Raw genomic sequence first — 104,182 nt, 5'->3', positions numbered from 1 at the left:
GGGTTGAGGGGATGGGGTAGCAGGGTGATCTGTATTAAGGAGGGCACATGTTGTGATGAGTACTGGGTGTTATATACAACTAATGAATCATTGAACACCACATCAAAAACTAATGATGTACTATACGGTGGCTAACTAAACATAACCAAACACACACACATTCACAGGCAAGGTTTAAAAGTAAAACAAGTGGAGAAATCAAGAAATTTTTCATTTTATTCATGCAGAATTTGTTTTTCCTGAGGCATCCAGAAAAAAAGGGTTTGCATTCACCTACCCTAACACACATCTCCTCATTATCTTGTTAGCTCCAATGGTGAAAAGGGGCCCAGGGCTCAGGGCCAAATGCATGTCTTTATCTTCAAACTACTTTTTAAATATCATACCTCAAGATAGCACAAAAAATGAATGTTTAATGCCATTTTAAAAAGGAGTTGAATGTCATTTGTAGACTTAGGAATTATTCAAAATACAACACATACTGCATATATTTTGGTCACAGTGAGGAAATAAAAAGAGAAACCTCATCATGGGTAATTTTCAAATTTCAATTAATTAACCAAAAATTAAACTATATAAAAATCAAGTAATTCAAATTAAAGTATTTTGATTATAATAAAATATATTTTTTCCATTAAATGGGCTTTGCATCATGTTTTTTTATACCCTCATATTTTAATTTTTTATTTTTTCTAAACATATATTTTTATCCCCAGGGATACAGGTCTGTGAATCGCCAGGTTTACACACTTCACAACAGTCACCAAAGCACATACCCTCCCCAATGTCCATAACTCCACCCGACTTCTCCCAACCCCTCCCCCCAGCAACCCTCAGTTTGTTTTGTGAGATTAAGAGTCACTTATGGTTTGTCTCCCTCCCAATCCCATCTTGTTTCATTGATTCTTCTCCTACCCACTTAAGCCCCCATGTTGGATCACCACTTCCTCTTATCAGGGAGATCATATGATAGTTGTCTTTCTCTGCTTGACTTATTTCGCTAAGCATGATACGCTCTAGTTCTATCCATGTTGTCGCAAATGGCAAGATTTCATTTCTTTTGATGGCTGCATAGTATTCCATTGTGTATATATACCACTTCTTCTCTATTCATTCATCTGTTGATGGACATCTAGGTTCTTTCCATAGTTTGGCTATTGTGGACATTGCTGCTATAAACATTCGGGTGCACGTGCCCCTTCAGATCACTGCGTTTGTATCTTTAGGGTAAATACCCAGTAGTGCAATTGCTGGGTCATAGGGCAGTTCTATTTTCAACATTTTGAGGAACCTCCATGCTGTTTTCCAGAGTGGTTGCACCAGCTTGCATTCCCACCAACAGTGTAGGAGGGTTCCCCTTTCTCCGCATCCTCGCCAGCATCTGTCATTTCCTGACTTGTTGATTTTAGCCATACTGACTGGTGTGAGGTGATATCTCATTGTGCCTTTGAATTGTATTTCCCTGATGCCGAGTGATATGGAGCACTTTTTCATGTGTCTGTTGGCCATCTGGATTACTTCTTTGCAGAAGTGTCTGTTCATGTCCTCTGCCCATTTCTTGATTGGATTATTTGTTCTTTGGGTGTTGAGTTTGCTAAGTTCTTTATAGATTTTGGACACTAGTCCTTTATCTGATATGTCATTTGCAAATATCTTCACCCATTCTGTCAGTTGTCTTTTGCTTTTGTTAACTGTTTCCTTTGCTGTGCAAAAGCTTTTGATCTTGATGAAATGCCAATAGTTCCTTATTGCCCTTGCTTCCCTTGCCTTTGGCGATGTTCCTAGGAAGATGTTGCTGCGGCTGAGGTTGAAGAGGTTGCTGCCTGTGTTCTCCTCAAGGATTTTGATGGATTCCTTTCTCACATGGAGATCCTTCAACCATTTTGAGTCTATTTTTGTGTGTGGTGTAAGGAAATGGTCCAATTTCATTTTTCTGCATGTGGCTGTCCAATTTTCCCTACACCATTTATTGAAGAGGCTGTCTTTTTTCCATTGGACATTTTTTCCTGCTTTTGTTGAAGATTAGTTGACCAAAGAGTTGAGGGTCTATTTCTGGGCTCTCTATTCTGTTCCATTGATCTATGTGTCTGTTATTGTGCCAGTACCATGCTGTCTTGATGATGACAGCTTTGTAATAGAGCTTGAAGTCCGGAATTGTGATGCCACCAATGTTGGCTTTCTTTTTCAATATCCCTTTGGCTATTCGAGGTCTTTTCTGGTTCCATATAAATTTTAGAATTATTTGTTCCATTTCTTTGAAAAAGATGGATGGTACATTGATTGGAATTGCATTAAATGTGTAGATTGCTTTAGGTAGCATAGACATTTTCACAATATTTATTCTTCCAATCCAGGAGCATGGAACATTTTTCCATTTCTTTGTGTCTTCCTCAATTTCTTTCATGAGTACTTTATAGTTTTCTGAGTAGAGATTCTTAGCCTCTTTGGTTAGGTTTATTCCCAGGTATCTTATGATTTGGGGTGCTATTGTAAATGGGATGGACTCCTTAATTTCTCTTTCTTCTGTCTTGTTGTTGGTGTAGAGAAATGCAACTGATTTCTGTGCATTGATTTTATATCCTGACACTTTACTGAATTCCTGTACAAGTTCTAGCAGTTTTGGAGTGGAGTCTTTTGGGTTTTCTACATATAGTATCATATCATCTGCGAAGAGTGATAATTTGACTTCTTCTTTGCCGATTTGGATGCCTTTAATTTCCTTTTGTTGTCTGATTGCGGAGGTTAGGACTTCTAGTACTATGTTGAATAGCAGTGGTGATAATGCTGCCGTGTTCCTGACCTTAGCGGAAAAGCTTTCAGTTTTTCCTCCATTGAGAATGATATTTGCAGTGGGTTTTTCATAGATGGCTTTGATGATATTGAGGTATGTGCCCTCTATCCCTACACTTTGAAGAGTTTTGATCAGGAAGGGATGCTGTACTTTGTCAAATGCTTTTTCAGCATCTATTGAGAGTATCATATGGTTCTTGTTCTTTCTTTTATTGATGTGTTGTATCACATTGACTGATTTGCGGATGTTGAACCAACCTTGCAGCCCTGGAATAAATCCCACTTGGTCGTGGTGAATAATCTTTTTAATGTACTGTTGAATCCTATTGGCTAGTATTTTGTTGAGTATTTTCGCATCTGTGTTCATCAAGGATATTGGTCTATAGCTCTCTTTTTTGATGGGATCCTTGTCTGGTTTTGGGATCAAGGTGATGCTGGCCTCATAAAATGAGTTTGGAAGTTTTCCTTCCATTTCTATTTTTTGGAACAGTTTCAGGAGAATAGGAATTAGTTCTTCTTTAAATGTTTGGTAGAATTCCCCCCAGGAAGCTGTCTGGCCCTGGGCTTTTGTTTGTTTGGAGACTTTTAATGACTGTTTCAATCTCCTTACTGCTTATGGGTCTGTTCAGGCTTTCTATTTCTTCCTGGTTCAGTTGTGGTAGTTTATATGTTTCTAGGAATGCATCCATTTCTTCCAGATTGTCAAATTTGTTGGCGTAGAGTTGCTCATAGTATGTTCTTATAATAGTTTGTATTTCTTTGGTGTTAGTTGTGATCTCTCCTCTTTCATTCATGATTTTATTTATTTGGGTCCTTTCTCTTTTCTTTTTGATAAGACTGGCCAGGTGCTTATCAATCTTATTAATTCTTTCAAAGAACCAGCTCCTAGTTTCGTTGATTTGTTCTATTGTTTTTTTGGTTTCTATTTCATTGATTTCTGCTCTGATATTTATGATTTCTCTTCTCCTGCTGGGCTTAGGGTTTCTTTCTTGTTATTTCTCCAGCTCCTTTAGGTGAAAGGTTAGGTTGTGTACCTGATACCTTTCTTGTTTCTTGAGAAAGGCTTGTACCACTATATATTTTCCTCTCAGGACTGCCTTTGTTGTGTCCCACAGATTTTTATTTTAAAGATTTATTTATTTATTTATTTGAACAGAGAGAAATCACAAGTAGACAGAGAGGCAGCCAGAGAGAGAGAGAGAGGGAAGCAGGCTCCCTGCTGAGCAGAGATTCCGATGCGGGACTCGATCCCAGGACCCTGAGATCATGACCTGAGCCAAAGGCAGCAGCTTAATCCACTGAGCCACCCAGGCGCCCCATGTCCCACAGATTTTGAACCGTTGTATTTTCATTATCATTTGTTTCCATGATTTTTTTCAATTCTTCTTTAATTTCCCGGTTGACCCATTCATTCTTTAGAAGGATGCTGTTTAGTCTCCATGTATTTGGGTTCTTTCCAAACTTCATCTTATGGTTGAGTTCTAGCTTCAGAGCATTGTGGTCTGAAAATATGCAGGGAATGATCCCAATCTTTTGATACCGGTTGAGTCCTGATTTAGGACCGAGGATGTGATCTATTCTGGAGAATGTTCCATGTGCACTAGAGAAGAATGTGTATTCTGTTGCTTTGGGATGAAATGTTCTGAATATATCTGTGATGTCCATCTGATCCAGCGTGTCGTTTAAGGCCTTTATTTCCTTGTTGGTCTTTTCCTTGGATGATCTGTCCATTTCAGTGAGGGGAGTGTTAAAGTCCCCTACTATTATTGTATTATTGTTGATGTGTTTCTTTGATTTTGTTATTAATTGGTTTATATAGTTGGCTGCTCCCACGTTGGGGGCATAGATATTTAAAATTGTTAAATCTTCTTGTTGGACAGACCCTTTGAGTATGATATAGTGTCCTTCCTCATCTCTTATTATAGTCTTTGGCTTAAAATCTAATTGATCTGATATAAGGATTGCCACTCCTGCTTTCTTCTGATGTCCATTAGCATGGTAAATTCTTTTCCACCCCCTCACTTTAAATCTGGAGGTATCTTTGGGCTTAAAATGAGTTTCTTGGAGGCAACATATAGATGGGTTTTGTTTTTTTTATCCATTCTGATACCCTGTGTCTTTTGACAGGGGCATTGAGCCCATTAACATTCAGGGTAACTATTGAGAGATATGAATTTAGTGCCATTGTATTGCCTGTAAGGTGACTGTTACTGTGTATGGTCTCTGTTCCTTACTGATCTACCACTTGTAGGCTCTCTCTTTGCTTGGAGGACCCCTTTCAATATTTTCTGTAGAGCTGGTTTGGTGTTTGCAAATTCTTTCAGTTTTTGTTTGTCCTGGAAGCTTTTAATCTCTCCTTCTATTTTCAATGATAGCCTAGCTGGATATAGTATTCTTGGCTGCATGTTTTTCTCATTTAGTGCTCTGAAAATATCATGCCAGCTCTTTCTGGCCTGCCAGGTCTCTGTGGATAAGTCAGCTGCCAATCTAATATTTTTACCATTGTATCTTACAGACTTCTTTTCCCGGGCTGCTTTCAGGATTTTCTCTTTGTCACTAAGACTTGTAAATTTTACTATTAGGTGACGGGGTGTGGGCCTATTCTTATTGATTTTGAGGGGCGTTCTGTGATCCTCCTGAATTTTTATGCTCGTTCCCTTTGCCATATTGGGGAAATTCTCCCCAATGATTCTCTCCAATATACCTTCTGCTTCCCTCTCTCTTTCTTTTTCTTCTGGAATCCCAATTATTCTAATGTTGTTTCATCTTATGGTGTCACTTATCTCTCGAATTCTCCCCTCGTGGTCCAGTAGCTGTTTGTCCCTCTTTTGCTCAGCTTCTTTATTCTCTGTCATTTGGTCTTCTATATCGCTAATTCTTTCTTCTGCCTCATTTATCCTAGCAGTGAGAGCCTCGACTTTTTATTGCACCTCATTAATAGCTCTTTTTTATTTCAACTTGGTTAGATTTTAGTTCTTTTAGTTCTTTATTTCTCCAGAAAGGGCTTTTATATCTCCCAAGAGGGTTTCTCTAATATCTTCCATGCCTTTTTCGAGCCCGGCTAGAACCTTGAGAATTGTCATTCTGAACTCTAGATCTGACATATTACCAACGTCTGTATTGATTAGTTCCCTAGCCTTCGGAACTGCCTCTTGTTCTTTTTTTTGTCGGGAATTTTTCCGCCTTGTCATTTTTCCAGATAAGAGCATATGAAGGAGCAAGTAAAATACTAAAAGGGTGGCAAGAACCCCAGGAAAATACGCTTTAATCAAATCAGAAGAGATCCCAAATCGTGCAGGGAGAGAAAGGGCATAAAAAGAGGTTTAAAAAGAAAGAAAGGGAGAAAAAAAGAAAAGAAAAGAAAAAAAGAATTAAAAAAAAGGAAAACGAATAAAGAAAAATATAAAAAAGAAAAATATATATATTAGATAAACTAGTTTAAAAACGTTAAAAAAGAAAAGGGTAAAAGTTTAAAAATAATTTTAGCAGAAGAAGAGAAAAAAATGAAAAAGAAAAAAATCAAATTACCTCAAGACTAAAAAAAATCACAGGGAGAAAGCCATGAGTTCCGTGCTTTGCTTTCTCCTCCTCTGGAATTCTGCTGCTCTCCTTGGTATTGAACCTGCACTCCTTGGTAGGTAAACTTGGTCTTGGCTGGATTTCTTGTAGATCTTCTGGGGGAGGGGCCTGTTGTAGTGATGCTCAAGTGTCTTTGCCCCAGGCGGAATTGCACCGCCCTTACCAGGGGCCGGGCTGAGTAATCCGCTCAGGTTTGCTTTCAGGAGCTTTTGTTCCCTGAGCGTTTTCCATAGAGTTCCGGAGGACGGGAATACAAATGGCGGCCTCCTGGTCTCCGGCCCGGAGGAGCCCAGGTCCCGGGGCCCCACTCCTCAGTGCGCCCTCAGAGAAGAGCACCCAGTTACTCCTGTCTGCCTGACCTCCGGCCGCACTCCGAGCTCACCAAGCCTGCGTTTGGTTCAAGGTAACCCGAGCTGTGAGCTTACTGTCGGCTCTGTCTCTGTAGCCGGCTTCCCCGTTCCAATACCCGCAAGCTCTGTGACACTCAGACACCCCTGATCCTTCTGTGACCCTGCGGGACCTGAGGCCACGCTGACCCCACGTGGGCTGCACCCCCGTTTAGCCTCTGGAGCGATGTCCCTCAGCGGAACAGACTTTTAAAAGTCCTGATTTTGTGCTCCATTACTCCGCCGCGTGGCGGGAGCCGGCCCCTCCCCCCAGGGTCTATCTTCCCGTCGCTCTGGATTCACTTCTCCACCAGTACTACCTTTCAGAAAGTGGTTGTTTTTCTGTTTCCAGAATTGCTGTTCTTCTTCTCTTTGATCTGCCGATGGATTTGCAGGTGTTTGCAATCTTTAGATAAGCTATCTAGCTGATCTCCTGCTAGCTGAAGTAGTCTCAGCCTGCTACTTCTCCACCGTCTTGACTCCTCCCCCCTATAATAAAATATCTTTGATTAACACATATAAACAAAGGATATAATAAGCTGGCATTTTCAACAAAAAGAAATAACAGTCATCCAAATTGGCAAAAAAGAAGTCAAACTCTCACTCTTTGCAGATGATACGATACTTTATGTGGAAAACCCAAAAGACTTCACTCCAAAACTGCTAGAACTCATATAGGAATTCAGTAAAGTATCAGGATATAAAATCAATGCACAAAAATCAGTCGCATTTCTATACATGAACAACAAGAAAGAAGAAAGAGAAATTAAGGAGTTGATCACATTTACAATAGCACCCAAAATGATAAGATACCTAGGAATAAACCTAACCAAAGATGCAAAGAATCTGTACTCAGAAAACTATAAAGTACTCGTGAAAGAAATTGAGGAACACACAAAGAAATGAAAAAATGTTCCTTGCTCATGGATTGCAAGAACAAATATTGTGAAAATGTCCACACTACTTAGAGCAATCTACACATTTAATGCAATACTTATCAAAATACCATCAACTTTTTTCAAGGAAATGAAACAAATAATCCTAAAATTTATATGGAACCAGAAAAGACCCCGAATAGCCAGAGGAATGTTGAAAAAGAAAACCACAGTTGACAGCATCACAATTCCAGACTTCAAGCTCTATTACAAAACTGTAATCATCAAGACAGTATGGCACTGGCACAAAAACAAACCCAGAGATCAATGGAACAGAATAGAGAGCCCAGAAATGGACCCTCAACTCTATAGTCAACTGATCTTCGACAAAGCAGGAAAGAATGTCCAATGGAAAAAGACAGTCTCTTCTATGAATGGTGTTGAGAAAATTGGACAGTCACATGCAGAAGAATGAAACTGGACCATTTCCTTACACACATGCAAAAATAGACTCAAAATGGATGAAAGACCACAATGTGAGACAGGAATCCATCAAAATCCTTGAGGGGAACACAGCTGGCAGCAACCTCTTCATAGAAACATCACCACAGGCAAGGGAAGCAAGGGCAAAATGAACTATTGGGACTTCATGAAGATCAAAAGGTTTTGCACAGCAAAGGAAACAGTCAAAAAACCAAAAGACAGCCGACAGAATGGGAGAAGATATTTGCAAACAACATATCAGATAAAGGGCTAGTATCCAAAATCTATAAAGAACTCATCAAACTCAACACCCAAAGAACAAACAATCCAACCAAGAAATGGGCAGAAGACATAAACAGACATTTCTACAAAGAAGACATACAAATGGCCACCAGACACATGAGAAAGTGCTCCACATCACTCAGCATCAGGAAAATACAAATCAAAACCACAATGAGATACCACCTCACAGCAGTCAGAATGGCTAAAATTAACAAGTCAGAAAAAAACAGATGTTGGTGACGATGCAGAGAAAGGGGAACCCTCCTACACTGTCAGTGGGAATGCAAGGTAGTGAAGCTACTCTGGAAAGTAGTATGGAGCTTCCTCAAAAAGTTGAAAATAGAGCTACTCTATGACCCAGCAATGGCACTGCTGGGTATTTACCCTACAGATACAAACATAGTGATCTAAAGGGTCATGTGCACCTGAATGTTTATAGCAGCAACGTCCACAATAGCCAAACTATGGAAAGAACCTAGAGGTCCACCAACAGATGAATGGATAAAGAAGATGTGGTATATATATATATATATATATATACAATGGAATATTATGTGGCCATCAAAAAAAAAACACACAAAATCCTGCCATTTGCAATGACATGGATGGAACTAGAGGGTATTATGCTAAGCAAAATAAGTTAATCAGAGAAAGATAATTATCATATGATATATCTGATATGAGAAATTTGAAGGGCAAGGCAGGGGTTGTGACAGGTAGGGAGGGAAAAAATGAAACAAGATGAGACTGGGGAGGGAGCCAAACCATAAAAGACTCTTAATCTCAGGAAACAAACTGAGGGTTGCTGGGGGATTGTGGAGTAGAGATAGGGTGGCTGGGTGATAGACATTGGGGAAGGTATGTGCTATGGTGAGTGCTGTGAATTATGTAAGACTGATGATTCACAGATCTGTACCCCTGAAGCAAATAATATATTTTAATAAAAAAAAATAAGTTGTCATTTTTACAAATAGATGAAAACACTAGTTTTCTTCATTGTAAAGTTGAGAGGAGATAGAAGGAAATATTATTCTATTATAACTTTCTTGTAAGTTGAGTCTGAAAATATCTAAGTTTCATATCAATGTGTCAAGAGTTACAGATGCTGAGAAGAAGAAATTAAAAAGAATAATTAAGAGTGAATTTATTTTAATTTTGGGGGAAAAACATTAAAAACTCAGATGTAACAAGTTAAACCACTGGTATAAAATTGATTTATATAATTATTGTTATGGGCCAAATTATGTCCTTCACCCCAAATTTCATATGGTGAAGTCCCAATCCCTCCTCAGAATGTGACTGTATTTGGAGATAAGGTCTTTAAAAACATTATTAAGTTAAAATGAAGCCCTTAGGATGCCCCACTGCAATTAACTGGTGTCCTTATTTAAAAGAGAGAGAGAGAGATTAGGATATAAGCATTCATGAAGAATATGCACCACCTCCCTATTAGCCTTAGAACAAAATCCAGACTTCCTGGTCTAGCATTCAATGCTCCCTGCATTATGGACCCAACATCATTTCTTCCCTTGGGCTCTAATCCAGCTGTTGCCACAAGCTGCACCAGACTAGATGAGTTTTGTGTCCTCTCCTTCACTCCATCTCTCTTCTTGTACCAGGAATGCCCTCCTGTCTCTCCTCCACTAATCACCCACATTCATGAATCAAGGCCCAGGCCATGACTTACCTATAACGCTATCTTATCATTCAGTTACTACTTAATCTAAAACTTGAGTTTTAAATTGTTAAGTTGGATTGCATACTGACTTTTAGTAGCTTTTTCTCCAAATATATCTTTTTTTAAACTAAACTATTAGACCTAAATTTCCACTGATTCCTTCCACATATTGATGATTCCTTCCCTAGTAATTGTCTCCTTTTAATCATTTCCTATATTTCTAGACCTGTGCTCTCAATGGAAACTGAGAGATAATATTGTCTTCAAGGTGTCAAAATGGTCCTCGAGGTTGAGAAACCCATAGACTTTACAATGATCTGTGACCCACAATGACTCAACCCTACCCACCAAAATTTCCTTAAATGTTTAACTTCTCTTGTTAGGGAGAAACCAAATTCACTTTAAAATTTGGTTTACTCTGCCTTCGGCTCAGGTCATGATCCCTAGGATCCTGGGATCAAGCCCAGCATCGGGCTCTCTGTTCAGCAGGGAGCCTGCTTTCCTTCCTCTCTCTGCTTGCCTCTCTGCTTACTTGTGATCTGTCAAATAAATAAATAAAATCTTTAAAAATAAAATAAAATTTGGTTTAATTTTTTTTCTCTTCTGGGGAAAATGGAGAAAACGTTGAGAAACACTGCTTCTGTCTAAGAAAAAGATTTCTGGCTGTGTTAGTTCTCCAGGACTGCTGTAACAATTTTGTCACAAACTTGGGGGCTGACTAAAAAACCCCAGAAGTTTCAGAAATGTATTATTTCTCAGTTCCGGAGGCCAGAAGTCTAAAATCAAGGTAACAGCAGGACTATGCCCCCTCCCAAGGGTCTGGGATAGAATTCAATCCTTGCCTCTTCCAGCTTCTGCTGTCTATAGCATTCCAATCTCCACCTCTTTGGTTATGATGCTGCTTCCACCTCCATGCTTTATGAGGGCTTTGTCATTGGATTTTGGATTTAGGGCAATTGAAAGATGATCTCCTCATCTCAAGATCCTTAACTTAATTACAACTGCAAAGACCTCTTCCAAACAAGGAAACATTCACAGATTCCTAGGAGTTGATGTAGACATATCTTTTAGGGACCACCAATCGGTCACTACCCTCAAATATACAGATCCTAATTATAGGAAGACAAAGGGTAGGAAACAGAGCACGGCCAAGTGCTGCCTGGATGGCTGCCTGACTTGTTAGGAACTATGTATCAGCCAGTTGGTCCTCAGCAGTGTGTAATATAATATGCTGTTGTTAAAGGAGGCCATTAGACCCCAATGGCAGTAATGCCTGGGTAGCCTACATAAACAAACCTAAACCTAAGCCAGAGTTAATTCCTGTAAATGCACTTGTATTCCAGAAAACAAAATTTAAGAGCAACCCACCACAGGGCACCTGGGTGGCTCAGTTGGTCGAGCATCTGCCTTTGGCTCTGGTGATGATCCTGGGGTCCTTGGATTGAGTCCCGAGTCTGCTGCTCCCTCTCCTTCTGCCTCTGCTTCCCCCGCCCCCGCCTGCAGCCCGACACCATCTTTGCTTTCTCTCTTTCCCCGACCCCACTCTCTTCTCTCTCTCTCTTTCTCTCTCTCTCACACTCAAAATAAATAAATAAAATATTTTTAAAACAAAAAAACAAAACAAAACAAAACAAAAAAAAAAAAAAAAAAAAAAAAAAAAAACAATCCCAAGCAGCCAGCTAGGTTTTCTTAAATGAAGAACTTGCTTAAGCTGTGGCCAGTCAACTAATCCCCTTGCTTTGCTTCTGCATCTCCTCCGTAAAAGCCCTTTCCCCAACTCCTGTTCACAGAGTGCCCCAGCTACTTTTGGTTTGGCACTGCCTATTTGTTCTATTCTCAACATCGAATTGCTCAAATGAACTCTTCAAAGTTTTAATATGCCTCAGCTTGTCTTTTAAAAATTCTGGTGTCGCGGGACGCATGGGTGGCTCAGTTGGTTAAGCAGCTGCCTTCAGCTCAGGTCATGATCCCAGCATCCTGGGATCAAGTCCCACGTCGGGCTCCTTGCTCAGCAGGGAGCCTGCTTCTCCCTCTGCCTCTGCCTGCCATTCTGTCTGCCTGTGCTCTCTCTCTCCCCCTCTCTCTCTGATAAATAAATAAAATATTAAAAAAAAAAAAATTCTGGTGTCAGCCATACACAAAGATAAACTTTAAATGGATAAGAGACCTCAAAACGTGAGGCAGAAATCTATCAAAATCCTAGAGGAGAACATAGGCAGTAATCTCTTCGACATCGGCCACAGCAAATTCTTTCAAGACATGTTTTCAAAGGCAATGGAAACAAAAGTGAAATGAACTTTTGGGACTTCATCAAGATCAAAATCTTGTGTACATCAAAGCAAACAGTCAACAAAACAAAGAGGCAACCCACAGAATGGGAGAAGATATTCGCAAATGACACTATAGACAAATGGGCTGATATCCAGGATATATAAATAACTCCTCAAACACAACACCCAAAAAACAGATAATCACATCAAAAAATGGGCAGAAGACATGAGCAGTTACGTCTCGGAAGAAAACATACAAATGGCTAACAGACACATGAAAAAAATGTTTCTCATCATTACCCATCGGGGAAATTCAAATCAAAACCACACTGAGATATCACTTTACACCAGTTAGAATAGCCAAAATTAACAAGTCAGGAAATAACAAATGCTGGGGAGGATGTAGAGAAAGGGGAACCCTGTTACACTGTTGGTGGGAATGCAAGTTGGTGCAGCCACTTTGGAAAACATCATGGAGGTTCCTTAAAAAATTAAAAATAGAGCTACCCTATGACCCTGCAGTTGCACTACTGGGTATTTACCCCAAAGATACAGATGTAGAGGAAAGAAGGGCCATAGGTGCCCCAATGTTCATAGCAGCAATGGCCAAATCACCAAACTGTGAGATAAGCCAAGATGTCCTTCAACAGATGAATGGATAAATAAGATATGGTTCATATATACAATGGAATAGTATGCTTCCATCAGAAAGGATGAATACCCAACTTTTGCATCAACATGGACAGGTCTGGAGGAGATTATGCTGAGTGAAATAAGTCAAGAAGAGAAAGTCAATTATAATATGGTTTCAATTACTTGTGAACATAAGGAATAATATGGAGGACATTAGGAGAAAGAAAGGAAAAGTGAATTGGGATAATTGGAGTGGTAGGTGAACCATGAGAGACTGTGGATTCTGAGAAACAAACTGAGGGTTTTGGAAAGGAGGGAGAAAGGGGATGGGTAAACCTCGTGGTAGGTATTAAGGAGGGCACATATTGCATGGAGCACTGGGTGTGGTGCATAAACAATGAATCTTGGAACACTGAAAATAAATTAAATTTAATTTTTAAAAAATCTGGTGTCAGGAATAGGATCCAAAGAAGATCTTCGACCTTTCAGGGAGCTATTGGGCAAAAGCACCTGCTGAGCCCACTGTGTCCACTTCTTTCTTTGAGGGTACAGAAAGTTCCGCTCACATCCGATCTCTGCAGCTTTTGCACTGTGAGCTCTCCAGCTTTGTTTGAGAATTTTTTCCTCCAGACTAGGTCTAAAGTTGGAGTTGGTCTGGCTTAAACTGGTCTGGGTCCATTATGAGGACTCCAGTAGGTGAAATTCTCTTAACGGAAAAAGAGACAGAGCAAAACAGAAGGGGTTCCTCTAAGCCCAAAGAGTCTGGAACTCCTCCAACTAGAATTCTCCCTGAGTATACATAGAAAAATTATGAGCCCAGAGCCTGTGTTTATCTGAACAAGTAGATGAAACTTATTAAAGATAATCTTGAATTACATTGACCACAATGGGGATCTTTTAATCTAGATAAGATTATCCATTTATAAGATGCCATAGAGAAAAAGGCATTCCAATCCCAAATCTCCCCCCAAAAAATGGGATACATCTTTTGATTGATATGCAGAAGCTTCTAAGAGACAAAGTGAATTAGAAATGGCCTCTCAGAAATTTCCTTAAAAAACCAATGAAACATAAGGAATAACACAGGAGACATGAGGAAATGGAGAGGAGAAGGGAGTTGGAGGAAATTGGAGGGGGAGACGAACCGTGAGAGACTGTGGACTCTGAAAAACAATCTGAGGGTTTTGGAGGGGTGAGAGGGTGGAAGGTTGGGTGAGCCTGCTGGTGGGTATTATGAAGGGCATGTATTGCATGGAGCCCTGGGTGTGGTGCATAAACAATGAATTCTGGAATGCTGAAAATAAATTTTAAAAATAAATAAAATATTTTTAAATGAAAAAAATCGTACATTGTCTCCATAAATATTAGTAAAAATCTTTAGGCAACAGAACGAGTAATCTTAATTTATTCCAACTGCAAGAAACGCAATTTGGATCCAACAGTTCTTTTAAAAACTAGTGAGTTTTGTATTATAACACTTGTCTCATGGATAAAATTTTAAAATTGTCTGCTCTACATTTATTTATGTCTATATATGTGCTATAAATGTGTGACTTTTCTATCTCCAGATGGTATTGGCAAAATTAATTTGTAGAACTCTGTTTAATTGGCTTAAAAAAATTAAAGTATTTACATAAATTAAGTATTCTCTCAGAAATATAGAAAATAACCCAAATGTTTTTCAAGTTCACATGATCTGGCATAATCTGGGTATTTAAAAGCTAGTCTAAGTTTGGTTGGTTTAATTAAAACATTCATGTCTTCAGAGTTATCAACATTAAATATAATGCAGACATATACAATTTCAGTTCTACCTAGGTTTACTATTCAAATAAGCTGGTATTATGGCTTTTGCAAAATATTTCAGCAAGAAAAATAACTTGAGGTGATGGATAGCTGTTTGATACCCTGTGAAATTTTCAGGAGTAATCTCAACATCATTGTTTAGAATGAGTGCATTGAATAGATGTAAGTAAAATTTGTAAATGCACTTTTCAACAACAGTTATGTTTTATGTTACATCTACTTAAAAGTGGTATCTCTCAAGAATCTTAAATAAGAGGGCACCTGGGTATCTCAGTTGGGTAACCCTGTGGCTTTGACTCAGGTCATGCTCTCAGGGTCCTGGGATCAAGTCCCACATCAGGCTCTCTGCTCAGTGGGGAGTCCGCTTTTCCCTCTCCCTCTGCATGCCACTCTACCTATTTATGTGCTCTCTCTCACTCTCTCTCTGTCAAATAAATAAGTAAATAAATAAAGTCTTAAACATGTGCATATATATCAGATGGTCTCTCCTGAGCTGGGAAAATGAGAAACAAGACAAACAAGGAGATGAATAGTAAAAACCTTTCACAATCTGACATCATAACCTACGAATTTCACAGCAAAACAACTTAACCCTGATAGTGATTGAGGGTGACACTAATACTATTTTTGTGGTCAATCCATCATGTACAAGAAGATGGCCAAAAGGGGGAACCGTTAAAGTAATTAACCTAGGAGACCATTAGACTGAGCTTCTTCTAATGCCTTGGTAGACCATGTGACCCAGAGTCAATTCCTACAAACGCACTTATACCATAGAAAATGACATTAAACAATCACAGCCACCTAGATTTCCTCAACATAGTCAACTGCCTAAGTTGTAGCCCATCAAATCATTTCTTTGCTCTGCTTCCACATCTGTTCTCTACAAGCCTTTTCACAAGCTCCTGTCAAGCACTTTCAGTTTGGTGCTGCCTGGTACAAATTGATAGAGTAACTCAAATAAGCTCTTGAAAATATTTATGTGCCTCAGTTTATCTTTTAACATTAGGAACTGAATGTTTGTGTTTTCCTCAAAATCCATGTGTTGAAGTCGTAAACCTCAAGTGATGGTATTTGGAAATGGGGCCTTCAGGAGGTAATTAGGGTTCGATGAGGTCATATGGATGCTTTCATCATGGGATCAGTGTCTCCATAAGAAGAGACATCAGACACAAAGAAAGCCATCTGAGGACACAACAAGAAGGTAGCTGTCTCCAAGCCAGAGAAAGGGCTCTCACCAGAACCCAACCATGGCAGCATCCTGTTCTCAGACATCTAGCCTCCAAAAGGATGAGAAATATACTACTGTTGATTAAGCCACACAGTCTATGGTATTTTGTTATGGGAGCTCAAGGTGATAATACACAATACCAATGAAGCTGCTCAATCCCACCACCAAAACAAAATATGATTAAACATCATTGGCAACAGAGACTAAAATTCCTGTGAACAGACAAAACACAAGAGCAAGCATGTTTCATTCCTCTCTCTCTCATCCCATTGGAGACACATCTTCAAAATTTGCCAGGCACTCCAGTGTTGGGGGTAGGGGTCTGTGTTCTTCAGAATTGCTCACAGTCAAGTTGAGGAGCACAGATGCAGACAGATGGTTTCAGTAAGTGCAATGACAGAGATACATCTCAAACTGCTCCACGCACCTGGAAATGGAGGCTGATGCTGCAGCTCACAGAGAGGAGAGAGAAGTCCAGCGCTCCATCTTACCACTGACGCTTGTGCCCATCTTAGGCAAGACAGGCAAAGCACATTCCAGGCAAAAGAGAAAAAGAAGGATTCATAGATTCTGAACGAGTCCCTTTCCTTCCTTCCACTCTTTATCCACCTGAAAATGCTGTCATTTTTAAGATGAAGCTGTTCACTTCCTGGCATGATGCAGAACATGTCCCTCTGCATCACTGAGCCAAGCTGGTGACCAGGTCTGCTGTGCGTGGCATCTTCTCTGCACCACTCCAGCCCCAGACCTGTCATTATGCCTCAGGTTTCAGCAGATTCCATGAGTGCTTCGCTGTTCAGAGAGGCACAAAGGCATGAAAAAAAAAAAAAAAAAATCAGGAACAATGCACTGAGAGGAGAGAAGATGGTGCTCAGGTCACCTGGGATGGCCTTCTCCAAGCATCACCAGGGGGGTCTATCCGGCATTAGGGAGAAGAGGCAGGCACCCCCTCATGACACGTCCCTCACATTATCTCATTGATACATCTGTCGGTGACCTCAAATTGCCTGATTATCAGTTATAGCATATGCAAGATATCCTTTGAGCTCCTTTGTAATTTCTTGACAATTGAGCCCCATATTTGCTACTTAGAAGTGACACAAGGGAAATAAGATAAAACTACATTGACAGGAGAAAAATAATGGTAATAATTAATGTGTTCTTTAAATTAAGTCAATACCCCATATATTTAACTTTTTTCCCACTAGAATAGGATCATTTTATATGTTTGGAGAAAATATACTACTTAGAAGTCATCAGAAATAGAAAAAATATGAAATTTCAAAGGTATATCTTTAGTCTAAAACATAGTAAATGTTATGAACATCATCATTTCCGATCTTTTCTTTCCAAATGTGGGTTAAACTTACATTTGCCCATAGAGATAGAGGAGTTCCAGTCAAAGCAAATCCTATTCTAAAAGATGATTTAACATGAAACACTTACTGCCCCTCGTGAACATTATGCTACCAGCCTGCCTTCATTTGGGGGAAGACTTCAAGAAGTTTTTGCAGCTCACTAAATAAACTATTAGTTTAATGAAAGAATCAGCTTTTCCATTGTCTTTCACACAATAGCCATTTGGGGGAAGCTGACCTACTCTGGCCTAACAGTAACTCTGACTATTGATACCATGACGCCTTTACAAAGTCCTCTAACTAACTATCCCAATAGCCTCTGTGTTAGTATTACCAAAGCAGACCTAATGTCAGTCACACAGGATTTCACGTATTTGTGATACCAGTGCCTAAATTCTTATGATAACTGAGCTTCAGGATTTTCCAAGTAGGTCGATTTTATTTTATTGCTCTATTGGCCCCATAATGACAATCTCCCATAATGGGAAAATTTAAAAATAGCTTCTAAAGTGGCTCAAGTAATCCTGCCTCCCAGTGATTCCTGCCCTTTTGCAATCCTTTCTGCTTGAGAACGGGTGGGACCTACTGACTTTCTTCTAAAAAACAGAATACAGCAAAGGGAAGGGGATGTTCCTTCTGACATCAGGTTATGAAAGACTGTGACTTCCATCTTGCTTGCCTTCTGTTGGGTTGTTCTCACTTACTTGCACCAATGAAGTAAGCTGCCAGGTGGTAAACTGCCCCGTGCAGAGCCTGATGTGCCAGGAGCTGAGCGTGGACTCCAGTCAGCAACCAACAAGGAATTGGTGCCCTTAGTTCACTTGAATTCAAGGAACTAAGTCTTGTCAACAGCCGTGTGAGGGAGCCTAGAAGATGAGCCTTCCCCAGTGGAGCCTTGAGATGACTACAGCCCAGATGACACCTTGACTCAGCAGAGACCTTGAGCCCAAGGATGCAACAAAACTGAAACCAACTCCTGTTACCTTCAGACAGTAAAAGTTATCTTAAATGGCTAAGTTGTGGAACACTTGTTATGCAACAATAAATAACTCACCTGTTATGTAACAATAAATAACTATCAAGTCACAGGAGCCAAATAATAATAATAGCTCACGTGTAGCACTCCAAAGAGCCCTTCATCTGTCCTGCAGGTTGAAAGAAAACAGATCAAGCTAATTTAAGCAAAGGGTAATAATATTCTCAAAATAAGATTTTTTTTTTATTTTTAAGGAAGTTATTGGATCATGTAAATGAAGGGTCTAGGATTCAGGGACAGTGAACTGCTCAAATGATGTTAGGACTCTGTCTTTCTCTCTGTCTGCCTCTCTATTCTGGTTCTCAGTGAACTGATTTCATCCTTAAGCAGGTTCTGTGCAAATATTGGCAAAGTAATAGCAACAGACTTATTTCTACTAGTCAGTCACTCCAGGGGAAAACAAGCAGTACTGCTTTTCTGATAGTTTTAGCAAAAGTTCTAGGGCTGAGCCTAATTGAACAATTCACATGCTTGACCTTGAGCAGTTATTGTGTGTGGGCAGGATGGAATTCACTAACTTGCCAGATTGTGGCAGACCTGCAGCTGGATGCACAGTGAACCCTATGCAAATCACAGGGATTGAGGATGGGATAGATGTATTTTCCCGAAGAAAACTAGAGCTGTGCTCTTAGAACTAAATAGTGGACAAGAAAAAAAAAAAAAAAAGAAGTCCACTCCATGCCACCTCTTCTCAGCCCCCTGCTCACACATACACACACAAGCACAATCCCCTTTTTTCCATATATATACTTGCAGAAATGTTCCCACTGAACATATTCTAAATGACATTTAAAATGTATTCACTCAGGGCGCCTGGGTGGGTCAATTGTTAAACGTCTGCCTTCAGCTCAGGTCAGGACAGATGGAGCCCAGCAGTGGGCTCCCTGCTCAGTGGAGAGCCTTCTCTTCTGCCTGCTGCTCCCCCTGTTGATGCGCTCGCTCTCTCTTTTTCTCCCCCTTTGTCCAGTGCTCTCTCTCTCTCTCTCTCAAATAAGCAAAGCCTTTTTTAAAAATGTAATCACTGATTCTAAAGGAAAACAAACCAGAATCTTTTCTAGTCACTGTATCCAGCTGAGAGTCAAGGGTCAGTTGGTGATTTGTACTCCTTTCAGTCTGGTCCACGCGTGGGTCCTCAAAGCTATAAATCCATGGTTAAGTGATACTTCTACCACAAACACTTCCAACACACAGTGATGAAGGAAAAACAAGGTAACTGGATCCATGACAGAGACTGAAGTCTGCCTATCCTACCAGTAGAGCGAGTGTGATCCACAATGTGAGCTATGACAAGTTGGGCAATCTTGGAGAGCTCCCTTGTCTTGATCCTCCATGACTGTCTGAGATGGGCCCCTGTAAGGAATTCCCTCCCTGGACCTGCATACCTTCAGCCTCATTTGCATGAAGGAAGAGTGTTGGTTGGGCTCCTCCAGGTTTAGGATTTGTCTGTTCATCTCCATTAACACTTACTCAATCGGCTGTCAATCCACCAGCTTTCTGCCACTCTCATGAATAGCAACCAAGTTAAGGTCATCGAGATTAATAGTCCGTTAACCTCCCTCCTTTGACCCCACTCTGAGCTGTTTTTGCTTCCTAGTCACAAGTCCCTCAGTCCTGCCTGTTACACTGACCCTTTAGGAGATGTCCTTTTACTTGAGATAATGCAAAATAAATACATATATGCTAATAAGTACTTTACTCAACTTTGACAGATAGTAAAATTCTTTTTTCATGTTGATTCCTCTCACTGTAGTCCCCAGAAACTTGGTTTACACAGAATGCCAGGGAAGGCTGATAAATGCTACTGTGCCACTATACACACACACCCCTCAAATATGAAAAAATAATTTTTACTAGGATCTCTCAAGAACTGAGTTTGCATTGCTTTATTAACAGATCTAGATAAAGTTATCAAATTAAATATAAGAAGATGAAGAATTTTCATATAAATGATTGTTAACTAGAAAGAAGTTTCCAAACACAAGAATTTTTGCAAACATGGAGAAAGTGCTAGAGAGAACTTAGCAATTTTTGAAAGATTTCCTCCATGGTTTGATACCACAATAGAGGGTGCAAAAATGAAAGCTGGAGCAAGAGAAAAATGCTGGTGGACCTAAGTGACATCATTAAAGAAAAAGAGAAACACAAATTATCTAGTTTGCAGAGTGGCTTTATTGATCATTGGTATATCTTCTTTGGAGAAATGTCTATTTAAACACATCATTAATTTTCAGTTAAATTTTGTTTTATTTTGTTAGTTGTAAGAACTCTTTACATATTCTGGATATAATTGTTTAACTCTGTATATGTGATTTACAATTTTTTCTTCTGTTTTGGGGTTATCTTTTCACTTTCTTGATCAGGTTTTTTGAAAATCAATGTTTTTCATTTTGCTGAAGTCCAGTTTACCTGTGTTTTTCTTTTGTCCCTCATGCTTTTGTTGTTGTATGTAAGAAGGCCTTGCCTAAATCAGGGTCACAAAGATTTACCCCTACATTTTCTTCTAATGGTTTTGTAGTTTCATCTCTCACATATAAGGCTAAATTCATTTTGAGTTCGTTTTTTATGTGGTGTGAGGTAGAAATTCAACTTAATTTTCCACCTCTAGTTAGCCCTTTTTCCAGCACCATTTGTTGAAAAGACAATTCCTTCCTCTGTTGAATTATGTTGGCAACTTCTCAAAAATCAATTGATCATAAATATATGGATTTATTCACAGATTCTCGGTTCTATTCTGTTATCTATATGTCTACCCTTATGTCAGTACCACAATATTAATTACTGTGAATTTATAATAAGTTTTAATAACTTGTATTAAGTTATAATAAATTTTAAAAGTTTTAAAAACTTTTAAAATTGAGAAACATGAATCTTCCAACTTTGTTCTTCTTTTTATGAGATTTTTTTTTTTAATTGACAGCTCTCTAGTATTCTTTCCCCAAAGTGCCAGCTGCCGATTGGATTGAATTAGATTTCACAGGGGTTTTTGCAATACAGGGAATTCACCAGCAAATTACTCTTAAAGAGGGAAAATCAATCATTTGGAGCAGAGATAAGCTGAAGGCAAGGCAGCCTTGGATTGCTCCCGTCTGTGCAGGCGTGTGTGGAATTCAGCAGATAACCTGGGGAGAGGAGGAGGGGGAGGCTGGCTGAGAGAGGGCTGGAGGGGGGAGGAGGGAGGGAGGAGGAGGGAGGGGGCAACAGGAGGGGTGATGGAAGAGGAGGGAAAACAAAGGAGAAATGGAAAAGAGACCAGGGGGAGAAAGAGCGAGGAGAGAAGGGAAGAGCGGGACAAGGGAAGAGTGGAGGAAAAGATGAAGGAACACATCTGGATATTCTGGGTTCCTTCCCATGTCATAGGTGAATTTTAAAATCAACCTATCAATTTCTGCAAAAAAAAAAAAAAAAGAAGAAGCTGAAAGAAAATAAAAAAGGAAGGTGAGATGTTGATAGGGATTGTGTCTGTTTTGTATACCAATTCTGGAGGCTTGGGGTCATTTTACAAAAGGAAAGGTTTCCAGTTCATAACCCCCGTAATACACATCTACGTCTTTACCTCTGTGACCCAGCAAGGCCTACTTGAGAATTAGGTATCCCTTGAGAGAAAGGTATTATGTTCTACTTTTTTGCATTCTGTTTAATAATCTTTATTTATAAGGCACTTTACAAATGTGAAGTACCATGTTAGAAGACAACTCTTGGCTTAATCACTAGATGATTAATTACTTCATTAGAAAAATCAATTTAATCCTACATGATATCAACTAAGGTGTAATAATCCTGGTCTTCAGTTTGGGTATGAGTTTAGCACACATTTCTAGCCACAAAGCTGACTGCTGCTGAAATGACCTTTCAAAAAACCTGCTTAGATTAAGTGGACCACCTGCCTCTGTATTGCATAGCCCAGGTACTAGTCCCTGTCACATTAGTCATGTCACAACATGACTAATTCAGAATTTTACAAAACGATCTATTCCCTTTGTCATTATATCCTAAACAATATATCTCTTTTATCATTTCTTTCCATTTTGATTTAGGATTAAGTTTGAATTAAGAGCTCATTGCTGCCTGTAGGGGGCAGTCATAACATACCTAGACATTCAAAAATAGGAGGCTCTACCTGGAATAGAACACTAGCAGATAAACTGCTGATCCACAAAACAGATAATCCTTTTGCTTCAGATAGTGTAACTTTCCAGGGAGGTCCCCAACTGACTGACAGATGGCCCAGCATCAGCCGAACGAAGAGAAATAGAGTGGACCGGGGCCAGTGTTGTTAAAATCAGGCTGCAGGATTCATTTGGAACTTTATTGTAAAAACATGCCCAGCCCTTCCCAAGACAACCAAGGGTGCCTCCAGAAACATTTCTCCAGGCCATCTGCATGGAAGCAATTCCTGCCCCTGCCTAGGGCTGAGGGATATAAAGCAAACATTCACCAAACCGTGGAAAATGAAGGCAGCACCAAGGTCAAGGTAAGATGATTTCCACAATCCATGACCCTTACTTGACAAAGAAAAGGTTTATGCAAAAAGAATATAAAACCATAAGGAAGCTTTCATAGTATTGTTCCTCTGTCTTATTGAGGATTTATCAAAATATTTTCAAGCCAACCCCAAGAGAAAAACTAGAACCTTGGTAATAATTATCAGTTCTGTCCAGTTTTCTCCAACCTAAACGGTTTCTCTTGTCCAGACAAATGCTTATGTATTGTTTGTTTGCTTGCTTGCTTCAGGAGGTAATGTTTTAAAAAGCAGGAGACATAGTCATGGATTTTTCTGACTATTGATGTTCTGCAGCTATTGTGGCTCAGATGTTTTTCTCTGAAATAAAAATTATATCCCTTATAGTAATGAAAGAAAAATTATAGATTGCTTTCTACAAAAATTGCTCAAGGGAAAAACTGATAAAATAATACAAGAACATAAGAACATTAAGAAGCTAAGGGATGCTTTTCCTAAATTCATAGTTTCCTGTGGTGAATTTTCTAAGCATGAATTTCTACCAATAGATAACATTATTTCCCTGAAGAGTGACAATGTCCCTGCTCAGTGTAGTATCTTTGCAGTTTAAGTCTGTAAATCCTCTTAACTATGAATAGAATCATCTCTAAAAGGTTATTCAGAGTGGAGGGGGATGGGCATGTGTTAATGCCTACCAATAATCAGACCTCAGAATTATACACTGCAATCATACTACAGCAAACCTATCTAAATACTTTAAGACCCAAAAAAAAAAAAAAAAATTGATCTGTCCTTGTGCCATGGCTCATATCCTGATAATAATCATGATTTATTGTCAGACATCTTATTTTAACCAATTGGTACAGGAAGAAGAAAAATGTAGAAAGGTACTGACCTTCAGTTTTGAGCTTTCAGACAGATGTGAACAAATAATATGCGATAATCCACAGCTCCTATTATCACCTGAGCACTAGGTCTTTAGGAAACTACAATGAAATGGATACACTGGCTGGAAGTCCTTAATTAACAGGCATCTATACCTAAATGTATGGAACCCATGCAAAAGAGATTTCTGAAAGGTGGAATTTAGAGCTACTCTGAGGAAACAGAGAGCAAAAACAACATAGGTATGCTGTATGTGTGCATATATATATATATTATGTGTACACGCATATCATTTCAAAGTTCTAACTGTATCGAGGGGTATGCTTTAGACAGAATCATGGGCAAATACACTGGGAAAGTTTTTAGAATCAGCGGTATATCTTCCCACACCATCCTGGAATTAAATGCACTACCAGCACCGGGCAATCCAACCTGTAATCTTGACCTCACTCACCTAAGTAAACAGGTTCCAGCCTGTACAACAGCAGGCTCGAGCAGTCAGGAGTGATCGATTTGGGTTGCTACTGACCTCGCCACTCAATTTTGCCTCCTCAAAAAATTCTTTTTATTTTGCATCTGATATAGATACACATATAGGTGAACATGTTCCTCTTCTACATATATAAGGATGGTAGAACTCAATTCATTTTTATTCTACAAAAAGCACAGCGTCCTTACTATTTGCAAAACCTGGGCTAGGTTTCGAGAAAGAGGAAGATATCCTCCTTCCTCTTTGCGGACTTATAATATATTGGGAAAGACAAACATATCAACATATTATCAAATTATCATATTATCGGCATGACTCATGTCAATAGTAGATTATATCTATGTGATTACATTGTTTTGATCAGGAAAGCAATAAGAAATAGAGATGATATATGACTGATACGGAGTAAAACAACTGAAAATGGCCTAATGAAAGAGTGAGAGAGATGAAATTTAAGAGAGAAGTGAAATAATGTCTAGAAATATAGAAAAGTAGACAGGGAGAGCATGAGCTAGAATGTGTCTAGATGTCCCGAAGCCAGTGATAAAAACTTTCAAAAATCCTCCACCTAAGCCTCACACATTATATAAATATTAGCTCAAAATGCATCATGGACTTATAAAATGTACAACTGTAAGTAAAATTATAAAACTTTTAGGAAAAAAATTTTAAATCTTTGTGAGCTAAAGCTAAGTAGAGTTCTTAGACACCAAAAGTATAGTCTATATAGGAAAAATTAGTAAGTTGAACCTCAAAACATCAAAAATAAACTTTTGCTTTGCCAAGAACCCTGTTAAGAGGATTAAAAAGACAAACTACAGACTTTGAGAAAATAGTTACAAACCCTTATCTGACAAAGGTCTTATATTTAGAATATATCAAGAATCACAAAACTCAAGAATAAAATAACAAAAAATCCAACTAGAATATGGGCAAAGAAAATGAACAAGTATTCCATCCAAGAGCATATACAGATGGCAAATAAATACATGAAAATATAGTCAGCATCAAAGCCATTAGGAAAACACAAAGTAAAAGCCCAATAAAGCATCACTACACACCTATCAGAATAGCTAAAATGAAAACCAGTGAGTGGTGCTTTGGTGGCTCAGTTGGTTAAGCATCTGACTCTTGATCCCAGCTCAGGTCTTGATCTCAAGGTCATGAGTTCAAACACTGCATTGGGCTCCACTTAAAAAAACAAATTTGACAAAAACCTAGTGCTGGCAAGGATATAGAGAAACTAGATCACCCATACATTCCTAGTAAGAATGCACAATGGTACAACCTGTCAGGGAAACAATTTGGCAGTGTCTTACAAAACCAAACATGCAAGGATCCTAGGGCCCAGCCACTTCACAATTGGGCATTTAGCCCAGAGAAATGAGAACCCACATTCACACAAAATCTGTACACCAACATTCACAGCATCTTCCTTCACAACAACCAAAACAGAAACAACCCAAAAGTCCTTCAAGGGACAAATGAAGGACTGTGGTGCATCCATACTATGAAATACTATGAAACAACAAAAAAGAATCAACTGTTGATATACAGAAGAAATGAAATATTGATACATGTCCCTTGGATAAATCTCAAGGGAATGATACAGAGTGAAAGTCAAATACTGTGTGATTCCATTTATATAACATTCTTGATATAAAATTATAGAAATTGAAAACAGATTTGTGTTGCCAAAGATTAGGATACAGAGAAGGTGGTGGATGTTACTACACAGGGGTAGAATGGGGAACTTTGTGGTGGTGGGATAGTCCTTTATCTTGATTTCAGTGATGGCTACACAAATGTAGATATGTGAGAAAATTCCTTAGAATTACACACACACACACACACACACACACACACGAGTGCTTGTAAAACTTGGGAAATCTAAACAAGCTCTATGAATTGTACCAATGTCAGTGTCCTGGGTCTGATACTCTACAAAAGCCATGCAGCTTCTATTAGAAAAACTGAGCACTAGGTGCCTGGGAACACTTTGTACGTTCTCTTTTGGAACTTACTATGAATCTCTAATTATCTCAAAATAAACAGTTAAAAGAAAACAAAGGCAGTTAGACTGATGATACCAGCACAGTATTGCCTACATTTATTGTTGTGGTTCTTCAATTGTTCTTTCATTTGGTCCTTAAGCAATTTCACTGGGTCAGTAGCCGCGGTGTCATTAGACCTGTTTTAGAGATGAGAAAACAGGCTTGGAAATAGTGTTGGTTACATGTGTGAAATCATCTGAGTGGGGATTTGAACCTAGTGTTTTGTTTTGTTTTGTTTTGTTTTGTTTGGTACTGGTTTTATTACTAATTCAATAGCTTCTGATAGTGATTTAGAAAGTAGGCTATAATTTCATAGGCTTGAAGCCAACGTTCTTAATAGTGTTTTCCCTGTGCATTCAGCCCGAAGTGCCCCAACATGGGCCACTAATTTACTACAAAATAAATTAACACCCCCACACCCATCTCCAGCAGAATTTTTTTTCTCCATCAGGACTTTTGCTTCCTTTCATTTAGGACAAGGAGTGCAAGTGGGAAACAGGGTATCCCCTGGGCCAATCACTCTTCCTAAGTGACAGACATGAGAGAGAAAACATTAAAGCCACACTGACAAGAGGTCAAATCCCTCTATCGATAGAGACTGATATGTATGTGTCAATGCATTCTTCTTCAGTAATAAACATGGTCAGAGCTTAGACAAGAAAGTTGTTCCCACAAAATCATTTTTTTTTAAACCTGGAGATTAAGAGTCTCATTGTCTATGGACTAAGCCAGCCAGACGCCCCTCCAAAAAGCAATTTTTTTGTATCATTCTACCATCAGTGCACCTCTAAGAGCACAGGCTTCTAACTGCTCACCTGTTCCAGACATGTGATTCCTTGAGCAGCTGATCAAAGCACTTGTTTTAAGATGTTATATGCTAAAAGGAGAAAAATCAATGTCAAGGCCCCAAAAGGTAGCTACAAAGACAATGGACTTTTGTCCATTGTCCATTTTTATCCAAAAGGATTTTTAAAAAAGAAGAAAAAAAAATCTTAGTAAAAAGGAATTGTGTTTCTGGTATCCAATACTTTAACATTAATGTATTCAGAAGAGAAAATTTGTCTTCCCACCATTTGTGAGTTAAGTTCAATAAGAAGGACAAATTTTGTTCTTGTTTTTTTTTAAGGCCCTCTGAAAAGAACTCTGTAGTAACTAGTTTAACACCTGAGATGTTGACAAACCTCTTCAGAAAAAGTTTCACTTGGAAGTTCATTGTGATTATATCTCCCACAGTTAGCAGGCAAATATTAATTGGCAATCCTCCCATACCTGCTGTAGGGTGTTCTAGATGAGGCAAAAAAGGAGTATAGTTATCTTTTATTATTAATAATATTATTGTTGTTGTTAATTTTTTTGTTTCTTAAGTTCCACCTGTGAGTGAAATCATACGGTATCTTTCTCTGACTTATTTCGTTTAACACAATACTTCTTGACTTCCAAAGTACAGTGGTTGGGGCCACAGAGAGTCCTAATTATACAAGGGCAGGACACTACCACTTCAGTGGAAAACCCACATAGTGTTTCTCTTCTTACCTTATAATTTTCCAAATCACTAAGTAACTGAAGACAATTGATTTATGGCAAGAGAGCTTTAAAGAAAAAATAGTTATGTCCCAAGGATTACTCATAACCAAGTGTCACGGCAGCCCCATGCCTGTATCACTGTCGGGAAATTCTGCCTACTGAGTCAGAATGTTTCCTGCTGCTACAGGCAGCTTTGGCTCTGGGCTGGCATTGACTGTACCACCATGGCATACTCCTGTAGAAAATAGAGGGAGAATTTTAATTAATATATACCTGTGTTATATTCAAGAAGATGTTGCATTTCTGAAGTTAGAGAGGTGTCACCAAAAAAAGTAAGTCTTAATGGAGATAAGACAATTAGTCATTGATTTAAAAAGGGAGGGAGGGGGATTTAACAGCTGATTGGATGCCACAAAAATTAAGGTCAAAATAGAAAAATATATTTAAGAAAGTCGGTTACAGGGTGCGTGGGTGGCTCAGTCACTAAGCGTCTGCCTTTGGCTCAGGTCATGATCCCAGGTCATGATCTCAGGACATGATCCTAGGATCCAGCCCCGCATAAGGCTCCCTGATCACTGGGAAGCCAGCTTCTCCCTCTCCAGCTCCCCCTGCTTGTGTTCCCTCTCTCACTGTCTTTCTCTCTCATAAATAAATAAAATCTTAAAAAAGAGAGAGAAGAAAAGAAAGTTGATCACAACACGGAGGAGAAAGATAAAACTAAAATTATGAAGACATAATAGAGAGGAAGGTCATATCTTGGAAACTCACTTTAGGGACATAAAGGAAACAGATAAAAGTGGGATCTGAGTAGGTGAAACAGCAATAATCAAGTTTTCTTTAAACATAATTTTATATTCCCAATGTAATAAAGATTTCAGACAATAATCTAATAAAACATACAGTATTATAAGCAAATTTAATGGAAATAGAACTAACCCTAGAAATACCCTCATAGTATGTTCAATTTTAAAAAATTAAGGCATTTCAGTAAATATCCAGAGGGAGAAAAAATAAGGTTACCTAAAAGGAAACAAGAAGGATCTTCACCTTATAGTCCTCTGACTAAATAACTGAAAATAATTGAATTATAGCAAGAGAGCTTTAAAGAACACATTTTTACATCCCAAGAATTATTCATAAGCCAGTGTCATTCATGCCCTAACTCAAGAGAAAGACATTTAAGATATGCAAGTGTACAGATTATGACACAGCCACACTTCCGGGAAAAGTCACATGAAAATATGTTTCAGAGCAATGAAAAATAAGGAAGCCACAGGTAGGAAGGATTGATGGTAATTATTGAAACAGTCACTCAGATGGAGATATTTGATGTAAAAAGGAACTGCAAAATGTGATTATTCTTTAAAAGTTGAGTTATATTCTAAAAAGAATGGAGAAATGAAATGAATGAGGGACGAGTCTTACAGCTCCAAATTAAACTCACAGACACGAAGAGAGGAAGAGAAAAAAGGAAAAACAACTGCCCTACTCATCCTGTCCAGTAAAAGGAAGTCAGAAGAAACTGTGGTTCTGCTTTTTTTTTTTTTTTTTTTAAGTCCCAAAGAGGCAAATGGAAATGCTTTCAGAGGAAATGACATATGACCTTCGACTTCCTTTAAAATAACAGGGGATCTGGGGAGTAAGGAGAAGTAAGAGATGAAGCAGAATGGGCAATATGTTGATATTGAGTGATGGATATGAGAGTTGATGAGTGTATTTGCTCTGGTTTTTTTTTTTTTTATTTGAAAATTAACATAATAAAAAGACTTTTTTTAAATCTCAGACTGGAGCTTAGATTTTACCCTTTGAAATTAAACAACAAATAGATACCCAAGTACATAAGTACAATTTACCCATTTATCTCTTTATTACCACAGTAGGAGCTGTTAGCACACACTTCACACGGTCACTGGATAGCACAACTGATCTTGACCTTTCAGAAAAATCTTTAAAAATGGCAAAAGATCCTAAGAAAAAAATCATAATAAGTAAAAACTAAAAATAAAATAAAAGTGGCAAAAGATCCTGTCTAGAAGCATTAAAAACATACTGTGAAATTCCTTCTTGGCCTCATTATGCAGTTCAGGCTTTTTTTCATAAATCTTATAATGCTCAGATGTTTAATTAATGATTAGGAAAAAATAGGTGTCTCAGTCTCATTTCCCCTTTTCAAAAGATCTCATAAAAATCATGTTGTTGGCTTTCAAAATCAAATCAGCAGCCAGCTGTTTTAGTCAAAAGAGCATGTGACTCTTGATCTCAGGGTTGTGAGAGCCCCACATTGGGTGTAGAGATTACAAAGAAAATAAATAAACTTAAAAAAAAAAAAATCAAGCCAGCCTTCACAAAACTGTAAAATCACTGCAGATATCTCTGGAAATTTACATTAAATTTTGCCTTCTTGGAAGGCGAAGATGTAGATGAACTTCACTGGAAGCCTCTTTTCTTTTTTTTTTAACGTCTTAAATTTTTTTTTTTCAGTGTTCCCAGATTCATTGTTTATTCACCACACCACTGGGAGCCTCTGACAGGAAACTTGTTGTCATAGGTTCTATACGAACCATCTATTTCCACTCTGTGGGCAAAAGCAATTCAGATTAGGCTTGTAATGTGGAAGTTTATTTTAGAAATGTCCACAGACTGGCTTCATAGTTACTGCATATAAAATGACTGAAAAAAGAAATTTTAAAATGAAGTACACAGGCTGACAGATAATATTTAGTTTAAAATGTGCAGTGACTATTGGAATATATTTCAAATATTCAAGAATGGAACCCAGATTGCAGACTACATAAGTAATTTAATTTGACACCAGTGATGTAACCAGATATGTTTTCCCATAAGAATATATTGTGCTCACATAATGTTGAATTCTCAGCCTTAAAAATTCTAAGGATTCATTTTCAAGTGATAGAGCATTCCACGGATTCTTATCTGCAATAATACTCAAATATCGTAAGCATAATCTCAACACATTTTGGTAACTGCCTGTTCAAACCGTCTATGACCAGAAGATAAAAGGAAACAGCAGGAAGGCAGGAGTCTGGCCGTTCAGAAACCTGAGGCTAGGAGTCCATGGAAGGTGCTAGAAAGACAGCTCAGCACCAAAAACCAGACTCGCATCACTGCCTCTCCATGTTCTCATTTCCAATTCCCAAGAGAGAGAATCTGGCCCAGTATAAGTCTGGTATCCACTCCTGGATCAATCTGTTCTGGCCCTTCTATAGGCTGAGAGACCATCTTAGAGGAGCTGACCAGCATGTTTTGAGAGACTGCAACTTTGAACCAGCATATGGCCTCCCAAAGTAACGATGACACTCGAAGGAAATAGTGCTAATTTAGGCGTTTGAAATCTGGCATTTTTGTATCTATCACTTGCAGGGTTTATAATCACATTTCAGAGATAAATCCACACATCTCCTCCATTTATCCTCAATTTAGCAAAGATCTGTGGGCAGGCCCCAAAGTAACTGAAGTCTAGAATCACCAGACAAACCCCCACCTTCACCAGACATGGGGGACTGTGAGGCTTTTGTGTGATCCTCTGTGCTCCCTCCAGTTAGTGTGGGTCATCCAGTAATCCAGAGACACAGCTAAATGAATATTTTTTTAAAGATTTTATTTATGTATTTGACAGAGAGAAAGAGAGAGTGAGAGAGAGAGAGAGAAAGGGAGAAACAGACTTCCCACTGAGCAGGGAGCCCATCATGGGGCTCAATCCCAGAACCCTGGGATCATGACCTGAGCAGAAGGTAGATGCTTAAAGAATGAGCCACCCAGGTGTCCCTCCATGAATATTTTTACCTATAAACTGTTATTAAAGGTTGCCTGAGGTTGTGAAAGAATAGTTGAGCAGAAATGACCAAATAGAATGAATAAAACGTTACTAGAAAGAAATGATCAAACATCTGATATTATCAGTTTCACACATTTCTGCATTCCATGATAAATCTGCTCTCTCTGTTTCTGCAAGTTAGACTGGACCCCATTTCTTTAAGACTTTTTTCTGACAATTTTCCCAGAATATCACATGTTCAAAGCGAATATTTTTTGAAGTTTTCAGTTGAAGTGAGAGCTGTACTACCAGCAGCATTATCCAAGGAACACATGCACTTAATTACATAGATAATTCTGTTACAGAACTCATTTGATAGATTGAAAGACAGGCATATGATTAGCAAATAAAAGCCAGCAATTATGGCTTCCTTTTTTCATGTTTGTCTTCTCTTTTAAAATAGAGGCCAACTCATCAGGGAAATACAAATCAAAACCACAATGAGATATCACCTCACACCAGTCAGAATGGCTAAAATCAACAAGTCAGGAAATGACAGATGCTGGCGAGGATGCGGAGAAAGGGGAACCCTCCTACACTGTTGGTGGGAATGCAAGCTGGTGCAGCCACTCTGGAAAACAGCATGGAGGTTCCTCAAAATGTTGAAAATAGAACTGCCCTATGACCCAGCAATTGCACTATTGGGTATTTACCCTAAAGATACAAATGTAGTGATCCAAAGGGACACATGCACCCGAATGTTTATAGCAGCAATGTCCACAATAGCCAAACTATGGAAAGAACCTAGATGTCCATCAACAGATGAATGGATCAAGAAGATGTGGTATATATACACAATGGAATACTATGCAGCCATCAAAAGAAATGAAATCTTGCCATTTGCAACAACATGGATGGAACTAGAGCGTATCATGCTTAGCGAAATAAGTCAAGCAGAGAAAGACAACTATCATATGATCTCCCTGATATGAGGAAGTGGTGATGCAACATGGAGGCTTAAGTGGGTAGAAGAATAAATGAAACAAGATGGGATTGGGAGGGAGACAAACCATAAGTGACTCTTAATCTCACAAAACAAACTGAGGGTTGCCGGGGGGAGGGGGTTGGGGAGAAGGGGGTGGGATTATGGACATTGGGGAGGGTATGTGATTTGGTGAGTGCTGTGAAGTGTGTAAACCTGGTGATTCACAGACCTGGGGATAAAAATATATGTATATAAAAAATATATGTTTATAAAAAATAAAAAATAAAAAATAAAAAAAAAATAGAGGCCAACTAACTATTTTTAACAACTTGCTGGTACCATTAAGGTCAGTAAGCTTCACCTTTGCAAAAGTGGCAATTTTAGAAAAGAAAAGCAGGCAACTTCCATCATGTGTTGGCCCCTGAGGGAGTCCAGGCTTTGGGGGACCAATGATTGTCTTCTATTTTTCACAACATTTGAGATGGGCAAGTTGAAGATCCAGATGGTATGAGGGTCGGAAAGCAAAAGAAGGTCTCTCAGGCACCGTGTCCATTAGCATGGACCAGCCTGAGAAGTCACAGAAGTTTGCAACCCTCGCTGTTTCCCCTGCCTCTCATCCTAGACCCTTCCCCCACAATTCCAGGAATCCCCAAGGCACTTCATTGTCTCATTCTGGCCCAGTCTCTCTTATTAGGAAAAAAAATAAAGTCCAAATTCTTTTGCACTTAGATGTAAAGGAATTCTTAGATTGTTCCTACTCACAAAATCTACAGGGAATGGTAATATTAGATCCACAAGAATGACCTTGCAGTAGTGTAATGTGGTATATGTGGAAGCTGAGCAGAAGACAGACCTGGTGTTTGGGGCTATTTCTGGTCCTTCGTCAGAAGCCACACTCCAGCCTGGTCCAAATCCCAGCCGCATCTGGCACCGGCTTCTGCTGTTGATTATAGAGAAGCCCAGCATTCCAGGCATCCTCTGGCACTTTCAAAGCCTCCTCCTTTTCTGTGCAGTCTTGGCCAAAGGCCAGGTTATAACTCTGCTTGCTCATCTATCAGAAATGAATTGGTTTTTAGATACATGAAACCACAAAGAAGAGAGGGAAAAAATGGATACCTTTGGGTTTTAGAAAATCAGAGCAGCAGAGGGCTCATGACATTTTCATATTTGCATGGAGTCAAGATTCAGTGTTCAGCAGCATCCTTACCTCATGGCACATAACCCTTCACCTCATGCCCAGACATTTTGAGGCACCCAGGAGAGAGATGGGCTTTTCTGTCCTAATACTTTGTAACAGTAAGGCCTAAGGGAGTGAAAGAACAGTAAATGCTGACACCTGGAGGGCATTGCAGTATTGCAGGATCTCAAGCCAGTGAAGCTTGAGGCTCAGATGTAAGGGACAGAAATCTGATTCCTTGAAGACATCCTTTATCCTAGCTGAAGTTCAGTCGTGTGCATCTTTTTGGTTATGCAGGTGCAAACCAGGCAATAGGATGACATAAAAGCAATGTCTTTGTACTGGCCAGAACTGGTTTTTTAATTCAGGTCCAAGTCAGGTTTAATTCTCTTTGTCTTGGTTTTATCGTCTATGAAATCAAGACAATAATACCTCTCGCAAGTAATTTTATTAGTTTTTTTTTAATCAGATACTTTGACTTTTAAAAAACAATCTGCACCCATGGGTCCAGGCTTCCCATTGGTCCTGCGCTGCTGTCCTGGGGAACCCATGCTTGTTTGGTACCCAGTTTCCCCCAAAACAGTTAATCTAATTATTCCCATCTACAGGTAGAGCCTCACTCATATTGGGCACATCTAAAAGCCCAGTCAATACTGGTTTGCTAACTGATTAGTAGTAGAAGAAATGTATTATTTTCCTACTTTATTCCCACCACGTGGGTAAAAGATTGTTTTAAGCTAATATTGTTATTAGAATCTTTATTCAGCCAAATGTCTCAAATGCCATGAAGGAAATTAATGATAGTTGTGGATTCTGGATGGTCTCAAAATATGAAATTTCAAGTCTGTGCCAATTTCCAGCTTCCTCAAGAAAAACACCCCTTTTAAAATGCAAAGCAAAGCAATCCAATTCAGTGGTGTCCAACTCAAAGAAATCAGTGAGAGCTAACAAGTTTCCCAGCAGCCAAGCCAGAGGAAAGAGAAAGCCTTAGTACAGGGCCCTGTGCAGCCTGGGTGAGACTCACACAAAGCCTGGTTTATTAGGAACCACTGGAAAAGCTACAAAGCTCATGCTGCCTTCCTGAGCCCTGTCACAAATTTCCACTTTGGACCGAACAATGTCTCCCCTTGTTCTTGCCATCTTGCTTGTTGATTTTTGTGCTCCACCAGTGTGAAATTGGTGGATCCGGCCTGGGACCATGGGGACAAATGGAAGACAGGCTCCTCTAGGAAGACCTGCCTGTGTTCCCTTTCACATCACACCTTCTCTGAACAGGCATTTTAATAAACCTTATACCTAGGAGGCTTGCACGTAGAATTGTGGCAACTTCTACCCTGCTCTCTTGTCTGTTGCAATTAAGATTTGAGGTATGTTGTTTAGAAGTTAAAAATCATGTTTTAAAAAAATATTTTTATTATAGCACCTGGATGGCTCAGTCAGTTGAGTGTCTGCCTTCAGCTCAGGTCATGATCCCGGGGAGCCTGCTTCTCCCTCTATCCCTCCCCCTACTCATGCTTCCCGTCTCTCAAATAAATAAATGAAATCTTTTTTTAAAAATGTTCTTATTACAATAAATGTCAAATATACATAAAAGCAGAGAAAATTGCATAGTAAATAATAGCATAATAGAACCTGATTGACACATTACCAGCTTCAACAATTACCAACTCCAGATCACATCATGTTTAAGTTCATTCATTTACAACTATTGATTGAACACACATTATGTCTCAGTACTGCTTTAGATTTTTCTGAGACACAGGTCTGTATAAGGGCAAAGTCCTGACCCTCACAAACTATTACAATTCAGTGCAGGAAATGCTGTGACAAAAGAAAGAATATGGGCAGCTAGCCCAACCTGGGAGAGCTTCCTGGAGGAAATGGCATCTAAGCTGAGACTTGAAGGCTAAGTAAGAGATGGCCTTAGGATAAAAGAGGAGAAGCAGATTAGGAATGGGTAATGATTCAGCAGAAGGAGAATTTATAAAAAGAGCCAGGAATGAACATGAACAAGGGGATTTTTAGGAACCGAGGAACCTTAATATGATTGGAGCTTGAAGTACAAAGAGTGAGAAAGAGTACAAATCGAATCATAAAAGGTCTGCATGCTGTATTAGGGCCTAAAGAGAAATGAGGAGCCAGTGATTGGAGCCAGGGGAAGTGGGGAGTGGGTAATGTGATCACACTTGCCTTTTAGAAAGATCCCTCCTTCTGCAGGGTGGGGAACAGGTTAGAGGGGACCTAAGTGCTGCACAGGCTCCAAGGTGGGAAACTGTTTAGGAGAATGCTGTAATTTAATTAAGTGAGCTGGGGAAGTCGCAGAGGGGATGTTGTTAAGTGCTTGCCTGGGGAGGTATGCTGGGCTCCAGAGCTCCCTGGGGATTCTGCTCTGCTTCTCTTCTCTAAGGTATAGGATTAGTGTGTGTGTGAGTGTGTGTGTGAGTGTGTGTGCCTCCTCCTTTGGGGAGGGAATCCCAAGAGAGGAAAATGGAAAGTGATTATGTATAGGAGAATGAGTCCCACAATGAACCCAGAAATCAGCTCTTTGGAAGCCCTAGAGACCATCTTCACTAAATCTGCCTGGGCAGGAAAGGAAAAGTTTCCCTGGGCAGGAAGGGAAAAGCCCAAGTGAGCACACACTTACCCTAAGTCACAAGGGATATGGCTGGTAGGGCTTCCGTCTCCTGACTCCGCCACCCCTTCCTCCATCTGCGGCTTTTCCACTGCTCTGATTTTATCCCCCTTCTCCCTTCTCCCCTCCACCACCAGGCACCCCAGGGGAGCAACAGAACCCCTGAAAAATGTTAGCATTCAAATGGAAGCAGTGCTGGAAACTTCTGTAGACAGACAACATAAGAAAAAGAAGACTTCTGATTATGCGAGCAGCCCCGTCCCCTGCATTTCTCACGCTTACATTGTTCAAGATTTTGTTTGCTTCCACCAGCTCTTAGGATTTCAATGGCAGGGTTTTTCATTTCTCATAGTCACTGACACCAATCCTTGAAAAGCCTTAGGATGAAATATTACAATAGGAACCCTTGGTGACCTGTTCCATATCTTCTTAAGAGAAACTGCATGTGATCTGAAAAACAAATGTTTGATTTACAATTATATCGGACTCTGCCAATCACTGTGCAAAGCTTGGCTGCACTAAGACTAGAAGCTTTCTTGAAAAAAATAAATAATTAAATAGGAACTTTATAAATTATACAGAGTTTCAACTATATTGTATTTCATTTCAGAATAACAATATTCTGCACTCCAAGGATTTAACTTACCAAAGGTGTCTGACACCTGGGAGGCAGGTTCTCCCAGAAACTTCACTCTGGTGTGTATTCTTCAGTATCTAAAATTTTAGGGACTTCTCTGTTGGTGCTTGAAATACTGTTCTTTAGCTTTAGGTAAATTGGGCTATTATAAAGCTATATAGCCCTTTTAGGATCTCAGAGAAGTAGAGAATGAGCAGCCATGTGATCGATGGACCCAAAGCCTGTAGAGTTGAAGTCGTGAATTCAATCTCCAGTGGTAGTTTGGAAGCATGGAATTCTCATTACTTGCTGGGTGTGAGAAGGAAGGGAAATTGGAATTTTAGTTTAAGAGAAAGAAAGTGGTCGAAGGTACTTTACATTTAGCTGCCATTGGAGGCATTCGGAGATATGGATCAACATTGTTGCTGTCCTTGATGACTGCCACTGTCAATCCTCATTACTGACATCAGTAAATAATGACCAAGTCTCCTGGATGTGGGTCAAGAAGCACCCGTCAGGAAGCACCAGTCTGTAGCCCAGTTCCGCTCCTTGCCAGCCTAACAGATATCATCTGAGCTCACTGGTCTGTAGCTTCCTGACCAAAGAGCAATGAGGAAGGGGGTGGTGAGTAGAGAGATGCATGTATGAGAACATTTTGTAAGTGTTTGCACATCAGGGTAAAATATGTAAAAAATATGATGCAAGGAAGTATGCAAAATATAGGAGGGATTTTGTTGGAGCACGGCTTACTATACTTCAGGAATAGCTTGCTTGGATATATATATATATATATATATATATATATATATATACACTCACACACATACATATATATATGCATATATATTTTTTTAATTGTAAGAATGCATGATTTTTAAAAATATGGTAGTTTGGACAAATGCAATTTTTATAGAGCTGGAGATCCCAGAAAAAGATCACTAAAATTTCAAAAATTAATTTTGAATTTTTCTTTTTAATTTTATATTTTACATAATAACTCCCTTCCTGATCTCTAGAGGTATAGAATATTATAGAAGAAAGAGCACAGATTTTAGTTCATTTTAGTCTTAGTTTAGTTTAGTTTTCTTTACCTTCTCAGCCTTTTTAATGATCTAACAGATAAGAAAAATGGAGGAGAAGGCCCATATGGATCTTAAAATCTTAAGACTTTGGGACATGGGCCTTTTTAAATTCTTACCATTTAAAAATGTCCTGGCTAACTTGTATTTTTGAATTGGAATATTCAAAATCAGACTTGTCCAGTCTTACATTTGTCATCTAATACAATTGCTGTGGCCACCCCTACATAGGCAGATGGGCCTTCCCACCCATACACCCCCAATTTGATTCTCTTGTCCAGACCAATGAGGCCACATAAATACCAAGAGGGCATAGAGAGATGTATTACTCCCATAACGAGGCCCTCTGAGGAGAGCAAGTCAGGTTGCTTGCTAACCGGTCCAAAAATGGCTGAAGAGAACAGAAAGAGGAGAGTGGCTTAGAATTTTATGGTGGGGCTGGAACTGAGGGTTCTCCTCTGCAAGAGTCATGACCTCCATCACTTGAACTCCCTGCACGTGCCAAAAGAGAAAGCATCGAGGCTGTCCTATCAGTTTTTCCGAATATGAGGCAGAAAGAAAAGGAGAGTAGTGGGGACTGAAAGTTGTCAGCAGTCAAGCATTTAAGAAAGAAACAAAGAAACAAAGAAAGAAAAGGAGCCAAGTCTTTATTACAGACTCTATTACAAAAATACAGAGCATTACAGTGTAGACAATATAGTTAGTCTCCATCTGGCCAGTCTCCAGCCTCTACTCCCTGATCCACCGAAGGCAACCACTCTTCAGTCTTAGCAGCTTCTTTGTATCCTCCTAGAGATAGTACACATATATACAAATATATGTACATGGGGGTGCACGCGCGCACGCACACACACACACACACACACACACACAGGATTGGTTCCTTTTGGGAACAATCAAAGGGTAGAAACTTCATAGTCCAAGGTTTGTTTAAATTCCTTCAAACTTGATCTATTATTTTCTGTATGAGTGTCTTTGACCCAGTTATTTCACTTGAGTCTCAATGTAGTCTTCTGTAAAATGGAGAGGACATGAATAACTGCCTGCAGGTTACAAAGAGAAGTAAATGACATGACATCTAACCAGAGTCTGAAACGTGACAAATGATGTCCCTTTTGTCTTATTTTCTTCTACTTCTCTAGCTGTTCCCTTTCAGTCTCATTTAAAAAATTTCTCTCCCTTTACTGACTCTGAAAAATTGGAAGTTCCCTAAGTTTTCATCTTTGGTCCTTTTCTCTTCTCACTGGACTCATTCTCCGTGGCTAATCTGGGCAGCGTCAAAGGTTCTAAGACAGCTTATGGATTGGTGACTCCACTCAGGCTCTGTCTCTTGCAGTCCACACATGAACTTACAAAAGTCTACTGACCATGCAGATTTACATGTCTAGCAGGCACTTCAAAATTAACAATTGTCTTCACTTTTGCCCAAACTCTTCTTCTCCTAGGTTCTCTATCGCAGTAAAAACGGGTACCATCATCCACCCGGTTTTGAACTAGCAATTTGGGAGGCAGAACCCTTGACCTTGCTCTTGTCCTCATTTCACACGTCTAATCAATTCCCACATTTCATTCTCACTATTCAAAGTTATCTCTTGATCTATTAATTTAGTTATCTCTACTCTATTTAACATTAACCTAAATCAAGTCATTACCATCTCCCCAAAAATTATTGGAACACCATGTTCCCTCATCCCTCTTTCCAGTCATGCTTGCCTCTAAGTAACATCATAGGACAGAGAGATTCTTTCTAAAATACAAACCTGATCCTATTAACTCCCTGATTAAGTTTTGTCAGTGGTTCCCCATTTCCATCTGGATGTGGTTCAAACTCCTTAAATTGATTCAATCTTATTCTATCTTTTCATCTTTTTCTTAGAATCTTACCCAATTCCAATAGCTTTAAATACCATTTTATGCTAATGACTCCTAAATGTACATCTCTCCTGGACTCCCACCCAGACCTCTACCCTGAGCTCAAGCCTCTTTTACAACAACCTATTTAGCAGCTCCATTTGAATGACTTATAGGCATCTACAAAATATGTTTACCAGGATTTTTTTTTGAAGATTTTATTTATTTATTTGACAGAGATCACAAGTAGGCAGAGAGGCAGACAGAGAGAGGAATGGAAGCAGGCTCACTGCTGAGCAGAGAGCCCAACTTGGGGCTTGATCCCAGGACCCTGAGATCATGACCTGAGCTGAAGACAGAGGCTTTAACCCACTGAGCCACCCAGGTACCCCGTCAAGGAAGATCATTTTCTTCCTTGATTTCCCTCCTCGTCTTCCTCATTTCAGCAAGCCACCCACCCAGCTGCTCATCTCAAAACACCTGGGTAAGATCTTTGATTCCCTTTTTCTCAGCCTGCACATCCAATCTACCTGAAGTGCAATTAATTCTCTCTAAAACATATCTCAGTCTGTCCATTTCTCTGTATTTTATCCCCATTACTGTCCAAGTCATCAACTTTTCCCACGTGGACCATTGCAAAGTCTCCTGTTTTCACTATTTCCAAGCGTGTCCCCTTCCAATTCACTTCAATACAAAGCATCAAAAGAGTCTTTTAAAAACATAAATCAGATCTTGTCACTTTCTTGCTTAAAACATTTCAGTGACTTCTGATTGCTTTTAAAATAAAATCCAAAATCCTTGCCATGACTTACTTGTCCTATTCAGTCTACATAGATTCTTACTACCCCCTCCTTCACCACACTGTAAGAACAGATCATTTTCAATTTCTTTCATGAGAACTTTATAGTTTTCTGAGTATAGATTCTGTGTCTCTTTGGTTAGGTTTATTCCTAGGTATCTTATGGTTTTGGATGCAATTGTGAATGGGATTGACTCCTTAATATCTCTTTCTTCTGTCTTGCTGTTGGTGTAGAGAAATGCAACTGATTTCTGTGCATTGATTTTATATCCTGACACTTTACTGAATTCCTGTATAAGTTCTAGCAGTTTTGGAGTGGAGTCTTTTGGGTTTTCCACATATAGTATCATATCATCTGCGAAGAGTGATAATTTGACTTCTTCTTTGCCGATTTGGATGCCTTTAATTTCCTTTTGTTGTCTGATTGCTGAGGCTAGGACCTCTAGTACGATGTTGAATAGCAGTGGTGATAATGGACATCCCTGCCGTGTTCCTGACCTTAGCGGAAAAGCTTTCAGTTGTTCTCCATTGAGAATGATATTTGCGGTGGGTTTTTCATAGATGGCTTTGATGATATTGAGGTATGTGCCCTCTATCCCTACACTTTGAAGAGTTTTGATCAGGAAGGGATGTTGTACTTTGTCAAATGCTTTTTCAGCATCTATTGAGAGTATCATATGGTTCTTGTTCTTTCTTTTATTGATGTGTTGTATCACATTGACTGATTTGCGGATGTTGAACCAACCTTGCAGCCCTGGAATAAATCCCACTTGGTCGTGGTGAATAATCTTTTTAATGTACTGTTGAATCCTATTGGCTAGTATTTTGTTGAGTATTTTCGCATCTGTGTTCATCAAGGATATTGGTCTATAGCTCTCTTTTTTGATGGGATCCTTGTCTGGTTTTGGGATCAAGGTGATGCTGGCCTCATAAAATGAGTTTGGAAGTTTTCCTTCCATTTCTATTTTTTGGAACAGTTTCAGGAGAATAGGAATTAGTTCTTCTTTAAATGTTTGGTAGAATTCCCCCGGGAAGCCGTCTGGCCCTGGGCTTTTGTTTGTTTGGAGATTTTTAATGACTGTTTCAATCTCCTTACTGGTTATGGGTCTGTTCAGGCTTTCTATTTCTTCCTGGTTCAGTTGTGGTAGTTTATATGTTTCTAGGAATGCATCCATTTCTTCCAGATTGTCAAATTTGTTGGCGTAGAGTTGCTCATAGTATGTTCTTATAATAGTTTGTATTTCTTTGGTGTTAGTTGTGATCTCTCCTCTTTCATTCATGATTTTATTTATTTGGGTCCTTTCTCTTTTCTTTTTGATAAGTCGGGCCAGGGGTTTATCAATTTTATTAATTCTTTCAAAGAACCAGCTCCTAGTTTCGTTGATTTGTTCTATTGTTTTTTTGGTTTCTATTTCATTGATTTCTGCTCTGATCTTTATGATTTCTCTTCTCCTGCTGGGCTTAGGGTTTCTTTCTTGTTCTTTCTCCAGCTCCTTTAGGTGTAGGGTTAGGTTGTGTACCTGAGACCTTTCTTGTTTCTTGAGAAAGGCTTGTACCGCTATATATTTTCCTCTCAGGACTGCCTTTGTTGTGTCCCACAGATTTTGAACCGTTGTATTTTCATTATCATTTGTTTCCATGATTTTTTTCAATTCTTCTTTAATTTCCCGGTTGACCCATTCATTCTTTAGAAGGATACTGTTTAGACACAAACAAATGGAAAAATGTTCCATGCTCCTGGATTGGAAGAATAAATATTGTGAAAATGTCTATGCTACCTAAAGCAATCTACACATTTAATGCAATTCCTATCAAAGTACCATCCATCTTTTTCAAAGAAATGGAACAAATAATGCTAAAATTTATATGGAACCAGAAAAGACCTCGAATAGCCAAAGGGATATTGAAAAAGAAAGCCAACGTTGGTGGCATCACAATTCCGGACTTCAAGCTCTATTACAAAGCTGTCATCATCAAGACAGCATGGTACTGGCACAAAAACAGACACATAGATCAATGGAACAGAATAGAGAGCCCAGAAATAGACCCTCAAATCTATGGTCAACTAATCTTCGACAAAGCAGGAAAGAATGTCCAATGGAAAAAAGACAGCCTTTTCAATAAATGGTGTTGGGAAAATTGGACAGCCACATGCAGAAAAATGAAATTGGACCATTTCCTTACACCACACACAAAAATAGACTCAAAATGGATGAAGGATCTCAATGTACGAAAGGAATCCATCAAAATCCTTGAGGAGAACACGGGCAGCAACCTCTTCGACCTCTGCCGCAGCAACATCTTCCTAGGAACTACGCAAAAGGCAAGGGAAGCAAGGGAAAAAATGAACTACTGGGATTTCATCAAGATCAAAAGCTTTTGCACAGCAAAGGAAACAGTTAACAAAATCAAAAGACAACTGACAGAATGGGAGAAGATATTTGCAAACGACATATCAGATAAAGGACTAGTGTCCAGAATCTATAAAGAACTTAGCAAACTCAACACCCAAAGAACAAATAATCCAATCAAGAAATGGGCAGAAGACATGAACAGACATTTCTGCAAAGAAGACATCCAGATGGCGAACAGACACATGAAAAAGTGCTCCATATCACTCGGCATCAGGGAAATACAAATCAAAACCACAATGAGATATCACCTCACACCAGTCAGAATGGCTAAAATCAACAAATCAGGAAATGACAGATGCTGGCGAGGATGCGGAGAAAGGGGAACCCTCCTACACTGTTGGTGGGAATGCAAGCTGGTGCAGCCACTCTGGAAAACAGCATGGAGGTTCCTCAAAATGTTGAAAATAGAACTGCCCTATGACCCAGCAATTGCACTATTGGGTATTTACCCTAAAGATACAAATGTAGTGATCCAAAGGGGCACATGCACCCGAATGTTTATAGCAGCAATGTCCACAATAGCCAAACTATGGAAAGAACCTAGATGTCCATCAACAGATGAATGGATCAAGAAGATGTGGTATATATACACAATGGAATACTATGCAGCCATCAAAAGAAATGAAATCTTGCCATTTGCAACAACATGGATGGAACTAGAGCGTATCATGCTTAGCGAAATAAGTCAAGCAGAGAAAGACAACTATCATATGATCTCCCTGATATGAGGAAGTGGTGATACAACATGGAGGCTTAAGTGGGTAGAAGAAGAATAAATGAAACAAGATGGGATTGGGAGGGAGACAAACCATAAGTGACTCTTAATCTCACGAAACAAACTGAGGGTTGCCGGGGGGAGGGGGTTTGGGAGAAGGGGGTGGGATTATGGACATTGAGGAGGGTATGTGATTTGGTGAGTGCTGTGAAGTGTGTAAACCTGGTGATTCACAGACCTGTACCCCTGGGGATAAAAATATATGTTTATAAAAAATAAAAAATTTAAAAAAAATAAAAATAAATAAAAAAAAAAAATAAAGGGGTGTTAGAAAAAAAAAAAAAAAAAAAACCAGATCATTTTCTTCCTCACTCACTTTGACTCCAGAGCCTCTAGAGCAGCCTGATACTGAAGAGACACATGATAAATATTTGCTGAAAGGATGAAGAAATGACTGGCGTGCAAGACCTTTCTTGGACCCTCCTTTAGCTATTCTCCTTCTACCTCTACGTATCACAAGCTGTGTCCCCCTACATTCTAGAATAGAATGGGAGATGGCAGTATCTATCTTGAAAGCACGTTTAGCTGAGGGAAGCAAAAATCAAAGCGAGGGAACCCCAAGAGATTCTGGCAGAATCAGGTGATTTATTCAGCTGCTTTTCCCAACGGGGTGGACATTCTCAGGCTCCTCTGAGCTCACACCTTGAAGAGTTTTTAATGTTTTCTTGAACTGTGGGAAATTATAAATAATATAAATAAATTACTATTTTAACCAGTTTTTAATGTATCATTCAGAGACATTAAATGCATTCAGAAGGCTGTAGGACCATCACCACTATTTCTATAACTCTTCCTTCAACCCATACACTCTGCATCCATCAAATAGTAATTTCCCATTCTCTCCCCCCAGCCCCTGGTAATCACTATTCTACTTTCTATCTGCATGAATTTGCCTATTTGGGGTACCTCAGATAAGTGGAATCATATAATATTTGTCCTTTTGTGTCCAGCTTCTTTCACTTAGCAAGTTTTTGAGGTTTCCATGTTGTAGCATGTACCAGAATTCCATTCCTTTTTATGAGCGGTTAATATTTGAGCTTGTTTTTGCATTCATTTGTCCCAAAAAATACTCATTGAGCACTTTAAGGACTGAGCACTATTCTAGACCCTACTGACATAGCAATGAACAAAAGAGAAAAAGTTGCTACTTTTGTCATATAAAGAAGTAAATACGTAGTATGCCAAATAGTAAAAAGTGCTGTGCAAAATCAGTATTGCAAGAGTAGCTGCACAAGTGGAAGAGATCTTCGTGGTAGGACAGGGCCATTCATGTTGTGCACTGAGGACTAATATAAGGACTTTGGTTTGTACTCTGAAATAAGAAGCCAATAGAAAGTCTGAAGTTAGAGAGTGACATAGCCTGACCTGCATTTTTAAGAAAAATCCTGTCTTCAATATTAAGGGGAAATAAAGCAAAAGGGAAGTAGAAATACCAACTAGGAAGAAAATTCAATAGTCCAGGTTAATGATGATAAGAACTGTACCAGAGAGTATTAGTCAAGGTTCTCTAAAGAACTAGAACCTACAGGACATGTACATGATCGACAGATGATGAGACAGAGAGAGAGAGAGAGAAGGAAGTGGGGAGGGGAAGGAAAGAGGGATAGGGAAAGGAGAGAGAGATTCAGCTAAGGAATTGACTCATTCAGGAGTGTTGGCTGGCAAGTCTCAAATCCAAATCCGTAGGGCAAACCAGCAGGTTGGAAATTCAGGTGAGACTTGATATTTCATCCTTGATCTAAAATCTGCAGGGTATATCAACAGGCTGAAAACCGAGGCAGGGTTTCTATGTTTTCATCCTATAGCCAGATTTCTTTGGAGGGAGAATCTATTCTATGCCTCTTTTTCATTTCTGGCCATTTGCTGGCAATCTTTGGCATTCATTGGCTTGTGGATTCTTCACCTCCATCTCTGCTTTCATTTTTACATGGCATTCTCCTGGTGCATGTGTCTGTGTCCAAATTTCTCCTTTTTAGAAGGACTCCAGTCATACGGGATTGGGGCCCATGCTATTCTAACATGACTTACCTAATTATACGGACTATCATCCTATTTTGAAAGAGGCCATATTCTGAAGTCCTGGGGGTTAGGACTTCAACATATGATTTTGGGGGAGACCCAATTCAGTCAATAACACAGAGAGATAGCTGTGAATATAAGCAGGGATACCCCAGTGTTTTTGAACTGAACAAAGTGATCGAGTTACCATTCACTGAAATGGAGGAAAGTCTGCAAGAGAAAATCAAAAGTTCAGTGTTGCATATAATTCAAACGAATATATGTATATATATTCAAATAAAGACCCAACTCCTATCTTAAGCTCCTCACTCAGTTACCACCACCAGCAGAAAGGCAGAGGGCCCAGTTATCTCTGAAAGGAGACAACCATCAGTGTTTCCCTTTTCCAGACATACATGTCACCTAAGTAGCCCTTATTGCTGGTCCCCTCCACTTCCATTCCTAGTCACACCTTCCCCACTATCAATGCTCATTATGTAACATCTACTTATATAAGTCCTAGGCATAGATCCACTTAAAAAGGTATTAAAAGAATGGATGAAATCAAAACGAATTATGAGATATTCTTTTTAACAGTTGTACTTTCACTAAGAACATCAAGATTTGAAATGAACCCTAATAGAAACATGTTATTAATAGTTTGGTTGGCCTCAAACTAATATTAATCTGTGACTCTAATATCCATGATCTGTCTATTATATCTTGCCATTTTCCAATCTGCTTTATAGTCAGCACAGGCAAAGACTTGCCAGTGGAGTTTTAAATCACTGCCAATTGGATTCTTATATCCAAGTGAAGGAATTGTTTCTCCAAATAATGGAAAATTAAAACGTATAATATACCTAGACCAAAGTAAACAGAATTTTTTAAGAGTCCAGGGTGGAAAAAAATAGATCCTTTCATAAAATTAAATCTAAATTCAAATTCCATTCTGTGATTTTAATTCTAAAAGCTCTGAGAAATTTTTGGTTAAAAGTATTTAATCCTCTGGTACACTGAAAAGAAACTTAAAAAATAAAGATTTTTTAAAAAAGTATTTAATCCTGCCCTGGATGCTTCTTCTATGAAAGACTATTGAGGGGTGAATGAAAATTTTCAAATTTGCCTTTTTAAAGGCATGAGATTTTTCTGTACATTTGGGTGTGGTGGGTTTTTTTCCCTCTCTGCATGGTTCAGTAGACAATCTGATTCATTAAGTAGTGGATATTCGATCTTTATAAAGTATTCCCTAAGTCTTCTGGATCCTTACAGAGCAGTGCTTTCAGGAATACAGATTCCAAGATGATTCTGTTTTGTGGCCAATATTACTGAAATCCTCAGTCATCTAGAATCTGGCCTAGAAGGAAGACAAGGATCTCTGGAGCACTGCGGGTAGGTGAAGGTCTTTCCTCAGATAACTTTTCTCAGATCAAATTTTGTGGTACATTGATAGTCCCAGAGCTCTGTCCTTGCCAGGAGGGCCAGAGGAAGTCAGATTTCAGCACTCTGCCCTTCTCATGCTTCAGATCCCTGCTTGTTAGGGAAGCCTGTAGCCCCTGCCCAGACTTGCTCTGACTGCAGAGTGTGTCCAGACAGCAGCCAGAATTGGAGAGTAGGCTGCTGATCCTGAAAGAAAAGACCAGTCTAGGGAAGGGTAAAAGCTGAATGTCTCCAAAGGAGCAGTGGAGCCGGGATGTTGTGCTTCTGAGGCTGAGTTTGAGACTTTTATTCTGTCTGAACATTTCCACTATTTTCCTCACAAGCGTCTCTGTCCTGAAGCAAAGGACCGAAGCGAAATGCCTAATGAAGCGTGCCCGGGAGAAGGGGCGTGCAAAAGACTTGGGAGGGAAGAAGAGAGAAGGGTCAGGTTACCGCTTCACATACTCGCAAGAAACCATTTGAAAATACGAGCTGGAGACGAAAATTCGGGGACCCAAGGAAGTTCCCTGAAGCTTCCTTCGGGGCCGTAGGAGTGCGGCGTGCGGCCCAGAAGTATGCCTGCTACTCATTTTCAGGGATTTAAGCTTTGCTCAAGCCGTGGAATGAAGGCTGTTTGGGAAGGGTCGCCGGTGGGTTTAGTTAAGCTCTGGGTCGCCAGGGGCTGAACCAGTTCTTTCTCGACTTCCTCTGCGTGGGGTCCTTGAGGCCTCGGTGCTCGCATCCCCTTAGGTTTTGCAGCCATCCAGCAGCGCACTCGGGGCAGGCGCGGCGGCGGCAGCTGGCAGGTGCGCACGAAGTTAGCTGCGAACCGCCCCAGCCCAGCTGCCCGCGGCATTCGAGCTCTATTGAAGCCGGCGAAGCACACACACCGACCCCAGAGCAAAGGCCTGGTCCCCTGCCCTCCTCCCCGACGAGACGAAAGCTGGGCGCCAAGGCCGGCTCTGAGCGTTTTCCAAATCTCTCCTTTCCTCCCCGCCTCGAGTGATCTGTTGGCACTTCTCCAGAAGCCTCCCGGGGCTCTCAGGGCCATTCCCTAAAATAAACACGTGGTGCCAGAAAGCCGGGGAGGGGAGAGAAGCATCTGAACTGGGAGAATGAAAATACTAGGAGAAAGACTCCATTCTCCAGGAAAAGGTATAAGGGAAGCGAAACTGTGTGAACTTACTCGGAAATGCAAACCAAGCTCCACTCTTTCCCCGAGCGCATACAAACGACCGAAAGACAAATCCGCCAACACGTTCGGCGGCTTCCCAGAAAGGGCCTCATGAATGAGAATGGGTTGCTAGGTTTCCTCCATCCCTCCCAACAGTCGCTTCCCCCAAGACTTCCACCGCCTAAAGAAAAAATGCCGGGTCTGGCAACTGCTGATCTGGGGAACTTAGCCAAGCCCACGGAGGCCGCCCTCGGCGTCTCCCGCCTTCAGGACCCTGGAGAGCGGCCGCTGCGCCCTTGGGACTCCCGCCTCGCTCGCCCAGCCCCGTTCAGCGCCTAGCCACCCTGTCACTTTTATTAGCTGCTTCCCGCCTCCACCTTCAATCTTCTTGGCAACCGCCACTCTTGTTTTTCACAAACAGATTAAATTGTCTTTTTGTTTTACTTGAGGGAGCTGTTTGGATTGGCTAAGTTAGGTTCTGAATTGTAGCTTCTCTGAAGGTTAGTGGACCAAGAAGCTCTAAGAGCTCAAAAATGAGAGCCTGACAAAGCAGGTGACCTTAAGAAGCCACTGAGTTCAATCCCTTTACTCTATAAATGAAGCAGATAAATTAAAAGAATAAAGAGACTTTCCCAAGGTTAGTTGTGGAGTTAGTTGCAAGGCTCAGCCTAGAACCCCGGGCTTCTGACTTTTAAATTAATGCTTCCCTCTACTTTCAAAGAAAATAATAATGATTTTACCTTTACACTGGCAGTTTAGATATCCTAAACAACAAGTGGAAGGTGTAAAGCCCTGTGTTCCTGAGAATAAGATGGACACACAGAGTGCAGAAAGGGGCCCTGCATAGTGCACACTCATGAGACCCAACACAGTCCTGGTAACCCACCCACACCAACCAGCACAATCCAGGTCATATCAGCCAGTCCCTTCTTCCACCCAGCCTACGTCTGGGATTGCTCAGTCTTCTGACACTAATCGATTCTCTCCTAAGCACTTCCCACACTGGAACCTAGTAACCAAGTCCAACTTCAGTGACTTGGCAGGCAGAGCTCTAGGCACTTTAGGGGGTGGGGAAGGTTCAGAGGGAAAGCGGGAGAAGAGCAAGAGTTGCAAAAGTGAACTAGATGTTCATTCACTAGAAAATCCTAAGAAGGATGACTACAGATACTTTTATATACTGCATCTCACATTTAAGGTGCATTTGAACTCCCTGGGAATATTAACATTCAGATTCTGACGCTAAAGTTCAGGATCGGGTCCCAGATTCTGTATTTCTAACAAGCTCCTGGTTGTCATTGAAGCTGCTGGTCCAAGAACCACAATGAGTGCAGAGTTAGAAAGGGGGAGAGGAGAAGAGGGTAAAGGAGAGAAAGGAGAGGAGAACCCAACCAAAGGCCTTTCCTTTTGCTCTCACCTACCTTCTCTTGCACCCCCAAAGTACAGCCTCAAAATGCTGCAGTAAATGATACTAAATACACATTTTCTTCAGTCTGTAGCTAGACCCAACAGTAATGGTGTGTTGCTTTTGTTTCTCTCCCCTTACCTCCTGCCCTTCCTGCCGCCGGCCCTGCACAGCTCCCAGATTCGCCCGCTGCCCCGAAGCTGCTCGGTCTCCTTTTTAGCAAGCTCTCTGGCCTCGCGCGATGCTTCTCTCATCTTCTCCGGCGACTCCCTCCTGGGGCGCCCGGACTTCTCCCTACGGCTTCTCGCTTTCTCCCTACCAGCTGGGCTCTCACGGGGTACGGGGAGCGACCGGGCCGCCTCTTGCTCCTTCTGGGGTCAGTTCTGACACTGCCCAGCCGACCCCCAGGGGGACGCCCGCCCAGAGAAGAGGACGCCTGCGCTGGGCAGAGCTCGCCCATGCCCGTAAGTATAGTTGTCTCCACCACGCCCCACCCCCCACCCCCCCACCCCCCGCCTCACCCAGGCACCAGCATCCCCTGCTCTTCCCTAACCTCGACTGACCCACTCCATGCCAGGCCAGCAGGGCTCCAGCCCGCAGAGGCTAGGGCGGAAGGGGGCAGGGGAAAGGGCAGAGAGTTTTGGTGGGAAGAGCAAGAGAGGCTACAGCTAGTTCAAGGAAAAGGCGCCAGCGCCTCGCCTCACACCCCCTTTCCGCAGGAGACCCTCGAAGCTACTTTTTCCTGGACCATTTCCTTCCAGTGTCAATGGAAACTGTGGGAGCGGGAGGGAGTCCTCGCCCTTCCTGAGTCTGCTTCTCAAACTCTGGTTCCCAATGGTGTAGTTCAACCCCCTTCTTACAAGCCTCCCCCTCGACGCGCCACCGCCCCCTCCTCGCGCTCCCACTCCCATGCCCTCTCAGCGTCTGCAGGCTCTGGAGGCCTGGGAGGAAATGACGTGATGTTATTTTTGTGTCAGGTCAGCTTCCAGCTTCAGTTTAGCCCTCTAAGCTCCCGCGCCGGGCTCAGGCGGTCGGTTTGAGTCTTGCTCTCGAGGGTACACGGCGGGGTCTATAGGGACACGCAGTGCTCTGTGCCCGCGGAGCTGGGAGGCAGCGTTTTTCCCTCTCTTTACCCCTGCACTTCGGAGCCTCTGGGGACGGAGGGCAGCTGCCAAAAGTCTCAGCGGGATCCGAAATCCGGAATTAGCCAACCCTCCCACCCCTACCCCCACCCCCCGACCTGGTGGGGCCTCCGGCTCCGGTAGCAGGAAGAGGGCGTGGAACTCCTTTCCAGTGAGGGACCAGCAGAAAGCGTACCGGGGTGGGACGGGTGCAGCTCTCCGAGTAGCAACCGGAGAAAGAGACAAGGTAGGAGGCTGCCCTCCAGATGCGGGGTAGTCCGTGGCGTGACTCTCCAGGGCTAGAGCACGCCCTCCGCGTGCGGCGCACCACCCCCCCCCCCCGCCCGGCACACTCACACTTGCACCTCCCACCGCCCCCCTTCATTCACAAGGTCTGAGCACGCATTCCCACACAGCCGAGTCTCGCTCAGCCCCCGCGCGCCGAAGGGAGGGAGCGCAGAGGGGGTCTTGCAGACTCTCTTCGCGCTCGCCTGGCTTAACGCCCACACTCTGGATTCTGCCTAATTCCGGACTGGAGGAGGGGGCTACAGTCCTGCTGCGGGGTCCAGCTTGGAGCCGGGCTCCCCCCAGCCCCCGCCGCAGTGGAGCGCGCCGCCGCAAGAGCGAGGCGAGACCGGGATAGCCCGGCTGGGGAGGCGGGAGTGAGGGGGCGGGGAGGAGGGTTAGCTAAGGGAGCGTGATAGAGGGAGAAGAAGGTGAGAGGAAAGACCGAGAGCCAGAAGAAAAGGAAAACCAGGGAAAGCAATCGCGGGCGTAGTAAGGCCACCAGTTGGAACTGTAATTTAAAAAAAAAAAAAAAAAAGGCACACGCGAAACGCATGCGCACGGCCGACGGAGGCGAGCTGGCCCGAGCTTCCCCTCCCGCTCGCCCGGCGGACGGTGAAATCGTGAGTACCCCGCATCTTCAAACGCTTTTCCCCTTCTCGGTCTCACTCTAAGGCCTCGGGCTGGGAAGTGGCCGGGGCCAAGCGGGACGCTCACGCAGGGCTGGACCTGGAGCTGTGGTCGTTGCCGCGATGGCAGAAGTCTGCTCATCCACGGGTCCTGCCGGGTAGGTCAGTCAGTGTGTATTTTAGGTGTGTATGGGCTTCGGGTGTGACTGGGTCTCAAGGAGGGTCCCAGCCAGCAGGATCAGTTTCTGCCGGGTCCAGCGGGGCGTGCGCGCGATTCGACCTCTGTGGCCTGGGTCAGTGAGTGGGTAGCCCTTAAAGACTAAAATACGTACTGAACCCCCCAAGTAGATTTGGGGCCCTCCGGGCTGTGGAAACGTCGGCATTCTCACCGGGCCGGGCGCCCGAGACAGACAGTTTGAGCGCAGGGAGGACGAAAGAGGAGACACTCCCTGAATCACAGAACCTCGCTTTAAGAAAAGCGCGACTCAGGCGGGGCACGGGGGAGCACCTGCACTTGCACTCTGGAGGGTCTGACTGGGTGTCCGCATTCACGCTCTTGAAAACCAGCTGGACTGAACTGTCCGCGCACCCTCGGACAAGGCGGTTACGGTGCAGGCGCCGCGGGTGTTTTTTTTGAACAAACCCAGGCGGTCGAATCTTCCGCTCTCTCCGAGGGGCGCTAGGTAAGTTGGAACGTGTCCCGGCAGCCAGGCGGCGGAGACTGGAAGGGGGCGTGGGCGCGCGGGGTCCTAGGAGGGACGTCGCGCCCGCGGGACGGAACGGTAGGACCTTTTAGGGTGGGTGCGCGTGGCGATTCCCCTCCCCCCCGCGGTGGGGAGGAGGCGGGGTAAGGGCCTAGGCGCGAGCTGGGCTGGTGGGCGTTTGCGGGCGGGGTCTCTGTGCTCGGCGTCTGGGGGAGTGAGCTGAAAACGGTGGGCACTGGGGAGTCTCGGTTTTACTGCCAGCCCCCAGGCGTGGGTGGTGAGTGGGCGGGGAAGGGACTGCAGGAGACCGCGCTCCGAGGCAGGAGTGGAACTCGCCAGTTTCGGAGGAAAATCCGGGCGAGCGGCCAGGGCCCTGCAAGACCCCCGCGGCGGGCGGGATGCGGCGGCATGCGGCGGCGGAGCGTGCTCGAGGCCCGGGACGCGGGCACGGACTGGGAGCCCGGGGTGCTGCTGCGGCTCCCTCGCGGCCAGCAGCGGACAGTTACAGGGGTGAAAGTGAATGCATTTTCTATCCAGAAGAAGGAAAGCGCCAGAGGGGAACTCTCTCCTCCCTTCTTTTCTTTCTCTGAATCCGGCGGAGGCCTAGGGCTCTTTCGGACCACATCTTTGCCTACGGGGCGGCCTAGCTGGAGTTCCCAGGGCGTCCCAAACCTGGCAAGTGCGGGCGGTGAGGGCGGGACTCCTCTCGTTCACCGCCTTGCAAAAGTAGTCACTCGGCCGCTGAGCTCCTTCACGCCTCTAGACTAGGGAGAGCAGGGAGTTTCCTGCCCCAATCCCCGGTCATCCCTCTTGGGTCTGACCTCCTCATCCGGGGCACTGGGCCCCAGCGTCGCTTGGCTTCATTTTTCTTCTAGTGATTGCAGATTATGGAATGGACTAAACAAGTGTCCGAGTTCAAAAAACTGATTTCGTCCCTAGACTTGGCAAGGACATGTGTAATGAAAGGACTCCATCTGTAAATGCTTGGTTTTGTTCATAACCTAATTTTTGCTCATAACCTCTACTGGGCCTCATCCTATGTACTTTCTACTCATTAAATAACATCTTCTGTCTCGTGTATCAGTAATGCTTATGAGGAGCAGTATTGCCTGATAAGTCAGAATCCAAGTTCTGTAACTGTCTGGATTCAAATCCCAGCCTAGCTGTGTGACTTCTGGAAGTGACTTAACATTTTGGTGCCTTTTCTTTATCATCTGTAAAATGAGGATAAGAAAAAGTACCTGTACCTACTTTACTGGGTAGCTTCCAGCTTTCAGTAAATTAATACTGTAGAGCTCTGTCACATACCAAACAAGAGCTAGTGTTACTATTGTTGTGTTTATGCAAAATTGGCTAAGTAGCTTTCAAAATACTGTATAATAAGATCAGGAACAAAATGCATCTTTTTGGATATGCTATAAAGAGTATGTATATCAAAGTAGAAGATGTCCATCACCATCCATGTTGATATGTAAATTTTAAATATAGTGCATTTGTATACCATCTGGACTCTTTATTTCAAATAGTTATGAAATACTTATATACACTTTTCAAACAGCATTTTTGAAAATTATCTTTAACCTTCAAAAAATGTTTCATTTTGTTAAATGATGTGCATAAAAAATACACACTAGGTCATGGTATATACAGAAATTCCAAGGTCTCCATTAAAATATTGCACCAGGTCAGTTTGTATTTAAGAGAATCTGGAAACATACCTTGCAAGCTAGAAATGCTAACTTCTCTAAGATGATTGTAAACATTTTAGCCAAAATACTCTTATAATATCAAGAACATAGAAAGATAGGGGTGCCTGCTGGTTCAGACCCTTGATCTCTGGATTGTGAGTTTAAGCCCCACAACAGGCACAGAGATCACTTCAAAAAATAAAGAAAGAACTACATAGAATAATAAAACTCAGATTCCTTCACTTTACAGCTGAGAAAACACTCAGAGAGGGTAGAGGTCCCTACTGGAGATCTCTAGGTAAGTAGGGCTCCAAATAGGATTAGAGTTAAGTCTTCTGACTCGCCACCTAAGGCTCTTATGCACCACGCTGATGTGTTCCTGTTTACTACAGGTTTGTGAACCTGTAACAAATAGGAAACTGGAAGTCATTACATAAGGGAAAATATACAAGCATGTGTTATATACAACACGAGAAAGACGGGACAATAATTTGGCTACTGTCCCACAGCTTCATCATGGTCCAGCACAGCAGAAGGTAGAACTACAAAACTTACTAGGCTAAGGTCACAGATCAAGCCAGAGGCAGAGCCAGCACTAGAATTCAGGGTCCCACTGGAGTACGCATTTGGTTGCATATTCTGTTAATACCTTGTAGCAGTTTTTCCTTAGAAATCACTTTTGAGCTTTTCTTAAATTCTGAAAATTTCCTTCCTGCTGACTTAAGAGCGCTTTTTAGGAAAGGCCTTCAAATTTACATAAAAGGAGGTTTTATTATTCCAGATTTTGTGGACAAGCAAGAGTGAAGTGGGGGAAGCTTGCTTATTCCAAGGCAGTGGCTTGGTAAATAATGGTTTCCTCTCCAGGCACTTGAATATCCATTCCTAAAATCCTGCAGTTCTTTCATTACTGCATGTTTAATGCATGTATAATGACATTCACCTTCCACAGAGAGGTGCAGCAGGTTTTTTCAAGGTCGAGCTCTCACACACGAGCAGTTTAGGAATTGTATGGCAGAGCCTTTCAAGTAAGCATCTAGCCTTACAAAGTTAGTTAGGATTATAGGAACGATGTGTCCTTCAAAGAAAGCACTTGTAGGAATGGTGCTTGCCTCCTTGAGGAAGGAAACCATGGTTCTCTCCAGTGCATGAACTGGGATATCTTACCCTTGACTTTGCACCTCTGTATACCTACCACATGTTTTTAGGCAGAAATACAGGGCATTAAGTAGGGAGTGACTTTGTAGCAATCTCCCAAGCCAGTTTAACAGAATCAGGTTTTGAAACCACATGTGTTAAGTCAAGTCCCAGTATGATTAGAATGTGAATCACTGTCCAATTGGGAATGTTTCAGATTGGTTTCCAGTGTACCACCAGGTGAGTCATGGTGTGAGCTGCTTCTCGTCAAATACGTATAGTATCAGTCAGCAGCTAACAGGGTTCACTCTGAGTCAGAGCTTAGCATTTAACACAAGAAGCATGAGTCACTGACTACCCGGCACCTACTTGAGATGGTCTCTGAATTTTACCTTGAGCAGCTCAAGAATCTAGACAACACTGCATTGGATGAGTCAGTTCATAATACGATTGAATGGGCTTCCGTGGCGGCCATTCATAATAAAGTTTGATGTGACCAAGAGTACAAGGGAATATTACATGATGATGGATTCATAGAATAAATTGCTCTTATTCTAATCCTGATTATTAGTTTCTAGCTATTTGCATGGGGAATCATTTGTGAAATAGGAGTAATAAGCGCTATTGCCTCGTAGGCATATTTCAATTCAGTTACTTCTTAAAGTCAACTAACTATTCTGGTTTGGGTGTGCTTGATTTCTACTTACTACTTAATTTTACTCCAAATTGTAAAATCCTTTTAGAGTACATGTTAGTGTACTAACATGCAGTTACTTAGCAGTTTGGCTTCCTGCGGTCCTGGGTTGTACATCTGCACTGCAGGTCAACCCCACAGTGAGGTACAGGAGGTACAGGAGTACACTTCGTTCTCCCATTTGGCTCCTTAGGTGCCTATCACCCCTAACACTAACTGAACGGTATTTGCCCAGGAGCTGGAACACGGGCTTGTGGTGCTATTCCAGCACTTTTTGGGTTGCATGGCTAGATCAACATAAACAGCTGTTGGCTTTTATGCAAGACAGTGGAAGGAATGATGCAACGTATACCTTACCCCACCTTTGCCAACAAAATTGACATCTCAGGGTGGAGTAGGAACGACATGTAAAGGACTAGTAGATTTCTTAATTATTGGTAATTAGTGGCAAAATGTTATTATCTTGGGAACAAAGGTTAGACTGTTGCTTAAAAGTACACATATATTTTTCTGTATCTTCTGGACAGAAATACAGGGCATTAAGTAGAGAGCAGCTTTGCAACGATCTCCCAAGCCAGTTCAGCAGAATGGCTCCAAGAAAATCCCAGACATGTGGAATTTACATACACCTTTATTGTGTTTATACAAATATCCTTTCCTAGCAAATAACCCAGTTACTAATTCATACATCTTCTTGCTACACCGGGAAGTATAGATACTTCTTGACATTTAATGGGGATGAGAACTAAAGGGTTCCATTCTTCCTAACTTGTGTAATTCCTGGCAAATTCAGGTCATTAGGATGCTAATGAATTAGACTTACACATAAAACTGCAACAGAGTTTCTATATAAGTTTGTTAAATTTCAGGGCGGAGTTATAAGTACTTTTGTGATGTTATTACTTTTACCCTTCTTTATTTGAGTTATAACTTAAATAGTAAAGTGTACACATCTTCAATATACAACTTAATCAACCTTACATGAGTATAGCCCCGTGTAACTTCCTATCATCTAGATGAGCATTTCTCAACCTCAACATTATTGACATTATGAACTAAATACCTGCCTATTTGGGAGACTGTCCTGTGCATTGTAGGATGTTTAGCAGCATCCCTGTCCCTAGATGCCAGTAGCACCCTTTCCTAGATGTGACAACAAAACATGTCTCCAGACATTGCCAAATGTTTCCTGGGGGGCAAGATCACTCACCACTGCTCTAGATCAAGATATCGGATAATTTCAGCTCATATCCATAAGACCCCCTCTTTCTTTCTCCCAGTCATTACTCCCACAGATAACCACTCTCATAAGTTTTCAAACTATATACAGTTGACCCTGAAAAACAGGTTTGAACTGCTTAGGTCAGCTTATACATGGATTTTATTTTTTTATGTATTACACTACTATAGAAGAATTTTCCTTCTGATTTTTTAATAACATTTTATTTTCTCTAGCTTACTTTATTATAAGAATACAGTGTATAATACATGTAACATAAAACGTGCATTAACCAACTGTTTATGTTATCAGTAAGGCATCCAGGCAACGGTAAGCTCTATAGTTAAGTTTGCGGGCAGTTGAAAGTTATAGGCAAATTTTCAACTGTATGGGGACAGCCAGCAGCTCAACCCCCAATATTGTTCAAGGGTCACCTGTATTAGCTAGGCCTTTTCTTAGGAATTATATAGTACAAATTCTTTGCATCTGGTTCTTTAGCTCAGCGTTATTTTTTAGAGATTCTCTTGTTGTTTTGTGTATTGTGATATTTCAGTGCTGTGCATTGTTACTTTGTGTTAACACAGTACAGTTACTTGTCTATTTCATCTGTTTTATTTATCTATTCCTTCTGTTGAAGGATATTTGAATTGTTTCTAGTATGGGGCTATTATGAATAATGCTAATATTAGTATTCTTATTCAAGTCTTTTGACAAACGTAAGCCTTATTTCTGTTGGAAGCCCAGGAGTGAAATTGCTGGGTAAATATGTTTAGCTTTAGGAGATACTGTTTTTCAAACTGTTTTTACACTCCAAACTAATTTACAACCCGACCAGTAATATATTGCTTTGTGACCTCACCAACACTTACCATTGTCCACCTATTTAGTTTTAGTCATTCTGGTGGCAGTGTTTTGCTAATTCATTATGGTTTTAGGTTTGTTTTTTTGTTTGTTTGGTTGGTTTTTTTAGGTTGCTTGGGTGGCTCCTTTGGTTAAGTGTCTGCCTTCGGCTCAGGTCATGATCCCAGGAGTCTGGAATCAAGTCCTACATTGGGCCCTGTACTCAGTGGGAAGCCTGCTTCTCCCTCTCCCATTCCCTCTGTTAAATTTTTTTAAAAATCTTTTTAAAAATTCTATTTCTCTAATTGCTAATGATGACGAGCATCTTTTTGTTGGCTTCTTTTCTTTTTGTTGGCTTCTTCATCTTTTTCCATTGTGGTATTTGTCTTCTTTTTCATTCATGAGAGTTCTTTGTATATTCTGGATATAAGTTATTGTCAAAAATGTGCATGTGTCTGTATTATTGCACATCCCAGTCTGTGCCTTGCCTTTATGTTCTCAAAACGTTGTCTTCTGACTTCTGTAGGTTCTGTGGAAAAGTCCTGAAGGTAATACAGCTTTTCCTCTAATTGATTTAAAATTCTTCTCTTTGTTTTTGACTTGCCACAAATTGTGTGGTTTTGCATCTGTCCTGCTTTCAATGCACTGAGTTTTTTTAACTGTAGATTGATATCATTCATCAGTTTTGGGAAATGTTCACTCAACAACTTCTTGCCCGTTTTCTCTCTTTCTCTCCTGCTTCTGGGACTCAAATTCTTCAGGGGTACCAGGGTGGCTTAGTTGTTTAGGATTGAACCCCACATGGGGCTCCCTACTCTGCAGGAAGCCTGCTTCTCCCTCTCCTACTCCCCATTCTTGTGTTCCTGCTCTCGCTGTCTCTCTCTCTCTCTGTCAAATAAGAAATAAAATATTTAATTAAAAAAGTTCTACATATGTTAGATTTGGCCTTTCTTCCCTTGTGTCTCTTATTCTATGCTCTGTTTTATCTGTTTGCTTGGTCTCTCTCTCTTCTTCCCTTCAATACTTTCTTTTGACCTGTGTATTATTTTATTTAACCTGTCTTCTGCTGTGCCTAGGCTTCCATCAAGCCATCTAGAGAGCTGTTAATTTCAGAAAGTGTTTTGTTCACAATGTATTATGTCTATTTGATTCTTTTTAATACATTTAAATTCTCTGATGAAATTCTTCATCTTTTCATCAGTTTTATGCATCAAGTTCTTATCTACTAAATCCAATATTGATATTGTTTGTGAATCTGTATCTATTATTTGTTTCTTCTGTCATATTTTTCTGTCTCTTCACATACCTCCTGACATTTATTGTATGTACACATTGTATATAAAGAAACTGTGTTTGTTCAGATAATATGGTTCCCCAGCAAGGACTCTCCCTTGGAGGGGTTTCCTGTGTGAGGGTGAGAAGCTGTCCACTTCAGTACTAACAGGTATTGAAAAGATTGGGGCCAGTTGCAATTTTAATAAGAAATAGGCAACCTCTGGCTTTTTCCCATTCCTCAAGTGTTTTCTCCTGGGCTTCAGAGTTAGAGCCTAGTGGATTTCTATTTCCTCCATCTTGAAAGACAGAGACACTCGGTGTCCCCTTCAGAAGTTTGGAGCTTGCTTTCTGCACCCACCTTACCCAGGTGGCTTCCACATCTGGTAAAAGCCTGGAGGAGGCCAGTTATGTGTTTGAGAATGGTCTTGTTACACATGGGGACTGGCTGTCCCACATGAGATTATGGAGTCCCTTTATATTCTCAACCCAAGCCTAGAGTCAGCAAATGCCCTCAAGGGGAAAAAAACACCTGATGACAGACTTCTCACTTTTGAAGAGCTGTGCCTCTCAGAAATTTTAATTTAATCTTTTTGCTTCCATAGCTCTTTGATGTCTTTAGAAATGTGATTCTAGTTATTTTTCTGACTTTTTTGGTTGGTGCAAAGGAACTGTGGTCTGCCCTGATCTGTTGTCTTTTTTCTTAAAGATATTTTTCCTGAATTAAGTTTCTTTTCTTTCTTTTTTCTTTTCTTTCTTTTTCTTCTATCTTTGGATCATATTTTCATCTTTCTATTAAATCACTTGTTTCCAATAATACTGAGAAAACTAACATTAAAAATCTTGCCATTTAAAAAAAACCTTGCCATTTACAACTGTAAAGTGTACTGTATGTTTTATGAGTTTAAAAATGTTAGAAGGAAAAGAAGTATGTTATCCTTGCAACTCTTTATGCTTCGCATTGCAGTTACATAGTGTAAAAAACATGAGCATTGGGATGAAAGAAAACTGAGCTTGAATTTTTATTTTACTCACTTAGTTTTCTGAGCCTCCAATTCTGAATATGTATAATAGGAGTAATTACACTTACTTTATAATAAGAAATGTGCAGCAGAAGTTTCAAGAGAGCATTCAGTAAATGGGACCTATTATCATTATTCCTCTAATATGTATCCATCATTATTTTAGGCCCCTGAACATGTATAATTTTATTTTCAACACTTATATTTTGATATATTTTTATCTGGTACAGATACTAAGATTTTTACCATTCAAACAGGGTTCTGAAAAGCGTTTTTTTTTTTAAATATATAAAAAGCCTACACCTATGACTTAATACCTATGAAAATATTACTTAATACATCTATGAATTCATATTTTGCTAAAATTTTTGTGTTTTATAGACCACAAAATAAATAAAATTTAGTAACAGAAAGAATTATATTCGAAATAGTTTGCTCTCAGTAAAGTCCACAACTGACTACTTGGTGTCATACCAGTATGGTTTATTACAAGATGTTGCCAATAAGAAAACAGTACTAGGAAATACTTTAAAAAGTCTACCAGCATTCCCTGGAAGGGACAGCTGGTTCATTTTTGCAGAGGAGAATCTGTGTGTTGGCTAGGAATAATTTTAACATTCTCTCCATGAATGCTTCAATCAAATATAACTAATATTCATATTAAAATTTTCTGTTTCAAGTCCCAGTTTTATTTTGACTTACCCGTTTGTTTCTTTTTTAAAAGACTGCACTAGGGGTGCCTGGGTGGCTTCGTTGATTAAGCGATTTAAGTGTCTGCCTTCAGTTCAGTTCATGATCTCAGGATCCCGGGATCAAGCCCTGCTCAGTGGGGAGTCTGCTCTCCTTCCGCACCCCTCACTCTGTGTGCTTGCTTGCTCACTCTCTCTCTCTCTCTCTCTCAAATAAAAAATTAAATTAAAAAAAGACTGCACTAGTATATGGAAACAATTAGATTCTGCTCTAAATAGAAGGTGAGAATAGTAGTCTTAGAGGCAGGAAGGTTGGTTCTGGGATACACAGGCCTCTCCTGACCTGAGAGAGCAGGACAGCACCTCCGATCTGTGTCCCCAAGGCCACAGATGTACCTCAGCCTTTAGTTCCTCAGCATCGTGAGGCTGGGCTTCACTGGTCTGACCTCCAAATTCTAGGGACACTGTACTCCTTACAGTTTGTGGGCAGATTTAAGTCAAGGCACAAGAATTGTAGGATCTGGTTATGCAACAAACTGGAATTTATCAAATTCCTATGAGAGTTAAGGCTTTGTTGGAGAAGTTAAATTACTTCTGGCCCTTTAAATGACTAATTAGACTGTGCTATTCTTTTGGTGAAATGAAGTACTTAGTAACAAAAACATCTGAACATTATGACCAGATGATGTTGAATAAATTTGGGCCAAAAGAGAGTGAAAGAGAGGATGCAAAGAAGTATGAAAAAGGTATAATTTTGCAAACTCTAAGAAAGTGAAAAACTCACCTGGGCATATTAAACAAATGTCATAAATGAGAAAAAGTGTTTATTTCTTTTCCTTACTTTCAATGATGTATTCAAAATCATGAATGTATTAAAACTATAAATACTAATTTATGGGGCACCTAGGTGGCTCAGTCAGTTCAGCGTCCAACTCTTGATTTTGGCTCAGGTCATAATCTCAGGGTCATGAAATCAAGCCCCACATCCCACTTAAGATTCTCTCTCTCTCCCTCTACCCCCCAAAAAACTATAAATACTAATTTAGATAGAACATACATTTATTTAAAATATATCATATGTATTTTAAGAATTAGGAGCTACATATACAGAGATTATGTTTTCTTAATGGAAACTGGTTGTCAGGGTGCCTGGGTGGTTCTGTCAGTTAAGTGCCTTCCCTTGGGTCAGGTCATGATGCCATGTCATGATCTTGTGACCTGATCCCCACGTCTAGCTCCCTCCTTAGCCAAGAGCCTGCTTCTATCTCTCCCTCTGCTCTCCTGATCCTGTTCTCTTTCTTTATCTCAAATAAATAAATAAAACCTTTAAAAAAAAAAAAAACTAGTCATCTATGAACTTTTTTTTTTTTTAAGATTTACTTATTTTAGAGAAACAGAACGCACGAGAGGAGAAAAGGGGCAGAGGGAGAGAGAAAAATCCTCAAGCAGACTCCCCACTGAGTCATTGAGCCCAATGACACAGTGCTTGATCCCAGGACTCTGAGATCAAGATTTGAGCCAAAATCAAGAGTCAGATGCTCTGTGAGCCTTTTAATGTATCCCTTAAGATGGGGGTTTTATTTCTGGATCTCTGTATCTAACCACCTTATATTGTCTCACAAAAAGATTGTCAAGTAGCTGTGGTACTACAGGGAGGCCAAAATGCATAACCATTAAACATTTCAGTTACTTGAAATTTTTTCAGTTTGAGATGTTTGTTCTAAATATCTAGCTAATTAACATTTTATGCCAAGGGGGGATGGGAACCTCAACTTCAGTAGCTATTCTGGCACAAATTGTAGAAAACCAGAACCTTGAGGACCAGAGATTCTCCCACATATACCCTGGGAACAGCAGACAAAAACATTCCATCAGCTCAGCCCCCAGAGACTGTCTTGGGAACAGTAAGGGAGCATGGAACCAAGGTAGTACATTGGAGTTTCCATTCTAATCAGAAGCAGCCCTGCTAGAAAAAGGACTCCAGAGGCATTTACAGAAGGGTATCCAAAAATAACCCAAACCTGTCTAACTGTGGCCCGTGCACAGCTATGGTGTCAAGAGCAAGGCCCTGTGGGGTGGTGGGATGGACCTGAGCCTAGAGCCGAATGATCTATATTCAAGTCTGTTTGGGGGCTGATTTTGGGGAGTTGGGCATATCACACAAGCTCTGTGAGCCTGAGTTTCCCATGGATAAAAGGGGATCTTGAAATATCCACAGAATCATTTCACAAATTAAATGTAAGTTGTGATGACTACTACCTTTGCTCATATAGATAAAGGAGAAACTGCATTATTTGGAAGCCATATTTAGAAAAAGTAGGCTCTGATAGAGTTCAGATTTTCTTCTGGTGTCGTAGATTGTCACTGAAGGCCACGGAAAGGAACTCACAAAATGTGGACTGTATTTAATCGGTAAATATTTTAGGGTTTACGAGTCACGTGGTCTTTATTGCAACTACTCAACTCTTGCCACTGTCTTGGAAAATCTGTGGGTAATAAAGTGCAAGGAGATTAGAGCTCACTGTAGCGGTCCGTGCAAAAGACGGTGCCCACCTGGGCTGGGCAGGCAGTGGACTTGGGAGCGAAGCGGGTAGACCCGACGTCCAGTCCAGAGTGGCAAGCTTGCCAGTGATTGAGCAGCAGAGAGAGGAATCAAGGTGATTGCTCAGATGCGGGTAGACAGGGGCACCATGTATGGACTGGGAGAAGATTGCAGAGGAAACAGACGGAGCAGAAGAGGGGACTCCGGACTCACTCTAAACCCTAAACTCTTTCATGTCCACAAAAGCTCCAGCTGTGGTGGTGAGTAGATGCTGGTTTGATGTGTTTTGAAATGAAGGGATTGGTCTGGGCTGGAGGCAGAAATGAGAATTTGCTAGGCTCTTTATGAAATGTGGCTTGTTGTCCTGTGTACTAAATTCTCATGAGGTTCTGGTGGCAGATTCTTTGGCATAATCAATGGGATATTACTGTCCTAGAATCTGCACTTTCTTTTCTAAAACTATAAACAATCTACTGAGATTTTCTATATATTTACTACAGAGGTTAACAAACTAGGTTGCCTGGGCCACTTCCAGACTGCTGCCTGGCTTTGTATGACCTGCACACCAAAAATGGTTATTACATTTTTTAAAAATTACTGTGTGTGTGTGTGTGTGTGTGTGTGTAGAGAGGGAGAGAGAGAGAAAAATTTATTTTGAGGAATTGGCTCACAGGATTGTGGAAACTTGGCTCAACCAAAGTCTTGATGGGCTAGGGCTGGCATGTTGGGGACTCAGGGAAGAATTCTAGTTCAAATCGAAAGGCAGTGTGCTAGCAGCATTCCTTCTTGCACGGGGGAGGTCAGTAAGTCAGCCACAGCCCAGTGGAAGAGATGCTGAGGGAAAGGCATGGGGGAGGGACATGGAGCTTCCGTGCGCTCTGTGGGGACACTGCTCTCCTAGCATCTAGATGTGGTCACCAACTGAGAAGCTCAATATTTACATTTTTTAATTGTTGGGGGGAAAAATCAAAAGGAAAAGAATATTTCATGACATATGAAAATGTTATGAAATTTGAATTTCAATGTCCATAAAGTTTCATTGGAACACAGCTACATTCATTCAGTGACAGGATGTCTGTGACTGCTTTTACACCAATAGAGGCAGAGCTGAGATGTTGCTATAGAGACCATATGGCCTGCAAAGACGATAGTACTGACTCTCTGGTCCTTTACAGAAAAGTTTTGCTTCCCTCTCATCTATAACCTAAATATAAGTGTGAAGTATTACTGCATTTTTGTAGGAAACAGTCTATATGAAAGTAAATATGACGTTCAAACACTTAGCAATGTTTTTTCTTAGAAAAACTGTTCACTCTTTAAAAAATTTCAGAAAGACAAGACCAAAACTTCAAGGAAAGACAATCTCCAATAGGAAATGAAGTCAGAGGATCTAACTTAAGGTTCCTTTTGGTATCCACCATCTTAATATTCAGCATTTTCCTATGAACAGGAAAACTTCAGGACATTTAGCAAGCCCCAAAAGTACTAAGGAAGAAGGGCCAGAGGGAAATACTATGCACAAAGGCTGTGTTTATAACTCTGATGCTCGAGGCTTTCAGAAAGTCAAATCACTTACAATCTAAAAAGTTTAAATGGGGTGGAAACTTGGTATCATCACAGGATGGAAACATCTAATAATGGACATAAGGCAAAGTTTGAGGACCCAATGCTTCTAAGGGATCATGGAGAATTTTCTATGTGGGAAGGTAGAATTTGTAAAAAGAAACATAGCAAAAAATTTGCCCAGACAGACCTGTAAGGAGTACAGAAATCTAGCTGGTTACTTAGGAACACAGATTTTCTGCACTTTTATTATCCTTAATTTGCATGTACATTAACACATTTCACTACCCATCTGCTCTAATTGGTGGAAAATTAGTTCGTCAACTAACAAATAGTCATTCAGGCCTAATGTCTGTAAGATCTGTGGCCAGATAAACAGAGCAGATTAGGAGAACCCCAGTAGACTGGACCAGAGTGGTGGGAGGCTTCTGCAGCCCTGGGTGAGGGCTTACTCTTGCTTGTGATCAAAGAAGAAGGCCTTGTCCATTAGAGTTTCCATAGTTCTAACTAATTGCTTTGGGACAATGATAGGAAGCTTCATTACAAATGTTATTTACTAAGGACAGTTAAAATAAAAATGTTACTTTTAAGAAATCTAATAACCTTATAATAAGCACATTTAAAACATAATTTCCATGTAATAGTAGCAATGCCTTTGTCATACCCAACAAAGTTAATACGATTTTAGCATCACTTAACCTCTCTATTCATTTGCTAGAGCTGCCATACCAAATACCACCAACTGGGTGGTTTAAACAACAGAACTTTATTTTCTCACAGTTTGAAGGCTAAACGTTCAAGATCAAGGTGTCGGCAAGTTTGGCTTCTCCTGGCGTCTCTCTGGCTCAGCACTCAGCTCGCTTCTTTGCCCTCCCGTGTTCCTCCTCTGGGTGCACACATATCTTCAGTGTCTTTCTTGTGTCCAAATTTCTGCTGCTTATAAGGACACCAGTTAGATTGGATTGTGGCCCCACCCCACTGGCCGCCTTTTACTGTAATCACCACTTTTAAAGACCCTGTGTCCAAATACAGTCACATTCTGAAGTATGGGTATTAAGACTTCAACCTAAAAATGAGGGGGACCCAATTCAGTCCCTAACACTGACTGTGTCACATCATTTCTCCTTAGTTTCTGTCTGACTACTTCGTCTACTCTCCATCTTTTTTTTTTAACATTCTAACTTGGGGAAGAAACTGGATCCAGAGCCCCAGGAATTACTCTACATCGTAGATTTATTTACGTTTTCCTCATGACGCTGAACGTGTTCCTCTACTTCCTAAATTTCTGCAAACTAGATGTTATATCCAAAGGCTGGCAGAGGCTTAGGTTCTGTGACTTGACCAGACCACTTCATGGGTGGTGCTTGAACTGCCTACTGCATTGCATCAGAAGGGCACCGTATCTGTTCCACCAGCCCCTTTTAGTTATACCAAGAACATTATTTCCTAAGGGCCTTTCAAAAGCTTGGTAGGTCAGTTCAACATTGACAGAGTGGCTACCAGGCTACTCTGGTCATATGCAGCAAGGGTAACAGGAGACTGCCAAAAGATCTTGGCAGTGTGTGCTCCAGGCCAGCTCTCTGATGAAGTCTTATCCCTCAGTGAGGCTGGAATGCTTCCTTGATTTGCAGCCCTTCACTACCCACCTACCCCCACTTTCTCCACTCCCCCCCACCTTACACAGCCTCTTCCGAGCTGCAGTTTCCCTGGCTGGCCTTGAGCAAGGATGATGGTGATTATATTGCATTTCCCCCTCCACATTGTTAATTTGGAGAACTCTCTGGGTTGAGGAAACGGTGTCACCTCCAGAAATGCATCTGAGGATATCAGAGGTTTCCAGACCCTTGTCCTGGTATGGAAAGGAATTCAGAGTGTACCTCTGAGTAGGGGCCAATTAGGAGAGCAAAGAGGGCTTTTATCCCTTTTCTTGCTGGGAGGGCATATTCCTTGTATCACCTCAGAACCGAAGAAGAAACTGGCTTCACTCTGAAGTTGCATCCTTACTTTAGACAGTTTCATAAGTGTGAGTTTATAGAGGATTTAAATTCACATCAGATTTCAGTTCACACTCCTAGGGCTATATTGAAGCATGCATAATACATGATACCCTCTGGGCTTTAACTGTATTTAGATTTCAAAACCGGGGAAAGAGATGAAATATGCAGATTGAACACAGTGAGGGCCAATGTGGGATTAACTGCACTTACTCACTATCCTCTCTATCAAATAAAATTTGAAATGTAATGAGTTAAGCTTTACTCATGTCTGTTTCTCCACATGCACTTTGAGAACCATGTCTCCACAGTTGCATGTAGGAAAGACTATAAACATGATCATTCTCTGGGCCGAAGAGCACTTCTTGTGCTTTTAACCAGGGAAAGAGCTTGCATTCTGGATCTTTGTACCAACCAACTCCCATATACAAGAGCATACTGAAATGCTGTATAAGGTGATTGGCATGTTCATCTGAATTTCCCACTATAACATGATGTTTGTGGAAGTATTTGCTTTTTTTTTTTTTTTTTTTTTTTTAAGATTTTATTTACTTATTTGGGAGAAAGAGACGGAGAGAATGCAACCAGGGGCCCAGGCAGAGAGAGAAGCAGACTCCCTGCTGAGCAGGAAGTCCGACTTGAGACTCAATTCCAGGACCCAGGAATCATGACCTGAGCTGAAGGCAGATGCCTAATGGACTGAGCCACCCAGGTGCCCCGGCAAAGTATTTTCATGACACTTCCTTTTTCAGATATAGACTTGAAAATCTGTTTAAATATGAGATGTTATACACAGTTCTGGGCCATGATGTAGAGTTTCCTTCGGGAGTCGGGTGGCTTGTCCACACTCCGACTACAACCCCAGTGCTGGATCATGCACCCACAGCCCTCTCCCCCTCGCCACTTGCAACTCTGTGTTACTTGTGTGTCGCTGCTCCTCCCGCCACGTGTTGTCTCCTTACTCTTCTTCCCTGTGTGTCTTTCTTTCCTTGCCCTGATGTGTCTCAGTTCTAAGTCATGGAATTCCTTTGTCATAGCTAACAAAAGTAACAATGCCCGATTAAATACCATGCCCAGTGAACGTGAAGTTTACAACACAGCAAATAGAAATGACTCAGCCACCAGAAGCCCAGCACAGGCAAATGACTTATGGAGGGTCACCACGTTAGAGCCAGAACAGAACTTGCGGCCAGCGTCCCCGCTCTTCTGGACTCATGCAGCTCAACATGCTGCCTTTAAAGTAAATTGAAAAATGGCATCTAAAAAAATTGTTTTAATTGTAATTGATAACCATGTTACATTTGTTTCAGGTGACAGTCTATATAAAGTAACAGCATTTTAATAATATTATATTGGGAGATAATTCATAATACCATACAATTCACACATTTAAAGTGTACAGTTCAATGGATTTTTTTGCTCTATTCAGGGTGTGTAGCCATCACCATAATCCATAATCACCATAATTATAACTAATTATAATTAAACTTGCAATAATAATGGCATTAGAGTAGCACTTAAGTAGTCTTCGGAGACCTTTCATGTACATTCTCTCATTTATGACTTTGAGCCAGTCTCCAGGTGGCTGATATCCCGATGAGGACGTGAAGGCTTAGGAGGATGAAGTTGTTTGGTCCAGACGACACAAGTGGCAAAGGTCAGAGTAGAAGTAGACCCTCTGACTTGATGCCCCATGATCTCTTCCCTTCATGGTGCAGATCACTATACACCATTGTAGAAATTCTGGATCAACTGCCCATTTTTTTTTAATTTATTTTTTAAATTGTTTTTTAATTTATTTGAGAGGGTGGGGGAGAGCACAGAGGGAGAAGCAGGGTCCCCATTGAGCAGGGAGCCCAATGTTGGGATCCCAGGACCCTGGGATCATGACTGGAGCCAAAAGCAGACATTTAACTGACTGAGCCACCCAGGCGCCCATCATTGGTCATTATTTTCAATGATTATTCTTTAAGTGCTAGCCCAAGACTTGTAGGACTTCTCCAAATAAACCTGGTATTCCCACTTGGCTTCTGATCCTGGACACTACAGGGATGCATACCTCCACGATCTGGCTTCATCCGATGCCTCTCAGCTTCCTGCCCACCATGCTCTCTGGAAATCAGTCTGCCAGCAGAACGCCCCAGGTTTTCACAAGTGTCTCAACATCCCTTCTCTTCCTTCTCTCACTGAAATCTGGCTACTCTCAGAAGATAGTGCTTTCCCCCACGGCCCTGGTACTTGCAGGCATTTATCCACTGAAATTCTACCACTTACTTCCATTCTTAGAAGTTAAGTGGGTGTCTCTATGGCCACTTCAAAAACATTCTTCCCTCAAATACCCTACTCTTAAGTTCCGAGATGAGCTACAACATGGATGAACCCTGAAGACGCAATGCTGAGTGAAGTAAGTCAGATGTGAAACGATAAATACTGTGTGGTCCCACTTATTCCAGGTACCTAGACGACTCATCATTTTAGAGACAGAAAATAGAATGGCGGTTGTCAGGAGCTGGGGGAGATGGGGATGGGAAGTTAGTGTTTCACGAATTCAGAGATTGGAGATGAAAACATTCTGCAGACAGATGGTGGTGATGGTTGGACAGCAGTGTGTGTGTGCTTAACGCCACTGAACTGTACACTTAAAAATGGTTAAAATGATAAATTTTGTTATGTAAATTTACCACAACTAAAATATATATATATATATATATATATATATATATATATAATTCTTTTGAAGGCTTGTCCTTAGAGTGAACCTCAGCTTCTGCTCCTTTCCATCATCTGCTCACTCTCTGGCCCCTGCCCTCAGGTAGAAGACTCTAGAATGTAGGCGTCATTTTCTCTCCAGTGCTGGCCCTGTCTTCATTCCTGATTTCTTCAACATTCCTGTAAATGACCTGTGGTACCCTCTGGTCTCTCAGCTTCTTGATTTCTCACTTCCAGAAGGCTTTTCCCCTCCCACACCTCAACCCTCACTTATGCGATCATCTGTAGGGTCAGCCATGACCAACTGCACCAACATGGAAACCTCGTCCTGAAACCCATACCTGTGACTTCCCCCATTGCCTCATTCTGGTGCTCTCCTCCATAAATTCTCTGGTCTCTGAGGCCTCTAGCCCATTCTCATCTCCCTGACTCATGTGTCCTCAGCACCCTCCATCCCTTCCTCATTCACCACCCTTCCTGCATGTTCGGGGATGGGCCAGTATCATTCGTATTTGCAGTTCCTTCTCGGAAGCACTGCCACCCCACCAGCATCCATGTGTACCCACCACTACATCGCTGGTCTCACTTCAGGTGTCCCATCCTCAGAGACCTTCCCTGCCCTCAACCCCTTATCATGCTATAGGGTATTGACCATTTTAGCATCTCACCAATATTTTGTCATGGTTTTGTGTTTCTCTACCTAGAACATAAGCCCTTGGCAGAGATAGTCAGGCTCCCCCCACAGGACACCCGTCTGCAACACAGACTATTTCAGGTGGAACTCAATAAATGTGTGACCAGTTCAGCAGGAAAATCCTTTGAAAACAAACAATGTGGTCATATTTTTAACCTTTTACCCTTGGTTTTTAATCAGGTCATTCTTTTTTTTTTTTTTTAAAGATGTTATTTATTTGAGAGAGTATGAGCAGGGTGGGGGAGGAGGGAGAGGGAGATGGAGAAGCAGACTCCCCGCTGAGCAGGGCCTCCATCCCAGATCATGACCTGAGCAGTTGCTTAACTGACTGAGCCACCCACGTGCCCTTTATCAGGTCATTCTTTGCCTGATCCTCCTGCTACATCATCAAAGACTTCGCATATTTTCCACATTTGAGAAGCTGTGAAACAAAAGCTCCCAGGAAGAATGTGAAGCCCATATCCCTGTTACCATTTCTCACAGTGTCTTGTTGACAATATCCAACAATGCTGGAACATACAAAAATCTTTCACAAGGCCATGATCGTGCTTATTGGGCTTTAGATTGACGCCAAGAACTTCGAAGGATGATTTCTGTATGAAAGGGACACTCATGTCAATCACCATTACACATTTATTATGTTCTGTTAGCCATCGTATTATATGTCATTAATTTTTTAAATTTATTTTTTATTTATTTTCAGCATAACAGTATTCATTGTTTTTGTACCACACCCAGTGCTCTCTGCAATCTGTGCCCTCTCTAATACCCACCACTTGGTTCCCCCAACCTCCCCCACCACCACTTCAAACCCCTCAGATTGTTTTTCAGAGTCCATAGTCTCTCATGGTTCACCTCCCCTTCCAATTTCCCCCAACTCCCTTCTCCTCTCTAACTCCCCATGTCCACCAGTATGTCATTAAATTTTTGATGTAGTGTTCCATGATTTGTTAGTTGTGTATAACACCGGTGCTATTACACATTTTTAAAAGCTCCTTCCTTCATAATGCTTTCTGGCCCTTTGACATACGGGTCAAAAACACTGAAAGCATAAGGCAAACCTCTTGTAAGAGTAAACCAAAAAGGAACACTTCAAGTGGAGAGAGGAGGCAAGCCAGCATGTGGAGTCTGGTGTGCAGGCTGTTCGTGCTGGCAAGACTTCCCAGGCACGTCGCTCCCCGGCCTCATGTTCCCTGGGAGGATCATGAAGTCAGACGCCCTGGCAGGTGACAGACATCTGGATAATTATAAACCTCTGTTCCTCCCGTCTTCCCTTACCATGTCTTCTAGCCTGCCTTTTCGCATTTTAGCATTAAGACCCTGCCGTACAAACAGAGAAGTGCACATACGTTTTCACCACCTCAACACACCCCTGTAACCTGCACCTGCATTGCGGCGGCAGCACATTATAGGTTCCCAGAAACCTCCTCACCAAGATGAAGCACTATTCAGACTCCTCGCAGCGAACAGCCGTTTTGCTGGGGCTTGTATTTTTCTCTTAAGGGAGTCATGCATGGTCTGTTTCACCTGGCTTCTCTTACTCAGCGTTGTTGGTGCGATTCATCCACATGTCCAGGTAACTACAGATCGATCATTGCTGAGTTATAGCTTGTTGTATGAATATACCACAATTGACGCATTCTACTGTTGACATTTGAGTAGTTTTAGGCAATTACCTGTTACTACATAATCCAAGAATATCCTAGTGTATGCTCTTGGTGCAGCCTTACTGGGAAGTGGATCCCAGGAGCTGCAGTGGCTGGGTCAGAGGTGTGCACATGGTCAGCTTTCACGGATTATGAGAGTGTCCAAAGGGTTGTATCAGTGTGCACTCCCATCAGCAATGTAGGTTTTTCCATAGGATCACCATTCTTGGCATTTTCTTCATTATTTTACCTCTTCTGGGGTGTGTGTGTGTGTGTGCCTTTCCCTGTTTTAGTAGTTCGCTAAATCTTCATGGTATCCTTAGACTGATTTTAGGTTATGGATTGCTATGAAAATGAAGAAAAAGCAGGGCACCTGGCACCTGGGTGGCTCAGTGGGTTAAGCCTCTGCCTTCGTCTCAGGTCATGATCTCGGGGTCCCGGGATCGAGTCCCGTATCCGGCTCTCTGCTCAACGGGGAGCCTGCTTCTCCTTCTCTCTCTGCCTGCCTCTCTGCCTACTTATGATCTCAGTCAAATAAATAAATAAATCTTTTAAAATTTTTAAGAAAAGCTGAACTTATAATTTTTAAAATAAGATGTATTTATTTTAGAGAGTGTGCGGGGGAGAGGAGTAGAGAGGGAAAGAGAGAGACACTTAAGCAGACTCTGCACTGAGTGTGGAGCCCGATGTGGGGCTCAATCCCACACCACCGAGATCATGACCTGAGCCTAAACCAAGAGTTGGGCATTTAATCAACTGTGTCACCCAAGCGCCCCCAAAAAGCTAAACTTTAGATGTAAAAACAAAAATGACTGATTTTTATATTTTTGACAGAGGGGTCCGATGGAATCCATTCATACACTGGCAACTTATTTCTTCTACGTGAAAATGGGCAGCTTAATTTGTTAAGCCATTGTGTTATCATTATATATAAAATATATGTAAGTGTGTATAGAGATGTGTATATGTACACATATAAATATATGTGTATTATTTCTACTCCTCCTGTATGTTAGGCACTGCTATCCTGCCATCATGAAAAAAAAATCACTGTATTGATGTTTTGATGTATGTTTCTTTTTAAGATATTTTGGATATGGTAAACAAATGAGATGTCCAACAATTGTCATAAGAAAAGAAATATCAGTTTAGAAAAATATGTCAAATTTGACTAACCTAGAATGCTAGTTACATAGTCCTAGAATTAATATTAACCTTTTTTTTTTTTTTTAAAGATTTTATTTATTCATTTGACAGAGAGAGATCACAAGTAGGCAGAGAGGCAGGCAGAGAGAGAGAGAGGAGGAAGCAGGCTCCCTGCCGAGCAGAGAGCCCGATGCGGGACTCAATCCCAGGACCCTGAGATCATGACCTGAGCCGAAGGCAGCGGCTTAACCCACTGAGCCACCCAGGCGCCCAATATTAACCTTTTCTTGACTACATCTGCTCTCCACCTAGCCATCTTCCACAGCAGTTAGGTCCCTGAGAGATAGCACATAAGAAACTATGAGGAGCAGATCACATTCCTGCCCAATTTCTGGCCACAGTCATGTCAGGTTTCTAACCCTCCTGACCTAGCTGATGACCTAGCACTGTCCATGCTTCTCTCGTGGCTCTTCAGAGTATAAGCCAAAGAAGCATCAGAAAACCTGTTGTTCTCCTTTTTTAGGGAGGGGCAGATGGGGCAGAAAGGCAGAAGGAGAGGGAGAAAGAAAGAATCTCAAGCAGGCTCCATGCCCAGTGTGGAGCCAATGCAGGGCTCAATCTCATAACCTTGAGATTATGACCTGAGCCAAAATCAAGAGTCAGATGCTTAACCAACTGAACCAGCCAGGCACCCTTCTTTTTTCTTTTTAAGTAATCTCTATGCTCAGTGTGGGGCTTGAACTCAACCCAAAGATCAAGAGTTACATGTTCTTCCAACTGAGCCAGCCAGGCACCCCCAATAACTTGTGTTTCTTCAGTTCCCCAGCCTTACCTTCATCCAAAATGAAAATGTATCTCCCAAGAAAAAGCATACTCATCCCAAAGGCAACTGCTTCCCTACCAAGTAACACCTAAAACGCTGCCTTAGAAGGAAGAGTAAAAAAGAAAGACCACAGAGGGAGGAAGGGCAGTGATAACTCTCTCACACCTTCTTCCAGAATGCTACCCCTTTTCCAATGATCTAAGGCCAGAATAGAGGCAGAATGATTGATGTGGGGACTTTCTTCATGATCCAATGTCAGAGATGTTAACTAGGACCTAGGCATGTGGAGAAAGAAAGGGGGATGGACACAAAAGAATCCTTGGGGGGAGACTTCATTTGGCTTTGCCACCAGATGGAAGTGGGAGGAGTGGAGGGTGGCTTCAAGCTTTCTTCAACAGGATAGACTACAACTCTGCTTACCAAGACAGAAAGAAGGAGAGAATGGGTAGGTTTGTCCATGGAAATAAGTTTGAATTTGGACTTTAATTTTTCCATGTTGCAAATATGTTGTCCTGTGTTTTTTGTGGTTTTTTTTTTGTGGTTTTTTTCTATAATTTGCAGTGATTTACTCATGCATTCTTGGAAGAGGGCCCATTCCTTGCTGAGAAGCACTAAAAAAGCTGGCAGAAATTCTTGTGCAAACCGTTAATGATTGCCTGACACATTCCTTCATGATCTGGAGATTTCCTAAAGCAGCCCCACAGACAAAGTTTGTAATACACATTTAGTACTTTCCAAGGTGCCCTGAGCTACTTTATTACTGGGAATACATCTATCTCCAGTCTCCTTGAGAAATTCCCCATGGTTTTTGGGATAAGGAAAGCCTAGATAAAGATTTCAGTCAGTACTTGCAAAATGTTCCTTAATTGTTGGCTGATACTAAAAAAGAACAAGTTAAAATATGCATAATTGATTAATTTCCTTCAGATCATACTATTTTTATTATTTCCCAAAGGCAATCATAAAAGTTGAGTCACACAATACGTCCATTTAATAATAGCAGAAAAGAAGAGAAAGATGTTACTATTATGGTCTTAAACTTGGTGGCAGCTATTTAAACAGCAGAGTAAAGATTTCCATTCACAGGCACTGTGAAACAGATGGTAACATACTTACATATTTTTTTTAAGAGGTGAGGAAATGTGTAAACATCCATTTGGAAGTAATTACACTTCTAAAATGCCTATTGTTATTAGTATGCTTTCAGTTGACTTCCCCTCCTTGAACAATGAACCAGCTTTTTCTAAAAATAACCCCCAAATTATTCAGACAATAAAATCAAAGACAAATTTTTGAAAACTCCTAGTTTTGCACAGAGGAAGAGCTAAGGTCTTCTGCCACCCCACGAGCTCCTAAAAACTGTTAGCTCTCTGTGTCACAGAAGTAGAAGATACAGCTCTGATTAGAGTTCTGGTCCATTTGACTATGTAGAAGTCAGTGCAAGTAACTTCCAGCTTTTATTAATATTTCATGAGCTGAGATGAGTTGGACTTCTTTCTGGTGATGACTGTGGCACAGGATAATGTGCCCACATTCCCTAAAATTGGTTTATTTCAGGATCCAGCTAAACAAAATGGAAACATCACTGTTGACCTGGGTTCAGCTTATTTCCTGGCAGCTAAGAATAACAGGTGGAAGTCTTAGGCAGACAGTGGGCGTGGCTGTGACTTAATAAGCCTCAGGTGATCTGGGGGTCAAAGCTTGGACTCTGAGTCAGAGAAAGCCACCTTCACCTCTTGGTGTTTTCAGACGATGTAGCTAAACCCAGGAAGCTCAGGAGTGAATGAATGGGCCCGGCTGATTTCAGGTGGTCTGTTTTTCAAACGTCATGGTGTAGATTCTTGAATGAAAGAGACTTCCTGTGGGTTAACCACCCTCAAAGCCAAGCGCTCTCAGAAGCAAATCCCTTGAGATTCTGAAAGCCCAGTGCTGATCACACCTGATAAGCACCTCCCTACAACCTGTGTAAGGACTTGGAACAATCCCTTTCCCCAGCCTGTTCACTTGAATTCTTACAGTTCCTCAGAAGTCAGGTGCCCTCTGAGAGAAACCCGGATCCTAGGTTCCTCCACTGCCCCCGCCCGTCCCCGCAGGTGAGCACCCAGCTCCAAGAACAAACGCTGCATCTCCTGCAGAAGGCTCACACGTGGCTGCCTGCCATGTGGCTGATGAGGACACCTTGGGTGTGCTTGCCCTGTGGCAGGGTCGGGGTGCAGAATACAGACCTAAAGGTGGCATCTGTGAAAACTCATCATGCATCCAGGGCAAAATAATGTTAGAAAAAGCTGTTCCAGGGTGGGGAAACTTAAAGACCAAAATCAGGGTCAGATTAGGAGCAAATTCTGCTAACTACTCAGCATTGTTACTGCAGAACAAGGAAAGAGAGTGTCTCTTGAGGTGGCAGCACAGAGAATATTCCTGGAGTTATCACCGCCATTTTTTTTTTAGTTTATTTTTTAATTTATTTTCAGCATAACAGTATTCATTATTTTTGCACCACACCCAGTGCTCCATGCAATCCCTGCCCTCTCTAATACCCACCACCTGGTTCCCCCAACCTCCTCCCCCCCCCCTGCCTCTTCAAAACCCTCAGATTGCTTTTCAGAGTCCATAGTCTCTCATGGTTCACCTCCCCTTATTCTTTTGACGCAGCTCAGTGCCCTGGCAGTGGCAGCTCAGCAAGCAGTGTGGATAGATGAACAGAAGTGGCTCCCGAGGAAGGGAGCTTTGTTCCTAGTACAGATCTGATCATTTGAACAGGCTCAAAAAATTTTTCGGGGGGGAGACCAATAGAAGGCATGATGGGAAAAAATATAATTCACGTGCACCATGTAGTGCATGAGGAAGTCTCACCCTCAGGGTCTCGCCCTCGTTTGTAGTAAACCTAGTAGAGCTGATATATTTGGAATTACTAAAGCTATCATATACCAGAGATAGTTATCCACCTGCACCTCCCACCCCATTTGGACTTCATTTCTAACTCCTTCAATGTGAAAACAGGAAGGGCAAAACTCAAATCTGTTACTTCTGCAACTGGTAAATAAGGTGGGAGGTGGGGGAGGGGGGATGATTGAGCTCATGGGTGGTGAGGAGGCAAGAGGTTCTATGGTCTTTGCCCACCCCATTCCCTCTCTTCTTTATCTCAGATGAGGGTATGGCATAACAATTCCTCACACTCATAAATCACCTTTCTTGTGAAACACATGATGTTTTCAACATGCTGACAGCCTGCTTATCTGTATTACAATTTAGAGTCTTTCCAAAATATGTAAAGAATCGGAGAGACCCCATTTGGTCTGGGAGTAATGATTCCACTGTGAAGCAAGTGACCAGGCTAATGGGTTGTTGATCCCAATGACATTATGATCTCAGAAAATGACTGGAAAATTCTAGAAGTGGCTACACACTGTATGATTTCCTTTATATGCCATTCTGGAAAACATAAAACTAAAGGTAAGCAAAGCTATATCCTTACTCCCAAATCTCAATATATTCAAAAGTGGAAAAGTCATAGAGGCCACATTTTCTAATCAGTGCAAAAAAAAAAAAAAAAAAAAATATATATATATATATATATATACACACATATATATGTATATATATGTGTGTGTGTGTGTGTGTATCCCAGTGACAGGTTAGTCAAGAAACTAAAACCTTGTTTCTGAAAAGCCTTGGATAAAAAGAAATCTGAACTTAAATTTGATCTGAATTCTTTGGATTAAACAGTAATGCCACATTCAAAACTCATAGTTAAGATCAAAGCAGTAATTGGATAAAAATGTGTAGCCCAAAATGCATTAATTAGAAAACAGTAATGATGGAAAATAAATGAACCAAGAACTTAGTGCCAGAAGTGAGGAGAAAACTAACAAAAGCAGTTTTTGAGAAAGATAAAGAGTAATTGAAATGAAAACAGAAATCCATGAAATTTACAGTGATAAAAATAAAAGTTATTTTACCAGCAAAAACCGGTTTATTCAAGAATACCAGAGAACTGTAATTGAGGACAAGCAGGTCACAGCAAAAAATCATGGGCTAGCACAACAAAGGAGAGTAAATGTTACTTAATAAAAAGGAGGAAGCTGGGAAGGGGTTGTTTTGAAAAAAGGTCTATTTGAGAAAAGCAAGAGTTCAGGATGATGAGGGTTTCTCATTGGCTGAGTTGCTGGGGTAGTTGATTTCTTGGAGGAGATGCAGTGTGTATCTTTTCCTGTTGTGGCCTCTAATTGACCGTTCTTTCCTGTTGAGGATTTTTCTGTTGAGGTCTGTAATTGGCAGTTCTTCCTGTAATTGACATCAATTGGTAAGGGGTGAGAGCTCCCCCTTCTGGTCTCCTGACTCCTTTTTAGTGAGGTTTCCCTTTATTAATTTTCATACGCTGGCGATCCACTGTGGAGTAGTGCCCAAAGGGGAGATACTTCAAGAGGCAAGGTGTGTTAAAGAAAAAGGAAGTCAGAGGCTCTATAGATGGATTTAGGATTTGCTTTCATGGGAAGTTGGCCTCTCTAGTTTCCTTATATATTGGTTTAACCTTCAGGGTCTCAAACTGTCACCTTATGGTAGGATCATTTTCTAAGAATTGCTCAGAATGGTCTTGAATTTATGCCCTCTAAGATTCTTGGTTCTCCTTCATTGGCATTTTGTCTATAAGTCAATACCCTTGTCTATGATTCTAACAGGAGCTCAGGTCTTGGGCCTTAAGAGAGAAGATTTTTTTCATATGAGACTTGATGTGTCATCAAATTCCTAATGCGTAATTCAAAAATGGCTGTTTGCAGAGGTTGGAAACTATACTGAAAATAAATAGCTATTAATGATCATCCAAGCACCAAGTTTAAGTTTACCAGAAAATAAATATTTTTTCTGAGCTAATTATGGTTAGGTCAAATTTTTTTTCTTACAAGATACTCCTTTTGATTCCAAATTACTAAAAGTATGATCAAGGTTGAGTTTGCCCTGGCTTTTACTTAAACTTTGAAAGAATTCTCTTAAATGCCAGGTTCCTAGGAATTGGGAAAAGCCATGTTTGAGTAGGATTATCTTTTGGTTAAGATCTGAATAGTTAATAAATGGCCGACCTATGTCATTCACATTTCCTCAGGCTGTTCTTTAAATGCCGTAAATTACAGAATAAAGCATCTGAGGTCACTGACATTGGTTTGCATTCCTGTAACGCCTCAAGCAAAGGCAGCCAGTTACTGGCTCGTTATGCATGTGACATCCCAACAGACATCGAAGTGATGATACCTAGCAGTCCATGCCCGATACTCACCTCACAGGAAAACAATAGCAAAGATAAAGAAGCACCGATTCCATGTTATTTAGAGAGAATTAATGGAATTTAAATGTGTGCAGAGTTCTCCCACAGATATGGTGATGGCAAAGGAAAAAAGATATGTGAAGCTAGTTTGGCTAATCAGACACCAGTGTATAAAAGGACTAGCTGAGCTGATACATACCAATGGCATATTTTAAAAATCTTTAAAACGTGTGGCATTCATCCCATATACGTTTTTAGGGATGCCTGGGTGGCCCAGTGGGTTAAGCATCTGCCTTCAGCTATGGTCATGATTCTGGGATGGCACCCCACCCTCGGGCTCCTTGCTCAGCAGAGTGTGCTTTTCCCCCTCCCTCTGCATCTCCCCCTACTTGTGCACTCTCTGTCTCTCTCTGACAAATAGATAAATAAAATATTTATAATACATGTTTTTAGGCCTCATATTAACTATTACATTAAAAAATTAAGTCTCTACAAGTATTTGTAACATAAATATTGTAATATATTTATGTAATAACAAATATATTTGTATTAATAAATTTATGTAATATAATTATGTAATAACAATGTTATTTTGTAACATTAAATATGTTACTCTCCCATAAGCAATCACACAATTGTCTTTTAAACAAGCAGGTAGTAATTAAAAGCATTGCATTCTGACAGTGATGACTATTAATAATGATTTTCAGAAATTTGCAAACTAGATGAAACGGATTTTTTTTTACAGGAGATGAAAAAATACCTCAAGGAAAGGAAGAAAGGAAGAACAGAAATGAAAGAAGGAATTGAAAACATAGTCAACAAGCCACTCTTGAGAGATTTCAGTAATTTTACAGGCAAATTCTATAAATCTTCAGGACTGACAAAAATAATTTCCTTATAGAGATAGTGGTGCTTGGGTGTCTGAGTCAGCTGGGCATCTAACTCTTGGTTTCTGCTCAAGTTGTGCTCTAGGTCATGTGATCAAGCCCCGTATCAGCTCCATGGAGTCTGTTTCAGATTCTCTCCCGTCTTCTCCCTCTCTGACTACCCCCAACTCTCCCTCTCTCTTGCAAATATATTAGTTAATTAAATCTTTAATCTTAAAAAAAAGATTGATTTTTTAAAAACTCCTTATAAGTTTTATCAAATTTATCTCAGCAGTATAATAAAAGAATAACCATCTTTTTTAAGATTTTATTTATTTATTTGACAGAGATCACAAGTAAGCAGAGGCAGGCAGAGGGAGGGGGGAGGGGAAGCAGGCGGGGCTGGATCCCAGGACCCCAGGATCATGACCTAAGCGGAAGGCAGAGGCTTAAACCACTGAGCCACCCAGGCGCCCCAAGAATAACCATCTTTTAAACTGAGGAAGAGTTTACTTGTAAGGTAAAGGTGATTCAAAATTAAGAAATTCATTAATTTACTTCATTCATTATTCAAAGAAGAAGATTCATATTCTTAATAGATTCATATTCTCAATAGACTTTTTAACTGATAGAATTCAACATTTTAAAAACTTTAAAGAAGATTTTCAAACATTTCTAAGTGTACAGTGGAAGGGAGCACCTGGGGGTTCAGTCGGTTAAACATCCAACTCCTGATTTTAGCTCAGGTCATGATCTCAGGGCTCCATGCTCTCTCCCTCCCCTCAGCTTGCGCCCTTGCTGTCAAAGAAAAAAAAATTGTAGAGAGGAAGGTATAACAAAGTCCACGCATTAATGACACAACTTCCAACAATTATCAACATTTTGCTAATATTTAATATTCAGTTTTTATTAACATTTTTTGCCTTTTCTCGTGCTCTCCTATTCCACCACGGCTCAGCAGGGCATAAATCATCAAGACTAACTACTCGTCCACTGAGCCCTCCAGCACTGAGTAAAAACCATCTCTATTCATTTAAAAAGCTTGGAAATGAGAGGAGATAGGTTGCTTGTAGATTTTATAGGAATAGCATATATTTCTTGTTTACCCAAAGTTTTAAATAATTCAAGATGTCAATGTTAATGAACCACATGTAAGGTTTCCAAGAAACCATACAAGAAATTCTAATGTTGAACAGAAGAAAAATTAAGTAGATTATGAAGCTAAGTTGAAACTCTATAAAGATGAATTGAAACATGAAATTCTGAGAAAAGAAGGGAGGAATTTTAAGTGAAAAAAAAAAGTTAACAACCATGTCTAGTCCAAGAAATACCAAAAGAACATAATCATCAAGCATTATTCAATGTGGAAGAGCAAACTAGAAACATCACAACTGTATACAGTTCTGTAAATTTTTAATATAATCACAGTCACATGCACCTCTCACCTGATAAAAGACTTCTGTGTTCAAAAGAAGACAATGGGGCGCCTGGGTGGCTCAGTGGGTTAAGCTGCTGCCTTCGGCTCAGGTCATGATCCCGAGGTCTTGGGATCAAGCCCTGCATCAGGCTCTCTGCTCCACGGGGAGCCTGCTTCCCCCCTCCCTCTGCCTGCCTCTCTGCCTACTTGTGATCTCTGTCAAATAAATAAAATCTAAAAAGAAAAAGACAATGCCTTTTATACATATGTAATTCTTTCAGGAACCATCAGTAAGGTGTAAGGCCAGCAACAGGTGCAAGGATGAGCAAATTGTGTACATCTAGACAATGGAATGCTGCTCAGAAGTTTAAAAAAGGGATGAAGGATTGATACACATAACCATCATGAAATAATCATGCTGAGTGAAGGAAGCCAAACAAAAAAGATCCCATTTGTATAAAATTCTTAACAAATGCAAATTAACGTAAGGTGGGAGAAAGTAGATCAGTGATGGTTGAGAACAGGCAGGAGCAGGAGAAAGGGGCCTGATGGACGGATTCCCAAGGGTGTGAGGAAACTTGTGGTTCATGATGTGCTTATGACTGTAGTAGTAGCTCACAGGTATGCACATGCCAAAGCGTACCAAATTACACACTTTAAGCAGTATGTGCAGACTGTATGTTTCTTGCATCTCAACGGAGCTGTTTTCAAAAATGTGTAAGAGCAGACTTTGATGTCATTTGCCTTTGATTTCTGAAGGCTGTCTTTAGTCATGAGCAACCCCATGACATTCTCTCAGAGTTTGCTCACTAAATCATTAAGTCTTTCCAGGATTTACAGACATGAGGTGTATACAAGCAAATAAAATATGTTAATTAAAAGGATAAGCAGAGGGCAGAAATGACTCCTGGGCGGCTCAGTCCGTTGGGCAGCTGACTCTTGGTTTTGGTCCAGGTCAGGATGGAGCCCTGCATCAGACTCCATGCTGAACTTGGGTCAGCTTGAGGTTCTCTTTCTTGCGCCTTCTGCCCCCCCCCCTACTCTTTCTCAGCAAAATAAATAAATAATAAGATTAGGAGGCACAGCTTATTTTGTGCTGTGTAACTAACAGAAAAAATATGCTTAGCTCTGTAAAATTATCTTCTCCCAGAAACCTCCAGCACATATTCCACATATGGGCAAAGTGCCATCAAGTCTTCTTATTAAAGTCATGAAGAAGTGAAAGGTCCCTAAAAGTACTGTTACTTTTCGATATTTATGTGGCCAGTGAAATTAGACCAAGGAGAGGAAGGATCTTGGACTTGGAAAGGTACAGAAAGTAAACAGACAGGTGTAACTATTTATAGACTCTATGATCATCCACCTAGAAAACCGAAGAGGATCAGCGAAGGACTACTAGAATTAATAACCGAAGAGGATCAGCGAAGGACTACTAGAATTAATTAAAGAATTCAACAGGGAGGCCAGATACAGTACCCTTAGCCTTCCTATACACTAAAATAACTACTTAAAACCTTGAAGCGGGGAAGTATTTACAATAGCAACAAAAACAAATCTATAAAATACTTAGAAATAAATCTATCAAAAATATGCAAGACCTGTTTGAGGAAAGTCTTTAGAATCTACAGAGAGGCAGGCTCTCAATGAACACCTAGTTCATGTACTGATCGGGAAACCCCAGTGTTGCAAAGATGTTGGAAGAGTAGTCCCTTGAAACCCATTGACGTTACCACGTTACAATCCTTCCTTCTGGGAAGCTGTTGGGATTTTTTTTTCCTTTTTAATGAGGCAAGTTGCATCAGTATCTCTTAGAAAATAATTAGCTGGGGTATCTCCTTCTCCCAGCACCTCTGTTTAGAGCCTGTGCTGGCTTGTCCTTGTCCCTCAGTGTCCTGAATGAAGGAAAACCATTGTCAGTCTCTCTCTGCTGCAATGCCACAGATGCCTAGAGGAGCCCCAGGTTTCTACCCCAGGGGCATTTAAAGGGGCATGTCTCCTCATGGTGCCCATAAAACGTGGCTGTGAGCTGGACAACTGTCTCTGTCTCCACCCTTTGAACAAGTGAGCCACCTCAGTGCAGGCATCCTGGACTCATGGGGCTGGGCACTGTGGTTGGGAGTTGTGAGCGTTGTTCCGGCTGTGGATGAAAGGATGGTAAACACTTGGCTGCGTCTCTCTTGCAGTCCTGGAACTACATCCTGGGGTAATTAAAAGAGCTACTCCAGAAGAGTCGCCCTGATTTGGCAGGTACTCAAACTGATCTCATTTCTCATAAATAGACCTATAAGTTCAATGTGATCCTACTCAAAATCCCAACATGGTATTTCTGGACCTTGAAAAGCTGATTGCAAAATTCAGCTGGATGAGAAAACAGACATGAACAGCCAATACCAGTTTTTTTTTAATTTGTTTAGAGAACTTTGCCTACCCAATATAAACACATATACGAAAACTGTGATCATTAAAGCAAAGTCCAGGGACACCTGGGAGGCTTGGTCCATTAATCGTCTGTCTTTGGCTCAGGTCATGATCCCAGGGTCCTGGGACCAAGCCCTGCAGCGGCTCCTGGCTCAGTAGGGAGCCTGCTTCTCCTTCTCTGCCTCCCACTCCCCGCACTCATTCTCTCTCTCTCTCTGACAAATAAATAAAATCTTAAAAAAAAAAAAAGTCCAATAGACTATAATAATCGGTAATAGTAGGAAGAGATCAATCTAATGTTGGAATAGAAGAATACATCCAGAATTTAATCCCAAAATCCCATCTAAGGTTCTTTAATGTAGCTTTGGTATTTTTTGCTTTTACTTCACCAACATCTGAATGATAGCCTCAAATGGAAAAGCTCACTTGGCAATTTCTCATTCTTACATTGCTTTTATGCTTCTCTCTTGTGGTCCTCAGGAAAAGGACAGGGTGAAGGATGTAGACCTTGTTTGCCATGGCTTACTGTCCACTGAAGTAGGCCGGGGCGGGGCAGGGCGGGGGGGAGGGTGCTCCTGCAGAAGGCAGGACCAGAGCAGAGCTTCGGTCCCTAGCCCTCCCTTGCTTCCTGGGACTAACGAAGCAAAAACTAAGTAGCAGGTAGGGTCTAGGTGCTTTGCACATATCGCAGTGGGGTATCTTCTTCAGAGTTTCACAGCTTGTTAAGACTTGAACCTGTCAGTAGGGTCTCAGAAGCCAGTGGCCTCCCGGGACTTCCATCCTCCCTCTCGGGATATTTCCTCTTACAGCCTTATTAACATGCCTGCCATCTTGGCCTGGCTTCCTCCCATATGCATGCGCTGGTCCACAGTGCTCACACCGTCATGCCTTGTGGGCATCCTTAATTCAGCTCTCACCTGGGACTGCTCCCTGGCAGTTGAGCCCAGAAGGGACATCAAAAGGGACATTTGAGGGCTGCAAAATGCCCTCATCATAGCCATCACCATGATGGCCTCATCTAGGTGATGTCAGTGTTTGAGTCCTCTCCTGACCTGGAACTGCCTTAGAATAGGGACCCCTGCACTCGCCCCTTTATTCACAATGCCGGCATGAGATGTTGGCTATAGAAATGAATAAGCACCAAATTTTGCCAGAATTCTCAGAAATGATTTGGAGAGAGTCCAAATTTTGTCTTCTCTGCGATCCAGACAACCGACTCTCTGGCTTTGTGTGGTGGTAACAGGCTCCTCTTTTGCTCGCCCTGTTGCAGCCCATGAGATCTGAGCGGACGGAGATGCGGAAACGGCAGATGCCTGCACCCCAGGAGACCACCAGCTCCATGCCAGACCAGCCCGGAGCAGGGGACCGCGGGTCCAACGCCTGCTGCTTTTGCTGGTGCTGCTGCTGCAGCTGTTCCTGGTAAGGTTGGGGCTTTTCTCAGTCATCTCCTCCTGACTGGCAAAGGGCACCCTGGAGTAGGGCCAGCTTGTGATTAACTCAATACGTGTTTTTCATTTTTTTTTTTTTTTAAAGATTTTATTTATTTATTTGACAGAGAGAAATCACAAGTAGGTAGAAAGGCAGGCAGAGAGAGAGAGGAGGAGGAAACAGGCTCCCTGCCGAGCAGAGAGCCCGACGTGGGACTCGATCCCAGGACCCTGAGATCACGACCCGAGCCGAAGGCAGCGGCCCAACCCACTGAGCCACCCAGGCGCCCCCGTGTTTTTCATTTTATTTTTTTAAATACTTATTTATTTATTAGAGAAAGAGAGAGAGCATGAGTAGGAGGGGCAAAGGGAGGAGGAGAGGGAATCTCAAGCAGACTCCATGCTGAGTGTGGAGCCCAGCATGGGACTCGGACTCCCAACCCTGAGTTCACGACATGAGCTGAAACCAAGAGTTGGGTGCTGAACTGACTGAGCCACCCAGATGCCGCATGCATGTTTTTAAAATGACTACTATACGCCTAACACTGATTTGGAATCTGTGAAGTACAACAGCAAATACACACACACACACGCATGCATGCACATGCACATAACACGCACACACACACGAGGGGCTCTGTATTCCAGCTCTCAAGGGACTTCTATTCAAATCCCTGGCATCATGTTTGTGTGTTAAACAACTAAAGAAGAGTCCACGGCCATTGGCGATTGAATATTAATATTTGGGCAGAAACAATAACTTAGATGGTTAGAAAGGACTGAACTCAAGGAAGCTACTTGGTAATAAAGGCTTTGTAGAGGTGGGTCTTAAATATTGAAGTAAAGTGGAGGGCACCTGGATTTTACCTTCAGCTTTGCTTTTATTAGTTTCATGTTTTCATAAAGAGAAATGTCAAAATATATTCTTAACTGAAGAATATAAAATGATAGGGTAACTTACTAGTACAGGAAGATACATAATCTTTGCTTCAAAAGATAGATACACAACTTGAACGGAAGATATTCTTGACCCTTCGAGTCACTGTCAAAGGTCTGGAGAAATGTATAGAGTTTACATCATAAGAACATTAGGTGGCATTTCTGAAATCTTGGCTACGGAAAGTGCTTAGCGCCCCCCAAATGTATACCTGACTTTAGGCAATTAAGTTATTGTATATTTATGTAGGCTTGACCACAAGTTGGACCAAGACCTCACTCCACAGTAGAGAAGACCACAAGGTGATAGTGCCGCTATCAAGAACAGTGACAGGACTATTAGAATGGGGGGGAGGCAGGTGGAGGCTGACATGAAATGTCCAAGAAAATTTGGTCTCTTGCTTGATTTGTGCTAACTTCCAGGAAGTTCCAGTCTGGTGGGCGAGACCCAGCAATACAACACTCTGACAACTGATGGAGTCCTGATGGTGGGTGGTTGCCCTGTTCAGAGCAAAACCCCAGGCGGCAAGTGGGAATATGAGGGACATGGGGCTGGCAGGAGGCAAGTGGTCTGGCACTCCAGGCAAGGCTTCAGCCCCAAATAGGAACATAGAGATCTCGGCAGGAAGCCAGAGGAGAAGCCTGTTTGGGTACACCTTACACATGCAGCTGTCCAGGATCCACCGTAGACCAGGAGGATATCCACCAGGGGCGACAGGATTTCATTTTGGCCCCTCTTCCAGTCTTTCACTCCACTAATCAGTTTCAGTGAGATGATTAGAGATGATTGTGTGAGAGATGGGCAGAGATATCCCAGTGCTGGGAAGACACCTGTTGACCCAGTCACCCTTCCTTCTCTGCTACCTCAGAGAGACACAAGAGGCTGAGATTGTAGCCTGAACAATGTACGGGACTGATGGTGTGGGCACAGCAGGTGGTGCCATGCTGTTTCCAGAGCAGGCTCCTTCTACTGGCACCAACTGTGGTGACTGAACCATGGAGCTGTGCTTAGACACCATGGTCCTAGCCAACACTTCTGCAGCACATATTGTGTGTGTACTTAACAGACAACAGAGCAATGGAAAACAATGTTGAATTGTTATATTGTACACTGAAACTAACATAACACTGTTATGTTCATTGGACTTCAATTAAAAGAACACAATAGAGCATTATCTTCAAAGAACTGGAGAAAAGTAATGGAAAACTAAGTCAAACTATTAATTCAAGGGCGGGGGTAAAACAAGACATTTTCAGACATCCAAAGGCCAAGAGAGGTAACTGTCTCAGACCTTCCCTAAAAGAAAGGGTGTACTTGAGGAAGAAAAAAATGAAGTATTAATCTGATTGAGAAAAATTGAAAATGTCCTTAAAATTCATGAACAGAGAATGGATAAATATATTGCAGTGTAGTTATGCAATGCAATAGCATATAGCACTTAAATGCATGTGCTGGAGGGGAAAAAAAATTGTGGGGTGCCTGGGTGGCTCAGTCAGGCGTCCCAACTGTTGATTTTGGCTTAGGTCATGATCTCAGTGTTGTGGGATTAAACCCCGCATCAGGCTCCAGGCTCAGTGTGGGAGTCTGCTTAGAATTCTTTCTCCCCTTTCCCTCTGCCCCTTCCCGCCCCTCTCTCTCTCAAATATATAAACAAATAAATAAAATCTTCCAAAAAAAAAAAGTACACAGCAAACTTTAACTGTTTCAGTGTTTACTCTCCTTGATTTTCTTTTTCTCAGCATGCTTTTGAGACTTATCCGTGTTGATAATACATAATAGAGACAATTTTTAAGAAAAGAAAAAGGCAATGTGTTTTCTAAACCCTTGCATTATCTTTCTCGAAATTCTGCTTCATAGCCTTCTGGCATTTCATTTTATCAAAGAAGTCATGCAGGTGCTTGATTTCTTAAAACTAAACTTTTTTTCCTTTCTAGAAGATTGAAGAATTGTTTCCTCTTTGTAGCTCAAAATTTTACCAAAATATACCTAATCATGGGGCTCCTTTTACTGAACGGCTCTTAAACATAGTGAACAACTATTGTGGCTTCCAGCAATGTTTTCTTGTTCTATGTAACAATAACAATACACTCAGGTTAAAAGCTTGACACAAAATATATTTTTCACTTTTTTAAGAACAGAGTATCTCATTGAGAAATATTCCTACTTTTAAAAAATAAGACATGGAAAACATGTCAAAGTTTAAATAAAGATTGCATTGTTTAATTCACAATGTAACTTCCAGTTCTCTTAGAAATCTTGTTTCAAATTCATCCTTTCTTTTTCTCTTTGATTTTTCATACCCATTGTGTATTGATGTTTTCTGCTTACAAAAGAAGCCTAAGAAGTCAAGCAGTATTTATGCTCCTACAGTGAGAACACCCTACAGATGCCTCTCAAGTTTGTTTTTGTTTCAAGAAACCATTATTTACTGAAACTGGCATCATGAAAGCAACAAGTCAGAAGAGTTCTTGCATTTCTAATGACTTTGCATTAACGAAAAACAGCTGCGCGTGCACACGCACAATTACTGAAAATCCATAAAACAAACGTGCTAAAACTAGGCTGAATGACTCATAAAATGGTGGAAAGAGTGGAAAGGAAAGATATAATAAAAGGAATAGAAAAGAGTACAGGAACAATAGTCAGATAAAGCAAACTCAAATATCCAATAGTAAAAATCCATTTTGAAATTAATGGGGAACTAAAAGCATTTCTCCTGAAAACAAGAACAAGGCAAGGATGTCTATGCTCTCCGCTATGGTTTAACATTGCACTAGCTAAGATTGCACTAACATTGGTGCAGCTGGACAAGAGAAAATAACCGTAAGATTCAGAAGAGAAGTGGTAAGACTCTCCCTATCTGCAGAACATATGAGAGGAGACCTGGAAATCCCAAAGGAACAGTCGCTAAATTAATGCAAATACACAAGAATTCAATATGAAGAAAGATATAATACTAGTGTAAAAAAAGAATAGTCTTCAGAATATAAAGAACTCTTACAATTCAAAACTAAAAAGACAAACCAGTTTATAAGTAGGCAAAAGAGGGCACCTGGATGGCTCAGTCAGTTGAGCATCTGACTCTTGATTTGGCTCAGGTCATGATCTCAGGATTGTGAGATTAAGCCACAGACTGCTTGGTGGGCAGTCTGCTTAAGATCCTATCTCCCTCTGTCCCTGCCCACCCCTGCTCTCTCTCTCTCTCTCTCTCTCTCAGATAAATAGATAAATCTTTTTTTTTTTTTTTAAATTTTTAAGACATTTCAGGGTGCCTGGGTGGATCAGTCAGTTAAGCGTCTGCCTTCCGCTCAGGTCATGATCCCGTGTCCTGGGATCAAGCCCCAAGTCACATCAGGCTCCCTTCTCAGAGGGGAGCCTGCTTCTCCCTCTCTTCCCTGCCTGTACTCTCTCTTGCTATCTATGTCTCTCTCAAATAAATAAATAAAATACTTTAAAAATTAAAAATTTAAAGACATTTAAATTAAATTAAATTAAACTAAAAATAATAGGGGGGCATCTGCATGGCTCAGGCAGTTAAGCATCTACCTTCAGTTGAGGTCATGATCCCAGGGAGCCTGTTTCTCCTTCATTCTGCCTACTGCCTCCCCCTTGCGTATTCTGTCATATAAACAAATAAAGATGGCGTGAAAAGAAGGGCCATCTGTACCCCAATGTTTATAGCAGCAATGGCCACGGTCGCCAAACTATGGAAAGAACCAAGATGCCCTTCAATGGACGAATGGATAAGGAAGATGTGGTCTGTATACACGATGGAGTATTATGCCTCCATCAGAAAGGATGAATACCCAACGTTTGTAGCAACATGGACGGGACTAGAAGAGATTATGCTGAGTGAAATAAGTCAAGCAGAGAGAGTCAATTATCATATGGTTTCACTTATTTGTGGAGCATAACAAATAGCATGGAGGAGATGGGGAGTTAGGAGAAGGGAGCTGGGGGAAATTGGAAGGGGAGGTGAATCATGAGAGACTATGGACTCTGAAAAACAATCTGAGGGGTTTGAAGTGGCGGGGGGGGTGGCAGGTTGGGGTACCAGGTGGTGGGCATTATGGAGCACTGGGTGTGGTGCAAAAATCATGAATACTGTTACGCTGAAAATAAATAAAAAATAAATTTTTTTAAAAATTAAAAAAAACTTTAAGGGGGGGCGGTCGTCGCGGGCAGGGAGGGAAAAATGAAACAAGATGAAACAAACCATAAGACTTAATCTCACAAAACAAACTGAGGGTTGCTGGGGGGAGGGGGATGGGAGGGATGGGGTGGCTGGGGGATGGACATTGGGGAGGGTATGTGCTATGATAAGTGCTGTGAAATGTATAAACCTGATGATTCATGGACCTGTACCCCTGGGGCAAATAATACATTATATGTTAATAATAAACAAAAAATAAATAACATATTGTAAAGTTGAAACATTTAAAAAAGTAATAATAAATAAATATAAAAGTAGGCAAAAGATCTGAGCAGACAGGTCTCCAAAGAAAACATATAAAGAGCAAATAAACACATGAAAAACTATTTCATCTCGTTAGCCATTAGCAAAATGTAAATTAAAAGCACAATGAGATACCACCGCTTACCCCCCCGAGATGGTAAGAATAAGAAAGACAGACACAAGTGTTGGCAAGGATGTCAAGAAACTGAGTCTTCCAGCATTCTTGGTAGGAATATAACATGGCACAACTGCTTTGGAAAACAATATGCAACCTCCTCAAAATGTTAAAAATAGAGTTACCCTAGGAAAGCATTTCCACTCCGAAGTGTCTACCCAAGAGAAAAACAAACATCCACAGAAAAAAAAAAAAAAAAAACTGGTACATGACCGTGCACAGCAGAATTATTTGTAAATAGCCAAAGAGTGCAAATAACCTAAATGTTCATCAGCTGATGGATGGATAACAAATTGTCACATATCCACACAAGGGAATGTTCCTAAGCTGCAAAAAGTAACAAAGTACTGATACACCCACTACAACATGAATGAAACATCAAACCATGATGCTGGGTGACAGAAGGCAGCCACCAAAGACCATGCGCTCTAGCATTCAGAAGAAGCGTGTCTATAGAGACAAGAAGTCCGTTAGCGGGTCTCTGGGGCGGGAGGACGTGGGATCAGGGGTGATGGGGAGGAGCTGCTCTTTGGGCCTTCCTTTCAGAGTGATGAAAACATTCTGAAGTTAGATTGTAGTGAAGGTTGTACATCCCTTTGAATATGCTACAAACCACTAAATTGTACACTTTAAACAGGTAACTTCCTGATGTATAAATAATGCTCAGTAAAGTAATAGCCTTGATATGTACAAACAGGAACCAGTTAGGAGATGAGATGAAAACTGCATTTGCAATAACAACACAAACACTTGGAGTAAGTGTACAAAGAGATGTATAAGATGTATACAAGGAAATTTAAAGTCTCCTGAATAATACAATAAATTTTGATTGTATGCTTTCCTCTAACACTTTTTCCAAGTATACCTATAAATATTTAAAACCTCCATTGGATTGGAAACACAAACACATTTTGCCTAGAGAATGCACACTTTTTTTCAAGGTGCAGAAATGAGATGAAAACCCAAAACATCCCTGATAACCTGACCTTTTTATTACTTTCTAATGGACATGTTTTTATGAAAATTACTATTAATGAGGGCACCTGGGTGGCTTGGTCGTTAAGCGTCTACCTTTGGCTCAGGTCATGATCCCAGGGTCCTGGGGTTGAGCCCCAGGGTTGAGCTCCCTGCTTGGCAGGGAGCCTGCTTCTCCCTCTGCCTGATGCTTCCCCTGTTTTTGTTCTCTCGCTCTGTCAAATACATAAAGTTAAAAAAAAAAAAAAAAAAACCTATTAATTTAAATGTAAACTCTCCCCCAACTAGTGTAGACCATAATATTATAATTTATTCTGTTAATATTTTAGCATCATACTTCTGGTTTTTTTAAAAATATTATTTATTTATTTGAGAGAGAGTGAGCACAAGTGGGGGGCAGAGGCAGAGAGAGAGAGAGAGAAGCCAACTCCCCACTGAGCAGGCAGCACAACAGGGCTCCATCCCAGGACCCCAAGATAATGACCTGAGTTGAAGGCAGATGCTTAACCAACTGAGTCACCCAGGATCCCTACTTTCAGTTTTCTTAAGAAAACCAGTCAGTCAATTTTTTTCAAGAAAAGAAAGAAATTCTACATGGTGATCTGGAGTTCCATTTAAAATATTCGATGCAGAATGATCTCAACTGACATGGAAATGTCTTGTTTCATGCAGTCTTACTGTTAGAAACCAAGAAGAACAGAGACCCAGGAGGCCCTCCCATGAACTCAGAAGAGAAGACCTTCCAACCTGTGAAGAAAGGTAAATCTCATTGTTTAGCTCACTAAACTGACAAAAATGCCAGCCTTATTTTTTCGGCATCGTAACAGTTTCTCTAACTGCAATTTAATAATATCAAATCACAATGTGGCACCCCATTTCCACTCTGCAGAGTTCATTGTGTGATAGGGAGAAAAATTAGTTCCATTATTAAGTTCATCCCTGCTAATCACAAATAAAAATCGATGCTTCTTTTTTTTTTTTTTAAAGATTTTATTTATTTATTTGACAGAGAGAGATCACAGTAGGAGAGAGGAAGGGAAGAGATCACAGAGAGAGGAAGGGAAGCAGGCCCCCCTGCTGAGCAGAGAGCCCGATGTGGGACTCGATCCCAGGACCCTGAGATCATGACCTGAGCCGAAGGCAGGGGCTTAACCACTGAGCCACCCAGGCGCCCCTAAATCGATGCTTCTTGACAAAATGTGACATTATCCTATTTTCATATGATAGACTTTTTAAAATAAAAGACCATAGTGAAACATATATTTTTAATTTTCAGGAAAGTTTTAGAAGTCCATTTTTTTCTTAACTATTAAGTTTATACTCTAGCTAATGTAATACTGTCTTCATTTTAGTATTTTGAAAAAAAAAAGTTGGGAAGAAAACACATTAAATTACTTTCCATAATACCAGATTTTAAAGTTATCTCGTTTTGTCCTATATTATTAACTGGCTTACTTTCACTTACCCATTCTAATACCTTTTCTTTTTTTTTAAGATTTTATTTATTTATTTGACAGAGAGAGATCACAAGTAGGCAGAGAGCCCGATGTGGGACTCGATCCCAGGACGCTGGGATCATGAACTGAGCTGAAGGCAGTAACTTAACCCACTGAGCCACCCAGGTGCCCCTAAATTGCTTTTTTTAAAAAAAGATTTTATTTTATTTTTTTATTTATTTGACAGACAGAGATCACAAGTAGGCAGAGACGCAGGCAGAGAGAGAGAAGGAAGCAGGCTCCCTGCTGAGCAGAGAGCCTGATGCGGGGCTCAATCCCAGGACCCTGGGATCATGACCTGAGCCGAAGGCAGAGGCTTTAACCCACTGAGCCACCCAGGCGCCCCTAAATTGCTTATTTTTGAGGGGGAAAAAACAAGTAGACTAAAAGGTTACTTAAGTGTTTCTTTTTCATTTTTTATCTTATTTATCCTTTTTCAAAGTCTGGGAAGCATAATAAAATCTTCCACAGTCTGGGGCACCTGGCAAGCTCTGGAGGAGCATAAGACCCTTGATCATCATGAGTTCAAACCCCATGTTGGGTATAGAGAGTTCTAAAAAGAAAAAATAAGTAAAAACTAAAAACTTTTGAAAAATACTCCACAATTTATGAGTTTGTTTAAAAATAACTTTTATCAAGGGACATCTGGATGGCTCAGTGGGTTAAGCTCAGGTCATGGTCTCAGGGTCCTGGGATTGAGCCTCACATCGGGCTCCCTACTCAGTGGGGAGCCTACTTCTCCCTCTGCTCCTCCCCCCACTTGTGGCACTCTCTTCCTCTCTCTCTCTCAAATAAATTAAAAGTATTTTAAATAGCTTTTATCTTGAGGCACCTGGCTAGCTCAACTGGAAAAGCATGCAACTCTTGATCTCAGGGTTAGAGTGTTCAAGTCCCATGTTGGGTGTAGATTACTAAAAAAATAAACTTTTTTTTAAATGGCTTTTATTTTATATATTCTGTTATGTTGTATCCTGTACCAAAGCTTTGAGGCTTTTATTCTGGAACCAGAATGCCTCGTTGAGGGCTAACTCTAACCATACTGACAGTGGGACCTTGGGCACTTGACTGAGAAGCCACACTCTGCCTCAGTTTCCTTGTATGTAAAATGGGGATCACAGTTTACTGTTGGCTATTGTGAGCCTGGCAAGCATTCAATATATGTTGGCCATTATTTGTTCTCAATCAAATTCCAGAATATGAAATGACTTTATCCAACATAGTGCTTTTCGTTTCCAATTCTCCTTAGATATTAATATTATTCTTATTGCATTTGCCTCATATATCTTTGCCTATTTGTTCTTAATTTTTGTAATATTTTGTATGATTTGTATGATTGCTGAAAATAGCATTATGTTAGATTTTGGTCCCATAGCAGTCTGTCTCTAAATGGGGAATTATAATTCAATGACATTGGGTCAGTTATTTTGATGACGACTGGTAAATTTAATCTTCTAGCATATTATTTGATTCCTTGTAATACCTCTTAATTAATTCCTTAATTTTGTTTGGTTTTGGTTTTTGCTATTTGAACTGTGCCTTTTTTGCTTTTAGGTCCTTCAGTAATGCATATTGTTTTCTCTTGTTTTAAATATTTTTATTTGTTCCTGTGTGTTTGTTTTTAAGTAGGCTCCACACCAAATGCAGGGCTTGAACTCACAACCCTGAGATCAAGAGTTGCATGCAGTACGGACTGAGCCAGCCAGGCACCTCTGCTCTCTCTTTATTTTTTTTTTATTTTTTTTTTTAAGATTTTATTTATTTATTTGACAGAGAGAAATTACAAGTACACTGAGAGGCAGGCAGAGAGAGAGAGAAGGAAGCAGGCTCCCTGCTGAGCAGAGAGCCCGATGCGGGACTCGATCCCAGGACCCTGAGATCATGACCTGAGCCGAAGGCAGCGGCTTAACCCACTGAGCCACCCAGGCGCCCCAGCTCTCTCTTTATTTTTAAAAAATGTACTAACAATTGCCTTTAAGTTTTTCAGAATCATCCTTTAATATGTATTTCTGAAAACTGACAGGAATAAAAAAGTATCTTTTGACTCCTCATGTCTAAAAAACATAACTTAGGATACTTAGCCACACCAATTTAACTTTCTGAAAAAAATCCAAGATTTTTATGTAGATTACTTTAAGTTACTATTTTTAAATTATGTTTTCAACATCTTTTAAAACATTTTCTTTCAAAACTAATTTCCCTAGATATAAAGGATACTTTGTTTTCATACACAATGCTTTTTTGCATGATAAAAAGTCTACCTACTATAAAAATAAAACCCAAACACTACAAAAGTTTTGCAATAAAAACTCCGTCTTCCTTGTTTTCTAGACCTTGTCCCAATCTCCAGATATAACCGCCATCATGGGGTTTTTTATATGTCCTCAAAGGAATTTTCTATGCATTTACACATAGTTGAACAGAAATGAGATCCAGCTATGCACAATGAAGCTAATTTGGAAACTAAACTTGAAACTATTGTATCAATATCCTTTTTTGGGGAGGGGTCTGCTCACTCCCTTCTCTCTACAATCTACTTTCTCTGGTCTTAAACCTTTCATGTATGCTTCACTGCTGGTTCATTATAATCCATCTTCAAGATGTGGTTTCAAGAAAAGGACATAGAATTTCTACTGTGAACCTCTATATATGTGAGTGTGTGTTTTTTTCTATGACCTTCACACAACTAGGACAAGTAGCCACATATCAAATTTTGGGGTATACATCTTCTACCCCTCCAAACTAAATACAGAATTTTTGGCAGTGTGGCAAAGTAGATCACCAGAGGGGCTTCCCAATGTGGAACAACATATTTTGCACTATTCCAAAGCTTTTGCATCGCTGGAATCCTAGAAAGTAAGGAAAATGACAAAGTACCTGAAAACCCAAAGCAAATTTAAAAAGTAAGCAAAAACCTGAGAGGTGAGACTGCTAAGCACAGGAATGAAGGGTTTTCTCTGAGAACAAGTACAGGGCAGGGTGGGGACGAGGTGTTGAAACTGAGATCCCAGATTAAGCCCTGATTTATGAAAGGAGCCCAGGTAGTCCGGGGTCAGTTACACCACCTAGATCTCAGGAGAAGCCAACACAGAACATCGCTGGAGGAAAGAAAACATACCCAATTTTGACTCTCAGTTTTCTAAAGAGTAAGACCAACCAGAATCTAAACTAAAACTTAAAGGATACAACCTACAGCCCGTGACAGTCTGTAGAAACGATGCTTGGATTTAGAGCCCAGAGGACTTCACATATTAGAATCATCTATAAAAATATATAAAATAATGGTTTCTGAAACGTATAAAGCAATCAAAGATGGAATCACAAAAATAAGTGAGCAGAATCCAACTATCAGAAGTGTCCAGGAGGACTATGAAGTTGTACTATAGTTTTGCATGATGTCACATTGGGGACACTGGACAAATAACACATGGGATCCCTCTGTATTATTTTTTCTTATTTCTCTGTTTTTAATATTGTTTTTCTGAGGCCAGAAGTCTACACTTTTCTTGAGGCCAGAAGCCCAAAATCAAGGTGTCAGCAAGGCCATGCTCTCTGATGGCTCTAGGGGAGACCTCTTCACTCTTAGAGCTTCTCTGATGGCTCCGGAGTCCTTGGCATTCCTTGGCGTCATGGCAATCACATGACCATCCTTCTCCAGTGTATGCCTGTCTCTGTATACAGATTCCCCTTTGTTGTTGTTTTCCTTAAAATTTTATTGATTTATTAGACAGTGAGAGAGAACAAGCAGGGGGACCAGTAGACAGAGGGAGAGGGAGAACCAGGCTCCCTGCTGAGCAAAGAGCCTGGACTGGATCCCAGGACTCCGGAATCATGACCTGAGCCCAAGGCAAACACTTAACCAGCTGAGCCACCCAGGTGCCCCCAGATTCCCCTTTGTTTAAGAATATCAGTCCACTGGGCGCCTGGGTGGCTCAGCCATTCAGCGTCTGCCTTCAGCTCAGGTCATGATCCCAGGGTCCTGGGATGGAGCCCTGCATCGGGCTCCCTGCTCAGTAGGAAGCCTGCTTCTCCCTCTCTCACTGTGTCTCTGTCAAATAAATAAAATCTTAAAAAAAAAAAAAAAAAAGTATCAGTCCACTGGATCGGGGCTCATCTTAATCACCTCATCTTAACTTAGTTAAATCTACAAAGACTCTATTTCCAAATCCAGTGACATTCTGAGGTACTAGAGTTATGATGTCAACATATCTTTTCTTAGGGGACAGTACTCAGCTCACAACACCCTCCTACAAAATAAACACTAAATTCAGTGGGTTTTTACAGATTGGTTCCACAAAGCAGTTCTGGAATTAATCATTACAAGGTTATATAGGTTGTGTATAACTACCCAAATGTCTCAGAAATCAATTCAACAGGGATACCACAATCAGATGAGGGCAGTACAAGATTGGGAAGTTGGAAACAAATCCTGAATACTCAGGAACTCTGGCCCCATGGAGCCATGCGGGCGAATCTTCGAAACTTAGTGTGGGGTGACAAAAGCAAGTGGCAGAAGAACGTAGCGTCAGCCACTTTTATAAAGTGAAGGAAAAAAAAAACACTGAAGGGTATGTTCTTCAGGGATGCCTACCTACATAAACACGATGAGAAGGAAGGTGGGGGGGAGAAATTATTTGATAGGGATCATTGTTGGACAGATGATGTTTTCTGACCTCAATATAATTAAAATATAAGTAAAAATGAACTAAACCAGGGTGGGTCCAACGTCAAACCCAGCAGTTCCCTCAGGGTGGGGGAGTCAGGAGAGCGGGGTGCGGCCAGGGGATGGCGGGAGGCGCGGCTGGTGGTGAGGAGCTGGTTCTCACGGTGGATACTGAACTCTAGGGTGTGCTTGTTATCATCCTTTAGAGCTTGCACTTATGTAAACTATTCTTTCCCCGTTCTCTGTAAAATTCTTTTTCAAATTTTAAAAATTAAAAAAAGTTTTTTTTTAATTTTTAAAAAAAATTTAAAAATCTGTGGCTGTTCTGGAAGGTAGTGTGCTAAGTTCTGATGTACTTCTGTCAAAAGTCACTGGGAAGCCTTGGTCAGATGCTTCTAGGGTTTTTCTTTACTGTTACAATTTTAAAACTTTGTCAGGACTCATCCAGATGTAAATAAGTACCTTCTTCGCAGTTCTAACGATCGGTCTGCGAGCATTTAATGGGCAACAGCCGTGCACTCCAGCTGAACAGCTGGAAAGGATCATACACACGTGTTTTTGCCAAGGGCCTATGGAAGTGAGCACGGCTCTCTCCTTTCCTAAAAGGGTCGAGGGGCACATTATCATCCTCAGAGGGGAAAAGGGTAGGTTTCTAGTGAGGATATTCAAAGTAACTACTGATAACATAGCTCCCTCTTGCCCCTTTCTTCCCATCTCCACTAAGCCCAAGTCCCACCCTGGAGGAAGTCAATGCCTGGGCTCAGTCCTTCGACAAGGTAATGCTCACTCCCGCGGGAAGGAATGCTTTTCGGGAATTCCTCCGAACAGAGTTCAGTGAAGAAAATATGCTTTTCTGGATGGCGTGTGAGGAACTGAAAAAGGAAGCTAATAAAACGATCATTGAAGAGAAAGCAAGGATAATCTATGAAGACTACATTTCTATTCTTTCTCCGAAAGAGGTATGTACTCCCACAAAGGGCTTCCTCCTGGGAGGCCCTTGGAAAAAGGACATCGTCAGTGTAGGGTCACAGGGCACAGTGACAGCTAGTCCGAAACAGAGATGACTCCACCCGCACTCATACTATCCAGATGCCTTTGACCGTGGTCCCACACATGGGCTCTCCGTGGGCCCTGAAATCTGTGAAAGACTTTGTGCCTCTTTCTGGAAAAAGTATTCCTGACTTTCACCAGATTCTCCAGAAGGGGGAGTCTATGCATTTTATTGTAAACACTGTTTTAAAACATTAAACCCTGTAAGCATTTCTTTAAAATTGTTCTTTTATTCTGAGCACCAATATTTTTTACAGGTATTTTTATTTGACTAGACATAGCCTCACTAATATGAGACAGAGCTTTTCCTGAGGTGTCCTTCCCTTAGAGCAGAGACACTATCTGGGAGATTCAGTCAAGCTTCCATCCCCCCAGTTTTTGTTCCTTCGTATCTAAAATGGGTGGGTTCAGGGTAATCTCAAAACCGAGCTCCTTCTTTCTTTCTTTCTTTTTTTTTTTTTTTTGTTTAAAGATTTATTTATTAGAGAGAGATTGTGTGAGTGAATGGGAGGAGGCCCAGAGCGGGGCAGAGAAAGAGAATCTCCAGCAGACTCCCTGCTAAGCATGGGTCCTGATCTCATGACCCTGAGATCATGACCTGAGGTGAAACCAAGAATCAGAAGCTCAACCGGCTGTGCTGAGGCAACCCTAGCTCCTTCTTTCTTAAAATTCCAAGTGGAACTCCAAATTCTTTATATTCTTGAGTGGAATAGTAAGGTAGACCAGGGGAATTCGTGGAAGCAGATCATAAAGGCCTCCTGATTGTAAACTTCAGACTTAGCCTGAGTGCCTGGCCAAGTCAATGCCAGGCCTGAAGTTGGAGTGTCAGAATGGGGTTTGCTTTAGAAGAAGCCCTCTGACCAAACAGCGGGGTGATGTGGAGGGGCACTCGGGAGACAGGAGGCCAGTTAGGAAGCCAGTGAACCAATCCAGCAGGAAACGGTAAGTGACCTCCCCAAGGGTCTTGGCAGAGAAGAGGAACGAGGTAGACAGGTCTTAGAGGGGTTAAAGAGGCAGGGTGCCTGAGACTTTGTGACTAAACACAGAGCCAGAGGGAAAAGGATGAGAGGGACTTGGAATTGGATGGAAATAAATCATTCTCTTCCTCCACAAGCTATGTAAGAAAGAGATCAGAGATGCTGGCAATCTGCGTTGAATGCAGAGTTGGTCTTTGAACAACACAGGGTTGGGGGCACTGACCCCACACAGTTGCTAACCTATGTGTAACTTTGACTCCCCAAAAACTTACCTACTAAGAGCCTACTGTTGGCCAGAAGCCTTAGTGACAACACATACATACTTTGTATATGTATTCTATACTGTATTCTTCCATAAAGTTACAGAAAAGGAATTGTTACTTAGAAATCATGAGAGAAGAATATAATTCAAACCCATGTTGTTCGAGGTCAACTGTATTGAGCTACCTATGGGTGGGTGCAAGGGGCTTTCTAGGAGGAAAGTGGGTATATGCATCTGGAAAGACAGATCACTGAAGTAAGTATTTACTGATTCAGCTAGTCATATTTTCAGGTTCATACGAAGTAGTAGTATATGCATTGTACAGCACTGAAACTATCATGGCCTCCTGGGGCAGAGCTGGTCCGGCCAAGGTCCTTCGCACGGAAGAGAAGATGTGAGAGCTTGGCTCTGCAGCCTGTAGGCATGTTTGTTTGGCATCCTATGGGGAGAGTCTGAGCCCAGTAGCTTGCTCCGGTCTGAGACCGCCTTTTCTAGGATGAGGAAAACATCAAAGAAAGAAGAGCCAGTGTCTCCTAAGGTCTTAGTGCATTCCAAGCACTTTAAATAAATTCTCATTAAATCCCCACCAATCACCATTACCCATCACCATTTTCCTCTTTATGGAGGAGTTCATTAAGGTGCAGCTTACTTTGTCCCAGGCCCCACAAATAAGCAGTGACACATAGCTGGGCTATAAACACTGGCCCTGTGCTCTTAACCCTTCCACAGTGCTCTGAGTTAGCATCCATTCACCAGCCAGCCTGATGCTCATTCCCAGAAATTTGCAACTGTGTTCGACCTGGCCACAGCCTGGGACCTCCAGGGGTTAGACCTAATGTTATTAGGAAATTAGCAAGTCTGTTCTTCAGAGGACACAGTACAATCTATTTAAAGGAAAACAATGTTGTGGTTTTCTAGAACAGTGTGATCCCACCAGCACTATCTAGAACTTGTGACAAATAACACCTTTTCAGGCCCCTCCCCAGACCCACTGAGTCAGAAGTTCTGCAGGTGGGGACCGGTAATCATTTAACAGCCACTCCAGGGGCTTCTGAAGCTGCTAAAGCTTGAGAAAACCCTGCATTATGTGTTCAGTTTCTTTTTCAGCAATTTAGATTTTTGGATGACTTTTTGTTTGGTTTGGGGTTTTTAAAAAAAACAGAACAAGCCATCATGCGATGGGGATGGATTTCCAAAGAGAAATATGTCTAATACCACTCTTATGTGTTTCTACTGACAGGTCAGTTTGGACTCCCGAGTAAGAGAAGTCATCAATAGGAATATGGTGGAGCCATCCCAACACATATTTGATGATGCACAACTCCAGATCTACACCTTAATGCACAGAGACTCCTATCCCCGGTTCATGAACTCTGCCCTTTATAAAGATCTGCTGCAGTCCTTAGCTGAGAAATCAGTTGAAGCATAGGATGTTATCAAATATATTTATTATTAATAAAATAATAAAAGAACTGATGGACTACATCTAGTACAAGGAACTTATAGGTAGTAGTACCTTCTACTAGAGTAATACTTGGGCTGTTTTAATAAACATGCTTCCTTTTACAGAAGCCTATATATTCACAATGTAAACTGTGGCCACCTGTACTGATACTTTCGGGGGGGAAAGTGGGGTATGGCTGTCTTAGAAAAAGATAGGATAGTTACATTTATGTCACCGCAGCATGTCGTCAATGGCGAACGATACTCTAGAAGACTCCTCCTGCCTGGGGCACGTGGGTCCATTGGAGCCAAGAGGACTGCCTTTGTTTTGCATGAGTGCAGTATCTGATGACTCTCCTCCCAAGGAAAAGGTGTTCAACTGTTTCTTAGCTACTCCTTCCTTCCGTCTGGCTGCTTTGAATATTTTGCTTCTCAGTGCCATCACAGGACCCAAATTCCCATTTTATAAAGATGTGTCACCACTACTTATAAAATGGAATTCTGCTTTTATCTTAGAATCTGTGTATGTGTGTGCACGTGTGTCTCTAACGGTTAATGAAAGTACTGTGTTCTTAAGTGGATCAGTCGCACCTGTTTGGTAAGAGAAGTAGTGTTTAGAAAATGCATTTGTTGAAAAGTTACCATGATTTTATTATCAGAATCTGCCAACTTAGAGAATGAATTTTTAATTAGCAACTTAGTCCCGTTCATAACAGAACTTTCAAATAAGTATATTTTCATTTTTATTCTTCAAAGAAATATGGGCATTTTCAGTCTAAAAAAATAAAGCACAAGAGTTTTATCTCCATTTTTATTCCACATGTTAAATATTGGGGACTATAAGATGAAGTAAGTAGGGAGATCTACAAGGTATCATTTAGCTACCAGGCTAGGATTCTGACTTTTTTACTTTTCTTAAAGATTTTATTCATTTATTTATTTGACAGACAGAGGCACAGCGAGAGCGGGAACACAACCAGCAGGAGTGAGAGAAAAGCAGGCTTCCCACTAAGCAGGGAGCCCGATGCGGGACTCGATCCCAGGACCCTGGGATCATGACCTGAGCCGAAGGCAGACGCTTAACAACTGAGCCACCCAGGCATCCCAGGATTCCGATTTTTAAATCCCACTATTTATAATTGTAGGCACATGAAATAACTTTAACAACTTCAGGGTAAAACTAGTAGTTTGTATCTCTGAGTCATCCTGAAGAAACCCATCGCTGCAGTGAATGGGAAAGGCCTCCAAAATCTGGAACAGTTTGAGTAGTGGGTTAGAAATTACATGCAAGGGGCCCATGGCAGGCTTTACCCCATGGCGGGTGGTGGGGGAGGGTCTTTCCTTCTGGTTACCCTCACCTGGCCTGATGATTTCTTTATTACTCTCTTCAAGCCACAGACTAAGACCCTTGTCCTCAGTCAAACATCTTAACCTCCTACTTTATGGTGAAAGTGGGGCCCCACCCGTTTCATCTTCCCATGTAACCTACAAATATGTCTGGATGGGCATCTGTTCTCACCTCCGTCAGTCCAGTGCCAGAGGATGATGGGCTCTTTTCTCCTTTTCAAGGCACCCTTACATGTGCCTTTCATGCCATAGTCTACAGCCTCATTTTTTCACTAGACAGAGGACATAATTGTGATTGGGGTTATAAACTCTGCCCTCTGGTTTACATGTAAGTAAGGATGATAGGTGTCCATGGCCGCTATGGTATACTGTAGCAAGTACTAGAACAGGGAGGAACTGAGATAGAGAAGTCTTGAGGGTCTACAGAAGATTTTGGCAGAGGATGTGAGGGTGTGTGTGTGGGTGTTGGGGCAGAGTTGTAGGGAAGGTATTTGTAATTGAAGCAACCCCATTATCAGTCTAGTTGCAAACATGCAGTGTATGAAGTGACTGTTAAGACAGATAAAAGATGTCAAGACATCAGTTGGATGTCTTGATCTGGGTGATTGAGATTTTAGGCTGGATTATTTGGGATTTTTTCCACACAGAAGAATAAGATTGCTAGAAGAGTTAGAGTACGAAAGG

At 41.2% G+C, this 104,182-nt stretch overlaps 1 protein-coding gene and 1 long non-coding RNA gene across 7 annotated transcripts; one reads left to right on the top strand and one right to left on the bottom strand.

Moving 5' to 3' along the window:
- Positions 1–22,676: 22,676 nt before the first annotated feature.
- On the top strand, positions 22,677–102,661 carry RGS20 (regulator of G protein signaling 20). Of its 6 annotated transcripts, none has more exons than XM_059166450.1 (6): positions 22,677–22,876; positions 50,057–50,379; positions 85,564–85,712; positions 92,936–93,022; positions 99,144–99,378; positions 101,949–102,661. In XM_059166450.1, the coding sequence occupies exons 1-6, from the start codon at positions 22,726–22,728 to the stop codon at positions 102,135–102,137; spliced, it is 1,134 nt and encodes a 377-aa protein (XP_059022433.1). In that variant the 5' UTR covers positions 22,677–22,725; the 3' UTR covers positions 102,138–102,661. The 6 variants fall into 6 exon arrangements, with proteins under 6 accessions (XP_059022433.1, XP_059022432.1, XP_059022428.1 ...); XM_059166446.1 differs by lacking the exons at positions 22,677–22,876; positions 50,057–50,379 and adding exons at positions 51,199–51,283; positions 51,997–52,108; XM_059166447.1 differs by lacking the exons at positions 22,677–22,876; positions 50,057–50,379 and adding exons at positions 51,199–51,283; positions 51,997–52,112.
- LOC131826835 (uncharacterized) lies at positions 27,787–50,146 on the bottom strand. Its single transcript, XR_009351774.1, has 4 exons — positions 50,057–50,146; positions 37,035–37,313; positions 36,401–36,838; positions 27,787–28,054 (listed from the first exon to the last, which is right to left on the bottom strand). It is a non-coding gene; the product is annotated as an uncharacterized LOC131826835 (long non-coding RNA).
- Positions 102,662–104,182: the final 1,521 nt, after the last annotated feature.

This window comes from Mustela lutreola, chromosome 3 (assembly GCF_030435805.1).
Source record: "Mustela lutreola isolate mMusLut2 chromosome 3, mMusLut2.pri, whole genome shotgun sequence".
Taxonomy (NCBI): domain Eukaryota; kingdom Metazoa; phylum Chordata; class Mammalia; order Carnivora; family Mustelidae; genus Mustela; species Mustela lutreola.
Note: the sequence above shows the minus strand (reverse complement) of the source record. Positions and strands in the feature narration are given on the sequence as shown.

What these genes read in the sequence shown, in the direction of transcription:
- RGS20 (XM_059166450.1), top strand. Translation starts at nt 22,726, where the DNA reads ATGCCCAGCCCTTCCCAAGACAACCAAGGGTGCCTCCAGAAACATTTC. An exon ending in TGCTGCTGCAGCTGTTCCTG is followed by an intron (nt 85,713 to 92,935) that starts GTAAGGTTGGGG and finishes TGTTTCATGCAG; the next exon opens with TCTTACTGTTAGAAACCAAG. An exon ending in CTTCCAACCTGTGAAGAAAG is followed by an intron (nt 93,023 to 99,143) that starts GTAAATCTCATT and finishes ATCTCCACTAAG; the next exon opens with CCCAAGTCCCACCCTGGAGG.